Source organism: Hirsutella rhossiliensis (genome assembly GCF_020360975.1).
Source record: "Hirsutella rhossiliensis strain HR02 chromosome Unknown scaffold00004, whole genome shotgun sequence".
Taxonomy (NCBI): domain Eukaryota; kingdom Fungi; phylum Ascomycota; class Sordariomycetes; order Hypocreales; family Ophiocordycipitaceae; genus Hirsutella; species Hirsutella rhossiliensis.
In genome coordinates, this window is record NW_025408670.1 from 5,279,338 (window position 1) to 5,421,395 (window position 142,058).

General features: G+C 41.9%; 18 protein-coding genes across 18 annotated transcripts; 10 read left to right on the forward strand and 8 right to left on the reverse strand.

Annotated features, from left to right (window-relative positions):
* Positions 1–46,248: 46,248 nt before the first annotated feature.
* Positions 46,249–47,253, forward strand: HRG_04876 (uncharacterized protein; the record flags this gene model as incomplete). The annotated part of the gene is made up of 1 exon (XM_044863347.1): positions 46,249–47,253. One exon carries the CDS (start codon positions 46,249–46,251, stop codon positions 47,251–47,253), a length of 1,005 nt encoding a protein of 334 aa, XP_044721961.1.
* A 499-nt stretch (positions 47,254–47,752) lies between these two features.
* Positions 47,753–49,558, forward strand: HRG_04877 (adenylyl cyclase-associated protein; the record flags this gene model as incomplete). Its single annotated transcript, XM_044863348.1, has 5 exons — positions 47,753–47,799; positions 47,891–48,143; positions 48,206–48,513; positions 48,568–49,063; positions 49,115–49,558. 5 exons carry the CDS (start codon positions 47,753–47,755, stop codon positions 49,556–49,558), a joined length of 1,548 nt encoding a protein of 515 aa, XP_044721962.1.
* Positions 49,559–49,944: 386 nt separating this feature from the next.
* Positions 49,945–51,944, reverse strand: HRG_04878 (choline/Carnitine o-acyltransferase domain-containing protein; the record flags this gene model as incomplete). Its single annotated transcript, XM_044863349.1, has 3 exons — positions 49,945–50,071; positions 50,169–51,831; positions 51,905–51,944. 3 exons carry the CDS (start codon positions 51,942–51,944, stop codon positions 49,945–49,947), a joined length of 1,830 nt encoding a protein of 609 aa, XP_044721963.1.
* Positions 51,945–65,045: 13,101 nt separating this feature from the next.
* On the reverse strand, positions 65,046–67,332 carry HRG_04879 (SWIRM domain-containing protein; the record flags this gene model as incomplete). The annotated part of the gene is made up of 4 exons (XM_044863350.1): positions 65,046–66,190; positions 66,257–66,521; positions 66,602–67,152; positions 67,221–67,332. The coding sequence occupies 4 exons, from the start codon at positions 67,330–67,332 to the stop codon at positions 65,046–65,048; spliced, it is 2,073 nt and encodes a 690-aa protein (XP_044721964.1).
* Positions 67,333–67,829: 497 nt separating this feature from the next.
* Positions 67,830–68,960, forward strand: HRG_04880 (electron transfer flavoprotein; the record flags this gene model as incomplete). Its single annotated transcript, XM_044863351.1, has 2 exons — positions 67,830–68,123; positions 68,208–68,960. 2 exons carry the CDS (start codon positions 67,830–67,832, stop codon positions 68,958–68,960), a joined length of 1,047 nt encoding a protein of 348 aa, XP_044721965.1.
* Positions 68,961–68,998: 38 nt separating this feature from the next.
* Positions 68,999–70,494, reverse strand: HRG_04881 (uncharacterized protein; the record flags this gene model as incomplete). The annotated part of the gene is made up of 4 exons (XM_044863352.1): positions 68,999–69,319; positions 69,365–69,814; positions 69,876–70,334; positions 70,393–70,494. The coding sequence occupies 4 exons, from the start codon at positions 70,492–70,494 to the stop codon at positions 68,999–69,001; spliced, it is 1,332 nt and encodes a 443-aa protein (XP_044721966.1).
* Positions 70,495–71,196: 702 nt separating this feature from the next.
* On the forward strand, positions 71,197–73,041 carry HRG_04882 (uncharacterized protein; the record flags this gene model as incomplete). The annotated part of the gene is made up of 5 exons (XM_044863353.1): positions 71,197–71,357; positions 71,417–71,612; positions 71,662–72,064; positions 72,238–72,334; positions 72,381–73,041. 5 exons carry the CDS (start codon positions 71,197–71,199, stop codon positions 73,039–73,041), a joined length of 1,518 nt encoding a protein of 505 aa, XP_044721967.1.
* A 221-nt stretch (positions 73,042–73,262) lies between these two features.
* HRG_04883 (histidine kinase-, DNA gyrase b-, and HSP90-like ATPase domain-containing protein) lies at positions 73,263–76,475 on the reverse strand (the record flags this gene model as incomplete). The annotated part of the gene is made up of 7 exons (XM_044863354.1): positions 73,263–73,856; positions 73,902–74,162; positions 74,652–74,790; positions 74,842–74,925; positions 75,019–76,204; positions 76,295–76,391; positions 76,440–76,475. The coding sequence occupies 7 exons, from the start codon at positions 76,473–76,475 to the stop codon at positions 73,263–73,265; spliced, it is 2,397 nt and encodes a 798-aa protein (XP_044721968.1).
* Positions 76,476–77,614: 1,139 nt separating this feature from the next.
* Positions 77,615–81,074, forward strand: HRG_04884 (PGAP1-like protein; the record flags this gene model as incomplete). The annotated part of the gene is made up of 6 exons (XM_044863355.1): positions 77,615–77,727; positions 77,770–77,892; positions 77,938–78,175; positions 78,246–79,757; positions 79,815–80,351; positions 80,559–81,074. The coding sequence occupies 6 exons, from the start codon at positions 77,615–77,617 to the stop codon at positions 81,072–81,074; spliced, it is 3,039 nt and encodes a 1,012-aa protein (XP_044721969.1).
* An 863-nt stretch (positions 81,075–81,937) lies between these two features.
* Positions 81,938–83,840, reverse strand: HRG_04885 (major facilitator superfamily domain-containing protein; the record flags this gene model as incomplete). Its single annotated transcript, XM_044863356.1, has 6 exons — positions 81,938–82,065; positions 82,126–82,410; positions 82,481–82,614; positions 82,698–82,970; positions 83,034–83,623; positions 83,760–83,840. The coding sequence occupies 6 exons, from the start codon at positions 83,838–83,840 to the stop codon at positions 81,938–81,940; spliced, it is 1,491 nt and encodes a 496-aa protein (XP_044721970.1).
* A 559-nt stretch (positions 83,841–84,399) lies between these two features.
* Positions 84,400–85,348, forward strand: HRG_04886 (tc5 transposase DNA-binding domain-containing protein; the record flags this gene model as incomplete). Its single annotated transcript, XM_044863357.1, has 4 exons — positions 84,400–84,942; positions 84,988–85,172; positions 85,254–85,282; positions 85,341–85,348. The coding sequence occupies 4 exons, from the start codon at positions 84,400–84,402 to the stop codon at positions 85,346–85,348; spliced, it is 765 nt and encodes a 254-aa protein (XP_044721971.1).
* A 1,360-nt stretch (positions 85,349–86,708) lies between these two features.
* On the forward strand, positions 86,709–88,286 carry HRG_04887 (serine incorporator (Serinc) domain-containing protein; the record flags this gene model as incomplete). Its single annotated transcript, XM_044863358.1, has 3 exons — positions 86,709–86,759; positions 86,817–86,896; positions 86,984–88,286. 3 exons carry the CDS (start codon positions 86,709–86,711, stop codon positions 88,284–88,286), a joined length of 1,434 nt encoding a protein of 477 aa, XP_044721972.1.
* A 668-nt stretch (positions 88,287–88,954) lies between these two features.
* Positions 88,955–90,408, reverse strand: HRG_04888 (cys/Met metabolism PLP-dependent enzyme domain-containing protein; the record flags this gene model as incomplete). Its single annotated transcript, XM_044863359.1, has 2 exons — positions 88,955–89,053; positions 89,149–90,408. The coding sequence occupies 2 exons, from the start codon at positions 90,406–90,408 to the stop codon at positions 88,955–88,957; spliced, it is 1,359 nt and encodes a 452-aa protein (XP_044721973.1).
* Positions 90,409–90,916: 508 nt separating this feature from the next.
* On the reverse strand, positions 90,917–92,407 carry HRG_04889 (ATPase family associated with various cellular activities (AAA) domain-containing protein; the record flags this gene model as incomplete). The annotated part of the gene is made up of 4 exons (XM_044863360.1): positions 90,917–91,442; positions 91,511–91,883; positions 91,963–92,245; positions 92,306–92,407. The coding sequence occupies 4 exons, from the start codon at positions 92,405–92,407 to the stop codon at positions 90,917–90,919; spliced, it is 1,284 nt and encodes a 427-aa protein (XP_044721974.1).
* A 1,247-nt stretch (positions 92,408–93,654) lies between these two features.
* HRG_04890 (chromosome segregation protein csm1/Pcs1 domain-containing protein) lies at positions 93,655–94,497 on the forward strand (the record flags this gene model as incomplete). The annotated part of the gene is made up of 3 exons (XM_044863361.1): positions 93,655–93,745; positions 93,813–94,220; positions 94,283–94,497. 3 exons carry the CDS (start codon positions 93,655–93,657, stop codon positions 94,495–94,497), a joined length of 714 nt encoding a protein of 237 aa, XP_044721975.1.
* A 449-nt stretch (positions 94,498–94,946) lies between these two features.
* On the forward strand, positions 94,947–98,229 carry HRG_04891 (phosphatidylinositolglycan class N (PIG-N) domain-containing protein; the record flags this gene model as incomplete). Its single annotated transcript, XM_044863362.1, has 6 exons — positions 94,947–95,124; positions 95,221–96,776; positions 96,825–97,012; positions 97,066–97,210; positions 97,273–97,381; positions 97,466–98,229. The coding sequence occupies 6 exons, from the start codon at positions 94,947–94,949 to the stop codon at positions 98,227–98,229; spliced, it is 2,940 nt and encodes a 979-aa protein (XP_044721976.1).
* A 530-nt stretch (positions 98,230–98,759) lies between these two features.
* On the forward strand, positions 98,760–101,967 carry HRG_04892 (fungal specific transcription factor domain-containing protein; the record flags this gene model as incomplete). The annotated part of the gene is made up of 6 exons (XM_044863363.1): positions 98,760–98,932; positions 99,003–99,027; positions 99,203–99,220; positions 99,289–99,422; positions 99,500–101,839; positions 101,907–101,967. 6 exons carry the CDS (start codon positions 98,760–98,762, stop codon positions 101,965–101,967), a joined length of 2,751 nt encoding a protein of 916 aa, XP_044721977.1.
* A 727-nt stretch (positions 101,968–102,694) lies between these two features.
* HRG_04893 (LysM domain-containing protein) lies at positions 102,695–104,560 on the reverse strand (the record flags this gene model as incomplete). Its single annotated transcript, XM_044863364.1, has 2 exons — positions 102,695–103,131; positions 103,186–104,560. The coding sequence occupies 2 exons, from the start codon at positions 104,558–104,560 to the stop codon at positions 102,695–102,697; spliced, it is 1,812 nt and encodes a 603-aa protein (XP_044721978.1).
* Between the last annotated feature and the right edge of the window lie 37,498 nt (positions 104,561–142,058).

The following is a 142,058-nucleotide window of genomic DNA, read 5'->3' on the forward strand; positions in this document are numbered from 1 at the left end:
TACGGTTTATTAACGAGATGTCTTTCGGAGACATACGAAATCTATAAACACGCTAAAATAGAAGAATAGCATAACGCTACTTGCTCTAAGACATCCGAACCCTTAATCTTCTAAAGACTTACGCAACGAGTTAAATGCGACGAAGAAGATTATAACGAATATATACACCTAAACTATAGAGTTTATAAACACGAAAAAGCACGAGCATAGTATAAACGACACAACGGTGCACTAAAAGATTATTAGCAATACGTACGAAGGCTATAAGCCGTATTCGACTAAGGTAGAATTAACACGGAAACACTACGTAAAAAACAGAAAGATATAGAACGAAAACTCGACCTTTAGTACGAAAACGAATAGAATTGCAAAGCATAGTACGCAATTAACTGCGAAGCAGCACAATGCAAACGATATAGCGTCGAGAAATAAGAAATCTTCGATTAGCTATAAGAAATTAGTCTCTTAAGCTCCGACACGACACCACGCGATAAAAACGTAAAGAAACGATATTAACAATAAATCGAAGAAGAATACCTAAATAAAACGAATAAGGACTAGGCAAAAAACGAGGTACGCTATCTATAAAAGGGCTATAGACTAGCACGATATAATAAGATCTAAGGACCCTATGTATAGCAACGGCAAGCTATAGCGACTAAATGGTATTAGATATCTAAATCGCGGGACATTACGTACGCATACTTTTAGACTACGGCGCGATAGGCAATTACGTTTTACCTAGAGTCGTTAATCGTTACCGACTTATATAGAGACATAAGATAGATCTATATAAACTTACGAATATCGAAGGAGAGGCCTTTAACTATAATAACGGAATTATTAATATAGAGATTAATTACCTCGATATTAATATCTAGGGCCACGACGAATAAGTTAACTTCGATATTATAGACATTAGAGAACACGACATTATATTAGGACTTCTATGGCTATAGGAGAGCAACCTACTAATTAACTAGAAAACTAGCTAGCTGCGTTAGAACGAAGACGTAAGTTTCTAGGACTAGCAGATTTAGGAGAAAGTAAAATTTTGCGATGATTTAGCTACTAAATAGGATAAAAGGGATAACCGTTTAAGTAAATTATTACGGGCTTTAGCGATATAAACGAAAACAGCAACCGAACCGGCGGACACGATAAAATCGACTAATAAGACCCACGTACTAACTAACACGGCTATACAACCTAGCATCCGATATAAATAGAATAAAGGACATAACACGAAGATCTAAAGAGTTATTGCTACTCTAAGGAAAGACCTTAAATAAATTAATAAAGAGCTCGAGTTAAGAGAAACTAGCTCTTAAAAGAAAGAATAAAGCCTATAAGACAGAATAAAGAATATCCCCTAGGAATACCGGAAATATAATAAACTCTTTAAGGAAGAACTCGAGATAGGGTTACCCGAATATAGCTAATAGGACCACGAAATTTGTCTTAAGGATGGAACAACGCCGACGTTCTATAAAATCTATAACCTAAACGAAAAGCAACTATAAACGCTACGCGACTACCTCGACGAGAATCTATAAAAAGGATATATACGAATATTAATATCTAAAGTAAGCTATCTAGTTATATTTATTCTAAAGAAAAACGGCAAGCTACGACTAGTTATCGACTATAGACGCTTAAACGATATTATAATAAAGGACCGAATACTATTACCGCTTATATCGGAACTATAAGATCGACTACACGGCAAAAAATAGTTTATAGCCCTCGACCTTAAAGGCGCCTATAACTTAATACGCATAAAAAAGGGACGCGAATAGATAATAGCCTTTAGAACGAAATTCGGACTATTCGAATATCTAGTAATGCTATTTAGACTTATAAATACACTAGCTACCTTCTAACGGATGATTAACAATGTCCTACGCGAATACTTAGATATCTTTATAGTAGTATACCTAGATAATATCCTAATCTTCTCGGACACCCTAGAAGAATATAAGGAACACGTCTATAAGGTACTCCGCGCACTTTAGAATGCGAAGTTATTAGTTAAACTAGAGAAAAGCAAGTTCTATATATAGGAAGTAGACTTCCTCGGATATACGATCTTACTAGGAGAGATACGGATGCAATAAGATAAGATTAACTTAGTTAAAGAATAGCTAACGCTAAAGAACGTTAAGGACGTATAAAGTTTCCTAGGATTTTAAATTACTACCGACGATTTATTAAAGATTTCGGAAAGATTATAGCACTACTATACGACTTAACGAAGAAGGAAAAAGAATTTATATAGGACGATAAAGCCAACGAAGCTTTCGAATATATTAAGACTACGATTACGCAAGAACTAGTCTTAACTACCTTCGATCTAGAACGATAAATCGAACTCGAAACCGATATATTAGACTTTACTCTAGGAGCATAAATCGGACAAAAAGACGATAAAGGAAGACTACGACTAATTGTATTCTACTCGAAGAAGCTATATAGCGCAGAACTTAATTACCCTATCTACGATAAAGAATTCCTCGCAATTATTTAAGCTTTTAAGGAATTTCGATACTACCTTCTCGGAAGCAAACATAAAGTTAAGGTCTATATAGACCATAAGAACATCTTATATTTTGCAACGACGCAATAGTTAAACGGACGATAGATCTAATAGGCCGAATACTTATTAGAATTCGACTACGAAATAATCTATAGAAAAGGAATAGAAAACGGTCGAGCTAATGCCCTTAGTCGACGAAGTAGCTACAATATAGGGGCACCTATAGCGAAAGGACAGCTCCTAGAAATCAACGAAAACGGGAACTACTAGCAACGATAGCTAAATATAATATTCAAAGTATAACCCGACGACTCGACTTACTAGAAGATCCTAAAATAGATAAAAGAACACGAAGCACCGAACGGATGCGATATAGGATATTTAGAAGTTCTAATATATAAAAACAAAATCTAGATACCACTAGAATTACGAGACAAAGTTATATAAGATATACACGAATATCTAATATATAGATACTAGGGAATCCGAAGAATAATAGAACGGATTAGACGACAATATAACTTCCTAAAGCTTAAAGAAGTAGTACGATAAGTTATTAAAGAATATAAACTTTGCGCACGAAGTAAAGCTAAACGATATAAACTATACGGAGAATTGCAACCGCTACTAGTACTAGAGAAACTATGGGATTTAATAGCTTTCGACTATATTATAAAGCTACTACCGTTAAAAGAACCTATAACTAACGTTAAGTACGATAGCATATTCGTTATTACCGATAGATTAACGAAGTACGGATACTTCTTACCGTATAAAGAAGCAAGCAATGTAGAAGAGCTAGTATATATATTCCTACGAACTATTGTTAGTAATTACGGACTACCGAACGAGATTGTCTCTAATAGAGGAAGCACGTTTATAGCCAAGTTTTAGCAAGCTCTTATAGTATAATTAGGGACGAAACATAAGCTTAGCATAGCTTATTACCTATAAATAGATAGATAAATAGAACGACTTAACTAAACGCTTAAATAATATTTACGATGCTATATTAGCTACGAATAAAACGATTAGGTTAAATAGCTACCAATAGCGCAACTAGCTTATAACAGCTTAGTTACAGAAATAACCAAGCTCTTACTAGCATACGCTAATTATAGATATAACCTAGAAGCATTTAAGGTTACTCGAAAAGGACTATAAGCGGAACGAGCGATACTATAAGTAGATTAGCTACGAAAATTGTATAAAGAAATATAATAAGAACTTTAATTTGTTAGAGAACGAATGTCTACTTACTATAATCGGAAAAGATTATAGGGACTAATCTTTCGAGAGGGAGATATAGTCTACCTCGTATAACGAAATATTAAAATAAAACGACTAAGTAATAAATTAGATTTTAAGAAACTTAGACCGTTTAAGGTTAAGAAAATCATTTTAAAAGTCAACTACGAACTTTCGCTACTAATAACAATGCGGATATACCCGATATTTTATATCTTATTATTAGAACCAGCACCACGAAACGCTAAACTATAGGAAAAAATCGAAGTCAACGACGATTAAGAATATAAAGCAGAATAAATACTAGATATAAGAAAACAAGGTTAGCAATAAGAATACCTTATTAAGTAGAAGGGATACGGACCAGAGGAAAATACCTAGGAACTACTTAAGCACTTAACCTACTACGGCTCTCTACTTCGATAATTTTACTAGAAGGTTTAGGAGGGATCAAAGGACTAAGATCCGCAAACTCCTTACTAACACCGAACGAGGACTAATTCGCCTCGTTAGGAACGCCTAACGATTGTAAGTTATTTGCCACCTAATGCTTATGCGCATCGAGCGCAGGCAAAACGCCATCCTCGGCATTTACTTCTTAGATACTACGACGAAATAACTCGGAACTCTTTTCCTTCGCACGATTCCGAATCTTCCGGATACGAGCTAAACGATTAACGGCGATAGACATTTGCGACTAAAGGTTCGCAAGCTATGCCTAAAGCTCTAATAAGGCTTCCCTAGCTTCCTCCTCTTCGGAATGCAGCCTACGCTGCTCCGCCAATAATTTAGTCACTAAAAGAAATACGTCAGCCACCACGCGCAGAAAGAATCAGAAGACACCCACAAGAAGAGGCCACCAAAACACCATCATAATAGGGACGACCACTAGCAACATAATTATTACAGCGCGAAGAATTTTCGGCCATCCGACAATTCGTCTTCTTCGCCTTAAAGCATCGAGTGCACGGTATATCGGCAGGATCTCCGCTTAAGTCGATGTGTTCGGCAAGAGCAGCGCGCTCGGAGGCTTTTCGGGAACGATTTTTTGGTACACGACTAGACATACTATCAGCAGCACATCCCGAAAAGATAAAGAAATAAGGAACGACACACTTACGCACGACGCGATAAGGGTATATTTATACACGGCGGCTAAGGCAGCTGCAGTAGGTCTTGCGGACAAGACCAAAAGGAGGGGAGACATCGTGTTACGACCACGGCCACTGGGCCGCTGATAATCGACCGCGTTAAGCACGTGACACGGCCTAACGGATAAATAGTCGGCACGACCATCTAATAGTTATAGGATCGAGGGGATCGCAGAGATCTAAGTAATCTAGGATCAACGGGATCACTACGCCCTATGCGATCCAACGTTAGGGATCATAGCCAGGCCTATGATCTAAGGACAGTCTCTACGGGTATATATAGCCACCCACTTTCACTCCTTTAGACAGATAGCTCTCTAGCTTTCAACATAGATCTTTATTACGATTCTATCTCTAATTCTAATTACCTAGTTATAGTCTACGGTCTACGACCTCCGACTTATCACTAACGTGATATACTTATTATTGCTTAGACCACGCCCTGTTATATCTGCTAATATAAACCCCTCGATAGGTTTATCCCTTAGGAATAACACCGGTCGTTACACCCGTAATAGCCCCCGTACTAGCCTAAGGCCGCCTAGTAGCCTAAGGCTATAAAAGGAAATCTTAAAGCTAGCTCGTAGGCTAAGGTCGCCTTAAAGAAGGCGCCTAAGGCCCCGGCTAAGACCCTAGCTAAGGCCCTAGCTAAGGCCCTAGCTAAGGCTCTAGCTAGGGCCCCGGCTAAGAAGAACGTAAAAGAGGACTTCTAGCTTATCCTAAAGCTAAAGAAGGGATTGCTAACGCCGACTATTAACCCTATTACTCTTTATAACGAGCTTAATAAGGCTATAGGGGAACTAGCTATATTAGCTCTATTAACTTTAAATAGAAGTAATATAGTTATAACGATAAAAGCCCCTTATATAGCGAAGAAACTTCTAGAGTAGCGGAATAAGTAGTCCCTATACTTTAAGGGACTGCCTATTAAATCGGCCGACCTTCCTACTAGCTAGACTAAGCTAGTAGCCTAGAGCGTCCCTAACCTCCTAGAGACCCCTATCCTTAATATCTTCGCCGTAGAGGCTAAGACCTTTAGCGGGATCGATATCCTAGGGCAGCTTAGGTAGCTAGGCACCCTAGGCCTAACTTAAAAGACGGGGTCCGTTGTCTTCGCAGTCCCTTTAAAGGCTATAGGGGCCGAATACCGGAAAAAAGGCCTTTATATAGCAGGCCTATAGCTTCGAGTCGAGGCCTATAAGGAATATACTATACGCACGCAGTGCTATAGATGCCTTTCCTTTAGCTATAACCCCCGGACCTGCCGGCAGCTTATTAGGTATGCTTTTTACCCGGAAAAGCACCTAACTAGGGATTATAGCTGCCCTAGCTATAAGGCTAACTAAGGGTGTTCTTACTTTAAGGCCTAATACTATAACTATAAGGGAGAACACCTTACGACTAATAAGGTATAATACGGAGTCTATAAGGGAATAACTAATGCCTAATAGCCTTAGCCCCCTTACGCCTATAGGGCCCCCGAAGCCCCCTAGGCCCCTTAGGCCTAACTACGACCCTATTAGTATTATATAGTATAATACTAATAGGTAGGAAATAGCGAACCTATCGATCCTAGAGTAGGCCCTAGAAATAAGAGCGGACCTTATCTTATTATAAGAGCCTTACCTCTAAGAGATCGATAATAGCTATATCCCTATATAGTATCCGGCCTATAACGATATAACCCCTATCCCCTCTACCGACTTTCCTAAGCTCGATAGGAGGCCTAGGGTTATAGCTTATAAGAGGAAGGAAGCCCGGATAGAAGCTAGCCCTAGCTTTAACCTCTTTTACGATCCCGATATATAAGCTATAAGGGTAGAAGGCGCCGAGCCGTTTACCCTTATTAACCTATATAACGAAAAAGAGGCTAAAGGGGCCCTAGCTAGCTAAGGCCGGTAAGGGCCCCTTACGATAGAAAGGCTACTACTAATAGCCTAGCTCCTATAGCAGCCCTTTCTATTAGTAGGGGACTTTAACCTATACTACCCCTAGTAGAACCCGTCTATAGAATCCTTTAAGGCCTATAAGGTAGAAGCCCTTATTAGCTAGCTCGACCGCTATAAGGCCTCCTTACTAACGGACCTTACGGTAGCTATAAAAGGCACCTACTAGAGGGAAGGCTTAAAAGGGACCTCGGTTATAGACCTTGCTTTCTATAGCCCCTTTGAGTAACTAACCTAGGCTAACTTCCGCTTCCTAGAGGCTACGGGCTTAGACTATAAGCCTATAGCCTTCGAAGCTAGCTTAAGGGGCCTTAATAGGCCCCTATTAGCTAGGCCGGCCACCTATAACTATAGGAAAGCAGACTAAAAGGCCTTCTCGGAACACCTAGCTAAGAAGGAATATAACCTCCTTATAGCTATAAAGAGGGCTATAAAACGAAACGACTTAGAGGGGATAGCCTCCCTTTTAATAAGAACCCTTATAGAGGCCTCTAACGTAGCGATACCGAAAAAGAGGCCCTATAAGGGATCTAAACCCTAGTAGACTAACGAGCTAACCTCCCTTTAAAAAGCCCTAAGCTTAGCCTAATAGGCTTATAGGCTAGCCTAGGACGAGGAGAGCTAAAAGAGCTTTATAAAGGCCCGAAATAGCTTTAAGTACGCTATTAGGGCTGCTAAAAAGCAATACTAAGAGAGCTTCCTAGTAAAAGTAGTAGGAAAGGACGTCTTTATAGCCTTTTCTTATACTAAGGCTAAAGTTAACCCTACCCTTCTAAGTATCTTATATATAAAAGAAGGGATAGAGGTAAAAGCTAATACCTTTATAGAAAAATACGAGGCCTTCTTAATAACCCTTTTTCCGACCCTAGACCCTAGCCCTAGCCCCCCTAGCCCCCCTTAGAGCCTAGAAAAAGAAGAGCCCCAGGGCCCTATAGGCAGTAAGGGCACGGCTAAGTAGGACTAGTAAGAGCTAAAGGACCCCGAGATTAGAAGGGCTATTATTAGCTCTTTTAATAAGAAAGCCTTTAGCCCGGACTCCCTTAGCTTCCTTCCTATCTAATACGCGTATAAGGTTATTCCTACGGTCTTTAATAGGGCCTATAAAGCCCTATTTAACTAAGGATACTTCCTTTTCTAGGCTAAAGGCTAAGCGGGGGGTCTTTTAAATAGATATATAGTGCTTGCCTAAGCCTTTAGCCTTAGGGCCTTTAGCTGCCTGGGTAGCCTAGAGGCCCTTTTAGTAGTCCTTAGCCGCTTATCGGACCTTTCTTTATAAGTAGCTAATAGAGACTATAGGGGTCCCTTACGTAGGGGCCCCTAGGCCTCTCTTAGCTAGCTAGTTAGCTAGCTTATTACTAAAGATCCTTAGGTAGCTAGGGCACTAGTATAGCTATATATTATAGAAGGCCTCTAGGTTTATTAAGAGCCTTTTAATATATATAGCTAGGTCCGAGTAGCCTTTAGCCTTTTATATAGCGGCTTAGCTATCTATAAAGATATAAGCCTTTATAGGGAGGTTAAAGGGGCTAGACCTTAAAGGCCGAGGCCTCTTAGCTAGGTCCTCTAAGACCCTTAGTATCGCGAATAGCTCTACGTCGGCTACTTTAATAGAGGGCCCTAGGTTCTCGTAGTACGCTTTACTAGGCCTATTTTCTAGGCCTATCTCGTAAAAGGAGTAAGCGTTAGTCTCTATAAGGGACCCCTTAGGGCACCCCTTAGAGCCGTTAGTATAAAAGACTAAGGGCTATAGCCTAAAGTCTTCTAGGCTAGCTAGGTTAGCTAAGAGGCGTTAGTGCTACTTCTTAGCTAAGGGCTTAGGGGCCTCTATTATTATAATAGAGGCCTTAGGCTTTAGAGCCTATAGGGGCTCCTAGCTAGCTTTCCTTCTTTCTAAGCTATAGTTAGGCCCTATAATAGCTACTAGGCCTTTAAGGAGGCGGAAGAGTTACGTATAGGGCCTAATATAGCTTAGGGCTCCTAGGTCGGAGCCTAAGTTAGCGAGGTCTTCCCGTACGGCTAGGTTATAAGCCTACCTTATAAGGTAATTTAGTAAGAGGTATACGGTTTAAAGGGTATAGGAGAGGCATACCTTTTTAAACCGTACCTTTAGTAGTAGGAGGGCTGCTTTAGCTTCTAGGGCCCTAATAAGGGATCCTTTAAAGGCCCCTAGGACTTTTAGAAAGGCCTAGTTCTAAAGCCTTTAGAAAGGCTTTATTAAGCTCTTAAGGGTCTTAGGCCCCCTATACTAAAGCTAGGCCCTATAGTCTACTATCGAGGTTACGTAGGCCTAGTAAAGCTGCCTCGAAGCTCTAAACGATAGACCTCTTTATATAAAGACTAGGCGGGATAGCCCTTTAAAGGCAGCTTATACGGAGGCTACCTTCTTTTTAATATATTATTTAAATAGGAGCTTAGAGTTAAAGAAGACCCCTAGCTACTATACTAAGGGCTTCGCTTCGAAAAATAGGCCTCCTACCTTTATACCCTTTAAAATAAGCTGCCTTTACCTACTAAAGTAGATAAGTTCCGTCTTAAAGGGGTCGAAATAGACCCCTTAGTCCTTAGCTTATTTAAATAGGTTAGTAGCTATAGCTTCTAGCTACCGGGCGTTCTTCTTAGCCGAGGTCGACGTTATAGAGATACTAAAATCGTCTATATAGGATAGCTAATACCCCTTAGCCGCTAATATCCCCCTTACGTATAAGAGGAATAGTATAAGGCTAATAAGGGACTCTTAAGGTACCCTTATTACTAGGTCCGTTAGGGGTTAGGTTTACCCCTCGAAGGCTAGCTAGATCTTCCTTTTAGTAAGGAAGTAGTCTACCTAGCTTATAAGGGCCTTAGGGAGGTTTAATTCCCTTAGGACCCTTATAAGCTATTCCTTCGATACGAAGTCGAAGGCGCCTTTTATATCTAATAAGAGGGTGCTAGTAATAGCCTTCTTATTAGACTCCTGCTTCTTTTAAACGTAGTATAGAAGGAGGAAGGCCGTGTCGATAGCTAACCGCTATTTTCGTCCCCCTAGCTACGTAGGGTTTAGAAGCCTAGCCGTATTAGCTAAGTAGCTTAGCCGGGTAGCGTATAGCTTTTCGAGGACCTTTCCTAAGTAGTTAAGTAGACTTATAACCCTATAGGCTTTAGGGATAGTATAGTCTAGCTTATTTTACTTAGGGAGTATAATTCCTATAGCTTCCTTCTATACCTTAGGGTAGTATCCTTAGTTAAATAGGGCTTTATAGGCCCTATTAAAGACCGTAGGAATAACCTTATACGCGTATTAGATAGGAAGGAAGCTAAGGGAGTCCGGGCTAAGGGCTTTCTTATTAAAAGAGCTAACGATAGCCCTTTTAATCTTAGGGTCCTTTAGCTCTTACTAGTCTTACTTAGCCGTGCCCTTACTACCTATAGGGCCTAAGGGCTCTTCTTTTTCTAGGCTCTAGGGGGGGCTAAGGGGGCTAGGGCTAGGGTCCGGGGTCGGAAAAAGGGTCGTTAGGAAGGCCTTATATTTTTCTATAAAGGTATTAGCTTTTACCTCTATCCCTTCTTTTATATATAAGATACTTAGAAGGGTAAGGTTAGCTTTAGCCTTAGTATAGGAAAAGGCTATAAAGACGTCCTTTCTTACTACTTTTACTAGGAAGCTCTCTTAGTATTACTTTTTAGTAGCCTTAATAGTATACTTAAAGCTATTTCGGGCCTCTATAAAGCTCTTCTAGCTCTCCTTATCCTAGGCTAGCCTATAAGCCCGTTAGGCTAGGCTTAGGGCTTTCCGAAGGGAGGTTAGCTCGTCGGTCTACTAGGGTTTAGATCCCTTATAGGGCCTCTTTTTTAGTATCGCTACGTTAGAGGCCTTTATAAGGGTTCTTATTAAAAGGGAGGCTATCCCCTCTAAGTCGTCTTGTTTTATAGCCTTCTCTATAGCTATAAGGAGGTCCTATTCCTTTTTAGCTAGGTATTCCGAGAAGGCTTTTTAGTCTACTTTCCTATAGTTATAGGTAGTAGGCCTAGCTAATAAGGAAGGGCCTATTAGGGCCCCTTAAGCTAGTTTTAAAGGCTATAGGCTTATAGTCTAAGCCCGTAGCCTCTAAGAAGCGGAAGTTAGCCTAGGTTAGTTACTTAAAAGGGCTATAAAAAGCAAGGTCTATAACCGAGGTCCCTTTTAAGCCTTCCCTTTAGTAGGTGCCTTTTATAGCTACCGTAAGGTCCGTTAGTAAGGAGGCCTTATAGCGGTCGAGCTAGCTAATAAGGGCTTCTACCTTATAGGCCTTAAAGGATTTTATAGACGGGTTCTACTAGGGGTAGTATAGGTTAAAGTCCCTTACTAATAGAAAGGGCTACTATAGGAGCTAGGCTATTAGTAGCAGCCTTTCTATTATAAGGGGCCCTTACCGGCCTTAGCTAGCTAGGGCCCCTTTAGCCTCTTTTTCGTTATATAGGTTAATAAGGGTAAACGGCTCGGCGCCTTTTACCCTTATAGCCTATATATTAGGATCGTAAAAGAGGTCGAAGCTAGGGCTAGCTTTTATCTAGGCTTCCTTCCTCTTATAAGCTATAACCCTAGGCCTCCTATCGAGCTTAGGAAAGTCGGTAGAAGGGATAAGGGTTATAACGTTATAGGCTAGATACTATATAGGGATATAGCTATTATCGATCTTATAGAGGTAAGGCTCTTATAATAAGATAAGGTCTGCTCTTATTTCTAGGGCCTGCTTTAGGATTAATAGGTTAGCTGTTTCCTACCTATTAGTATTATACTATATAATACTAATAGGGTCGTAGTTAGGCCTAGGGGGCCTAGGGGGCTTTAGGGGCCTTATAGGTATAAGGGGGCTAAGGCTATTAAGTATTAGTTATTCCCTTATAGACTCTATATTTTACCTTATTAGTTATAAGGTGTTCTCCCTTATAGTTATAGTATTAGACCTTAAAGTAAGAGCACCCTTAGCTAGCCTTATAGCTAGGGCAGCTATAGTCCTTAGTTAAGTGCTTTTCCGGGTAAAAGGTATACTTAATAGGCTGCCGGTAGGTCTAGGGGTTATAGCTAAAGGAAAGGCATCTATAGTACTACGTGCGTATAGTATATTCCTTATAGGCCTTAACTTAAAGCTATAGGCCTACTATATAGAGGCCTTTTTTCCGGTATTCGGCCCCTATAGCCTCCGAAGGGACTATAAAGATAACCGATCCTACCTTCTACGTTAGGCCTAGGGTGCCTAGCTACCTAGGCTGCCCTAGGATATCGATCCCGCTAAAGGTCTTAGCCTCTATAGCGAAGATATCGAGGATAGGGGTTTCTAAGAGGTTAAGGACGCTCCGGGCTACTAGCTTAGTTTAGCTAGTAGGAAGGTCGGCCGATTTAATAGGCAGTCCTTTAAGGTATAGGGACTACTTATTCTGCTACTCTAGAAGTTTCTTCGCTATATAAGGGGCTTTTATTATTATAACTATATTACCTTTATTCGAAGTTAATAGAGCTAATATAGCTAGTTCCCTTATAGCCTTATTAAGCTCGTTACGAAGAGTAATAGGGCTAATAGTTAGCGTTAGCGATCCCTTCTTTAGCTTTAAGATAAGCTAGAAGTCTTCTTTTATATTCCTCTTAGCTAGGGCCCTAGCCGGGGCCTTAGCCGGGGCCTTAGCCGGGTCCTTAGCTAGGGCCTTAGCTAGGGCCTTAGCCGGGGTCTTAGCCGGGGCCTTAGGCGCCTTCTTTACGGCGACCTTAGCCTATAAGCTAGCTTCGAGATTTCCTTTTATAGCCTTAGGCTGCTAGGCGGCCTTAGGCTAGTACTAGGGCTATTATAAGGGCTATTAGCGGTCCGGGGTCTTTATAGCTGCCTTTTCGAGCCCTTTTATAAGGGTCTTATAAAAGGGTTCGATTTTTTAGGCTTCCTTAAGGGCCTAGAGGGCCTATTAAAGGAAGCCCTAGGCCCGGTCCCTTAGGAAGGGGTGCTAGGGCTAGGGCTAGGGTTACTATTACTATAGGCGTTAGAGTATAAGCCGGGTAGGCGTAGGGCTAATAGGGCTACTAAGAGCAGCCCTCTTTTATCCCTTTACCTACTTAAGGGGCTAGTTTAGTTAGAAGTAGTTAGCCTAAAGTAGGGATAGGCTAGGCCTAAAGATATTAATCTTAGGCCTACTAGGCTATAACGACCGGTATTATTCTTAAGGGATAAACCTATTAAGGGGTTTATATTAGTAGATATAATAGGGCGTAGTCTAAGTAATAATAAGTATATTTTATTACGTTAGTAATAAGTCGGAGGTTATAGACTATAGACTATAACTAGGTAATTAGAATTAGAGATAGAATCGTAATAAAGATCTATATTAAAAGCTAGAGAGCTATTTATTTAAAGGAGTAAAAGTAGGTAGCTATATATACTTATAGAGACTATCCTTAGATTATAAGCCTAGCTATAATCCCTAACGTTAGATCGTATAGAGTATAGTAATCTCGTTAATCCTAGATTACTTAGAGCTCTATAATCCCCTTAATCCTATATCTATTAAATAGTTATACCGACTATTTATCTATTAGACCGTATTACGTGCTTAACGCGGTCGACTATTAGCGGCTTAGTAGCTATAGTCGTAATATAATATCTCCCCTCCTTTTAGTCTTATCCGTAAGACCTACTATAGCTACCTTAGCCGCTATATATAAATATACCCTTATCGCGTTATACGTAAGTATATCGTTCCTTATTTCTTTATCCTTTTAGGATATACTACTAATAGTATATTTAGTTATATACTAAAAAATCGTTCTTAAAAAGCCTCTAAGCGCGCTACTCTTACCGAATATATCGACTTAAGTAGAGATCCTATTAATATACTATATACTTAATACTTTAAAGTAAAGAAGACGAATTATTAAATAGCCGAAAATTCTTTGCGCTATAATAATTATATTACTAGTAGTCGTCCTTATTATAATAGTATTTTAGTAGCCTTTTCTTATAGGTATCTTTTAATTCTTTCTACGCGTAGTAGCTAATATATTTCTTCTAGTAACTAAATTATTAGTAGAGTAGCGTAGGCTATATTCTAAAGAGGAGGAAGCTAGGGAAGCCTTATTAGAGCTTTAAGTATAGCTTATAAACCTTTAGTTATAAATATCTATCGCCGTTAATCGTTTAGCTTATATCTAGAAGATTTAGAATTATATAAAGGAAAAGAGTTCTAAGTTATTTCGTCGTAGTATCTAAGAAGTAGATACTAAAGATAGCGTTTTACCTATACTCGATATATATAAGTATTAGGTAGTAAATAACTTATAATCGTTAGGCATTCTTAATAAGGCGAATTAGTCCTCGTTTAGTATTAGTAAGGAGTTTATAGATCTTAGTCCTTTAATCCCTCTTAAACCTTCTAGTAAAATTATCGAAGTAGAGAGCTATAGTAGGTTAAGTGCTTAAGTAGTTCCTAAGTATTTTCCTCTAATCTATATCCCTTTTACTTAATAAGGTATTCTTATTACTAACCTTATTTTTTTATATTTAGTATTTATTCTACTTTATATTCTTAATCGTTATTAACTTTAATTTTTTCCTATAGTTTAGCGTTTTATAGTACTAGTTCTAATAATAAGATATAAAATATTAGGTATATCTATATTATCGTTAATAGCGAAAGTTTATAGTTAACTTTTAAAATAATTTTCTTAACCTTAAACGGTCTAAGTTTCTTAAAATCTAATTTATTACTTAGTCGTTTTATTTTAATATTTCGTTATATAAGGTAAACTATATCTCCCTCTTAAAAGATTAGTCCTTATAATCTTTTCTAATTATAGTAAGTAGATATTCGTTCTTTAATAAATTAGAGTTCTTATTATATTTCTTTATATAATTTTCGTAGCTAATCTACTTATAGTATTACTTATTCCGCTTATAGTCCTTATTAAGTAACCTTAAATACTTCTAGGTTATATCCGTAATTAGCGTATACTAGTAAGAGCTTAGTTATTTCTATAACTAAGCTATTATAAGCTAGTTATACTATTAGTAGCTATTTAACTTAATCGTTTTATTTATAGCTAATATAGTATTATAAATATTATTTAAGCGTTTAGTTAAGTCGTTCTATTTATCTATTTATTTATAGGTAATAAGCTATACTAAGCTTATATTTCGTCCCTAATTATACTATAAGAGCTTACTAAAACTTAGCTATAAATATACTTCCTTTATTAAAGATAATCTCGTTTAATAGTCTATAATTACTAATAATTATTTATAGGAATATATATACTAGCTCTTCTATATTACTTACTTCTTTATATAGTAAGAAGTATCTATACTTCGTTAGTCTATTAGTAATAACGAATATACTATTATACTTAACGTTAGTTATAAGTTCTTTTAATAGTAGTAGCTTTATAATATAGTCGAAAGCTATCGAATCCTATAGTTTTTCTAGTACTAGTAGCGGTTATAATTCTCTATATAGTTTATATTATTTAGCTTTACTTTATATATAAAGTTTATATTCTTTAATAACTTATCGTACTACTTCTTTAAGTTATAGGAAGTTATATTATCGTTTAATCTATTTTATTATTCTTTAGATTCCCTAGTATCTATATATTAAATATTTATATATATATATCTTATATAACTTTATCTTATAATTCTAGTAGTATCTAGATTTTATTTTTATATATTAAAACTTCTAAATATTCTATATTATATCTATTTAGTACTTTATATTCTTTTATCTATTTTAGGATCTTTTAGTATATTAAGTCGTTAGGTTATACTTTAAATATTATATTTAGCTATCGTTACTAGTAATTCCCGTTTTCGTTAATTTCTAAGAGCTATCCTTTCGCTATAAGTGCTCTTATATTATAGTTACTTCGTCGACTAAGGGCATTAGCTTAACTATTTTCTATTCCTTTTCTATAGATTATTTTATAGTCGAATTTTAATAATTATTTAGCCTATTAGATCTATTATCTATTTAACTATTACGTTATTATAAAATATAAGATATTCTTATAATCTATATAGACCTTAACTTTATATTTACTTTTAAGAAGATAATATTAAAATTCCTTAAAAGCTTAAATAATTATAAGGAATTCTTTATTATAGATAAGGTAACTAAGTTCTATACTATATAGCTTTTTCGAGTAGAATATAATTAATTATAGTCTTCCTTTATCATTTTTCTATTTAATTTATACTCTTAAAGTAAAGTCTAATATATTAGTTTTAAGTTTAATTTATTATTTTAGATTAAAGGTAGTTAAGACTAGTTCTTATATAATTATAGTCTTAATATATTTAAAAGCTTCGTTAGCTTTATCGTCCTATATAAATTCTTTTTCCTTCTTTATTAAGTCGTATAATAGTACTATAATCTTTCCGAAATCTTTAATAAATCGTTAGTAGTAATTTATAAATCCTAGGAAACTTTATATATCCTTAACGTTCTTTAGCGTTAACTATTCTTTAACTAAGTTAATTTTATTTTATTATATTTATATCTCTTTTAGTAAGATCGTATATCTAAGGAAGTCTACTTTCTATATATAGAACTTACTTTTCTTTAGTTTAACTAGTAACTTTATATTCTAAAGTACGTAGAGTACCTTATAAATATATTCCTTATATTCTTCTAAGGTATCTAAGAAAATTAGGATATTATCTAGGTATACTACTATAAAGATATCTAAGTATTCGCGTAGGATATTATTAATTATCTATTAAAAGGTAGCTAGTATATTTATAAGTTTAAATAGTATTACTAGATATTTAAATAGTCTAAATTTCGTTTTAAAGGCTATTATCTATTCGCGTCCCTTTTTTATATATATTAAATTATAGGCGCCTTTAAGGTTAAGGGCTATAAACTATTTTTTACTATATAGTCGATCTTATAGTTCCGATATAAGCGGTAATAGTATTCGGTCTTTTATTATAATATTATTTAAGTATCTATAGTCGATAACTAATTATAGCTTACCGTTTTTCTTTAAAATAAATATAACTAGGTAGCTTACTTTAGATATTAACGTTTATATATATCCTTTTTATAGATTCTCGTTAAGGTAGTCGTATAGCGTTTATAGTTACTTTTTATTTAAGTTATAGATTTTATAGAACGTTAGCGTTATTCTATCCTTAAAATAAATTTTATAGTCCTATTAGCTATATTTAGGTAACCCTATCTTAAGTTCTTCCTTAAAGAGTTTATTATATTTCTAGTATTCTTAGGGGATATTCTTTATTCTATCTTATAGGCTTTATTCTTTCTTTTAAAAGCTAGTTTCTCTTAACTTAAGTTCTTTATTAATTTATTTAAGGTCTTTCCTTAGAGTAGTAATAACTTTTTAGATCTTTATATTATATCCTTTATTTTATTTATATTAGATACTAAGTTATATAGCTATATTAGTTAGTATATAGGTCTTATTAGTTAATTTTATTATATCCGCTAGTTCGGTTACTATTTTTATTTATATTGCTAAAGCTTATAATAATTTACTTAAACGGTTATTTATTTTATCCTATTTAATAGCTAAATTATTATAAAATTTTACTTTCTCTTAAATCTATTAGTCTTAGAAACTTATATCTTCGTTCTAATATAGCTAGCTAGTTTTCTAGTTAATTAGTAGGTTGCTTTCCTATAGCTATAAAAGCCCTAATATAAGGTTATATTCTTTAATATCTATAATATCGAAGTCGACTTATTTATTATAGCCCTAAATATTAATATCGAGGTAATTAATCTCTATATTAATAATTCCGTTATTATAGTTAAAGGCCTCTCTTTTAATATTCGTAAGTTTATATAGATCTTTCTTATATCTCTATATAAGTTAGTAACGATTAACGACTCTAAGTAAAACGTAATTACTTATTACGCTATAGTCTAAAAGTATATATATATAATATCCCGCGATTTAGATATCTAATACTATTTAGTTACTATAGCTTACCGTTACTATATATAAGGTCCTTAGATCTTATTATATACTAGTCTATAGCCCTTTTATAGATAATATACCTTGTTTTTTACTTAGTTTTTATTTATTTTATTTAAGTATTCTTCTTCGATTTATTATTAATATTATTTCTTTATATTTTCGTTATATAGTATTATATTAAGGCTTAAGAAACTAATTTCTTATAGCTAATTAAAGATTTCTTATTTCTTAACGCTATATCGTTTATATTATACTACTTTATAGTTAATTATATACTATACTTTATAATTTTATTTATTTTTATACTAAAGGTTAAGTTTTCGTTTAGCGTCTTTTTATTTTTCGCGTAGTATTTTTATATCGATTCTTCCTTAGTCGAATATAGCCTATAGCCTTTATATATATTACTAATAATCTTTTAATATACTATTATATTATTTATACTATACTTATACTTTTTTATATTTATAAACTCTATAGTTTAAGTATATATATTCGTTATAATCTTCCTTATTATATTTAACTTATTATATAAGTCTTTAAAAGATTAAAGGTTTAAATACCTTAAAGTAAGTAGCGTTATACTATTCTTCTATTTTAGCGTATTTATAGATTTTATATATCTCCGAAAGATATCTCGTTAATAAACTATAATTATCGCGGTATTTAAGTAGCGTACTATAATTAGGTTTTAATAATATAACTTAGTCGTTTAAGTAGCGTTAATCGATTTTTTAGTAGTTTAGTTCTATGCCTAGGTAAGGTTTCGAAAATACTTATCCCTTAACCCTAACTAAGAAGGCGTTATATCGTGCCTTTATCTAAAAATATATTATATAATCTAGGTAGACGTATAATATTTATAAAATATACTTATAATACTTATAAGTAAGTAGTATTTATAAATTATCTTTAAATTCTCCTTATAGTTACTATTCTTATTATAGAGCTATAAAGGTATTAACTATAGCGATAGCTATAGCGTAGTCTCCTCTATATAGTACTAGTTAATATTAAATTAATATAGCTTATTAGTTTTCTATAAGAATTTAAGGCGTTTATTAAGTTTTAATTTTAAGTATTTCTTTAAATTCTTCGAAGTATAAAGTATATTCTTTAATTATAGTATTCTCCCTTAATAGCGAGGGTAGTAGTATAAGTTTATTCTTATCTTCTATTTCTCTAGGTATTTCTTATTCTTTAAAGCTTATATCGTCGATACTTTATTATTCTTCTTTAAGTAGTTATCTAAGTTTTATAAGTATAAGGGCTATATCTATATCTTCTTTATTATATTACTTATAGACTACCTATTATTATTATTAATCTTTATTTTATATATCCTCCTAAAATTATTTACCGTTCTTCTTAATCTAGTCTTAAGAGACTTCTTTAAGATAGGGGTATTTTAGTTCTACGAATTTAACTTATTTTTATATTTTAGGATCCCTTTATTATATTATTATAAAGGTCTTCTTTAAGGGCTTTAGGAACTATCTAATACTATTCTTATCGCTTAAGTATACTATATACTTATCGTTATAGTATATAGTCTAACTAAGGAGTTTATACTTTAGTTCTTATTTATTAGTAGCGTTTAGGTATTTCTTACCTTTTAGGGCTAGTACCTAATAGGTTTTCTTCTCCTTATAAGGTTATCTATATTCTTTAAAGTAATATCTAAGTTTCCTATAATTAAAATACTTTCCTTTACTTTTCTATATTATATTTAGATCTATCTTACTTAGGTTAGTTATATAGGTATAGGTAATAAGAGTTTCGCGCTTTTTTTTATAGTTAGCGCGTTAGTTAAAGTTATTCTTATAAGAAGGGTTTTAGTTTCCTCTTCCTTATTTCTTTTCTTAGCGTCGCGTATACTATTTATTATTAATTCGTACTACTATAGTAATATAGTCTAAGAGGTTATTAGGTCGATTTTCCTTATAGAGCTTATCCTTAACTTCTTCTTTAAGCCTATCGTAAAATCGTAATATAAGGGGTTCGTTATCTTAATTAAGCTTTAAGGTAACTTAATAGAACTTTATAGTATAATTTAATACTAAGATCCTTTATCGGAGTTCTTAGAGTTTTTATTTAGCTTCTTATTCCTTATTAGTTATTTTAAATACTTTCGTAATAGCTTCTTTAAATCCTTAGAAACTAGCAAAGACTTTATCTATCTTATTATCTCGTCGCGCTAGTTAGTTATTAAGAAAGTCCCTTATAATAGGTCTAAACTAAGCGAGTGCTATTTTAGATAAATAATTTCCTATATAAAGTACCTTTTTAACTAAATCTAAGAGTTTAGTAGGATAAAACCGGTAGTAGGCCTTAAGTTAGGTAAGAAAGTCTCGAAGCGTGCTATAAGTACTATCGAATAGTCCTAGCTATTTTAGTTTAACTACTTCTTTAAGGTCCCTAACTTATCCGTTACCTCCTTTATTCCTAAGTAACTATACTTTATATTAAAGGGCGATAATTTCGCGTATTATATCCTAAGGCGATATAGTAGCTCTAGAGTTAGTTAATCTAGTTTACTATATAAGTATATTAATAGTTATAATATTACTTAGAGTAACGCGGTATTATACTAAATAAGAGCTTTTAATATATAATAACTAGTATTATTCTTAAGGGATAAACCTATTAAGGGGTTTATATTAATAGATATAATAGGGCGTGGTTTAAGTAATAATAAGTATATTATATTAGTAATAAGTTAAAGGTTATAGACTATAGACTATAACTAGGTAATTAAAATTAAAGATAGAATTATAATAAAGATCTATATTAAAAGCTAGAGAGCTATCTATTTAAAGGAGTAAAAGTAGGTAGCTATATATACCTATAGAGACTATCCTTAGATTATAGGCCTAGCTATAATCCTTTATATTAGATTATATAGAGCGTAGTAATCTTATTAATCCTAGATTACTTAGAGCTTTACGATCCCCTCGATCCTATATCTATTAGATAGTTATGCCGACTATTTATCCGTTAAACTATATTACGTGCTTAACGCGGTCGACCGTTAGCGGCCTAGTAGCTATAGTCGTAATATAGGCCTACTAGGCTAGATTAGGCTAGTAGCCTAGGTAGGTACTAGGCTTATTTCGTTATCTTCTATCTCGATATCCTCTTAGCCTTAGTCTTAGTCTCGGGCTTTAAGCTTCCCTTCCGGGGTCCTTAGAGGGCGTTAGCCTTTTAAGGCTTCTTTTAAGCGGGCCCTAGCCTCTAGGGTACTTATTTCGACCCTTATATTAAAGGGGTCGAGGGGGCCCGCCTAGGGCCTAGGCTAGGGTCCTAGGTCGGGTCCGGGCTTAGTTACGTTTATAGGGGGTACGTATTAGTTAGCGGGGGCGGGGAAGAGTTTTCTACCTATATAAGGGAAAACCTAGCCTAGCTCGCTATCTTCGGCAGTATATTACGCACCCGCTAGTAGCTACGCGAGGCTATACTTAGGGGGGCGTAATATACTATTCGCGAGGGTTCTAGGTATATACTTTTTTTATATTTTAGGCTTAGTTTTAAAAAGTTAGCTAAAAAGATATAATAATATATACTAATAAGGGTGCTCTTACTTTAAGGTCTAATACTATAACTATAAGGGAGAATACCTTATAACTAATAAGGTATAATACGGAGTCTATAAGGGAATAACTAATACTTAATAGCCTTAGCCCCCTTATACTTATAAGGCCCCTAAAGCCCCCTAGGCCCCTATTATATATTAGTATTATATAGTATAATACTAATAGGTAGGAAACAGCCCTAGACCTATCTAATAAGAGCCTTACCTCTATAAGATCGATAATAGCTATATCCTATAGTATCTAGCCTATAACGTTATAACCCTTATCCCTTCTACCGACTTTCCTAAGCTCGATAGGAGGCCTAGGGTTATAGCTTATAAGAGGAAGGAAGCCTAGATAAAAGCTAGCCCTAGCTTCGACCTCTTTTACGATCCTAATATATAGGCTATAAGGGTAAAAGGCGCCGAGCTATTTACCCTTATTAACCTATATAACGAAAAAGAGGCTAAAGGGGCCCTAGCTAGCTAAGGCTAGTAAGGGCCCCTTATAATAGAAAGGCTACTACTAATAGCCTAGCTCCTATAATAGCCCTTTCTATTAGTAGGGGACTTTAACCTATACTACCCTTAGTAGAACCCGTTTATAGAATCCTCTAAGGCCTATAAGGCAGAAGCCCTTATTAGCTAGCTCGACCGCTATAAGGCCTCCTTATTAATAGACCTTATAGTAGCTATAAAAGGCACCTACTAAAGGGAAGGCTTAAAAGGGACCTTAGTTATAGACCTTACTTTCTATAGCCCCTTTAAGTAACTAACCTAGGCTAACTTCTACTTCTTAGAGGCTACGGGCTTAGACTATAAGCTTATAGCCTTTAAAGCTAGCTTAAGGGGCCCTAATAGGCCCTTATTAGCTAGGCTTACTACCTATAACTATAGGAAAGTAAACTAAAAGGCCTTCTTAGAATACCTAGCTAAGAAGGAATAAGACCTCCTTATAGCTATAGAGAGGGCTATAAAACGAGACGACTTAGAGGGGATAGCCTCCCTTTTAATAAGAACCCTTATAAAGGCCTTTAACGTAGCGATACCGAAAAAAAGGCCTTATAAGGGATCTAAACCCTAGTAGACCGACGAGCTAACCTCCTTTTTGAAAGCCCTAAGCCTAGCCTAACGGGCCTATAGGCTAGCTTAGGACGAGGAGAGCTAGAAGAGCTTTATAGAGGCCTAAAATAGCTTTAAGTACGTTATTAAGGCTACTAAAAAGCAATACTAAGAGAGCTTCCTAGTAAAAGTAATAAGAAAGGACGTCTTTATAGCCTTTTCCTATACTAAGGCTAAAGCTAACCCTACCCTTCTAAGTATCTCGTATATAAAAAAAAGGATAGAGGTAAAAGCTAATACCTTTATAGAAAAATATAAGGCCTTCTTAACGACCCTTTTTCCGACCCCGGACCCTAGCCCTAGCCCTCCTAGCCCCCCCTAGAGCCTAGAAAAAGAAGAGCCCCGGGCCCTATAGGTAGTAAGGGCATAGCTAAGTAGGACTAGTAAGAGCTAAAGGACCCCGAGATTAAAAGGGCTATCGTTAGCTCTTTTAATAAGAAAGCCCCTAGCCTAGACTCCCTTCCTTAGCTTCCTCCCTATTTAATATACTTATAAGGTTATTCCTATAGTCTTTAATAAGGCCTATAAAGCCCTATTTAACTAAGGATACTACCTTAAGGCATAGAAGGAAGCTATAGGAATTATACTCCTTAAGTAAAATAAGCTAGACTATACTATCCTTAAAGCCTATAAGGGTTTAAGTCTACTTAACTACTTAGGGAAGGTCCTTAAAAAGCTATACGCTACCTAGCTAAGCTACTTAGCTAATATAGCTAGTCTTCTAAACCCTATATAGCTAAGGGGATAAAAATAGTAGTTAGCTATTAATATAGCCTTCCTCCTTCTATACTATATCTAAAAGAAGTAGGAGTCTAATAAGAAGGCTATTACTAGCACCTTCCTATTAAATATAAAAAGCGCCTTTAACTTCGTATTAAAGGAATAGCTTATAAGGGTCCTTAGGGAATTAAACCTCCTTAAGGCCCTTATAAGCTAGGTAGACTACTTCCTTACTAAAAGGAAGATCTAGCTAGCCTTCGAAGGGCAAACCTAACCCCTAATAGACCTAGTAATAGGGGTACCCTAAGGGTCCCCTATTAGCCCTATCTTATTCCTCTTATATATAAGGGGGATACTAGCGGCTAAGGGGTATTAGCTATCTTATATAGACGATTTTAGTATCTCTATAACGTCGACCTCGGCTAAGAAGAACGCCCGGCAGCTAGAAGCTATAGCTGCTAACTTATTCGAATAAGCTAAGGACTAAGGGGTCTATTTCGACCCCTCTAAGACGGAACTTATTTACTTTAATAAGTAAAGGCAGCTTATTTTAAAGGGTATAAAGGTAGGAGGCCTATTTTTCGAAGCGAAGCCCTTAGTACGGTAGCTAGGGGTCTTCTTTAACTCTAAGCTCCTATTTAAATAATATATTAAAAAGAAGGTAGCCTCCGTATAAGCTGCCTTTAAAGGGCTATCCCGCTTAGTTTTTATATAAAGAGGCCTATCGTTTAGAGCTTCGAGGCAGCTTTACTAGGCCTACGTAACCTCGATAGTAGACTATAGGGCCTAGCTTTAGTATAGGGGGCCTAAGACCCTTAGGAGCCTAATAAAGCCTTTCTAAAGGCTTTAGAACTAAGCCTTTTTAAAAGTCCTAGGGGCCTTTAAAGGATCCCTTATTAGGGCCCTAGAAGCTAAAGTAGCCCTCCTACTACTAAAGGTATAGTTTAAAAAGGTATGCCTCTCCTATACCATTTAAACCCTATACCTCTTACCGAATTACCTTATAAGGTAGGCTTATAACCTAGCCGTATAAGATAACCTCGCCGACTTAGGCTCCGACCTAGGAGCCTTAAGCTATATTAGCCCCTATATATAACTCTTCCGCCTCCTTAAAGGCCTAGTAGCTATTATAGGGCCTAACTATAGCTTAGAAAGAAGGAAAGCTAGCTAAGAGCCCCCGTAGGCTCTAAAGCCTAAGGCCTTTATTACGATAATAGAGGCCCCTAAGCCCCTAGCTAAGAAGTAGTACTAATGCCTCTTAGCTAACCTAGCTAGCTTAAAAGACTTCGGGCTATAGCCCTTAGTCTTTTATACCGACGGCTTTAAGGGGTGCCTTAAGGGGTCCCTTATAGAGACTAACGCCTACTCCTTCTATAAGATAGGCCTAGAAAATAGGCCTAGTAAGGCGTACTACGAGAACCTAGGACCCTCTATTAAAGTAGCTAACGTAGAGCTATTCGCGATACTAAGGGTCTTAGAGGACCTAGCTAAGAGGCCTCGGCCTCTAAAGTCTAGCCCCCTTAACCCCCTTATAGAGGCCTATATCTTTATAGATAGCTAAGCCGCTATACGAAAGGTTAAAGGCTACTCGGACCTAGCTATACGTATTAAAAGGCTCTTAACGAACCTAGAGGCCTTCTATAATATATAGCTATACTAGTGCCTTAGCTACCTAAGGATCTTTAGTAACGAGCTAGCCGACTAGCTAGCTAAGAAAGGCCTAGGGGCCCCTATATAAGGAACCCCTATAGTCTTTATTAGCTACCTACGAAGAAAGGTCTAATAAGCTACTAAGGACTACTAGAAGGGCCTCTAGGCTACCGAGGTAGCTAAAGGCCTTAAGGCTAAAGGCTTAGGTAAGTACTATACGTCTATTTAAAAGACCCCCCGCCTAGCCTTTAGCCTAGAAAAGGACCTTATAAGAAGGCCTAGGCCGACCCTTTTAGCCTACTACTAACTTCTCCTCGGGGCTAGCTTTTTATTATCCTTCTTAAAGAGGGTTAATAAGGTAGGCCGAGACGACTACCGCTATAGCTAAGGAAGGTATACGGCTAGGCACCTTATCCTAAGGTGCCCGAACTATAGGAGGGAAAGAGAGGTCCTATACCGGGCCTCGAAGGGATAGAAGGAGGCCCTTAGCTTACCTTTTCTCTATAGCACTAAGGAAGGAAGGGAAGCCCTTCTAACCTTCTTAGCTAAAACAGAGATAGGAACAGCTAAGTAGCTCAAAAAAGAGTAACCTAGGGGCCCTAGGGCCCTTAGGGGGGAAAAACACCGCGTAGGAGGAACTAGATTAACCTTTCCTTTATCTCTGCCTTTATAGCTACCCTTTCCCTAATTAGTTATAAGCCCCTAGGCTCTATAGCTAGCTAGGGCTACTAATAGGGGCCTAGGCCCCTATTAGCCTCGCTATAGCCCTAGAGGCTATATACGAGTAATAATATATAAAAAAAAAATAAGGTCCTTTTCCGGGCTAAAGGCTAGGCGGGGGGTCTTTCGAATAAACGTATAGTGCTTACCTAAGCCTTTAGCCTTAGGGCCTTTAGCTGCCTCGGTAGCCTAAAGGCCCTTTTAGTAGTCCTTAGTAGCTTATTAGACCTTTCTTCGTAGGTAGCTAATAAAGACTATAGGGGTTCCTTATATAGGGGCCCCTAGGCCTTTCTTAGCTAGCTAGTCGGCTAGCTCGTTACTAAAGATCCTTAGGTAGCTAAGGCACTAGTATAGCTATATATTATAGAAGGCCTCTAGGTTCGTTAAGAGCCTTTTAATACGTATAGCTAGGTCCGAGTAGCCTTTAACCTTTCGTATAGCGGCTTAGCTATCTATAAAGATATAGGCCTCTATAAGGGGGTTAAGGGGGCTAGACTTTAGAGGCCGAGGCCTCTTAGCTAGGTCCTCTAAGACCCTTAGTATCGCGAATAGCTCTACGTTAGCTACTTTAATAGAGGGTCCTAGGTTCTCGTAGTACGCCTTAATAGGCCTATTTTCTAGGCCTATCTCGTAAAAGGAGTAAGCGTTAGTCTCTATAAGGGACCCCTTAAGGTACCCCTTAAAGCCGTCGGTATAGAAGACTAAGGGCTATAGCCTAAAGTCTTCTAGGCTAGCTAGGTTAGCTAGGAGGCGTTAGTATTACTTCTTAGCTAAGGGCTTAGGGGCCTCTATTATTATAATAGAGGCCTTAGGCTCTAGAGCCTATAAGGGCTCCTAGCTAGCTTTCCTTCTTTCTAAGCTATAGTTAGGCCCTATAATAGCTACTAGGCCTTTAAGGAGGCGGAAGAGTTATATATAGGGGCTAATATAGCTTAAGGCTCCTAGGTCGGAGCCTAAGTCGGCGAGGTTATCCTATACGGCTAGGTTATAAGCCTACCTTATAAGGTGATTTAGTAGGAGGTATAGGGTTTAAAGGGTATAGGAGAGGCATGCTTTTTTAAACTATACCTTTAGTAGTAGGAGGGCTACTTCGGCTTCTAAGGCCCTAATAAGGGATCCTTTAAAGGCCCCTAGGACTTTTAAAAGAGCCTAGTTCTAAAGCGTTTAAAAAGGCTTTATTAGGCTCCTAGGGGTCTTAGGCCCCCTATACTAAAGCTAGGCCCCGTACTCTACTATCGAGGTTACGTAGGCTTAATAGAGCTACCTAGAAGCTCTAAACGATAGGCCTCTTTATATAAAGACTAGGCGGGATAGCCCTTTAAAGGCAGCTTATATAGAGGCTACCTTCTTTTCGATATATTATTTAAATAGGAGCCTAGAGTTAAAGAAGACCCCTAGCTACTATACTAAAGGCTTTACTTTAAAAAATAGGCCTCCTACCTTTATACCCTCTAAAATAAGCTACCTTTACTTACTAAAGTAGATAAGTTCTATCTTAAAGGGGTCGAAGTAGACCCCTTAGTCCTTAGCTTATTCGAATAAGTTAGTAGCTATAGCTTCTAGCTACCGGACGTTCTTCTTAGCCGAGGTCGACGTTATAAAGATACTAAAATCGTTTATATAAGATAGCTAATACCCCTTAGCCGCTAGTATCCCCCTTACGTATAAGAGGAATAAGATAGGGCTAATAGGGGACCCTTAGGGTACCCCTATTACTAGGTCCGTTAGGGGTTAGGTTTGCCCCTCGAAGGCTAGCTAGATCTTCCTTTTAGTAAGGAAGTAGTCTACCTAGCTTATAAGGGCCTTAAGGAGGTTTAATTCCCTTAAGACCCTTATAAGCTATTCCTTTAATACGAAGTTAAAGGCGCCTTTTATATTTAATAAGAGGGTGCTAGTAATAGCCTTCTTATTAAACTCCTACTTCTTTTAGACGTAATATAGAAGGAGGAAGGCTATATCGATAGCTAACCGCTATTTTCGTCCCCCTAGCTACGTAGGGTTTAGAAGCCCGGCCGTATTAGCTAAGTAGCTTAGCTAGGTAGTATATAGCTTTTCGAGGACCTTCCCTAAGTAGTTAAGTAGACTTATAACCCTATAGGCTTTAGGGGTAGTATAGTCTAGCTTATTTTACTTAGGGAGTATAATTCCTATAGCTTCCTTCTACGCCTTAGGGTAGTATCCTTAGTTAAATAGGGCTTTATAGGCCCTATTAAAGACTATAGGAATAACCTTATAAGCGTATTAGATAGGAAGGAAGCTAAGGGAGTCTAGGCTAGGGGCTTTCTTATTAAAAGAGCTAACGATAGCCCTTTTAATCTCGGGGTCCTTTAGCTCTTACTAGTCCTACTTAGCTATGCCCTTACTACCTATAGGGCCCGGGGGCTCTTCTTTTTCTAGGCTCTAGGGGGGGCTAGGAGGGCTAGGGCTAGGGTCCGGGGTCGGAAAAAGGGTCGTTAAGAAGGCCTTATATTTTTCTATAAAGGTATTAGCTTTTACCTCTATCCTTTTTTTATATATAAGATACTTAGAAGGGTAGGGTTAGCTTTAGCCTTAGTATAAGAAAAGGCCGTAAAGACGTCCTTTCCTACTACTTTTACTAGGAAGCTCTCTTAGTATTGCTTTTTAGTAGCCCTAATAGCGTACTTAAAGCTATTTCGGGCCTTTATAAAGCTCTTCTAGCTCTCCTCGTCCTAGGCTAGCCTATAAGCCCGTTAGGCTAAGCTTAGGGCTTTCTAAAAGGAGGTTAGCTTATTAGTCTACTAGGGTTTAGATCCCTTATAGGGCCTCTTTTTCGGTATCGCTATATTAGAGGCCTCTATAAGGGTTCTTATTAAGAGGGAGGCTATCCCCTCTAAGTCGTCTTATTTTATAGCCCTCTCTATAGCTATAAGGAGGTCCTATTCCTTCTTAGCTAGGTATTCCGAGAACGCCTTTTAGTTTACTTTCCTATAGTTATAGGTAGTAGGCCTAGCTAATAAGGGCCTATTAGGGCCCCTTAAGCTAGCTTCGAAGGCTATAGGCTTATAGTCTAAGCCCGTAGCCTTTAAGAAGTAGAAGTTAGCCTAGGTTAGTTACTTAAAGGGGCTATAGAAAGTAAGGTCTATAACCGAGGTCCCTTTTAAGCCTTTCCTTTAGTAGGTGCCTTCTATAGCTACCGTAAGGTCCGTTAGTAAGGAGGCCTTATAGCGGTCGAGCTAGCTAATAAGGGCTTCTACCTTACGGGCCTTAGAGGATTCTATAGATAGGTTCTACTAAGGGTAGTATAGGTTAAAGTCCCTTACTAGTAGAAGGGGCTACTATAGGAGCTAGGCTATTAGTAGTAGCCTTTCTATTATAAGGGGCCCTTACTAGCCTTAGCTAGCTAGGGCCCCTTTAGCCTCTTTTTCGTTATATAGGTTAATAAAGGTAAACGGCTCGGCGCCTTCTACCCTTATAGCCTATATATCGGGATCGTAAAAGAGGTCGAAGCTAGGGCTAGCTTCTATCTAGGCTTCCTTCCTCTTATAAGCTATAACCCTAGGCCTCCTATTAAGCTTAGGAAAGTTAGTAGAGGGGATAGGGGTTATAACGTTATAGGCCGGATATTATATAGGGATATAGCTATTATCGATCTTATAGAGGTAAGGCTCTTATAATAAGATAAGGTCCGCTCTTATTTCTAGGGCCTACTCTAAGATCGATAGGTTAGCTATTTCCTACCTATTAGTATTATATTATATAATACTAATAGGGTTATAGTTAGGCCTAGGGGGCCTAGGGGGCTTCGGGGGCCTTATAGGCGTAAGGGGGCTAAGGCTGTTAGGCATTAGTTATTCCCTTATAGACTCCGTATTATACCTTATTAATCGTAAGGTATTCTCCCTTATAGTTATAGTATTAGACCTTAAAGTAAGAGTATCCTTAGCTAGCCTTATAGCTAGGGTAGTTATAGTCCTTAGTTAGGTGCTTTTCTAGGTAAAAGGCATACCTAATAGGCTACCGGTAGGTCCGGAGGTTATAGCTAAAGGAAAGGCACCTATAGTACTACGTGCGTATAGTATATTCCTTATATACTTTAACTCGAAGCTATAGGCCTGCTATATAGAGGCCTTTTTTCCGGTATTCGGCCCCTATAGCCTTTAAAGGGACTACGAAGACGACCGATCCTACCTTTTATATTAGGCCTAGGGTGCCTAGCTACCTAGGCTGCCCTAGGATATCGATCCCGCTAAAGGTCTTAGCCTCTATAGCGAAGATATCGAGGATAGGGGTTTCTAGGAGGTTAAGGACGCTCCGGGCTACTAGCTTAGTCTAGCTAGTAGGAAGGTCGGCCGATTCGATAGGCAGTCCCTTAAGGTATAGGGACTACTTATTCCGCTACTCTAGAAGTTTCTTCGCTATATAAGGTGCTTTTATCGTTATAACTATATTGCCTTTATTCGAAGTCGATAGAGCTAATATAGCTAGTTCCCCTATAGCCTTATTAAGCTTGTTACGAAGAGTAATAGGGCTAATAGTCGGCGTTAGCGATCCCTTCTTTAGCTTTAGGATAAGCTAGAAGTCTTCTTTTATATTCCTCTTAGCTAGGGCCTTAGCCGGGGCCTTAGCTAGGTCCTTAGCTAGGGCCTTAGCTAGGGCCTTAGCCGGGGTCTTAGCCGGGGCCTTAGGCGCCTTCTTTACGGCGACCTTTGCCTACGAGCTAGCTTTAAGATTTCCTTTTATAGCCTTAGGCTACTAGGCGGCCTTAGGCTAGTGCTAGGGCTATTATAGGGGCTATTAGCGGTCCGGGGTCCTTATAGCTGCCTTCTCGAGCCTTTCTATAAGGGTCTTATAAAAGGGTTCGATTTTTTAGGCTTCCTTAAGGGCCTAGAGGGCCTATTAAAGGAAGCCCTAGGCCCGGTCCCTTAAGAAGGGGTGCTAAGGCTAGGGCTAGGGTTACTATTACTATAGGCGTTAGAGTATAAGCTAGGTAGGCGTAGGGCTAATAGGGCTACTAAGAGTAGCCCTCTTTCGTCCCTTTACCTACTTAAGGGGCTAGTTTAGTTAGAAGTAGTTAGCCTAAGGTAGGGATAGGCTAGGCCTAAAGATACTAATCTTAGGCCCGCTAGGCCCGCTAAGCTAGATCGGGCTAGTAGCCTAGGTAGGTACTAAGCTTATTTCGTTATCTTTTATCTCGATATCCTCTTAGCCTTAGTCTTAGTCTCGGGCTTTAGGCTTCCCTTCTAGGGTCCTTAGAAGGCGTTAGCCTTCTAAGGCTTCTTTTAAGCGGGCCCTAGCCTCTAAGGTACTTATTTCGTCCCTTATATTAAAGGGGGGGGCCTGCCTAGGCCCAGGCCGGGGTCCTAGGTCGGGTCCGGGCTTAGTTACGTTTACAGGGGGTGCGTATTAGTTAGCGGGGGCGGGGAAGAGTTTTCTACCTATATAAGGGAAAACCTAGCCTAGCTCGCTATCTTTAGTAGTATATTACGCACCCGCTAGTAGCTGCGCGAGGCTATACTTAGGGGGGCGTAATACGCTACTTATAAGGGTTCTAGGCGTATACTTTTTTCGTATTTTAGGCTCGGTTTTAAAAAGTTAGCTAAAAAGACGTAATAATGTTTTTTTAGGCTATAAAAGGACCTTATAAGAAGTCCTAGGCCGACCCTTTCGGCCTACTACTAACTTCTTCTTAGGGCTAGCTTCTTATTATCCTTCTTAAAGAGGGCTAATAAGGTAGGCCGAGACGACTACCGCTACGGCTAAGGAAGATATACGGCTAGGCACCTTATCTTAAGGTGCCCGAACTATAGGAGGGAAAGAGAGGTCCTTTACCGGGCCTTAAAGGGACGGAAGGAGGCCCTTAGCTTACCTTTTCTCTATAGTAATAAGGAAGGAAGGGAAGCCTTTCTAACCTTCTTAGCTAAAATAGAGATAGGAATAGCTAAGTAGCTCGAAAAAGAGTAACCTAAGGGCCCTAGGGCCCTAGGGGGGAAAAACACCGCGTAGGAGGAACTAAATTAACCTTTCCTTTATCTTTGCCTTTATAGCTACCCTTTCCCTAATTAGTTATAAGCCCCCGGGCTCTATAGCTAGCTAGGACTACTAATAGGGGCCTAGGCCCCTATTAGCCTCGCTATAGCCCTAGAGGCTATATACGAGTAATAATATGAATAAAAAAAAGCAGTCTTAAAGGATATACCTTTTTCTATTATATAGGAACTTAAATACTAAGTCCCCTTTTCCTTTTACTAATATAAAAGAAGCTTTTCCCTAGTAAACTTTAGACTTAATTTCTTTATAGTTAATAAGGAAATTCTTATTAGATACTATATACCTAGTAGCTCCGGTATTATATATAAAATTAAAGATCCTTTTATTCTTATAACTAGGAAATCCTCCTTCTCTTACCTTTAAGACTAATTCCTTTATTCTAGGAATCGAGGCTTTTAGAGGTCCTAAAAGAGAGTTTTTATTAGCTTTTACTATAAGGGTATTTATAGAGGTTAAAATTACCTCTAAATCCTTAGACGTTTATATAGGGGTCGGAGCCCTAGAAAGGTCTATAAGGTCGATATTAAGGTCTATATTTTCTTACGAAGCTATATTTAAGACCTTATTACTATCTTTTAAATCGGACTCTAGCTCGGTAATTTAAGCCTTCCTTCTTTTATTACTAGTGGAAATACTACTAAAAGGGGATTTCTTCCTAGAAGAAAAAGAAGAAGAAGATTTTCTCTTCTTAGAAATTCGAGTCTTATCGTCCCTTTTTCCTTTATTTAATACTTAATAAGCGGGAGCCTTATTTAGGTATAATTTATAGCACGTATTAGAAGGCTCTTAATAAACCTAGAGGCCTTCTATAATATACGGCTATACTAATGCCCTAGCTACCTAAGGATCTTTAGTAACGAGCTAGCCGACTAGCTAGCTAAGAGAGGCCTAGGGGCCCCTACGTAAGGGACCCCTATAGTCTCTATTAGCTACCTACGAAGAAAGGTCCGATAAGCGGCTAAGGACTACTAGAAGGGCCTCTAGGCTACTAAGGCAGCTAAAGGCCCTAAGGCTAAAGGCTTAGGCAAGCACTATATATCTATTCGAAAGACCCCCCGCTTAGCCTTTAGCCTAGAAATGGACCTTATAAGAAGGCCTAGGCCGACCCTTTCGGCCTACTACTAACTTCTCCTTAGGGCCGGCTTCTTATTATCCTTCTTAAAGAGGGTTAATAAGGTAAGCCGAGACGACTACCGCTACGGCTAAGGAAGGTATATAGCTAGGCACCTTATCTTAAGGTGCCCGAACTATAGGAGGGAAAGAGAGGTCCTTTACCGGGCCTCGAAGGGATAGAAGTAGGCCCTTAGCCTACCTTTTCTCTATAGCACTAAGGAAGGAAGGGAAGCCCTTTTAACCTTCTTAGCTAAAACAGAGATAGGAACGGCTAAGTAGCTCGAAAAAGAGTAACCTAGGGGCCCTAGGTAGGAAATAGCTATTATCGATCTTATAGAGGTAAGGCTCTTATAATAAGATAAGGTCCGCTCTTATTTCTAGGGCCTACTCTAGGATCGATAGGTTAGCTATTTCCTACCTATTAGTATTATACTATATAATACTAATAGGGTCGTAGTTAGGCCTAGGGGGCCTAGGGGGCTTTAGGGGCCTTATAGGCATAAGGGGGCTAAGGCTATTAGGTATTAGTTATTCCCTTATAGACTCTATATTATACCTTATTAGTTATAAGGTATTCTCCTTTATAGTTATAGTATTAGACCTTAAAGTAAGAGCACCCTTTTAAGTAGACTACTTCCTTACTAAAAGGAAGATCTAGCTAGCCTTCGAGGGGCAAACTTAACCCTTAACAGACCTAGTAATATAGGTACCTTAAGGGTCCCCTATTAGCCCTATCCTATTCCTCTTATATATAAGGGGGATACTAGCGGCTAAGGGGTATTAGCTATCTTATATAGACGATTTTAGTATCTCTATAACGTCGACCTCGGCTAAGAAGAACGCCCGGTAGCTAGAAGCTATAGCTACTAACCTATTCGAATAAGCTAAGGACTAAGGGGTCTATTTCGACCCCTCTAAGATAGAACTTATCTACTTTAGTAGGTAAAGGCAGCTTATTTTAAAGGGTATAAAGGTAGGAGGCCTATTTTTCGAAGCGAAGCCCTTAGTATAGTAGCTAGGGGTCTTCTTTAACTCTAGGCTCCTATTTAAATAATATATTAAAAAGAAGGTAGCCTCCGTATAAGCTGCCTTTAAAGGGCTATCCCGCTTAGTCTTTATATAAAGAGGCTTATTATTTAGAGCTTCGAGGTAGCTCTACTAGGCCTACGTAACCTCGATAGTAGACTATAAGGCCTAGCTTTAGTATAGGGGGCCTAAGACCCCTAGGAGCCTAATAAAGCCTTTCTAAAGGCTTTAGAACTAGGCCCTTTTAAAAGTCTTAGGGGCCTTTAAAGGATCCCTTATTAGGGCCCTAGAAGCTAAAGTAGCCCTCTTACTACTAAAGGTATAGTTTAAAAAGGCATGCCTCTCCTATACCCTTCGAACCCTATACCTCTTACCGAATCACCCTATAAGGCAGGCTTATAACCTAGCTATATAGGATAACCTCGCCGACTTAGGCTTTAACCTAGGAGCCCTAAGCTATATTAAGCCCTATATATAACTCTTCCGCCTCCTTAAAGGCCTAGTAGCTATTATAAGGCCTAACTATAGCTTAGAAAGAAGGAAAGCTAGCTAGGAGCCCCCGTAGGCTTTAGAGCCTAAGGCCTCTATTACGATAATAAAGGCCCCTAAGCCCTTAGCTAAGAAATAGTATTAACGCCTCTTAGCTAACCTAGCTAGCCTAGAAGACTTCGGGCTATAGCCCTTAGTCTTTTATACCGACAGCTCTAAGGGGTGCCTTAAGGGGTCCCCTATAGAGACTAACGCCTGCTCCTTCTATAAGATAGGCCTAGAAAATAGGCCTAGTAAGGTATACTACGAGAACCTAGGGCCCTCTATCGAAGTAGCTAATATAGAGCTATTCGCGATACTAAGGGTCCTAAAGGACCTAGCTAAGAGGCCTCGGCCTTTAAGGTCTAGCCCCCTTAACCCCCCTATAAAGGCTTATATCTTTATAAATAGCTAAGCCGCTATACGAAAGGCTAAAAGCTACTTAGACCTAGCTATATATATTAGAAGGCTCTTAACGAACCTAGAGGCCTTCTATAATATACGGCTATACTAGTGCCCTAGCTACCTAGGGATCTTTAGTAATAAGCTAGCCGACTAGCTAGCTAAGAGAGGCCTAGGGGCCCCTATATAAGGGACCCTTATAGTCTTTATTAGCTACCTACGAAGAAAGGTCTAATAAGCTATTAAGGACTATTAAAAGGGCCTTTAGGCTACCGAGGTAGCTAAAGGCCCTAAGGCTAAAGGCTTAAGTAAGCACTATATATCTATTTAAAAGACCCCCCGCCTAGCCTTTAGCCCGGAAAAGGACCTTATAGGAAGGCCTAGGCCGACCCTTTCGGCCTACTACTAACTTCTCCTTAAGACCGGCTTCTTATTATCCTTCTTAAAGAGGGTTAATAAGGTAGGCCGAGACGACTACCGCTATAGCTAAGGAAGGTATACGGCTAAGCACCTTATCCTAAGGTGCCCGAACTATAGGAGGGAAAGAGAGGTCCTATACTAAGCCTTAAAGGGATAGAAGGAGGCCCTTAGCCTACCTTTTCTCTATAGCACTAAGGAAAGAAGGGAAGCCCTTTTAACCTTCTTAGCTAAAATAGAGATAGGAACGGCTAAGTAGCTCGAAAAAGAGTAACCTAGGGGCCCTAGGGCCCTTAGGGGGGAAAAACACCGCGTAAGAGGAACTAAATTAACCTTTCCTTTATCTCTACCTTTATAGCTACCCTTTCCCTAATTAGTTATAAGCCCCTAGGCTTTATAGCTAGCTAGGGCTACTAATAGGGGCCTAGGCCCCTATTAGCCTCGCTATAGCCCTAGAGGCTATATATAAGTAATAATATAAAAAATAAAAAAAGAGTACCCTTAGCTAGCTTTATAGCTAAGGTAGCTATAGTCCTTAGTTAGGTGCTTTTCCGGGTAAAAGGCATACTTAATAGGCTGCCGGTAGGTCTAAGGGTTATAGCTAAAGGAAAGGTATCTATAGTACTACGTATATATAGTATATTCCTTATAGGCCTTAACTTAAAGCTATAGGCCTACTATATAAAGGCCCTTTTTCCGGTATTTAGCCCCTATAGCTTTTAACGGGACTATAAAGATAACGGACCCTGCCTTTTACGTTAGGCCTAGGGTGCCTAGCTACCTAGGCTGCCCTAGGATATCGATCCCGCTAAAGGTCTTAGCCTCTACGGCGAAGATATCGAGGATAGGGGTTTCTAGGAGGTTAGGGACGCTCTAGGCTACTAGCTTAGTCTAGCTAGTAAGGAGGTCGGCCGATTTAATAGGCAGTCCCTTAAGGTATAGGGACTACTTATTCCGCTACTTTAGAAGTTTCTTTACTATATAAAGGGCTTTTATCGTTATAACTATATTACCTTTATTCGAAGTCGATAGAGCTAATATAGCTAGTTCCCCTATAGCCTTATTAAGCTCGTTATAAAGAGTAATAGGGCTAATAGTCGGCGTTAGCGATCCCTTCTTTAGCTTTAGGATAAGCTAGAAGTCTTCTTTTATATTCCTCTTAGCTAGGGCCCTAGCTAGGGCCTTAGCCGGGGCCTTAGCCGGGGCCTTAGCTAGGGCCTTAAGCGCCTTCTTTACGGCGACCTTAGCTTATAAGCTAGCTTTAAGATTTCCTTTTATAGTAAAAAAAAAAAAAAAGTACTTATTAAAAGAAAAGCTTAAAAGGGGCCTTAGTTATAAACCTTACTTTTTATAGCTCCTTTAAATAGCTAACCTAGGCTAACTTTTATATCTTAAAGGCTATAGGCTTAGACTATAAGCCTATAGCCTTTAAAGCTAGCTTAAGAGGCCTTAATAAGCCCTTACTAGCTAGGCTTACTACTTATAATTATAGGAAAGTAAACTAAAAGGTATTTTTAAAATATTTAGCTAAGAAGGAATAAGACCTCTTTAGAGCTACAAAAAAGGCTATAAAAAGACAACTTAAAATAAATAGCCTCCCTTTTAATAAGAACCCTTATAAAGGCCTTAAACCTAGTAATACTAAAAAAGAGGCCTTATAAAGGATTTAAGCCTTAATAGATTAATAAGCTAACCTACCTTTAAAAAGCCTTAAGCTTAGCTTAATAAGCTTATAAGCTAGCCTAAGATAAAAAGAGCTAAAAGAGCTTTATAAAGGCCTAAAATAGCTTTAAGTATACTATTAAAGCTATTAAAAAGTAATACTAAGAAAGCTTCTTAATAAAAGTAATAAGAAAGAATATCTTTATAGCCTTTTTTTATATTAAGGCTAAAGCTAACCTTACCCTTCTTAGTATCTTATATATAAAAGAAGGGATAAAGGTAAAAGCTAATAGCTTTACTAAGAAATATAAGGCCTTCTTAATAACCCTTTTCTTAACCTTAGACCCTAGCCCTAGCCCCCCCCTTAGCCCCCCTTAAAGCTTAAAAAAAAAGAGCCTCTAAGCTATATAAGTAGTAAGGGTATAGATAAGTAGGACTCGTTAAAGCTAAAGGACCTTAAGATTAAGAGGGCTATTTTTAGCTCTTTTAATAAGAAAGCCCTTAGCTTAAACTCCCTTAGCTTCCTCTTTATTTAATATATATATAAAGCTATTTATCCTTATAGTCTTTAATAGGACCTAAGGATACTACCTTAAGGTATAGAAAGAAGCTATAAGAATTATACTTCTTAAGTAAAATAAGCTAAACTATACTATCCTTAAGGCCTATAAGGTCATAAGTCTACTTAACTACTTAAGAAAGGTCCTTAAAAAGCTATATACTACTTAGCTAAGCTATTTAGCTAATATAGCTAGGCTTTTAAACCCTATATAGCTAAGGGGATAAAAATAATAGTAAGCTATAAATATAGCTTTCCTCCTTTTATACTATATTTAAAAGAAGTAGGAGTTTAATAAGAAGGCTATTACTAGTATACTTTTATTAAATATAAAGGGCGCCTTTAATTTTATATTAAAGGAATAGCTTATAAAGGTCTTAAAGGAATTAAACCTTCTTAAGGCCCTTATATAATAAGTAGACTACTTCCTTACTAAAAGGAAGATCTAGCTAGCGTTTAAGGAGTAAGTTTAGCCCCTTATAAACCTAGTAATAAGGGTGCTTTAAGGGTCCCTTATTAGCCCTATTTTATTCCTCTTATATATAAAGTAGATACTAATAGCTAAGGGATACTAGCTATCTTATATAAATAACTTTAGTATTTTTATAATATTAACCTTAGCTAAGAAGAACGTTTAGTAACTAAAAGTAATAGATACTAACCTATTTAAATAAGCTAAAGACTAAGGGGTTTACTTTAACTACTTAAAGATAAAACTTATTTACTTTAGTAAGTAATAGTAGCTTATTTTAAAGGGTATAATAGTAGGAGGCTTATTTTTTAAGGTAGAGCCCTTAGTATAGTAGCTAAGGGTTTTCTTTAATTCTAAGCTCTTATTTAGATAATATATTAAGAAGAAAGTAGCCTTTATATAAGCTACCTTTAAAGGACTATCTTACTTAACCTTTATATAAAAAGGCTTATTATTTAAAGCCTCTAAATAGCTTTACTAAGCTTATATAACTTCTATAATAAACTATAAGGCCTAGCTTTAGTATAAGGGGCCTAAGACCCTTAAGAGCCTTATAAATCCTTTTTAAAACTAAGCTCTTTTAAAGGTCTTATAGGCCTTTAAAGGATCCTTTATTAAGCCTCGGCCCTTAAAGCTTAGCCCTCTTAACCCCCTTATAAATACCTATATTTTTATAGATAGCTAAGCTATTATAAAGAAAGATATAAGTTTCTTAGACCTAGCTATATATATTAAAAGGCTCCTATTTAGCTTAGAAGCCTTTTATAATATATACCTTACTTAAGGGACCCTCTTAGCTAAAAAAGGAGTAACTTAAGGGCCCTAGAGCCTTTAAAGGGGGGAAAAATACCGCGTAAAAGAAACTAAATTAACCTTTCCTTTATCTTTACCTTTATAACTACCCTTTCTTTAATTAGTTATAAGCCCCTAGGTTTTATAGCTAGCTAGGACTATTAATAAGGGCCTAGGCCCCTCGCTATAGCCTTAAAGGCTATATATAAGTAATAATATATATATAAAAAAGGGACCCTTTTAGTCTTTATTAGCTACTTATAAAGAAAGGTTTAGTAAGCTACTAAGGATTATTAAAAGGGACTCTAAGCTATTAAGGCGGCTAAAGGCCCTAGGGCTAAGGGCCTAAGTAAGTACTATATATCTATTTAAAAGACCCCTTACTTAGCCCTTAGCTTAAAAAAGGTCTTTATAAGGAGGCCTAAGCCGACCCTCTTAGCTTTTTACTAGCTCCTCTTTAAAGCTAGCTTCTTATTTTCCTTTTTAAAAAAGACTAATAAGGTAGACTAAGATAACTACTATTATACTTAAGAAAGGTATATAGCTATACCTTATCCTAAGGTACCTAAACTATAGGAAAGAAAGAGAGGTCCTTTATTAAACCTTTAAAAAATAAAAGAGGGCCCTTAGCCTACCTATTTTTTATAGCTCTAAGGAAGAAAGGGAAGCCCTTTTAACCTTCTTAGCTAAAATAGTAATAGGGATAGCTAAGTAGCTTAAAAAGGAGTAACCTAGGGGCCCTAAGGGCCTTAAGGGGGAAAATTACTATATAAAAGGAACTAAACTAACCTTTCCTTTATCTTTACTTTTATAGCTACCTTTTTCTTAATTAGTTATAAGCCCCTAGGCTTTATAGCTAGCTAGGACTACTAATAAAGGCCTAGGCCCTTATTAGCTTTACTATAGCCTTAGAGGCTATATATAAGTAGTAATATAAAAGAAAATATAGTTAGTTATATAGCCCTTTAAAGGAGCTATTAAAGTCTTAAGCTTTAAAAGCTATTACTTAAGAGTCTCTTTTTCTTAAAAAGAGATTAGCTTTATAGTACTAATAGATTTATTATCGCTATATATATAGTAGTTAATAGCTTTATCTTATAAAGGTATTCCTTTTAGTAACTCTTATAGTTACTTAAGGTAAAAGAAAAGGCTTTTTATTATATAAAGGTTAGCTTAAAAAAGAAGGAAGCTCCCTTTATAAATTCTATTACCAAGAAAGGGCTTAAAAAGGTCCTACTTATTAAAGAAAACTAAAATATAAATAGTTTTATTTATATAAGCCTATAGCTCCTTTATTTATATATCTTACTATCTTAATTACTATAATAAACCCTTTTCTTAACCTTCTTAACGCTAATAACGCCCTTCTCGCTAATACTACTAACGCCGCTAATACTATAGTCGCTAATACTATTATCCTTAACGCTTAAAACGGTATAATTAATTACTTATTACTATCGCTAGGCTTTAATTCTTATAGTATAGTATATAGCTTTATTTAAGGGGTTCTTTATAATAACGGTGCCGCTATTATTAAATAGTTAAGCGAAGTAAGATTTTTAAGTTACTAAGCTTTCTTATAATTATAGGCCGTCCCTTAATTTATTAGTATATAATATTTATCGCTATTAAACTAAAACTTAGTAAGACCTTAAGAGATACTTATTTAAGTATAAAGCCCTCCTAGCCTAAGAGCTTTTTAGTATCCTTTAAGATATAAAGCTTACCGCCGTTAACTTTTAACTATAAAACGTTTATAACGATTATTAAAAGCTTTATTTAAAAGCTTTAAATAGTAAGATAGCTACTTAAACGTTTATTAAATATTTATAGTATAAGGGCCTTCCTTATTATATTTATTTTAACCTATTTAATAAAAATAAGGTTTAAAGCGTATTATAGACCTACCCTTAATATATTAAGATATAAAAGTAGTTTTTAAAAGTTCTTAGTCTTAATAATATATATAAGACTAACTAACTACTTTAAACTCTTTCTTTTTTAAGTTACTAGCGTTACTAATTAAAAATCCCTTACTAACTTTACCTTTAGCCTTATTAATATAAAAAGAGAAGAGGGCTATTATTATTATTATTAAGATTATACTAAGGACCTAGCTAGAGGTATATAGAATTTCGATATTAAATAAGAGGGAAAAACTAAAGTACCTAAGGGGAAATACTCCCCTCTTTTAATATAGGTCCGCCTTAAATAAGGTTATAGTAGTAGTATATAGGAAATTTATACCGGCTACTATAGGCTTCTCCTATATATTTATATTTTAGCGTAGGCCTTCTTAGGCTATAGCCGCTACTATCCTAAGCGGCCGCGGCCCGGGCTCGCTAGCCCGGGCCTAGGGTTATAGGTAGTAGTCTCTCTCTAAGGGCCCGGCTTATAGGCGCCTCTCTTTTTTATAGCTCCCGCGTTACTACTATATAGCCGCGGCGGCCGCCGCGTCGGCCTATTAGTCTATTAGTTAGTAGGGCAGGTAATGTCCGGTTACTAGGCCGGGCGTAGGTATAGGTCGCTCCTAGGTAGGGCCGGCTAATTAAAATTCGGTCGGCCGCCTCCGCTAATTAAAAATCGGTTCCCGTCTAGCTATACGACTTCCTAATCGGGGGCGCGGCGGCCTATATTTACCGTCTATTATATAGTTACTAATTACGCGCGCCTAGCTCGCGTATATATATACCTGCCCTCCCCCTATAGTTTTATTCTTATCTCCTCTTACCTCTTTATTTATTATCTCTTTTATAGGCCCTAGTTTCTTACCTATATTATTTTTATATCCTTAGTTCTCCTTAGTACTATATTTAGTTTATTTACCGTTATATTACTATATTTAACTAGGAAGCTAACTTAGGAAGAGGGCTATTAATAGCTCTTAGAATCCCTTAATAATCTTTATATTAAGGTTAAGATAAAAGAGCTTAGTATTATAGTTACTAATAAAAAAGCTATATTAAAGAAGGCTCTTTAAGTATCTTCTTTTATATATAGTAATAGCTATATATCTTTTATACTAGCGGTAATATTTAGGTATAAATCTAGTCTTACTAGAAAGATACTATAAATCTTAATAGTAACGAAAATCCTTTAAATCTTAAGATACCTTTAAAGGCTAAGGTAATCCTTACCTAAGAGGCTATAGCTAATAAGGTAGATAATAATATTAAATTAAAGCTTAACCTTAATAGGGATCTTAACTATAATTATAAGGGTATATTACTTACCTAGCGGCGCGTTATCTTTATATATATAAAGGCGGATTTCTTTAAGTTATAGTAGCGGCTTAATAAAGTCTTTAAATAATACTAAGGCTATATTATAACCTATATCTTAAACGAATATATACCCTTATAAGAGTAGTAGGCTTAGTACTATATTTATTACTATTATAACTTTAGTTAATAGGTTAATAGCCCGGTTAAGACTACTTATAAGGATATAAAGTTATATTTACTTATAGGTATAGCTAACCTCTTATACCTTTATAATACCCTCGTTTAAATAATTAGAAATAAGGAAATCTTATACTTATAAATAGCTTTATAGTAAGTAATATAATAATAGTATCTCTTTCTTAGCTAGTAGTAGCTTAAGGATATTAATATTATAGTTATATACTAAGTAGTTAACCTTTTTATTATATAGTACTAGCTTATTATAGCCGCGATACCCTTATCTATATAAGAGTTAACGCTATTATAGCTTTATAGTAAGAACTTTATATATTAATTTAGGCTACCTTATACTTATATTATCCTTAAACGCCTTTAAGCTAGCTTAATATTTAATAAGGCTAATATTCTTTTATAATAGTAGCTTAAGAAGCTATTAATAATACCCCCCCCCCTTTTTAATAGGTTTCTTATTAATTCTTACTACTAAGACCTTAATAAGCTATTACTTTAAATCTATAATCCTAATATTATTATAGTTATATAAGGCTAGCCCTATAACGTAAAGTTACTTATACCTAGCTCGCTTATAGCTAGTATATCGTAAGTTATAATAGTAGCGGCTACTATGCTAGTAAAAGTAATAGTAGCGGTAATAGTAGCGATAAAGGTATTACGGCGGCTGCCTAATTTAAGGGGTAGCTCGAGGCGCTTTAACGTAAGTATACGATAGTACTAGGGCTAAGATAAGATCGATAAGCTAAGCTAGAGCCCTTAGTCCCTTATAGCGTCCTAATAACGATTGCCCGCCTAAGGAAATACTAAGGGAAGGGGATTAAGAAGAGGATATAGCTAGAGGGGCATACCTATAGCCTCGTTATAGCCGGCGGCATCGTCGTAGCCGGCTGCTTCGTCGGGCGTTAAAGGGATCGTTAAGTAGTAAGCTATTAAGTAGGTGCTACCGGCGGCGGCGGCGGCGGCTATATAGCTATAAGGGCAGCGGCGGCGGTAGCGGCGGCAGCTATAGCTAGGTTAATTAGTAGGCTATTATAATATTAACTTAAGGCTAGAAATATATTATTTAAGCGAATTAAGCAGACGCGTTATATAGCTATAGCTATACTAGTAAAAGGGGTATAAAGTATATATATATATATAGATAAGGGCATTTAAAAGGTATAGGTACTTACTAGGGCGGACGCGGTATAAGTAGTATAAGGGCCTAGCGTAGGTATATATTAAAAAAATAAGTCTATTATACTAATAGTAAAAGGGCGTTATATAAATAGCTTTACTCTTTTAAGCTAAGTTAAAGCTTAAAAGTATAATATTTTAGTATAATAGTAGCTTAAAAAGCTATTAGTAAAGACCCCCCTCTTTAATAGTAGTTTTTATATTAATTACTACCTCTAGGACCTTAACGAGCTATTACTATAAATCCGCGATCCTAATATTATTATAGTTATATATAGCTAGCCCTATAATAATAAGCTGCCTTTACCGGGTTCCTTTATAGGAACGGTATTATAATAGCTACCTAATTTAAGTTAGGCTAGCTTAAGGCGGATTAACGTAAGTATTTAAAGGCGCCGGGGGTATAATAAAATTAACGAACTTAGCTATAGTCTATGATCTCTTATAGCGTTATAATAAGGATCGACTATACGAGGAAATATAAGGGGAAGGGGATTAAGAGGAGGACGTAGTAAGAGGGGCGCGCCGCCGGCTTTATTAAGGCAGCCGGCTTCGTTAAGCGTTAGAGGGATCGTTAAGTAGTTTATAATTAAAGCGGCGCCGCCGCCGCCTATATATAGCTATAAGGGCTAGAGAAGGAGCTAGATTAATTAATAGGCCGATTATTATAACTTTAAGCTTAAGGCCTAGAAATATATTATTTAAGCGAATTAAGAGGTATATATTATATAGCCTTTATTACCTCTTATATATATATATATATAGGCGGGCGGGGGCGCGGGCGTTTAAGCGGTACTACTACCTACTATATAGACGCGGTATAAATAGGTAGGGCGGGCTAGTATCGGTATATATCTTAAAAATAAGGCCTTTATATAAATAGCGATATATCTTTATATAAATAGTATTACTTTATATAAATAGTAATATATCTTTATATAAATAGTATTACTTTTAATTATAAGCTATAAGGTTATATAATTAGCTAGGACTATTAATAAAGGGCCCTCGCTTACTAGCCTTACTATAGCCCTAGAAGCTATATATAAGTAATAATATAAAAAAAAAACTTATTAAGTTAGTATACCTAGCTTTTAGCACCCCTTACTTTTAGTACCCTTTATAGTACTAAGGTAAGTATATTCTAAACGTAATTAAAGCTATATTTTAATATTATAATAATTAAATTTAGTATTTCTAGCTACTCTAGCTACTAGCTATTATAAAGAGCTTTAAATCCTATGTTCTAACTAGCTATAGCGGCGGTAGCTAGCTTAAGCGTACGCTTAAGCTATTTCTTTATCTTTATAACTTATTTAATTTATATAAACCGCCTATTAAGGTCCTAAGAGACCTTTTTTTATTTTTAAGGCTATAAACAATATAATTAATACTCTAGCTACTATATTTAAAGCTAGGAGGCTATAAGCTACTAATTTTACTTATTAAGGCTATAGCTAACCTTACTAAAGAGTAGTTAGATCGTACGGTTAACTTAACCGCGGTTTTCTAGCCCTATAATAAGGCGATAGACTTCTTATAATCGTTTAAGCGTTTTAAGGGCATTATAAATAGCTAGGGTACTAGAATTCTTTCTTTTTAATAGCGTTAATAGCGTTAATAGCTATAGTAAAACGAACTAGCTTAGTAAGGGCTTTACTATATTAACTAGCTATAGTCCTAACCTACGCTACCCGCCCTTAATATTCTTTTTAGTTAGACTAGCCTACTCAGCTTAATAATATACTTAGGGAAGGTAGCCTTATTAATTAGCGCTATATTATTAAAAGATATAAATTTTTAAGCTAATATTAATAGGTAGCTTTAATCGGCGAGAAAACTAAGATATTAAGAGGTTAAAGAATATAGGAGGAGTATACTAGTAGAAAAAGAAGATAAATATAATTCTTAAAGCATTTATATATAAAATCGTCAGTCTAATAGCTCCTATAGCTATTAACGATAAGGAGAACGTTCCCTTATAAGTAGCGCCTTATTTAAGGGATAAATACCTACTTAAGCTATTAAATAGTAATAGAATCGCTTATCTAGCCTTTTAAGGAAGTAACGAAGTCCTAATCCTTTAGAAAATTAAGTTTGCTAGGGAACTATTACTATTAAAGGTCCTAGCACTTAAAGATTATAAGGGGGGTTAAGGCCTAGCCCGTTATAGAGATATATTTAACGATTATAGTTTAATAACGCGATCTAAGCTACTTCTTAATAGCCTCCTTTTTTTCTATGCTCCTTAGTACTAGCCCGTTATAGCTAAGGCCCTTAAAGATACCTATTTCGTTTATATTAAAGCGTAATATTAATAGGATTACCTATATAGCCGGTAGCTTAAGTAATTAAACTATTCCTTAATCCCGCTAATAGAGGCGCCGTTAATATAAGTAGAATTAAGAGATTTACCTTTAATCGTACTAATCTCTAGGTTTTAGGTTAAAAAGCTCGAAACCTAGTATTTTCTAAGCGGGCGGGGGTCTCTACTAGCTACGATAATACGGCCGGCGAATTCCCTAAGTTAATAATACGTTAGAGGCAGCCTAAGGGCCGCTTAGGTAAGAACCTATTTATAGAGGTGTTTTTCCTGCTCTTAACTAAGCCTTTAAGATGCCTCTTTTGCCTCCTTTATAGGTAGGGCTCCTTTAAAACGCGTCTAAAGGGTTATTCTTAGAATACCTTACTTACGACTAGCTTAGAGCTAAGGTATACTATTATTAATAGCTTCGAGCGCTTCTTAGAGCTGGTTTTTGGTATATTTAGAAAGATAAGGCATCGCTAATTCGAATAATATTTATTTTATAATTATTAAATAAGAGATGCACGAGAAAACGCGGTCACGATATAGTAGGTAGTCAACGCGATGGTGATGTGGGGAGGTGCCGGAAGTAGGGGGTGCCGGAAGCTAGGTGTGCTGACTTACTATAACGCTTTAAGCAGCGGCATCACGTCCTATTTTTACTTAGACGGACATAATAACGGTATTAGACTATAAAGTACACTTTCTCGTACAACGCTCATTCGAGATAGACGGAGCAGTCGTCGTTGGCTCCAGTCCCTAATCATGGAGAAGATGAGACTGTCTAGATCGCTAACTGGGTCCCCGGGGCCGGCGGCGATCGAACCGAGACAGCCGATGACGCCTCCGCCCTACTCGGGCCCGTCTACCGCCACTAGTACAGAGCGGCAGCAGCAACAGCTTGATGGCGCATCCGTCAAAGGTCCCGCCCAATACCCAGGTCTACCCCGACTCGACTACCGGCTCTATTCTCCCCCGCTCTTTAAGCTGTCGAGCGACGCCACAACCTTGTCCTCCAAGGCCGAGTACTTGTCGACCAACGCGGCGACGCTCGCGGCACTGGTCCGTGCGCAGGCGACGGTGCCGCCGAAGCCTCAGATCCAGGTCCGTGGCACCCGGGGTCGCAGGGTGGACTTCGACATCAAGCTCAACCTCATGAGCCTGCTTATTCCCGACGATCATCTACAACGCATCGAATACCTTCACTGCGTCGGCGATGGCGAGGTGGCATACCGCGGCGGCATACGCCCCGACGTTCTACCCCAGGTAGGCGGAGGCGGCCTAGACGAATGGTGCCACCGCTTCGTCCAAGACACTGCCACGGTCAAGTCGTTTGCGCTCGACCGCGTCGTGGCAAATCTCGATGTGTCCTGGATCGAGGGCCAGCTGCGCAGCCTGGTCGCCTCGGCCAAGTATCGTGGCAATGTCGACGTGAAATTTCTCGTTGCTCACAGTCGCGTCCTTGTCCAAAGCCCAGATAGGTTCAATCCATTCGTCACAAGTGTCACCACCCTCTTTTCTGGCAGGAACAAGTACGAGGTCGTCAAGGCAGTCTGGCCCTTTGCCACGCTGAAGAATGGTGAGCAGGGCCGCAGATGCGTCATCCAAAGTGAAGACATATGGTGGTTGGAATGGAGAGATCCGATTCGCTACGCCATTTCTCAGAAACGTCAAGGGTGGGTTACTGTTGAGGATAAGCTAGAGGCAGTGATGGAGGGCAAAGGGAACCAGGCCGAGGTTATCGATTGGGGGGTAGATAACTCGACATAATTTAATGTCAACCTGCACCCGCACCGTACCATAATAGATTTAGATCAAAAACTCACTTTGAATATTATGTAATTTTATTCATTGAAGCTTGAATGATATGATGTTATTGCAATATTAAAACATCTTTGCTACACCTAACTTAATACCCTTACTGTTCATAAGTTGGTACCTTCTTTCACCGGGTCTGTACCGGCTTAGGAATGTTGTATCGAGATACAGTACTGAATCGTTAACGCTTCTGCTCAACCAGCGAGCCCTCGACCCCCGCCTATACTGTATGCAGGTACCGAGTACAGTACAACGCATTCTTGCGGGAATCGTTACCACAGAAATACACTGGCGTCTCATCACGTACGTACTGTACCATATATCCTTGCTAGGTAGTTTCCGCATTCATCTCGGTTGACTGCTTCCCTGCGACGACGACGACGACGACGACGACGCTGTCCTTCTACTTCCGAGTCTGCCTGCACCTGGTCTCATCTCAAGAGCTTCCATCATGGCCGTGCCCAACACCATGAATAGCCTCACAACGCTCATCAAGCGGTAACGACAGACCCCCTCATCTGTCCCTGCCCTGCCAGCAGCTGCGCCCTGCTGCACCTTCGTCCACCACATGTGCTGATATCCTTCCCAGGCTCGAGGCTGCGACGTCTCGCCTCGAGGACATAGCTACCTCGACCGACCTCCCCGAGGACGTGTCCGCTCTGGACCAGTCCGCCGCCTCGGCACCCAATACTTCCACCGCCACCAAAGGCCCCCCTGGCTCCAAACCGTCCACCTCCGAGCCGCTTCCCGAATCCATTGATGAGTTTGATGTTTTGCTCAGCTCCTCGGTCGACAAATACGCCAAGCTCAGCAAGCAATTGGGAGGCGTGGTTGCACAGCAGGTCCGTGTGGCTTCCATGCTGCACTTCCCAGCTCCGAGCTAACGACTGCACCCGAAATCTAGGCCGCTGAGGTTGTAAAGGGTTTCCAGGAACAACGCAGATTTCTTCTCATAACAACCAGGGCTGCCAAGCCGGACCTCGACGCATACCAGAACCTCCTGAAGCCAACCAACGAAGCCCTCGAAGCTGTCACCGATCTCAAGGAATCAAATCGATCCGACCCTATGCAGCCGCAGCTGAGCGCCGTCGCCGATGGCATCATGATGCTGGCATGGGTCACTGTCGATAACCGCCCCTACAAGCATGTCGACGAATGCCTTGGCTCTGCCCAGTTCTTCGGAAACAGAGTGCTTAAGGAGCACAAAGATAGGCAAGGCATACCTTGTCAATACCTGTCACCTACTTGGCTAACTCGCCAAATCAGGGACCCCAAGCAAACTGATTGGGTTCACTCATTCTACCAGCTCTTCCGCGACCTTGCCGCGTATGTTCGGCAATACTTTCCCTCCGGTGTCTCATGGAACGCACAAGGAGAGCCAGCGCTGGACGTGGCCAAAGCCTTGTCGGCGACCTCAGGTCCTATCAATTCCGGTGGTGCCCCGCCGCCGCCGCCTCCGCCGGGGCCGCCTCCAGTCTTGGACGTCCAGACGGAAACGTCCCGGGCTGCGCCATCTTCCGGAGGACTCGAGGCAGTCTTCTCGGAGTTGAACAAGGGTGCGGCCGTCACAGAGGGCTTGCGAAAGGTCGACAGGTCAGAGATGACGCACAAAAATCCTTCTCTCCGTGCTGGATCAACCGTCGCGGATCGGCAGTCACCCGCCCGAGCAAAAAGCCCCGCCCCAGGCAAAAAGCCCAAACCTGAGAGCATGCGTGTTAAGAAGCCTTCCAAAAAAGCTCTAGAGGGGAACAAGTGGACAATTGTATGCCACCCCGTTAAGACGACGCCACGACGAGCAAGCTGACCTAGGCAGGAAAATTATGACGGGCAACCCCAGCCTGTCGAGGTTGAGGCTTCGTTGGCACAGTCGGTGCTCATCAGTAGCTGCAACAAGACAACTATTATAATCAAGGGTAAGGCCAACCAGGTCACTGTCGAGAACTCGTCTCGGCTCTCTCTCGTGGTCGATACCCTAGTCTCGACCGTGGACGCCGTCAAGGTTCGAAACTTTGCGTTACAAGTCCTTGGCACCATCCCCACTGTTATGCTGGATCAGGTCGACGGCGCTCAAATCTACTTCAGCAAGGAGAGCACTGGTACAAAGCTCTTCACGAGCAAGTCGGACGGCATAAACCTAAACGTTGTATCCGGACCAGACGACGACTTCAAGGAAGTGCCATTGCCGTCGCAGATATGCTCATATTACGACGAAGAAAAAGGGGTTTTGGTGAACGAGATTGTGGCTCACGCTGGATAGTCTCGGGAACCACGAACCACGCAATGCATAAGATTGGGATGGGCGAAGTGACGAATTCTTGCGGCGATAAGTCAGAAACAGTTGCAGGGCCAGCTATGCCGGACGTATTGCCAGACATCCAATCCGTCATAGTCAAAGATTGCGACTGACCCGCGCTTCTTAACGGTTCAGACTCCACATGGATGCCCAAATGCTTTCTGGCCCTCGTTGATGCTCAGACACGCTTCTGCAAGCGACAAGGGCCACTCCTTGGACTCAATTGTCATAGCAAGACACCCGATCAACCACCGCAGGTAGACCAGCTACGAGACAAATAACCTTGACTCGTCATACTGACAGCCGTGACCTAAACTCAAAAACCCCTTCGAGCTCGTGCTCACCAGAGATCAGAGCTTGGCCTTGAGCGGGGCCAGGGTAGGCGTCAGGAGATCACGCATCTCGCTGGCTGCCTCAGCTAGGAAGTAGCTCATTCGTTGGCTACCCAGGCATTTGGAGACGATATTGAAGTTGATGCTGCGAGCTTGGTCAGCCACTGTTGACTGCAAACGGGAGCGGGGGCGGTAAGATGGCTGATGAGTTCGGTCCCGTTTGCGGCGCCGACCCCACGTACCTGCTCTCATTGATCATGTAGGCGATGCCAAAGCCGCTGTCAATGACCTGACTCCATCCATATCCATTGAAGTACTCGGAGCTGAGCTGCGACGTAGACAGGTACCAGGAGCTTGAGTAGCCATAGGCCCGGTCCATGTAAATGGCGGGGAGCTCTTCACCGGGCTTGAGGAGCTTCTTGAGGCCAAAGAGATGCCGGTCAACACCTTTGCCGTCGGACGCGGCGGTAATGTACTCGATGTGGGCGTCGATGGCCTTGCGGAAGAGGGCCACCTTTGTTTTCTCGTCCAGCGAGGGATCTGCCATGGCGGCGCACCATGCCACCGACTCGTCTGAAACGCTCCTGCATGTTTCCGTACGGCCAAGCTGGAAGCGGCGAGTGGCCGCCGACTCGTATGTCGGACGATTCTTTCCGTACATCTTGAAGTAGGCTAGCTGGATAATCATCTGCACATAGGCATCAGGAGAGCACCTGAATTGTTTGATCAGGCCCTTTCCGTAGCCTTGATAAGCCTGGACGGCCAGCTCGTGCTGATTGATGACGTGGTGAAAGTCTTTGGTGGCGCGGTCAATCTCGGCCTGGACCTGGGGGGAGACATCAAACTGTACCAGCTCTGGCTCGGGTAAGTCGGAACGGAGAGCGCGGTCGGACAAGTCGATCTTGTTGCCGAATATGAGATTATTGACGTAGTCGTTCAAGCGGTGCGTCGGGGTGCCGTCCATCATGGAGTGCTCACCCATGAAGCCCGAAGTGCCATTGTCGTTGACAATGAACTGCAGGGGCTTGTCGAACCAGCGGTTGGCGCCATCGCCGTGCCAATACTGATGGGCACGTTCCTCCAGCGTGACGGGGGCGGCATTGTCGAGGCAGACAATAAAAGAGGCGGACTCGATGGCCTCGAGGGCAGCCTTGTTTCTGGGTCCGGCCTGGAGAAGGAGCTGGCGAGCGTCGGCCCACACATCACGGTTCTCCGAAGTCAAGATGCCCACGGCGGGGACGCGCTGAGCGACCTCCAAGATGCGATTGAACTGCATTTCGAGCTCCGAGGGATTGAGCTGCGTGCCTCCGACTTCATGAGGAACCCGAAAGAATTGATTCTTGCGGATGACGATAAAGTGCTTGTGGTGGTTGGGAGAAAACTTAACGGGATAGTCGGCGGGGCGGGCAGCGACGCGAGAGGCGTTGAACATCCACTTGTAGCTATCCATGCAGATGGGCAGCTTCTTCATATACTCAGGCTCGAGCGTACCGCCATCCACGAGCTTCTTGAAGTCGAGGACTGCAGAGGTGATGGCGGCGGCTCGCTTGGCCGGCTGGCGGCGTTTGCGATCATCGCGGTGTGAATAGAAGTAGCTGACGTATGGCACGACGGGATCACGATAGGCCAGGTAGGCCGCCTCGTTCCACCAGTCGTATATCCAGTTCTTGGTGGCGGGATCCTCACGCCTGGCGACGAGCCTTTCCTGCAACTTGGTCCCAGCGCCGCCAGGCTTGACGAATTCGGCCACGGCCTTGGAGCTGGCCTCGAACTCGATGGTGGACAAGAGGGGATGGAGGGACTTGAGGTATCTCTTTGCGGTCTCCTCGAGCGTGGGGACGGGCAGGCGAGGCAGAGAGTCCTGGAATCTCAGCGTAGGACCTCTGGACTTGTCCTCGACGTAGCCTAGCGGGATGCGACCAGTCAGTTGCTGCTGCCAGCCGCGGAAAGGAGAGGGGGATGGGTGGGAGGACCGTACCTGGAGGTAGTGAGCTGTTGTTGCGTTTGACTGGGGCCATGGCGGCAATGAGCTGTCGCCGTGGTCAGTCCTGCTGATGGGGCGTTTGGGGGAAGGCGACAAACTGGCGGCGTCTTGGTTCGTCGAAAGCTTATCCTCAATGCGTGAGAGCGTGCGGCGGACGTCAACATGGCAGGCTTGATGGGAAACCGGGACTCTCTGTACACAGCGACGGCAGCGTAGCTGGTGAGCGGTGTGGTGGGTGGGTGATGATCTGCCCAAGTCGACCGTCGGTGGCTGGCTGACGATTGCACAAGGCAGAATGTCGAGGGAGAGAGGCAAGAAGAAGTATCAGAGCCGCTGCGCGAGATAATGGACGGGGAGGAGAAGCTGCGGATTGGACAGAAGCACCTCGGATGTGCAAAAGCTGGTCATTTGTCGGGAAGTTGTCGGCTTCTGAGCCACGGAGGGCCGGGGGTGCCGACGTATGCCGGCCGCCTCCAGCTTCCGAGGTACAGCACGTCACGGTAACGTGGGCTGGGTACCAGGTACCTGTACCTGTTATCTACCTGCCCAGGTGGGTACATACGTATCTATCTTCTTCGTCCGAGGTGCTTGCCTGATCCGGCCGGGACTTCTCGACCTCGACCGCTAGAAACCACCAGCGGCCCTCAATCTACTCGCGGGAGACACATCTCCAAACTTGACATGCATACATCTGCATAAACACTAGGTGCTGTAGGAGCACCTAGCTGACTTGCAATGCGTGCTGCACCAAGGTAGGCAGTGTGACCAAGGTCCCAAAGATCAAAGATGGACCCGCCGCAGGAGCATGCACCGGGAAGCACATGCTCGCTTGTTCTGCAGGGTCTGGTGGGGCTTTCAGATATGTACTGTATAGTACATACAGCATCTCAACAGCCGAGGTTAGTTAGCAACAGGGGGAACGATGACAAGCATGGCCTACGGTCACGTACAGTACCTGTCATCATCTCAACCTTCATGTTAGATGACGTCGCACTTAGTTAGGTATATGCATAGGTTCGCCGTGCATAACCCCTGATATTTAGCTACGCGGACTGCCGAGGATAATAGGGTAATAAAAGTTCCGGTCGGTATAAAAAGTAAGGGTTAAAATATACTATGTTTCTATAATACTATAAATAGCTATTTATTTTTATATTAAAAATAAATTACTAAGATTATTAATATATATTTTTAATTTATTAATATCTATCTTTTAATATATTATATAATAAATAAAGCTAGTAATAAAAATATATAATTTATATTAAAAGAAAAAAGTATTACTATTTACTTAAGACTAAATCTCTATTTAGCTAATATTAGTAAAGGTTAGGTACTTTAATATCTTATATTAATATCTTATAAGTACTATTTTTTTATTAATTTTTAAGCGAAAAATCCCTAAAAACCCTTAGATAGCTTTAACTATAAAATAATATACTTAAGCGCCCGAGCTAGTAAGGGAGGGGCCCCCCTTAGGGAGGGGCCCTACTATATAGGTTTACCCCCGCGTAAGGTAAGCGTAACGTATAAAATAAGTACTTTAAGATACTTAAGATTTTTCTTTAATAACTAAGATATAATATAGTTAATTAAAAGAAGGGATTTTAAAGGACTCTTAGCTAAATAAAGAGAGTACTACTATTTATATAATAGTATATTACTATTAAGGGCTAGCGTATACTTAGTATAGTAGTATAGGGCTAAATAATTATTTATCTAAAGCTAAGGGAAAAGGAGGAAAACTCTATCTTAGTCGCGATAGTTATTTATTTTCCTTAGTCCTTAGCTCGACCTATATTTAAGTACTATTTAGCCTAAGTTTAGGTTAAGCCCTACTTATATATCCCTTTAGCTACGTAAAGACTATACTAAGGTTATAGGTAAGGATACTAGCTAATTAAGATAGCCCGCTATAAAAGGTATATAATTTTACTAGTAAATAAAGCTATAATAAAAGTCTTAATAACGCGGGCCTATATAAATCGCTATATTATACTAGTTATATCCCTTTCTTATTTTTATTAGCTGCTTATTACCGCTAGCGGCCCTTAATAGCTTACGTTAACTTTATAATCTTAGCTACCTAGCTTTAAAGCCTTAGTAAGTAATATAGGGCGAGCTTTTTAACTATTAAATTATACTATAAAATAAGTATAAATATATCCCTAGCTCGAAACCGTTATCTTAAGCTACTTACTTTACTATAAGCTATATAAAGCTCCTTTATAAAGCGCTACCGCTACTTACGCTATAAGGTTATTTACGGCTAGCTAAGCTATATAAGGTTTTCTTACTACTATAGCTAACGTAGCTTATATCTATAGTATAGCTATATATTATAAGGCCTATAACCTTAGTACGGTCTTTATATAGCTAAAAGGATAGGTTTACTTTAGCCCGACTTTAGTATAGTCGCTATAGTATAACCTTAGCTTTCTATAAGTATAGCTTATAATACTACCCTTACTCTCCCCCTTTTATTAGTAGTACTTTTATTCCTTTCTTACTACCTTTTTATTATTACCTTTTCCTTTTTCCTTAGTATACGCGGTCGCTTCCTTTTACCTTACGCTCGCCCTATCCCTTTATATACCGCCTATTTATATACCTATTCCGTCCTATCCCTCCCTCTTCCGCGTATATACCCTTATACCTTACTAACTATATATATACCCCGCTATTTATAAATACCCCTCTTCTTTCCCCTCTCCCTCTTCCTTTCTTTTTCCTTTTTTAAGCTTTACTCTTTCTACGCGCGCGCCCTTACTTTACCTAACTTTTATTACTACGCCGCGCTATATTATAACTATTATAGGCCCTCGTATACCCGCCGGCTTCTCTACTTAGCGTAGCGGTACCCTGCCTCTTAGTACGCTAAGCGACTATACTTTACCGCCCTCGCGCTAGTTAACGCGTTTACCTATATCTCTTAGTAAACGTAGCGTAACCTATAGTACTACTATATAGCGGCTACTTTATCTTACCTATATAGGCTAAATAATATTACTAAACGTTAAGATATAGTATAGTACTTATTAAAATTAAGCGTCGCTATATACTTATAACTACTTTACTTATACTTATATTAAATTATACTACCTTTTTATTTATTACTTTCCTTTAACTTTATTTAATAAGACGCTAATATAATAATAGTATACTAAGGATATAATCGCTATTATTAATGCTCTCTAAGACTATATATCTTAAAGGACGTTTAATAACTATTAAAGCGACCCTTATATATATACTTTATTTCCCTTTTAACTTTATCTTACTATTTATCTTTAACTATTATTTTAGTATATTAAGCTTACCTACGCCGCTATATTTATATACTAAGCCTAGATATATATTAATATCTTAGAGTAATTAAGCGGTAATTAAAAAGCGTTTATAGTTAGTTAAAATTAAGTTAGTATCCTTAGTATATCTTATTATTTCTATATTTTATCTTATTATATCCTACCTTTATCCTTATCCTTATCTATCTTTTATTACTATCTATCTTATATATATCTTTTAATTTATTATTATTATTTCCCTTTAATACTATAGTTCTTCTTTATTCTTTTCTTATTATTTAATAAGCGTCCTTTAACTCTTAGTTTTTTTTCTTTTTTTCTTTTTTATCTTTTATTTTCCTTTCTTTATCTTTTACCTTCTTTTTAGTCCCTTTCTTTTACCTTTCCTTTATTATTCTCCTTTATATTTCCTTATTATCTCTTAAATCCCTTTAAGGCTTCTATCTCTTATACTTATTACTATCTACCCTTCCCTTTTTACTTTTACTATACTTATTAGATTTCTTTAATAATATACTTAAGCTTATTATCTTCCTTAATTACTAATAGTAGTTAGTAGTTATTAACTACTTATTTAAGTAGTAGGTTCTTTACCGCTTAGCTAAGAAATTTTATATAAAGCTTTTTATATACCCTCCTTAGTATATTAAGCTTAACTATATATAGGCTTACTACCTTTATTATAGTATACTTTTAATATAGCTAGTTAAGCTTCTTATATAATTAGTTAGTTATATACTTATACTTTATTACTTACTTTAAACCTCTTTATAAAAGCTTTCCTTTAGTTTACTATTTCCTTTTATTTTACTTATACTATAATAATAATAGTTTATAAAAAGTTAGTTACCTCTCTTATCTTTTAAGCGAGCTCCCTTACCCCTCTTACTTTTAGCGCTAGCGGCCCCTTTACCCTTACTATTTAAACTAGATTAATATTATATTTATATATTATAAAGAATAAGCTTATACTTATTATTAACGCTATATAGTTATTTAGTATAGCTTATATATATAGTAGCTATACTCCTTAGTTATCCTAGCTATAGTAAATATATACTTAAAGGTATACTTATACTTTTTAGTTCGCGCGCTTAGTTAACTTATTTATCTATAAGTAGTATACTAAACTTAACTTCCTTTATACTTTTATTTATTTATAAAACTCTTTTTAAAAGCTTCTTATTTAGTTTATCTTTTTATTTAATATAAATAACCTTAGTATCTTATAAAAGTAAAAGTAAGCTTAAAGGAACCTTATTATATATACTACTACCCTTATTATTAATATTACTTTAAGCGTTACTACCTTTATTAGCTAGTCTATAATTACTTAAATATACTTTATACCTTTTATTATAGTTAATAGTAGTTTAACTATAAAGTCTATTAATAGGTATATAAATAGTTAAGATAGTAGTAATAAGGGCTTTAAAAGTCCCTTTTAAAGTTATTTCTATATATACCTACTCTTATATAGTTTATAGTTAGCGATAAGCTACCTTACTATCGCCGACTAGCTAAGCTAAAAGAATTCTTAAGCTAATATTACTAGGGTCCCCTTTCTTTTAAAGTATCTTACTACTATTAAGTTATATATCTATTAAGCTATCTATACTTAAAGTATATCTTATTTCTTAGCCCCCTTTCCTTTACTATACTTTAGCCTCCTTAATACTTATAGCTTATCTTAAAAGTATAACTATCTCTTAATATTAATTATATATTTACTTAGCTATACCTTTAGTTACTATTTTAATATTAGCGATCTCTTATTTTTATATACTACTTAAAATACTACTTAGTATTCCTTATTTTTCCTTAGCGCTTTTATCTATTTTTCTTATAGCTCTTAGTTATTAAATACTAATATAAGGTTAGCTTATTCCTAGGGTAGTTTAAGTTAAGTTTTAGTTAATTATTATAAGAGTCTTTAACTATTATAGGTAATAAGCTTAGGCTAGGGCCTAAGCTATATAGTTATATATAGAGGGCCGGATCCTATATATATAAGGGCGGGCTAGCCGCGTATAAAAGAGCTCTATATAGCTTATTAATATTATCCTATAAACGGCACCTATATATACGCCTCTACCTACTCCGTAATAGTATAAGCTATTAACTAATAGATCTAATAAATATCTCCTTAGAAAAGGTACCGCTTTTTTAAGGGAGTACCCCGCTACCCCCTAAGTAGATAGGAAGTATTATAGCTATCCTAAAAGCGATTAAAAGCGCAATAGCTAGCGAGAAGAACGAGGTTCTTACTATACTGAGGGAGCCGTCTATAAGACTAGCGTTAACCCTTATAACCTTAGTAATACTAGTTACGGCGGCGGTACTACTAATATAGAAGCCGCTTCCTTAGCCGACTTAGGATAGTAAGCTTAAGTCCTTTTACTTCTTCCTTAGCTAGCTATAGATAAAGTTTATAATAAACGAGAAATAGGGCCTAAACGGCTATCGTAATATAGCGTAGTATTCGCTTCTTTATACGCTACTAAAGCCCTAAATATAGCGGATCTCTAGATTCTAGGATAAGGGCGGCCCTAGAGGTAAACGCGACTTATAGGACTTCTTTTAATACCTTATATATACGTTCGGTAACGTATAAGAGTAAGAGAAGGCGTAGGATAGGCTATAGACCCTTAAGTAAAGGAATAGGTAGACCTTTAGTAAATTCCTCCTTAACTTTAAAGAGACGCTCTTTTTTTTTTTTTTTTTTATATTATTACTCGTATATAGCCTCTAGGGCTATAGCGAGGCTAATAGGGGCCTAGGCCCTTATTAGTAGTCTTAGCTAGCTATAGAGCCTAGGGGCTTATAACTAATTAAGGAAAGGGTAGCTATAAAGGTAAAGATAAAAGAAAGGTTAATCTAGTTCCTCTTACGCGGTGTTTTTCCCCCTTAAGGGCCCTAGGGCCCCTAGGTTACTCTTTTTCGAGCTACTTAGCCGTTCCTATCTCTATTTTAGCTAAGAAGGTTAAAAGGGCTTCCCTTCCTTCCTTAGTACTATAGAGAAAAGGTAGGCTAAGGGCCTCTTTCTATCCTTTTAAGGCCTAGTATAAGACCTCTCTTTCCCTTTTATAGTTCGGGTACCTTAGGATAAGGTGCCTAGCTATATACCTTCCTTAGCTATAGCGGTAGTTATCTCGGCCTACCTTATTAATCCTTCTTTAAGAAGGATAATAGGAAGCTAGCCTTAAGGAGAAGTTAGTAGTAAGCCGAAAGGGTTAGCCTAGGCCTTCTTATAAGGTCCTTTTCTAGGCTAAAGGCTAGGCGGGGGGTCTTTTAAATAGACGTATAGTACTTACCTAAGCCTTTAGCCTTAGGGCCTTTAGCTACTTTAGTAGCCTAGAGGCCCTTTTAGTAGTCCTTAGTAGCTTATTAGACCTTTCTTTATAGGTAGCTAATAGAGACTATAGGGGTCCCTTATATAGGGGCCCCTAGGCCTCTCTTAGCTAGCTAGTTAGCTAGCTCGTTACCGAAGATCCCTAGGTAGTTAGGGCACTAGTATAGCTATATATTATAGAAGGCCTCTAGGTTCGTTAAGAGCCTTTTAATATATATAGCTAGGTCTAAGTAGCCTTTAGCCTTTTATATAGCGGCTTAGCTATCTATAAAGATATAAGCCTTTATAGGGGGGTTAAGGGGGCTAGACCTTAAAGGCCGAGGCCTCTTAGCTAGGTCCTCTAGGACCCTTAGTATCGCGAATAGCTCTATATTAGCTACTTCGATAAAGGGCCCTAGGTTCTTATAGTACGCCTTACTAGGCCTATTTTCTAGGCCTATCTTATAAAAGGAGTAGGCGTTAGTCTCTATAGGGGACCCCTTAAGGTACCCCTTAAAGCTATCGGTATAGAAAACTAAGGGCCGTAGCCTAAAGTCTTTTAAGCTAGCTAGGTTAGCTAAGAGGCATTAGTGCTACTTCTTAGCTAAGGGCTTAAGGGCCTCTATTATCGTAATAAAGGCCTTAGGCTCTAGAGCCTATAGGGGCTCCTAGCTAGCTTTCCTTCTTTCTAAGCTATAGTTAGGCCCTATAATAGCTACTAGGCCTTTAAGGAGGCGGAAGAGTTATATATAGGGCCTAATATAGCTTAGGGCTCCTAGGTTAGAGCCTAAGTCGGCGAGGTTATCCTATACGGCTAGGTTATAAGCCTGCCTTATAGGGTAATTCGGTAAGAGGTATAAGGTTTAAAGGGTATAAGAGAGGCATGCCTTTTTAAACTATACCTCTAGTAGTAGGAGGGCTGCTTTAGCTTCTAGGGCCTTAATAGGGGGATCCTTTAAAGGCCCCTAAGACTTTTAAAAGGGCCTAGTTCTAAAGCCTTTAAAAAGGCTTTATTAGGCTCCTAAGGGTCTTAGGCCCCCTATACTAAAGCTAGGCCCTATAGTCTACTATTAAGGTTACGTAGGCCTAATAGAGCTGCCTCGAAGCTCTAAACGATAGGCCTCTTTATATAGAGACTAGGCGGGATAGCCCTTTAAAGGCAGCTTATATAAAGGCTACCTTCTTTTCTATATATTATTTAAATAAGAGCCTAAAGTTAAAGAAGACCCCTAGCTACCGTATTAAGGGCTTTACTTTAAAAAATAAGCCTCCTACCTTTATACCTTCTAAAATAGGCTGCCTTTACCTATTAAAGTAGATAAGTTCCGTCTTAAAGGGGTCAAAATAGACCCCTTAGTCCTTAGCTTATTCGAATAGGTTAGCAGCTATAGCTTCTAGCTACTAAGCGTTCTTCTTAGCTAAGGTCGACGTTATAGAGATACTAAAATCGTCTATATAAGATAGCTAATACCCCTTAGCCGCTAGTATCCCCCTTACGTATAAGAGGAATAAGATAGGGCTAATAAGGGACCCTTAGGGTACCCTTATTACTAGGTCTATTAAGGGTTAGGTTTACCCCTTAAAGGCTAGCTAGATCTTCCTTTTAGTAAGGAAGTAGTCTACCTAGCTTATAAGGGCCTTAGGGAGGTTTAATTCCCTTAGGACCCTTATAAGCTATTCCTTCGATATAAAGTTAAAGGCGCCTTTTATATTTAATAAGAGGGTACTAGTAATAGCCTTCTTATTAGACTCCTACTTCTTTTAGATATAGTATAGAAGGAGGAAGGCTATATTAATAGCTAACCGCTATTTTTATCCCCTTAGCTACGTAGGGTTTAAAAGCCCGGCCGTATTAGCTAAGTAGCTTAGCCGGGTAGTATATAGCTTTTCGAGGACCTTCCCTGAGTAGTTAAGTAAACTTATAACCCTATAGGCTTTAAGGATAGTATAGTCTAGCTTATTTTACTTAGGGAGTATAATTCTTATAGCTTCCTTCTACGCCTTAAGGTAGTATCCTTAGTTAAATAAGGCTTTATAGGCCCTATTAAAGACTATAGGAATAACCTTATAAGCGTATTAAATAGGAAGGAAGCTAAGGGAGTCCGGGCTAAGGGCTTTCTTATTAAAAGAGCTAACGATAGCCCTTTTAATCTTAGGGTCCTTTAGCTCTTACTAGTCCTAATTAGCCGTGCCCTTACTACTTATAGGGCCTAAGGGCTCTTCTTTTTCTAGGCTCTAGGGGGGGCTAAGGGGGCTAGGGCTAAGGTCTAAGGTCGGAAAAAAGGTCGTTAAGAAGGCCTTATATTTTTCCGTAAAGGTATTAGCTTTTACCTCTATCCCTTCTTTTATATATAAGATACTTAGAAGGGTAGGGTTAGCTTTAGCCTTAGTATAGGAAAAAGCTATAAAGATATCCTTTCCTATTACTTCTACTAGGAAGCTCTCTTAGTATTGCTTTTTAGCAGCCCTAATAGCGTACTTAAAGCTATTTTAGGCCTTTATAAAGCTCTTCTAGCTCTCCTTATCCTAGGCTAGCCTATAAGCCTATTAGGCTAGGCTTAGGGCTTTCTAAAAGGAGGTTAGCTCGTCGGTCTACTAAGGTTTAGATCCCTTATAGGGCCTCTTTTTCGGTATTACTACGTTAAAGGCCTCTATAAGGGTTCTTATTAAAAGGGAGGCTATCCCTTTTAAGTCGTTTTATTTTATAGCCCTCTTTATAGCTATAAGAAGGTCCTATTCCTTCTTAGCTAGGTATTCTAAGAAGGCCTTTTAGTCTACTTTCCTATAGTTATAAGTAGTAGGCCTAGCTAATAAGGGCCTATTAAGGCCCCTTAAGCTAGCTTTAAAGGCTATAAGCTTATAGTCTAAGCCTATAGCCTTTAAGAAGTAGAAGTTAGCTTAGGTTAGTTACTTAAAGGGGCTATAGAAAGCAAGGTCTATAACTAAGGTCCCTTTTAAGCCTTCCCTTTAATAGGTGCCTTTTATAGCTACTATAAGGTCCGTTAATAAGGAGGCCTTATAGCGGTTAAGCTAGCTAATAAGGGCTTCTACCTTATAGGCCTAAGAGGATTCCGTAGATAGGTTCTACTAAGGGTAGTATAGGTTAAAGTCCCTTACTAATAGAAAGGGCTACTATAGGAGCTAGGCTATTAGTAGTAGCCTTTCTATCGTAAGGGGCCCTTACTAGCCTTAGCTAGCTAAGGCCCCTTTAGCTTCTTTTTTATTATATAGGTTAATAAGGGTAAACGGCTCGGCGCCTTTTACCCTTATAGCCTATATATCGGGATCGTAAAAGAGGTTAAAGCTAAGGCTAGCTTCTATCTAAGCTTCCTTCCTCTTATAAGCTATAACCCTAGGCCTCCTATCGAGCTTAGGAAAGTTAGTAGAGGGGATAGGGGTTATAACGTTATAGGCCGGATACTATATAAGGATATAGCTATTATCGATCTTATAGAGGTAAGGCTCTTATAATAAGATAAGGTCTATTCTTATTTCTAGGGCCTACTCTAGGATTAATAGGTTAGCTGTTTCCTACCTATTAGTATTATACTATATAATACTAATAGGGTCGTAGTTAGGCCTAGGGGGCCTAGGGGGCTTCGGGGGCCCTATAAGGGTAAGGGGGCTAAGGCTATTAGGTATTAGTTATTCCCTTATAGACTCTATATTATACCTTATTAGTTATAAGGTATTCTCCCTTATAGTTATAGTATTAGACCTTAAAGTAAGAGCACCCTTAGCTAGCCTTATAGCTAGGGTAGCTATAGTCCTTAGTTAAGTGCTTTTCCGGGTAAAAGGCATACTTAATAGGCTGCCGGTAGGTCTAGGGGTTATAGCTAAAGGAAAGGCATCTATAGTACTATATACGTATAGTATATTCCTTATAAGCCTTAACTTAAAGCTATAGGCCTACTATATAGAGGCCTTTTTTCCGGTATTTAGCCCCTATAGCCTCTAACGGGACTACGAAGATAACGGACCCTGCCTTTTACGTTAAGCCTAGGGTGCCTAGCTACCTAAGCTGCCCTAGGATATCGATCCCGCTAAAGGTCTTAGCCTCTACGGCGAAGATATCGAGGATAGGGGTTTCTAGGAGGTTAGGGACGCTCTAGGCTACTAGCTTAGTCTAGCTAGTAAGGAGGTCGGCCGATTCGATAGGCAGTCCCTTAAGGTATAGGGACTACTTATTCCGCTACTCTAGAAGTTTCTTTACTATATAAGGGGCTTTTATTATTATAACTATATTACCTTTATTCGAAGTCGATAGAGCTAATATAGCTAGTTCCCCTATAGCCTTATTAAGCTCGTTACGAAGAGTAATAGGGCTAATAGTCGGTATTAGCGATCCCTTCTTTAGCTTTAGGATAAGCTAGAAGTCTTCTTTTATATTCCTCTTAGCTAGGGCCTTAGCTAGGGCCTTAGCCGGGGCCTTAGGCGCTTTCTTTATAGCGACCTTAGCCTACGAGCTAGCTTTAAGATTTCCTTTTATAGCCTTAGGCTACTAAGTAGCCTTAGGCTAGTACGGGGGCTATTATAGGGGCTGTTAGCGGTCCGGGGTCCCTATAGCTACCTTTTCGAGCCCTTTTATAAGGGTCTTATAAAAGGGTTCGATTTTTTAGGCTTCCTTAAGGGCCTATAGGGCCTATTAAAGGAAGCCCTAGGCCCGGTCCCTTAGGAAAGGGTGCTAGGGCTAGGGCTAGGGCTACTATTACTATAGGCGTTAAAGTATAAGCCGGGTAAGTATAGGGCTAATAAGGCTACTAAGAGTAGCCCTCTTTTATCCCTTTACCTACTTAAGGGGCTTATTTAGCTAGAAGTAGCTAGCCTAAGGCAGGGATAGGCTAGGCCTAAAGATATTAATCTTAGGCCCGCTAGGCCCGCTAGGCTAGATCGGGCTAGTAGCCTAGGTAGGTACTAGGCTTATTTTATTATCTTCTATCTTAATATCCTCTTAGCCTTAGTCTTAGTCTTAAGCTTTAGGCTTCCCTTCCGGGGTTCTTAGAGGGCGTTAGCCTTCTAAGGCTTCTTCTAAGCGGGCCCTAGCCTCTAAGGTGCTTATTTCGTCCCCTATATTAAAGGGGGTCGAGGGGGCCCGCCTAGGGCCTAGGCTAGGGTCCTAGGTTAGGTCCGGGCTTAGTTACGTTTACGGGGGGTATATATTAGTTAGCGAGGGCGGGGAAGGGTTTTCTACCTATACGGGGGAAAACCTTGCCTAGCTCGCTATCTTCGGTAGCATATTACGCACCCGCTAGTAGCTACGCGATGCTGCACTTAGGGGGGCGTAATATACTATTCGCGAGGGTTTTAGGCGTATGCTTTTTTCGTATTTTAGGCTTAGTTTCGAAAAGTTAGCTAAAAAGATATAGTAATATTAAAAGATTTATATAGCCTAGTACTTAAAGAAGCTCGCCGCGGGCTATAATAGTATATAAAGAGGAGTCGTATTATAATAGAGACCCTATTAATATCTCGCTTATATATACTTAACCGCTTAATAACCGCGGCGCTATTCTTATAAAGGAAGCCTTAAACGAAGTTATATACCTTATTATAGGTTTTAAAGCCTAGGGAAGGCGGTAAGGGTAGGATCGTATCTTTACATTCTTAGTAAGTATTATAAGTATCGTAGGCATTATCTAATATATTAAGGAGGGAGAGAAAGGGGTCTATCGTAGCGCTAGTAATAGCTTTAAATTTAGTATATATATATAGGTTATATATATATACGGGCGGGCGTAGGCGCGGGTATAGGTATTTAAGCGGTATAAGTACTTACTAGGCGCGTATAGTATAAATAAGCAGGGCGGGCTAGCTTTAGTATATATCTTAAAAATAAGTCGAGTATATAAATAGTAATATACTATTATATAAATAGCAATACTCTACTAAATTTAAAGCTATTACTAACGTCGTAATCGATAAACTTAGCCGTAGCCCGCGGTCTCTTATAGCGTTATAATAAGGATCGTAATAGAGATTTAGTCTTAGGTAAATAATAATACTTAAAGAAAAATACTAAAGTTATATATTTATATTTACTATTTAATACTAGTTATAATTAGTAAGCGTATAGACTTTATTAAAGAGAAGATAAAAAAGCTTAATAATAGTCTCTTACTTAGTAGCCAGAACTTTTATTACCCGATTATAGTATATATATATAAGATACGGATCCGTATAAGTCTGCTATCTGCATCTTGCCCAGACACGTGCTTAAGTACCTTTCCAGTAGCACCTACCTAGGTAACTTGCGTGATGCTTGCATGAGCATGTAAACTTCGGCCCGACCTTGTCTCGAGTATGGTCTCCAACCTCAGGGGACTTGGTCATTATAAATATAAAGAGACACAAGACAAGTACTGTACACTCCGGGTCGGTTCCACATCATGTCTTGGCACAATCCAGTGATACTCCCCCGCTCCCTGCACCTCGGCAATTTTTCTATCCGGCCCATGTCTGATGCCGCCGCAACGTTGCCCTCCAATCTTTTCCACCATCATATCTCGTGGCTCCTCGTCTGCCCGTGGCTGCTCGACCCCGGCGCCAGCCGTTCCCCCATCGCGGGCTGGAAGCTCAGCCTCTCCGCTTCCTCCATTGCCGCATCGTGCACCATCTGCGCCCCTTGCTCGCCGCCAGCAGCTTCCGCGGCCCTCAAGTTTTCTTCAACCTGCCGCATCCGCCGCTTGAATGCCAGCCGGTCCAGGAACAGCTGTTGCCGCCCGCGCTCCAGCTCCCGCCTCTCGGCGCGCAGTGTCGACTCCATCTCGTTGAACAGCTTGAGCTTGAGTTCCAGCTTCTGCAGCGTCACGTTGGCAGCCGCTGACACCAGGCGAGTCATTTCGCGCTCCTCGTGCGACGCGAACGCGGCGGCACGCCCCCCTATCGAAGCCAGGGGAACCGATGCCAGCGTAGTCTTGCTGCTTGTCGTCGTTTCCGTGGTTGTAGTAGTTGCTACCTTCCGGGTAGTCGTCGTCTCCTGGCGCACATCCACATCCATTGAATCTGCCTTGGTCGGCTCGTCATCTTCATCCCCCCCCCCCTGGCCTCTGCGGTTGTCCTGCCCGTTGGCGTCTGACTGCTCCTTGCCCTGGTTACCATGGAGCTGCTTCTGGAGGCTCCGCTTCAGCTCGTCAGCCGACTTATGGGCTGCAGCAGCTGTGCTGGCAGGATTGGCTAAGCTGGCAAGAAACCCAACCACGGACATGACGGGATTATCCACTGAGCTGAACGGTAACTGTCCATGCTGAGACCCGAGCATGGACAAGCCCGTGGGCGCGTTGACGGGCGCTTCCGAGCCCAGGTACTTCTCTTCAATATCGAGCTGCAAAAATTGCAAAACACACTCCTCGCGAGTTCGGGTGCCGACATGGTCTGCGATTTCTGCCCAGTCCTCGTCAAATCGCTCGAGCCCCTCGAGAAGACGGAGGATTTCGGCGTCGGACCATGGAGCATCTCGCTCAATGCCACCTTCGTAGGCTGGATTTTCAATCTTGGTGTACATGCTTGACGTGTGGTTTGCAGGTAACCGCCCTTCAGTGAAACACAGCGGGCACACGTGATACTTGGCTTTTGAGCTCGAGTCCATCTGCGCGCTGTGGAAGTAAACACGTGTGCAGTCGCTTCCGCACTGGTGACAATTCACTTTGGCCACGGGCACCGCCGCGGCATCTTCTATGCCAGACACGCCGTTTGTGACAGGTGCCTCGCCATTTGTCTTGTTTTCCACCTTGGCAATGGGGGTTCCTTTGGCGCTGGCTTCGTATATGTTCCGACCAATCTCCAGATTCAGGTCGGCTTTGCTGGTGGCCGCCGCGTTCGCCTTCCTGTCGGTGTCGGTGTTGCTTTTCCCTTCCAACACCACAGGGTCGGCCGAGGGCTGCCAGGCTTGAAGCCCACGAGGAGTATCGCAGATGATCTTGAAGTGCCCTGTAAAGGGGGGTCCAACGTGAGAGGGTCTTTGGTCCGCGTCCACCTGGTGGCCTGTTAGTCCATTTTAAGCACGGCTCGCCAATCTAGGCGGCGGGCCAGGTGTGCTGAAGAGAAAAGAGGTACCTGGTAGTTGATCAAACCCCATTGCTCGAGGAATGCATGCACTCTCATGATAGCACAGACGTCGCCGGCCAGGTTGCGTCGACAAGCCGTGACGGTAAGGTATTCGGCCGGGTTGAGCCGGTAGGTGTTGATCATGAAGTCGCGATAGTCTTTGTAGACAGCCGAAGTTTTGCTCCTGTTGCGACTGTTGAAAAACTCGGCCATGGCCTTCCGCTCAATGTCGTGAATGGTGTTCATGTCGAACCAGGTACTGTAGCTGGGCAGGACAATCGCGTGCGTCTGGGAGACGAGATGGTCACGCGCCGCCGACTCGACCTTTTCCTTCGATTTGGAATCTGGGCCGTCGCTGGCAAGGGCGTCTTGTACTGAGGCGGCAGGCTGTCTCGAGTCGACAGGCGCATCGCCCATCTCCTCGTCCGGTCGGACCGCCCTCTCGGCCGGGGGACCCTCTAGAGCATCGAGAGGATTGGCAGGTGCCACACTTGCGCCCGACGTGGCGGTGTCGAGTTTGATATCTGGTCCGTTCCCTTGGTCCTCCAACATCTGGACGTCTTTGGGACAACTTTTAGTTAGCCGCAGGTGAGCGGGCATCTGGGCTGGGCACCGTGTAATTAATTACCTTGCCCATCGCCAGCACCGGAGTCAGGCTGTAGCGGCGGCTGCGCCAAGATGGGATTACCAATTGGCGACTCTCCATTGTCGGGGGAACCATAAGTCGCGGAATCCTCCATGACACCTTTCGCAGCCTTCAGGACTGCAGCCGGAGGAATTGATTGTAGCGACGCGTCACGCGCCCCTTGCGGCGGCTGGTGATGTCAAGGACAAGCTAGCGAGCACTTGAGCTGATGGTTGAGCAGCAAAGGCGATAGGGCTAAGGTTGTCGGAGTTCGCTGCAGCGACAAGCCGGGAGGGTAGGTGGTGTTTTGACGCGACAAGCACGAGGGCGGACTCTCTCAGCATGATGGAAAAAGCAGGGCGCCGCCTGCGTAAACGTCTAATTGCGTTCCGCAAGGTGACTAAACACGTGACATTTCGGCTTTGGTTGCGTTCTCAGCTAGAGACTAAATACCCCATAGGTCACGTGCGTGCCATCCGTCTTGATGAAGGTAAGTAGGCACCAGTAATTAGAGCGCTCCCTGGCGCGGAGAACGTCTTACCTCGGGCCGCTCCCAGCCGCCAACTTCCATCTCCTGGAAATAGCCATTCGTCAGACCTGCGAGCGCCTACAATGTTTCCTGCCGCCACAAAGTTCTTTGGACGGGTGAGCCCGCCCGTGGGCCACTGCGTGTCGGGCGCGAGTAGGAGTGCCATTGGCAGGCGGCTGTCGACGCTGGCTGTCCTGGAGCAGCGAGGCGGGCAATTGAAGCACGGGTCATTGAGGTCCTTCACAGCGGCCCAGAAGCTGGGAGGGCATGTTCACGGTTTCATTGCCGGGAGCAAGGTGACGGCTGCGGCGGAGGAGGCGGCCCATATGGATGGCGTGGAGCAGATCACCACCGTTGAGAACGAAATATACGAAAAGGTCCCTCCCTTCCCTCGTGTGCTCGCGATTGGCGGCTCCGTCGGAGTCGTTTACATGTTTCCAAGGTATTGACTTCAGGCTCAGGGACTGCCTGAAAGCTACGCGCAGCTACTCGTCGACAACATCAAGAAGGGCAACTACACGCACGTCGTCGCTAGTCACACGGCCTTCGGCAAGAGTATCCTACCCCGAGTGGCGGCCTTGCTAGATTCGCAGCAGATCTCGGATGTCACGTCTATTGAGGATGAAAAGACGTTTGTGCGACCCATATACGCCGGCAATGCCATTGCCACGGTCGAGTCGTCGGACCCAGTAAAGATCATCACCATCCGGGGCACCGCCTTTGCGCCTGCGGCCCCTGGGTCGGGATCAGCCACTGTTGTCCCGGGCGCGGACCCGAAAGCAGAGGCGACTTCCGAATGGGTGTCCGAGGACCTCGCCAAGTCGGACCGTCCAGACCTGGCGACGGCGAGCAAAGTAGTCTCGGGCGGCCGTGGCCTCAAGTCCAAGCAAGACTTCGACAAGGTGATGCTGCCCCTTGCTGATGCCCTCGGCGCCGCGGTCGGTGCGTCACGCGCGGCCGTAGACAGCGGCTATGCCGACAACAGCCTCCAGGTTGGGCAGACGGGCAAGGTTGTGGCACCTCAACTTTACATGGCAGTGGGCATTTCAGGCGCGATTCAGCATCTGGCCGGCATGAAGGACAGCAAAGTCATTGCCGCCATCAACAAGGACGCCGATGCGCCCATTTTCCAGGTGGCGGATGTGGGGCTGGTCGGCGATTTGTTTGAAAAGGTGCCAGAGTTGACAGGAAAAATCCGCAACTCCAAGGCGTAGATGACAGTAGGAACGCGTTAGCTTAGGCCACGGAGCCGTCACTTGATAACCGACAACATGTCTGCCGTGCCTGTAAATTTCTCTCGTTGTTTGCCCTTCCTCTCCCCGCGCTCCCTCTCGGCCAAGTCTATCTTGCGCCATTCATCCCAGGAAACAAAGAGGGCCGCACTAGGCCCGACCGCTTGCCTCACCGCTTCCCAGCCTCCCGCCGCGCCGACTTGATTTGAGCCGAGGAAGCGGCCGGACTGCCAATCCTGTATGACGGCATCTCCTGTCGCAAACGCATCGTGCATGGTGGTGGCGATGACACCTGTCGGGCCCGTCTTGATCCAGCCCGCGCAGTACAAGCCGCGCAGTGGCTTGCGGGGGGTGTCACCGTGGAGAGGCGGCAATGAGCGCATCACTCGACCGAGGCCATCGTGGTCTAACACGCCCCGCCCCTCTTCGAAGCGGATTCCGGCCTCGGCGAAGCCAGCAAGACCAACCGCCCTGTAGCCCACGGAGCGAATGACAATGTCCGACGGCAGAGTGAGGGTGTCTCCAGTGGCAGTCTCGCGCGACTGTGGATCGAACGGTGCCGCAAGGCTGGTCACGTCAAACTCGGTGCTCGCAACCGCGGGGGGCATGCCATTGCGGGCCAGGAAGCGCTTCGGGGAGAGGCAGCTGTCCAGAGACCATGACTTGGGCGTGCTGGTGGATGGTGCATGGCTCCCCTTGATCAGAACCTCCATGAGCCGTCTCGGCACCCGGGGAAGACCCCTGACATCATCTGGTATGAGGGAACGTTGAACGGGATGAAACGCCACGTTGGGAAGCTTCATGAGCTCGCGGACTTCCTTGATGGTAAAGGCAGCCTAAAAGGACGGGCCATGGTTAGCCCACAAAGATGGTGTGAATTCGACATCAACGACCAACCTGCATTGGCCCTCTCCTCCCAACCACGCGTACTCTTCTGATTCGGCTGCTTGCAAGCTGAGCGAGGGCGTGTTCCGTAATGTCCGTCGCCCTCAGGATGTCGACGCCTGCCAACAGCATTCTGGCTAGGTCCAGGGCGACGTTGCCCTGCCCGATGATGACAGCCTCCTCGCCACGTGTGAGGTCGGGCGCCAGACCCGCCGAGTCCGGGAAGCCATTGTACCAGCCGACAAACTGACGGGCCGAGTACACGCTGCCAAGGGTCGCCTCGCCGGGGATGCCGAGCTGTCGATCCTCGGAAGCCCCGTACGCCAGCAAAATGGAATCGTAGTGGCGCATCAGGGTTTCAAGCTGCACCGTGCAGTGCTCGGCTGAGTGTCCACTGCGGCCGACGGATACATTGCCAATGAAGCGGAAGTTTGGGGATGCGGCGATCTCCTCAAACCTGCCCTGGCAATTCTGTATCGGTTGTCAGTAAGGTTGCGTGCTGGCGGTAATGAGTGCTTGCTTGCCTTACTTTGACCTCGGGGTGGTCTGGAGCAACCCCGTATCGGACCAAGCCAAAGGGAACAGGCAAGGCCTCGTACATGTCAACCCGCGCGTCTGGACGCCGCGACATGACCCTGGATGCCGCGTAGAATCCCGCCGGGCCGGAACCGACGACGGCGAGGCGTGGCGCAGCATCTGAAGAACGAGCCAGCGGCCTGGAGCATGCGGTGGAATACTTTGGACCGCGGAACCGCCGCAGGCGACCTACCAGCGGTTTCGGCCCTGGATGCATGCTCGGTCGCGAGGAGCTGTCGGCGCTGTCATTTGCGGCTACCAGAGGCGCTCTCTAGCATGCAAAAGCGAGCGCAGCAAAGTCTCACCCAATTGAATTCACTCAAGTCGGCGTTTGCGCGCGGTCAAGTTCTGTACTGTATAGGTAAGTACCTGGGCAGGTGTCCTAGGTACCTACCTAGGTAGGTAGGTATCTAATTATCTGGTAAGGTAGAACGGGTATCGAGAGCCGAGATGACAGTCATCCCGGGCGAGCATGTACTGCACAGTACGTACTCCCCTCTCTACCTGGCTGTCTCAGATACGCCGCTGTGCTCGTCTCGGATCGTGTCGCTTGGTTGCCCCGACAACACGATGCCGCAGACAGCTCGACCTCAACACACACGCGCACACACAGCTGGCATGGCGAACCAAGTTATTTACCAGACCCTTCCAGGCCGCAACATTCCAGTCGACGGCATACCGCGTGCAATCTACTCACCACATTCGCCCAGTAATCCGTTCCGCCCAGGCTGCTAGGAGGACCCGGCAGCCCGAAGCCATGGGCACGGCGCCGCCTTTCATGTATAGCGCCGAGAGGCGCGATTCGCGATTCCCCGACGTGCCCTTCGATCCAAAAGTCGTTACTCGGGCTAGCTGGGAGCCCAAGACCAGGAAGGCTCAACCGCGCGGGCCCTTGATCTCTTTGAATCGGCACCCAGAGTAAGAGGGCCACCTCAAGCCCGTGTGCGGATTCAGGCCTCGCTGACACGGGCCTCAAGCTCACACTCAGTCGTTCCGCACCTGTCCAAACAGCCCTTGCCTCTGGGGCCTCGCGCCAAGAAATGGATCAAGAGACTGCGCCGTTTGCAGCTCGGGCTGCGAGTACTGCAGCTCAATGGCGCCTTGGGCACCCTGACTCTGATGATTCTCATCGTCAACATTGAAGCCGTCACGGCCTGGACCCTGAGGATTGCTGTACGTCACGCCGAGCGCCCTTGGGCACGGCTGCTAACTCCATTGTCAGCCCGCCATCTCCATCATTCACACGCTCTACGCCACCTACCACCTCTCGCGCGGCGCTGCCAGTCGCACGCCTGCTTCCTCAGCCGCCTATCACGTTTTCTCATTCGTGGCAGACCTGGGCATTGTAGGCATTTATGCCTTTGGGGCTTTCTCCGTGCACCAGAAGGCAGGCTCCTGGGCCACCCGGTTGACCAACCAACATCTCATGCATGGTTTCGTCCCGGCTGCCTACTATCTCCTGATCGGCACTGGTGCCTTGCATCTGGTCTCCCTGGCCATCTCATTGTGGCTCGGCCTCATGTTCCGGACCATCAGCCTCATGCCGCCCGATATGAACCCTCTCGAGGACCACTTGACTGCGCGACCATCCCGCAAGAGAAACAAGTCATCCATCACGACAACTAGTACCGTTGGCGACGACTCGAGATTTTCGGCTTCTCTCCATGTTCGCAACCGCCCTACTTCGAGCGACACCTCGCGGCCGCCAAGCATCCCTTTCATGCACACACGAGCAGGGTCAAGCCAGTCGACGTCGAGCAAATCGTTGGGGCCAAACGCCCCTGACAGCCTACACCAGGCTGTCCCTGGATTCGCAGCGAGAGCACTCACTCGCTCTGCCGGCCTGCCAACGGCTATGCCTTTCCGTCGCGCCTCCCAGTGTGGATCGTACACAGGTCTGCCAGCAGAAGACCCTGGCCAATATGCTTCCCCAAACGCCAGCCAGGTTCGCATCGCAAAATTCACCGAGACTTGGCTGCCCACAGACTCGCTCATCTCAAGGACCAACCATCGGACTCGCAACACAATGGTTGAGACGGACATGGGCCAGGTACGCGTAAGCCAGCTCTACTCGGCCTTGCCACAAGAGTACAACCTTGATGATTCGTCCGAGACGGAGGAGAATGGCGAGTGGGAACCATCGACTGAGCTGTCATTGGGCAAGCTGCATCCTAACCCGCTCCGATCGCACCCAGCATTGCGCCCGCGAGGCGTCCCTACGACTGGCAAAGCGTACCTGACCGACTCCCAGAGTGCCATGGAGCTGCCGGGGCGAATCCCCTTATCCGACATGAGCGGCAACCAAAAGCAACCTAGCTTGAGCCAAGACATCGCAGATCAGCTGCATGGGCGACCAGGATCGTGGCAGCTACACCGAACAAGTTCTATCCAGGCAGAGGACAACTTCTGTTTGAAATCACCCGGCGAGCTCGTGTGCGCGACCCCTCCGCTCATGATCGGGGGCAACCGAAAGATTTCGTCCGGCAATGATTATGGATTCGAATACTCTTCCATGGCTTACGGGCGACGAAACGTTAGTGGGAAACAGGTCGAGGAAGGGCGAGCAGGCACTCGCGTTCCATTGCGAAGCTGCGCCATCTAAAGCTTGGCCGTGGCCGAGATACGCATGAACGACACCGACCCAGGATGAAAGGAGGTTGTCCAGTTAGTTGTGAAGCCTTTCATAGCCACGCCCGTGATTCGGCATTTTGGTTTCAAGTCTGTCAAGAAATCTGCCCGACTTTCAATGGAACACTTGTTGACGTCTCGACGAGACTCGCGCATTGTGAGAAGGTGATGCCTCAGGAACGTTCCTCGGCATCTCTAGTCACCTCTTGCATACGATCGCCAAGAAGCAGCGGAGCAGGCAGCCGAGTCCCCTCCCCAGCACTTCTCATCCCAGGCCTGAAGCCGACAGAGGTGTCTCATGGTGGGTCGCCCGTGTGGACAGTTCCAGGGCTTGTCCAGTTCTCCCATTTGTCGCACCAGCCCGTACATTTGGTTGAAGGTCAAGGCTTTCCCAATCATCACGCTGCTTCGACACGCCCTCATGGCGAACATTTTCCTCACCTTGGATGGCCTGGGAACGTGGTCGGATTCGGCTGCCTCGTCTCCAAGTAGTGCAATCAATTCTTCCAGGTCGTCGAGATTAAATGTCGTCTCGCGGCTCAGAGGCAGTGCGACAACCTCGCATCGTAAGCCCACGGGCGAACTGCAGCTTGCATCAACAGTGACTTTGAACCCGTTGGCTTCGATGGCTGTGAGATTTCCCATCACGATTTCTTCCTCGAGTGCTGTCAGCTGAAGTTTCTTGGGATGCACGAGCCGTTGTGATTGGACAATTGTGGTGCTTTGCAGCCGCTCGAAGTTATACTTCTCGTCCGAGGCATGCTGGTCGATGATGAAAAGCTCATCATGCTGGGCCCTTCTGGATGGTGCAGCTCCAGGAGTCGCTGGCCGCACGGCGATGATAAATCCCATGTTGAATTGCCCGACTATCCGCATCGCGGTGAAATCGCTCCTCGATATTGTGAGGGTGAGTTTTGATTCGGCATCGGATGCGCCAATGTCTTCCACTTGGTCGGTTGCGGGAGCGGCGGAGTCCCCCGTCCACCGATGAGATTCTAAATAGTCCATTCGCGACCGGATGTCCTCTTCGTCGACGAGTAATCGCTGTACTGCCTGCCAGGGCGTATTGCCCCGCCTGAGGCTGGATTCCGCTGGCTGTGCTTGTGGCGCCGTGTCATATGAGACGTCTGTAGGTCCAAGGCAGGCTTCGAAGCCGGGGTTTGGAGAAGTCGGCTGTTCAGTAGGTGCATCGAGTTCTTTGCTTGATCTGGAGGTCACATCGCTGCCTGGGGATTTCGATCCCAATGCGTGGAAGACATCGTCGTCACTTGGCCTGAAATCTTCACAGGTGCGGGTAGACGACTTTCGAAGGACGGGCCTCATCTCATTAGGACCCCCTGATGGGGGATCCTCTTCATCCAAGTCACTTGGAGGATCTGAGCCGTTTCTCTGTGGAGAAGGCTCCCTGCTCCTAGGCTCGCGGCGTTCACCCCGAAGACGGCCAGCCTCAAGAAGGAGATTGCCATCGCTTGTGGGCGACATACTGCCATCCGTCTTCAATGCGGAGCGTCTGGATGGGCCTTTGAACGGCAGCGGATGAGTGGAGCCACGATTCCCTAGCCTCAGTGGTCGAACAGCACGAACGTCGGATTCTTCCCCGAGATCGTCATTATCATCAGCCAGGCCGTGCACACTAGATGCGGTGTCGTCTGTTGTGCGCTTGGTGGCTGCCAGAGCTGTCGCAGTGTTGTCCGCTAGCCGTGAGTTGAAATCTCTCACGGGCCTCGAGTGATTCAGCGGAGCCCCCTTGGAGGCGGCGGAGACCTTTACTGACAGAGAAGCTCCCGGTGCATTCGAGACAGGTTGAGTGGGTGTATTGGCGTCGGACCCGCGCCGTGAACTCGGCCGCGATCCACTTCTACCCGAAACAGATGCCGTCGGCGATGCTGCAGCTCTTGAATCTTTTTTCAGCCATTGGCTGATCAAGTTTTGGTCGCTGCTAGGTCCGTGCCGCAGTCGGTTCAGGTCGGCGGCGGCGTCTTGTCGCGATGACTTTGTACCAGAGTCTGAATCTGAATCATCTAAAAGACCAGCCCCTGCATCGTCGCTTGGTCGAACCTTGCCTTCCTGCGTTTTTCCGGGTCTCAGTTTGGGGTTGGCGAAAGACGCTATGACCGGACGAGCCGCGCCATCATGAGGATTGGGGCCACGATTGTTACCCCCCGGCTGAGCGATGGGAACAGCACAATCGTGCGAGTCAAACATAGTCGCCAGAGAGGCACGGAGAGTATCAAGAAGTCGGCCTTGGTCGTGCAGGAGGATGCTGCGTTTGTCTGGGCTGACATTCACATCGTACATCTGAGTGTCCAGCCGGACATCGGCGAATATGAAGGGCGACTGTGAATGATTGAATGATCTGTAGACCTCGTTAAATGTCTTGGCAAATTGCGGAAGTCCACATGGCCTCCCGTTGACGAAGAACATCTGCCTGTCTGGCGTCTGCCGACCGTCTCCAGGGGACGGCCGTGAGATGTGGCCGACAACGCGAACCTTGTTGGAATCGGTACCAGGGCCAGCCGTGGCTTCGGGATTGACAGTTGTCGTCGTGGGCTGGATTTCCAGATCCAAGTCCAATGAAACCAGGGCAGACATGGTCTTGGCACCAAAGATATTGATGATGTTCTCTCGGGTGGTAGGATTGCCTCGGGTTGAAAACAAAGCGACCCGTTTTCCCTTTGTAGGTTGCTGCGAGACGGAAAGCTTGACATTTGTCTGAATGCAAGCATACTGGCTAAGGAGAGCGACCACCTTTTGCCACTCTCTCTTGATGTTGCGCTCGAGCTCACGGCGGCGCACAGGAAGATTGTGGAAAAGACCCTCTATCGAGACGATGGTGCCCCTCTGAGTGGCGGCGATGACGATGTTCCGAAGTTGTCCGGAGGGTTCGAAACTGAGTCTGGATCCCTTGGGCACGTCGGCCTGGACGCACGTCGTGACGGTCAGGTTAGAGAGGGCGCATAAGGAGGAGAGGGCCTCGCCGCGGAAGCCAAAGGTCTGCAACGAGGCTATGTCGGCGAATGAGGACAATTTGGAGGTGTGGTGCTTGAGAGCCACGAACGGGTAGTTGGCAGGGGAAATGCCAGAGCCGTTGTCCTGAACCTCGATGAGGTCGAGGCCCTGGTTCTTGAAGCGGACATCTAAGAAGTTGGGCCAGGCCAGTCAATAGTCACGTCGTTATCCATCAAGGAGGGCTGTGAGTAGTGGATGAGCAGGCCAGGATTGCGCACCTATGTTTGTGGCTCCGGCATCGATGCTATTCTCTGCCAACTCCTTGACGACGGAGCAAAGATCAACAATGACCTGGCCCGATTGTATTTGATGGACCTAGAGAGATTAGTGTCGGAACAAGCGAGAAGCGAAGAGGGGACATACACTTTTGCCATCGATGGGCCGAATGTTGGCGGCCATGAGACTGCTCTCCCACGCCAATCAAAGCACATGTGCGCGGGATGGATTGTGAACTGAGGGCCCGGCGTCGACTCCAGGGAAGAGAACCGGGTTTTCGTCTTTGCACAAGAGTGTCGCGATGGAAAGCCGGGGCACAGTGTCTACCTACGTTGCTGATGGCGATGGTAGGCTGGCGTGGGAGACGCGCTAGGTCCACTTGTAGTGCCCCGTACTTTACGCGAAGCAGTGGCCAGATGGCGTCACTCGGACAGGATAAAGGGGGTTGAAGTAGGAGCTCTTATAAACAAGTCTGGCAACTAACTAACGACCGAAAAACTTAAGAATATTATGAGAAGAGGTACCATCTGAACTTGAGGAATATTTAATGGTCAATATACATATTTATATAAGATATAAATCAGTTTAAGCTTTTATAAAGGTACTTGTCACGCTAAAGCAGTGAGTTTACCTGATACCTTGAGGCACTGGCAGCCCGCAAAAGGCAAGGTCGCAAGTTTCTGGAGGTACGAAGTACAGTAAACTGGCACCTGCACGGATTAGGCTTGGAGTAATTAAATCTCCGCATGGATCCAATTCAAAGCCCTACCGTATGTACCTCTGCCTTCGAATGTAAGCCACTCGCCACCGTCCGCTCCTCCCAAACCCTGACTATCCCGAACCGACTTGCCACATTCACGTGTGGCGGCTCTAGGCCTGAATCATCCTGGCTCGTGGCTTTGCTCGGAGCGCCTGCCTCCCCCTCCACTCTTCGCATCTCAACCACCTACCATCCGCCGGCCCATTCGCAACCACCCGGCCACCGCGTAAACGAATCGATCTGCCCTGTCGCCTGGATCTTGTTGGGGTGTTCAGGACGGCATGCGTCGTCTCCTTTGCCAGTGCGAGTGCCATCACCCTGCGCCTAGCTTTCGATCCGCCGGAAGCCTCTGGCCCACGCCGACGGAACCAACGGCGTAGCGTGTCGTCCAAAACCATAAATCACCACCTACCTGCTCGCTTGCCGCCTGGGCTAGATCGGCCGGTGGCACGCTCGCCACTCTGTCAAGCGAACCGTCCTCGACGCCTCGTTCCTCTGCGAGACCTTTCCCGCCTTCTCCCTGGCGAGGAGCGCCTGCACGTCGCTGCCGCGAGCCTTCTCCATGACCAGTCGCTCATCTGCATCGACTGATGACGGCGACGAATCATTCTTTGAGCCGGGCGCCCTCGATACAAACAGAAACTACTTTATCAACGGCCACGGTAGTGGGGCCAGGTCGTCTGCCGCGGGCCTCAAGTCGCGCCCCTCTTCAACCAGAAGCAGGCGTCAAAGCAGCGTCGACTGGGCCCCCAGCAATGGACATAATGGCCATGCGTCAAGCCCAACTGTGACCCCCGCGGCCTTGTCACAGACGCCGTTGCCCGCTGCGCCACCCGCCTGGTCCTTGGGAAAGATGGCGCCGTCTCCCCCACCCCCCAAATCGAGGCGTGGCTCTTGGTCCGTCACCCTTCTCGTCCTCGTCACCGCCGGCCTCGGCGTTGCGATATTGTTCGCTATTCTCAGGTCGCTCCTGAGACACCATGTCGAACCAAAGGGGTGCCGTATGTCCTACATGCGGCCTTCTTACATGCATTTCTCCAGCTTTGATACGGAACACACACGGTTCGCGACCAAATACTCGCTCTATCTATATCGCGAGCAGGGAATTGATGACGACAACAAGGCAAGTGCTCCCATTGTGCTTCTTCCAGTCTTCGACGATTCTGTGGGCTTACTGTTGACCCAACCTGCAGTTGCACGGCATTCCCGTTCTCTTCATCCCCGGCAATGCGGGAAGCTACAAGCAAGTAAGACCGATTGCGGCTGAAGCCGCCAACTATTTTCACGATGCTCTTCGGCAGGATGGCGTCTCGATGGAAGCCGGAGTTCGGAATCTTGATTTCTTCACCGTGGACTTCAACGAGGACATTACCGCCTTCCATGGCCAGACGCTATTGGACCAGGCTGAATATCTCAACGAGGCGATCCGCTACATCCTCTCGCTGTATTCCGACCCGCAACGAGCCGACCGAGACTCGCAGCTACCCGATCCCACATCCGTGGTCATCCTCGGCCATTCTATGGGTGGCGTCGTCGCGCGCGCCATGTTGATCCAGCCCAACTATCAGCCCAAGTCTATCAACACAATCATCACCATGTCCGCGCCTCACGCCCGCCCGCCAGTCACGTTTGATGGACAGATTGTACATATATATGATGAAATCAATGACTATTGGCGGAGTGCCTACGCGCAAAAATGGGCCAACGACAACCCCTTGTGGCACGTTACTCTCGTGTCCATAGCCGGTGGCAGTCTCGATACTGTCGTGCCCTCGGATTATGCCAGTCTCGAATCGCTGGTGCCGGAGACCCATGGCTTTACAGTCTTCACGACCGGCATACCAACCGTTTGGACGAGTATGGATCACCAGGCGATCCTATGGTGTGACCAGTTTCGCAAGGTGGTGGCCCGCGCTCTCTACGACATCATCGACGTCAACAGGGCATCTCAGACCAAGCCCAGAGCAGACAGAATACGGCTTCTGAAGAGGCGGCTCTTACCAGGCATCGAATCCGCTACCGAGAGAACCATTCTGTCGAGGGAAGCCACAACTCTCCTGACCCTGGGCGACGACTCCAGCCACATAGTACCGGCCGGAGTCCGGCTGTCCCTGACTGGCTCAGGGAAGCAGACCAAGCCGAAAGCTCACCTGCTTCCTGTGCCGCCACAAGGCTCTCCCGGCGTGAAGCGCTTCACCCTGTTGACCGATGCCAGTCTAGACGAGGCCGGAGCGAATGGAAACCTCGAAGTTCTTTTGTGCAGCGTCTTCACCTATCAGCCTGGTACGACCGGCTCTGCTTTTTCGACCCATGTTGACTTATCTGGCGGGAGGGCCTTGACGCGACTGGCTTGTAAGAACACGGTGTCTGACGCTATCTTCCTGCCTGCATCTACACCGTCGACTCGGCATCCTTTTACCCTCGATGGCGAGCAAGGTACTCGCCCGTTCACGTACCTGCAATACGATCCCGAACATCTCGCGGAGCATCAGTTCATCGCAGTCATCGACAAGGCAGCGTCGTTGCCATACAACTTCGCCATGGCTGAATTCAGCGACCGGGCAGACTTTCAGAAGAAGCACGAGACGAGCCTTGCCGAGATCCTAACGTTCGGCCTATCTTTCAGCCTGCCTGCCGACAGACCAATCGTGATCGATGTCAGCATACCCGCCGTTTCATCGGCCCTGCTTTCATTCGACCTGGAAGTCAGCCAATCACGCTGTTCCAACCGACAGAGCTTGTTTTCTTTGCTGATACGACAGTATCTGAACAAACCGTACGAGTCCAAGTTCTTCGTTAATGCCGGACAAGCCAGCGTGAGCTTTCATGGTGTAGCTCCCTTTGTCCCGCCGCCGTTGGGATCGAGGGAGAAGACTGGACTTGCCTTCCAATTCTGGTCCGACCCTGCGTGCGACTGGCCTCTCGAGGTGAGCCTGAGGCTCGATGTCTGGGGCAGCTTGGGCAAGCTATACATACGCTACCGGACTGCGCTCGCCGCCTTCCCTCTACTCGTCGTCACCTTGGTACTTCGGAAGCAGTTCCGCGTCTACGATGAAACCGGGATCTTCATATCCTTTTCCGAGAGCTTGGACCTGTCGCTGCGGAGGTCCATTCCGCTGCTGCTGTTGTCACTGACGTTGCTGTCCTCGTCCCTCGGGGCCCTCTCTCTGTTCGGATTCGGACCGTTTTGGAGTCGGGGAAACACGAGACCGTCTCCGGCAACCGGCTTTCATCGAAACGAGCTGTTGATTGGAACCGAAGATTCTCTCTTTTGCTTTTTGATTCCGGTCATAGGCATCGTGTGCGTTGGCGCATGCGCGGTCCTGCACTACATTATGCTTGGGTTGACCCGAGCGCTGGGGCTGTTGCTTGGTCTCGTCAGCTTTGGTCGTCTTGTCGGAGACGGTGCCGATCGGCAACGTCGAGCCGTCCCCTCCACGCCGCGGAGAAGAATGATTTCCACGGCCGTGCTGCTGATTTTGGTATCAACGTTCATACCATACCAGTTTGCCTACCTGGTGGCGTGCCTCGTGCAGATCTTCACGGTCGTCCGCGCTCTCCGCATCGGCGCGTTTGCCGCGTTGACACCAAGTCACAACTACTACCACTATGCCCACTCAATCCTCCTCTTGATGATGTGGGTTCTCCCAGTCAACCTTCCCATTCTCGCCGTGTGGGTGCGCAACCTTGCCGTCCACTGGCTGACGCCCTTTTCCTCACACCACAATGTCCTCTCCATCATGCCCTTCATCCTGCTTGTGGAAAACCTTACGACAGGCAGGATGGTCCCGCAAATCACCAACTCACTACGCCACGTCACAAATGTCTTGTTCTTTGGGACTGCTCTCTGTGCCGCTGTTTACGGCATGTCACATGCTTACCTTCTTCACTATTTGGTGAATGCTGTGGCTGCGTGGCTCGTCGTCCTCCACTCGATATCCGGCTCCTGGTCTTTCACTAGCCTCGGCGCCATGTTCGAGGGAAACGCCAACGATGCACGGAAGGGGGACAAGACTCCTTGAAGGCGTCCTTGCAGGATCGACAACCGTGCCATCGACGTATTCTTTACGCGACACCCCTCTATCCATCATGGGTCGCCTGCCTTGCGATGCGCTGCAGCCGATCCCACTGGTGCTGGTGAAGCGCCGCTAGTATCCTAGTAATCTTCGCCGGGAAAGCGGGCCACGTCACACCCAGCCTTACTTTTCACATTACATATTCACGCTTGCAAGGGCAGACACATGCATGCGCCCAGTCGCCGGTTTATAAACACGGACAACCTGTTTCTGCTTCAGTCGACATTTAATACTTAATCGGCCTCTGCATTGCCGCGGACTCTTATCGTTTGCAGTTGTCAGTCAGCCACGGGGTGGGCTTGTGATAATTTGCTCCTCGCCCTCTGTTCACGCATGCCGTCGGCGCTGTGTCGGTATTGGGGAGCGCAATTCTGATTTTGGTTTATATACACTTGGGAATCTTGAATAACTAGAACTATTTGTGTCGGGCTCGCATCTTAACGAAGCACCAAGGCAGACGTGGCGCATAGTCATGGTTATAAAGTCGGAGAGCGATGATTACCATGGTTGTTCTGCGACACGTCGTGTGCGAGGGAAGGGCGCACTGGATTCAGAAAGGGTCTTTGAAGGGCTGCGTGCGAGTAGCACAACAAGTTTTGGCGATAATCCCGCGCAGTCGGAGCTGCAAATAATACATTATAGAGTATCACTGCGCATGGGCATGCACACCGAGTGCCGGTCATTCATCATCTCCATCCGTAGCGCTCAGCCTGAGCATGTAGCTTCAAGGCAGGCGGTTGCCCTGTGCTGGCTCGGCGAGAGCCGGAAAGAGGTTGCTCGGCAGTAGTAGAATTGATATCAGTCCGTTGCTAGTCTTCACCGTCGTTGTCCTTGGCTCGCTCGAGTCGCTCATGACGAATTGCTTGAAGAGTGATGACCAATCCACCACAGCAGGCCCCGAAAGTGATCCAATATGCTGTACGGTAGCAATCGAGCCCTTGGCGACACGATCTCTTGCCGTCAGGCCCGATGGCGCTATGGCCATCGTAGGTCGTGCCATAGAGCAGGTTGAAGACATTGGAAGACGCAACAGGGGCCAGCATCATGAAACCCCAATTTTGGCTCAGGCCGCGGATACCAAATGCCTCGGTCACGAGGGACGGGAAAACGCCGAAAAGAACCCCGTGTCCGAGGCCAGAGAATGCGGAGACGAAGCCGAGCAGGTGAGGATTCTGGACACTGAGAGCAAAGACTTGGGCGACGAGGAAGACGAGGCAAGCTACAAACAGACACCATAGTCGGCTGGCGTGGAGCGATCTGACCAAGAAGTCGGATCCAACACCTATAACGAAGACTTCTGCGTGAGCGCCGCGACCGAGAACAGGCTATCAGGATAAGGGGAACGGCATTACCACTCAAGAGCCTCCCGACAAAACTGCAGACAGATAAAGCTGATACAAGCATCTGCTGCCTGTGGACGAGGAAGGACTTGCTGACCGAATCATCGAAATGTTTCCACAGAGCGTTGGCGTTGTTGCCAATGTTGCTGGAACACAGTGTCTGCGGTTAGCAGCTTCGTCGCGGCAGCGGCTGGAAAGGAAGGGACCAAGTGGTGCTGGGCTCGCTCACTTGATGGTCATGAGGCCGGTGCCAGCAAGGATGGCCATGATGGAGAAAAGGTGCCAAAAAGAATGCGTGCGAAGAAGTCGCAGGCCGCGGAAATCTATTCGACGAGATCGGTCTATATCAACACTGCTCGCCACCACGTTTTCTGGCGTTGCCAAGGGGGGTGGCATCAGGGACGACGTCTCGTCGATGTTTGCCTGAGGCTCTCGGGCGTCCCCTGGAACTGACGTAGCAGTTGGCCCGGGTTCAGGCGAGCATTGGGGCGCGGTTGCCGATCTGGACCGGCAGAGGGCGTCGTAGGTCGACCTACCTGGTTCTGGTACAAGGCGAGCACGATGCCGAGGGTAGAACGCCTCGGCCTCGGCGGACAGTGTACGACGAAAGGTGGGGTCGGGAGAGCCGGGCCTGGAGGAGGCTTCGTGGACGCGATGAGAGGAGACTCTGAGAAAGAAGAAGCCGAAGAGGGTCAGGCCGAAAGTGCCCCAAGACAAAAGCTTCAGGAACGCGCTGGGGTTGCCGGGGAAGAAGATTGAGCCAAGGGAGGAAAAGAAGAAGGCACTGAGACCAAAGGCGGCAACGGGAAAGGCGGTGGCGGTGCCCCGGTGATGGGGCCAGTTGAGAGCCGACGTCTTGACCGCGGCGGCGAACGCCATGCAGCTTCCGAGGCCGGAGAGGTAGGAGAAGAAGCACAGGGTGGCGACGGAACCCGAGGCGCTGTCGTAAGCCTGGTGCAGGGAAAAGTAGCCGATGGCGAGAAGAGCGGCGCCGAAGAGGACGAAAGGCCGGGGCCCGCGCCGATCGATCAAGACGCCGACGGGGACGCCGAGCGAGTAGACACCTAGGTTCCCGGACAGGCCGATCAGGTTGCTCTGGGTGGAAGAGAGGTCGAGCCTCTCGGCAAACTGCGGAGCCCAAGCCGAGTAGACATACTGTGCGTTTGGGGTCGGGGGGTTGGCGTCAGTCAATCGTGAAGACGAGGCTCGAAGACAGGCAAGGCAGCAAGCAGGCGGCGTGGAGAGCTCCGAGTGACGGCAACGCGAGACGGGGATGAAGAGGAAGTCCTACGTTGGTGCCACAGGCGAGGGAGATGAGAGTGGCGGCGACGCTGGCGACGAGCCTGGCGTGGCCGTACAACTGCTGGCCCATGTTTGGCGAAGCCACATGGACCCCAGAACGCCTAGGTGAGCTTGGGGCGTATCGTTGCGTGAATCATGGGAATGGTCAGGACGGCGTGGGCGTGGGCGTGCGGGCAATACCTGTTTATGCTTGGCCGATGCCGGCACCGGTTGAGGATGCCGAGGCAGCACAGGCAAACCCTGTGCAGGAAGGTGGGCGGCCGAGGGGGGTTGTATGAATATTGTCCGAATAATGGGATATGAAAGGACGCTTTGCCAGCGGGTGATTGAAAAGAGCGAGGACCAGACCGAGGGCATCGGCCAAGGTTACAAAGTAGGTACAGTATGTTAGATATATACATACCTACGTACCCGATGCGTGCGGGAGAGGAACCGTTTCCGTAACCGGTGATATAAAACACGCCTCGTAAAGGGCTCCCTTAGGTACCTACCTTAAGTAAGAGCGGACGGGTATCTACCTAGGTACTGTAATTTAACGTAATCCACCCCCTTCCCGGTCAGACCCCCTACTCGGTCAGAAAAAGTCTCCACGCGGCGACCCACACTTATGGCAAGACAAACCGAGCACTATGACGGCAACGGGAGACCAATCGGTTCCACGCGAAGAACGGGTCCTGCTCGCCGTCAGGGCCTATCAGCAGGGCCAATTCAAAAGTACCCGCAAGGCTGCGGCCGCATACGACGTCCCTCAATCGACAGTATCTGATCGACTGCGCGGTGTCATTCGCCGACGCGACGCTCAGATGAACAACCTGAAGTTGACGGCGACGGAAGAGACTGCCCTGGTACAATGGATCTTGTCGATGGACGAGCGAGGGATGCCGCCGACAGTGGCTTACACTCGTCGGATGGCCAACTTATTGCTTTCCGAGCGAGGCAAAGATCCTGTCGGGGAAAACTGGGTGCGGAAGTTTGTTGGCCGCCACGGCGAAATCAAGGCAAAGTACTCTCGCCGATACGACTACCAACGAGCCAAATGCGAAGACCCCCAAAAGATCCAAGGATGGTACGATCGAGTCGCGGCGACGAAACAGAAATGGGGGATTCTTGACGAGGATGTCTATAACTTTGATGAGACGGGGTTTCAAATGGGAGTCGCTGCAACGGCGAGAGTCCTTACCCGGTCTGACCGGCGAGGTCGGGCAGTACTCACGCAGCCTGGAAATCGAGAATGGGTTACTGTGATCGAGTCTATCAACTGCCAAGGTTGGGCTTTACCGGCGAAGGTTATCTTCCAGGGCAAGTTACACCAAGCAAGCTGGTACGAATCAGGAGTGCCCGATGACTGGCATATCGCCGTTAGTGAGAATGGCTGGACTTCCGACGACCTTGCTTTGAATTGGTTAAAGGAAGTCTTTGATCCGAATACACGGCGCCGTACGGTTGGTACGCATCGACTTCTTATTCTCGACGGGCACGGCAGTCACGTCACGCCGGAATTTGACAAGTACTGTACGGCCAATTCCATCGTAGTACTCAAATGCCTGCACATTCCTCACATCTCTTGCAGCCTCTTGATGTCGGGTGCTTTTCGCCGTTGAAAACCATATACGGCCGAAAGGTTCAAGAGAAAATGCTCGCTGGGATCCATCATATCGACAAGCAGGACTTCCTTCCCATGTACTTAGACGCTCGCCGACAAGCACTTTCGCCGTCGAATATCCGAAGCGGATTTATGGCAACAGGCCTTTTTCCGTTTGACCCAAACAGAGTATTATCGCGGTTACAAGTTCAGGTTGACAAAGTCGGTAACGATCACGGCGACAAGAATACTCCAAGTCCCAACAAGAGCCTGGAAGCAGCCAAGACTCCGCATAACGTCAACCAGCTTACCACTCACGCCGAAAGGCTTCTTCAACGCCGGCCACAAAATACAGACTCGCCAGTTTCACAAGCTATCAACCAGCTTATCAAAGGATGTCAAATGGCCATGCACAGCGCCGCCCTCCTTGCCGACGAAAACCGGCAACTTCGGTCAGAAAACCAGCGGCGAAAGCAGAGAAAGAACAGCGCCGTGAATACATTGGCGACGGCGGTACTCTATCGGTTGCAGAGGGCACGGTTAGGATAAAGCAACGGAGAGAAGAAGAAGAAGAGCGGGTTAAGCGACGGAGAGTGGAAGAAGAGGAGAGGACTAAGCGCCGGCGAGAGAAGGACGAGGAGCGGGCCAAGCGACGACAAGAAGGAGAAGAGCGGGCCGAGCGACGGCGACAAGAGAACGAGGAATGGTTCAAGCTACGGCGAGAAAGGAAGAGGAGCGGGTCAAGAAACAGAGAGCAAAGGAAGATGAGCGGGCCAAGCGACGGCGGGAAGAAGGGGAGCGGGACCAACGACTTATAGAAGAGCTGAGTGTCCCAAGACAGCGTGCACCACCACGGTGTAGTAAGTGCAGGTCTTTTGAACACACTGCCCGTACGTGTAATAGATAGTCCTAATCGAGTTACTTGTCTCTTGGAGTAAATATGTCGTGGTATTGTGCTCCGTTTGTCTCGCGTAAGGTGCGGGTCTAGTCGGTGGGGAATTTTTGACCGAGTAGGGGGTCTGACCGGGAAGGGGGTGGATTACGTTAACTTACACCGCTCTCATTGCTGGCGTCAAGGAACCCTGTCCCGCTTATGTAATACAAAGGCCTCCTACTCTCCATCGTGACATCGTCAGCCCACCAACGCCCAACCACCTACAAACTACCACGATTCGTCCAACCTACAACCTACGCAGCCAGCGTCGCCCGGCCGGGGCCGTGTAACGCTTCATCCTCGACGGCTTCGCCGCCGATACTCCCTGCTACAATCTGCGAACAATCCCAGCGCGACTGGGCGTTCACTTGACCCAAGCGCCCAAGTGCACGATTCGCCCGCCTTGGCTGGCCTGGGTCACAATGGGCGCTCTCCTGTCTCTGCCGCTGCTCGCGGTGCCGACCATGGGCACGGTGAGCTGATCATGTATGCCTTGTCGTACTGAACCCTTTTCTCATCCTACTTCGCAGGCCATGTCTTTCGCCGCCAGCTGCTGTGGAGCGGCAACATGCTCCATGGTCTGCAGCGCGTGTGGCAAGTGCGGCAACAGGTACGACAGACGGCCCTGGAAGTTCTTGAGCATCAAGGGCCATGTATTTCCGAGCCTCGGGCCGCTTTTTGCTAACTGTAGGTGCAGCGTCGCCACCCGCATCGCCTACGCCCTCCTCCTCCTCGTCAACTCCATCCTCGCCTGGATAATGCTCACCCCGTGGGCCATCGAGAAGCTCCAACACCTCACCTTTGATTACGTCAAGATAAACTGCCCAACAGGCCAATGCTACGGCTGGCTGGCCGTACACAGGATCAACTTTGCCCTCGGTCTCTTGCATCTGCTCCTCGGCGCCTTGCTTTTCGGCGTTGGCTCCTCCAAGAGCCCGCGCGCCGCCATTCAGAATGGCTATTGGGGCCCAAAGATCATCGCATGGCTGGCCCTCATCGTCGCGGCCTTTCTTATCCCCGACAGGTTTTTCATGTTCTACGGCAATTACGTGTCTTTCCTTTGCGCCATGCTCTTCCTCATACTGGGCCTCATCCTCCTCGTCGACCTTGCACACACCTGGGCCGAATACTGTCTGACGCAGATTGAAGACAGAGACTCCAGGGTCTGGCGCTTCATTCTCATCGGCTCCACCCTGAGCATGTACCTGGCCTCGATCGCCATGACGGTTGTCCAGTACGTCTTCTTTGCCAGGGGCAGCTGCTCCATGAACCAGGCCGTCATCACCATCAACATGCTGCTTTGGCTGGCCATCTCCGTCATCTCGGTCAACCCGACGGTCCAGGAATACAATCCCCGGGCTGGTCTCGCCCAAGCGGCAATGGTTGCTGTCTACTGCACTTACCTTACCATGTCGGCGGTATCGATGGAGCCTGATGACAAGCAATGCAACCCCTTGATACGTGCCCAGGGAACGAGGACAACCTCTGTCATCCTCGGCGCAATCGTGACGATGCTGACAGTCGCCTACACCACAACGCGCGCCGCCTCGCAAAGCCTGGGTCTCGGGTCTTCCAACTCTATCCGACTTCCCGACGACGACGACGAGCATGGCCTCGTCACGCAACAGCCCAGCGCTCGCCGCGAGATGCGAGCCGAGGCTCTGCGTCGGGCCGTCGAGGAAGGCAGTCTACCCGCCGATGCCCTGTTGTCGGACGCTGAGAGCGATGCTGGCGGCGACAGCTCACACGACGACGAGCAGTTTCGCACTCAGTACAACTACACCATGTTCCACGTCATATTTTTCCTTGCCACTGCCTGGGTGTCTACTCTGCTCACGCTCAACTTCGAGGAATCCATCAAGGATAAGGACTTTGCCACAGTTGGCCGAACCTACGCCGCGACCTGGGTCAAGGTTGTGAGCGCTTGGATGTGCCATGGCCTGTACATCTGGACTCTGACAGCGCCTGTCTTGCTACCAGATCGTTTCGACCTGTCATAGCTACTCACCGTACATTAAAGCTAGCAACCTTTGCTTGAATCGCGCATTTTCGCTTGATTTGTTTCCCTCGCCGTAAAGTGCCTCCAAGGTCTGCTTGCTAATTTGGCGTGTCAAACGTCTATAACCTTATCTCCGAAAGAGTCAAGTCACGCAGCGTTCCTTGAACTCCCTGCAACGCCCCAACAAGTAAGAGGACGCCGGGCTCCCGCTGCCTTAAGTCTGTTTGAAGAGGCCCTGGACACTGCAACTAGTCCCGAAGAGCCGCGATGTCTCACTCGTTTTCAGACCGCTGACTGCATTTGGTTGAGCCTAGGGCCATCTTTCAAGGCATCGTAGCCGCACTAGTCTCGGGCAACCTCAAAGGTTGAAGTTACGATAGGCCTTGGGCTCCAGCTTCATGGTCCTTTTCTTACCCACGGAGACAAGTCTACCTTTGCCATCATTCCCTGCTTCATAGACTGTCCGTTCTCAAGAGTCGATGTCCTAATCTCCGCCTCGACTCCAGAGCATCCGAGTCTCGATTAGAGCACCTCGACACTTGACACAACGTGGAAAGGAGCACAATTCCCCGGCACGGGTCGTGGTGTCCTTAACATCGGTGTTGCGCCAGGGCATCTGGCGTGGAGACATTGTGATGCATTGCTGCGACGCACCACGGTCGTCTGCAATCAGTGCTGGACATCAAGTGGTGTTTCTCCCAACTCCTTGGCGGCACCCTTGGCGTGTAGGCCATCGAGCGTCACGGTCACGGCACCGGCTTGAACAAGCTGACATAAAATTAGCCATGGGAGCCGTAACCGTATGCAGTCACGTGGAGGGAACGGGGTACGGGATCGGCGACAAAGGCAGGTCTGTTACCCACCGCGCGGGAGAGGTCCTCAATGAGGTCGTTCACGTCTTCGATGCCGACGCACAACCGGATGATGTCCTCGGGCATCTGCCGCTCTCTCCTCGTTTTAGCGTCTATACTTGCATGGCTCATCTGGCACGGCATGCTAATGAGGCTGTTGACGCAACCGAAGCTAACGCTGATGGACCACAGACGGGCCGCTTCAACAATGCGCCCCGAGACTGTTGGATCACCAGTCTCAAACGATAGGACAGCACCGGCTCCCCGGGCCATGGACCAATGTAAGTCGTACTGTGGGTGGGATTTGAGGCCAGGGTACCGCACCCGAAACCCGCGAGACTCGAGAAAGTCGGCAATGGCCTGGGCATTGGTCTGCTGCTTCTCCATTCGAATGCCAAGAGTCTTTACACCCCTCATGAGAAGAAAGGAGTCGTTGGGCGAGAGACCGCAGCCGGTGGAGTTGATGGTAAAAAAGAGCTTGTCTCCGATGGAAGCGTCGTTGCATGCAATGACGCCGGCCATGATGTCGTGGTGACCAGAGAGATACTTGGTCCCCGACTCGTAGACAATATCGGCTCCTAGGTCGAGTGGGTTGCAGAGCATGGGCGAGAGCATGGTGTTGTCGACGACGATCAGAGCCTTGGGGTTGGACTCGTGGGCCATGCGGGCAATGGACAAGAGGTCTACAATCTTGATGAGAGGATTGGTAGGTGTCTCGAGGAGTACCATGGCGGTCTTGCTCGAGAGGCATTGGCTGACGGCGCTTGTGCTGGTAGTATCAACATGATGGACCGCAATGCCCTGGTTGGTGGCCATATAGGTCAGGAGGCGATGGGTGCCGCCGTAGAGATCGTCGCCAGTAATGACTTGGTCGCCCGGCCGAAGCAGGCGGGTGATGACGTCGAGGGCGCCCATGCCGGAGCTGACGGCCAGCGCGCGGTTGGCGTTCATGACCTTGGCAAGATGCCTCTCCAAGTGGGTCCGTGTTGGGTTTCCAGACCGCGTGTAGTCGTATTCCTGCTGGCCGCCGCTGGCCGAAGTTTGCTTGAACGTGGCCGACTGGTAGATTGGAATGCTCGAGGCGCCGTACTGGTCCTTGGCCTCGGTGTATACTAGCTCGGTCGCGAGGGCATATCGCCGGCGGCCGTTGCGCGGACTCGAGGGCGCCGGGGACGGGGGAAATTGGTGGCCATCGAGGTCGACTCGCTTCAGCGGATTGGCGCCAGTGCTGCTTGCCGAGGCGGCGCCATTGGAGGAAGACTGTGCTGTCATGGTACTTGATACTGTAACAAAGCAACTCCGGGGGTGCGAGTCGCCGTGGGTGAGAGATTGGCGAGAGAGGTTGAGCAATCTTTGCAAAGCAGGTAAGGTGTTGGGAGGGGCTTGAGGACCTTGGGTGGTCCGTTCCTCATCGCAAGGTGGTGACACAAGCAACGTGACTAAACTACGGGCCTACGTTAAAGCGCATTGAAGAGGGCAGGTAGGTAGGTTAGCAAGCAAAGGGTGGTCAATCTTTTTACCTCATTCATAAAACAAGAAGGCTGATTTGCTTCCATAAAATATCTTCGAGAAACAGACATGAAATATATTCTACTGCATCAGGAAATCAGGCTTTAACACCGATTTAAAGGCGTATGATGCTTGGCTTGGGCAACGAATGGACGATATATAACGCTTTGCTCTTAAAGCACCTAATATATCATATGAGGTGGCAAGGCCCCAAATGAAGTATACAAATTGTTATTTGCATGGTACCAACGGCGCACTACGCGCAGCCTCTCTACAGGCGGTCCCTAGCGACGGGGTTGTCTGCGTCTTCATTCTCATGCTCATAAGTTTTACCGCCAAACTGTGAGTCGCCATTGCTTTTTGCGGGGCCAGCATCGGGGGCTTGTCCGCCTCGTCGCCCAAAGAAGTCTTCCGTTCTGATGCCGCGAAACTGGCCGGGATCTACAGCTGTCATGTGCCTCCTCTCTCCTTTGTGTTCCCGCATGTATTCTCGCACTGGGGCCATGGCAGCCTCACGACAGGCTTCCTTGATGTCACTACCGGACATGCCCGCAGTGATGTTCGACACGTAATCAAGGTCGAAGTGACGCGGATCCGTCTTCGTGTCCTGGAGGACAAGTTGCAGAATTCTCCGCCGTTGCTGCAGGCCAGGTAACGGAACAGGGAACTTCTTGGGCATGCGCCGCAGAATCGCCTCATCTATGTCGTGGATGCGATTGGTCGCTCCCAGAACGACAATCCGTGCTGGCATGCCCGACGAGTTTGCAGACGTTAGTCCATCCCATAATGTCATAAATCTGTTCCTCTGTTAGCTTCGCTCAGTCAAGGTGCCGTCGGCTTCGGCTACTTGTTCACGGCGCCTTACTCGGCCTTGACCATCCCGCTGGCCTCATGCTCGCCGCTTCTTCGTGTCCCCAAAACTGCGTCGATCTCGTCAATGAAGATGATGGCAGGTTGCATCTTTCGAGCGAGCGAGAACACAGCTCGTACAATCTTATTGGAATCGCCGTACCACTTCTCAGTCATGGTTGAAATATGAAGGTTGATGAACGATGCGCCGCTCTCATGAGCCACGGCCTTTGCCAGCATCGTCTTGCCACATCCCGGTGGTCCGAAAAGCAGCACACCTGATGGAGCCGAGAGTAGCGGTGCAGCATGCGAGTAGAGATGAGGCATTGTAAGAGGGTAGATGACAGATTCCTTCAGTTCTTCGATTATCATGTCCAACCCGCCAATGTCTAGCCAAGTGATCAGCGCAACGTATTCAGAAAAGGACGACAGTCTTGCCGGATCAAAACACGGGGAGATAAGACTCACCGTCGAACCCCACGTGTATATCTTCTGGTGCAATCATCTCCAGTGCGATCAAGTTTTCGTACTCGTTCAGAACCAGGTCATCGACGGATGGGCCATCCCTGGATGCGCCGTTCTCGCCCGCCTCATCATCGGCGATCCTCCTATGGCGATTCAGTCGCTCCAAGTGAGCCTTTGCTTGGCGTCGAGCCTGCTCGTGCTTTTCTTTATCTGGATCGGCGAGATTGCTGAGAATGGGGTTTAAGAAGTTTCGTGCAACGTAGAGGCCAGCTGTCATCTGAGTAGCCTGTGGCGTCAGCGCAGGCGAAGCGTATTGATGAGCGACAGGTGTATCGAAGCCTCATACCATGCCGGCAAAAAGCAGGAGGTCCATTGCGACATCGCCGAGCTTTCGTCTCTCGCCCATCCCGAGGGCCCAGCGCAGCCAGGCGGCTGACTGCTCGGGCATGAAGTGGCAGATTGCCCAGAATCTTCCCGCCTATGGCCGAATCTGAGATCGCCAGGTAGCTTCGAGTTCGAAAGGTTCGAGGGCTCGAGGTCTTGATCCAGAGGAAAGTCGCTAGCTGTTGCTGTCGCAACAAAAGACGCGATTGAAGAAAAGCAACGACGTTGTGTCGATGCCGTGGTGGAAGATTGATGTTGTACAGATATGTTCAAATATCACCTTGCAAGCAAAGTCGCTGACGAGCCTTGCACACAGTGACGTGTAATTACGCAGTACCAAGCTTCTGTACAGAGTACCTAGGTACGTACTTGTAATATTTTTCCAAGCGGCTTACTAAAGATTTCGGGATGCATGTGCCTCGGTACTTGTGTCTAAGCGCCGATAGCTTCCAGGTTGTTTACATTTAACCGAAACGGAAATATGTGTATCCCCCCGCCCTCTCTCCCCTACCCGGATTGCCTTGCTAGATCTGAGTACAGTATTCCGCCCGCTCTCTCGGCCTTCACCCGCACAGCTTGGTATCGCTCAGTCCATGACTGCTTGGACCTCTCTCCCTTGCTTGGCGACTCTTGAGTTTTCAGATACACCGCCCGTCTTCTTTCTCGTGGCTCGCTATGGTGCCACAAGTCAAAGCAGCCAGCAGCTTGCTCGGCCCGGAGGCAGATCTTGATGACTTGAACTGTGGTTCGGTGGAACCTAAGCCTTTGACGACAAGAAAGAGGGCAAGAGGACGACCGCACGGCGCCAGCAACAGAGTCACAAAGCCCACATCAAAAACGACCAGTGTATCCAGAAAGAAGGCCGAGTCGGTTGTTTCAACGTCAGCAAGGCAAATCTTGGCTGAACAAGGTCAGGGCGCTGCTCCTCTGGATTCCGGGGAAAAGTCACTCTATTATGACACCACGGGCACACGAGCAGGCGACAGCAGGGCCGACGTTCACTCGGCAAAGACCAGCCATGTGCGGTCGAGGCCATCAGGGAACCCCAACAAGTTGAAAGCTGGCGGATCAGTCGTCCCTGAGCCCGCTTTAAAGCTAGATGGCTATCCGACAATCGTGGAGATTCCGGAGACCCAAGAAATAGATACCTTACGACTCGATGAAAGCGGAGATGGACCTGCAGTATTTGACGAGCTCTTAACAGCGGATTTCGGAGCAAACTCGGAAGATGCGTCCCCCGGAAATGGCCTGGATAATATCTCGGTCCGGAGACGCTTGGGAGATCTCACTAAAAGGTACGAAAATCTGGAAATGCGACATCGCGATCTCCGGGAAGTGGGCGTGAAGGCAGCGGAGCGCAACTTCGACCGCTTGAGGAAGCAAGCCGAAGAAAATGTTGCGGGTAAGCGATGGTTCTTAGTCAAAGTGATATATTCTTGCAGCCGTCGCTGACATGATAATGTGAGCAGCATCGAACATGCTCATTTCGCAGCTCAAGGAAGATATCGCAGCGCAGTCGGCACTGGTCGAACAAGGCCGAGACTTGCGGCACCGACTTGAGCACAGCGAAGCCAACAGCAACAGCCTCCAAGCAGAGATTGATGGATTGATGACGGCGCTCTCCGAGGCGCGAGGCGAAATCACGACGCTGTCTGCAAAACTCGCCGCCAGCAGAAACGTCGAGGCGGGCGCCGCCGTTACAAACAGCACACGGAAGCCCGGCACAGTAGGTTGCAAAACTGGCGGGCCAGAGATGGTCCAGGTAGCACAAGCAAAGGAGGACCTTTATGGCGACCTGACGGGTCTCATCGTGAGAGGGCTGAGGCGTGGAAATGAGGAAGACTTGTTTGACTGCATCCAGACTGGCCGAAACGGAAGTAAGTGGACTCTCTCCTGCGTCTGGCAGCGTTTGGTGATGCTGACTCATGGTGCTCGACAGCTCTGCATTTCAAGCTGGCCTTGGAGCGTGGCAGCCGGACGGATAACTACGAGGACGTCCAACTGACATACAGGCCGCAGTTGGATGTGGATCGGGATTCTGACCTTATGGAGCTGCTGCCAGATTACCTGGTGGAGGAGATTACATTTCCACGGTCTCATGCGTCCAAATTTTACAGCAGGGTCATCAAGTCCTTATCAGAGCGCACGGACTAGTGCCATCAGGGTGTCGGTTCTGACGGATGAGCTTGGAGGGAGAGATACCCAGGCGGGACGGCGTCTTAAATTGTCCGGATATATGATTAGTTGATATACCCCCTTTTTTGCTATGCTTCTGAGCGCCAACAGTGCCTTTCGGATGATTTAAAAAGAAATCCTTAAGTTCTCAAAGCCCATCTATATACTATAAAATATCAGTTTCAGTACATGCTCTAGAAGCCGTTAAACATCTACTTTAAAGCTTACCTAAATGTCCTATATATTAAGTATATTTGGGCCGTGACTAACCACACTCACGCAGCTCTGCGTACCAGTACTTGGTACTATTATCGATTACGTAGCGCGTACGCGTCGAGCTTTATCTTCCCCCGTGAGTTCGCGACGACCTTGCGCCAACAGGAACACCACGACGCTCGCTCCGTGTCGACACTTTCGCCCTGCTCGCCATGGCGGCAGTCACTCGCTTCGCCTTTCTGGCCACGGCCATTGTCTTTCATCTCGTCTACTTGCTCTCCATCTTTGACATTTACTTTGTCAGCCCCATCGTTTCCGGAATGCGACTCGTTGGCGTCGAACGTCCAGTCTCCGTGAAGCCGCCGGCCGACAGATTGGTATTGATTGTGGGTATGTCTGCGCCGGGCCGCCATACATTAGCCTCCATGGGCCTTCTCCTCCCCCTTCTCCCAATGCCGTCTTCCCACTGATCCATGGAGCCTGCAGGCGACGGACTCCGTGCGGACAAGGCGTTTCAATCGTTTCCAGAACCTTACCCCAAGTCGGATGGCGATTTGCTACCCAGGCCTCTGGCGCCCTTTCTGCGCTCGTGCGTACTTGACCAGGGGACCTTTGGCGTTTCCCACACACGTGTTCCCACCGAGTCTCGCCCCGGCCATGTCGCCTTGATCGCCGGCCTTTACGAAGACGTCTCTGCCGTGGCCACGGGCTGGAAGCTCAATCCAGTCAACTTTGACAGCGTCTTCAACCGCAGTCGGCATACCTGGAGCTGGGGGAGTCCAGACATCCTGCCCATGTTTGAACGCGGCGCAGTACCGGGACGTGTCGACGCGTACATGTACGAGCCCGAGTTTGAGGACTTCTCCAAGGACGCCACGCGGCTCGATTACTGGGTGTTCGATCGCGTCAAGGCATTTTTAGCCGAAGCTGCCTCCAACCAAACACTTAACAAGGCACTCCGACAGGACAAGAATGTCTTCTTCCTTCACCTCCTCGGACTCGACACGACCGGCCACTCTTACCGGCCCTATTCGCGGGAGTACCTCCATAACATTCAAGTTGTGGACCAGGGGGTCAAGGAGGTGACGGAGCTCATACAGAACTTCTTTGCCGATGACAGGACCGCCTTCGTCTTCACGGCGGACCACGGCATGAGTGACTGGGGCAGCCACGGGGACGGCCACCCGGACAACACTCGTACGCCCCTCATCGCCTGGGGCTCCGGCGTCGCCCTTCCAGACCTGTATCCCGACGCTGTTGCTCCTGGTCATAATGGTTATTCGTCGGACTGGAACCTGGACCATGTGCGGAGACACGACGTTTACCAGGCCGACATCGCTGCTCTGATGTCGTATCTGATTGGCACCGAATATCCAGCCAATTCAGTGGGAAAACTGCCGCTTTCTTACTTATCCTCTGACAGCCGTGAAAAAGCTGAGGCGTTGTTTGCCAATGCGCGGAGCATCCTTGAAATGTATCGAGTCAAGGAGGTTAAGAAGAGAAACAATGAACTCCGGTTCAAGCCTTACAAGCCCCTGAGCGACGACGGGCGCACGCCCGATCAGCACATCGCCGCCATCCGGCAGCTGGTGGTGGCTGGAAAGCACGAAGAGGCCATTGAGGAGTCCGATGCCTTGATTGGATTGACTCTCGAAGGCCTTCGCTATCTTCAGACGTACGATTGGCTTTTCCTTCGAGCGCTCATCACCGCCGGCTACCTGGGCTGGATGGCGTATGCCATCACCACGGTCATCGACATGTTCGTGCTGCCGGAGAAGATAGCCCCGGAGCGGAACGTCGTGAGCATGACTGCCTTTTCGTCGTTTCTCGTTGCTCTCTACGCCACGTTCTTCATTTCAAAATCTCCCATGACTTACTATGCGTATGCATTTTTCCCAGTCGTTTTCTGGGAACAGGTTTACGCCCATCGCCGCAGCCTGATGCAAACCCGTGGGGTTTTATTCGGGCATGTCACCTCGGCAGGATCTGTCGTGACAGTCATTCTGCATGGCGCTTTCTTTATTGGCATCATTCAGTCTCTGGTCAGTCCCTCCAGCCGGCTCAAAGGCTTCGGTATCTAATAAACGCAGGCCCTAAGCTACATCCATCGGGAGATTCTGACTGGCATCTTTGTCTTGTCAGCTGCCTGGCCAGCGACGTATGGCTTGTCATTTCTTCAGTCTCACTCCTGCCTGAGCGGTGTTTGGGTCGCTCTGTGCCTGATCATGAGCGTTTTCACACTCCTTCCAGCCATGAAGGCTGAGAATCTGCCCCTGATGTTGGTGAATGATCCACGTTCCTTGCGCGGGCTGGTGACTGATTGCTCCGCAGCCTCACTGGTGGCACAGTCATGTCTGTGGTTGGACTCCTGTACTTGATTTTTGAAGACTTTGTGCTCTCAGATTTCTCGTGGGCCGGAAAGAAAGATGCCTCTCGGGGAAATTCAACGACCAGGCGCTCTCTTACTGGTATCCAGGTATGGCCCTTTTTGTTTGCCGCCGACAAGTGGCCGCGCACTGACTAGCTGGCCGCATGTAGGTTGGTCTTGTGCTGTTGGCCATGGTGGTCACACGCTCCAGCGCATTGAGCCTCCAATCCAAGCAAGGACTCCCCCCCGGCAACCAGGTTCTAGGCTGGATTGTTCTTGGTATGTACCCCTGTTGCTTCGGTGCCGGCCACATCGCCCAAGGTCTTGAATGTTATGATTTTTCGGAAGTTGACGGAGCCACAGTCGCGTCGTTGCTCATGCCACTGACGTATCGGCTGCAACCCAACGCGCACTATATGCATCGATTGGTCGTCATCTTTCTGACTTGTGCTCCCACATTTGTCATTCTGACAATCTCATACGAGGGCCTGTTTTACGTTGCGTTTTGCCTAACGTTGCTTGTCTGGGTCCGCCTCGAGTACGCCGTGGAGATATACACCAGGAAGCGTTGTTTGAGGGTGAACGCGAGCGCACCCGAGCCGCCAACTCCCGAGCGAGGTCGGACAACTTTCCGGTCCCTGCGCCTATCTGATGCACGAGTTGCCCTCTTCTTCATGGTACTTTTGCAATCCGCCTTTTTCAGCACGGGCAACGTCGCCTCAGTTTCGTCCTTCAGCCTCGACAGCGTGTGTCGTCTGATACCGATATTTGATCCCTTCTCACAGGGTGCCCTCTTGATCCTCAAGCTGATGATACCGTTCGCGTTGATATCCGCGAACCTGGGCGTCTTGAACAAGAAACTAGGCGTGGCCCCTTCGGCCCTCTTCATGGTGGTCATGGCCGCGAGCGACATTCTAACGCTCTACTTCTTCTGGGTGGTCAAGGACGAGGGATCATGGCTGGAGATTGGCTCGACCATCAGCCATTTTGCAATTGCCAGCCTCTTATGCGTCTTTGTTGCCGGTCTGGAAGGGTTTGGTGCCCTGTTCATAGCCGGGGTTGAGGTGGAGGAGGAACCGATAGCAAGAGAGGCGTTCAGGGGGCATGCTAGTGTAGCGAGTAGCTAACGCTCTGACGAGTCTCCAAATCCATTAGTAGAGGAAAAGTTGAAGAACATTGAATCTCTCGTACTTTTTGGTTTAAATCTTTATCCTATTTGTAGCAGAAGGACAAAACATAGGGCATCTTTGAACCAACCAAGTTAGAAGATTGGACATTTGAAACGTCCAAGATGGTAGCAGCATAAAGTGCTTGGAGGTTAGGGTATAAGTTACATAGCAAGGCTATACTATACTATACGTTCAAGCCCACAGCCGCCACCCGACGACCCCTAGAGGTTCCTAGTACGGATAAAAGTGGGTATTAAACCCGACATTGCGAGATTGCCACCAGGCACCTACCTAGCTCTTGCATCACCTAATCTTCGGCCTCGGCCCCGGCCTCCGCCGCTGCCGTTGTCGCCGCCTCCTCACTTCCATCAACAGAACGTCGCCCCCATCCACCCACTGGCAGTCCTTGTTGCTGCCCATCAATCGCTCCCGCGCTCCGTTCCACGAGGCTCCTCGCGGGCCCGCCGACACCGCCGAACAGGCAAACCATGGACGTTGACATGTCTATCGCGGGTGACGCCGCCCCGCCGCAGTCGATTTCCCACGCTCCGAATCAGTCTCCTCCCCAATCTCAGTCGCAATGTGACTCGCGAGCCAACGCGTCGCCCCCGAGCGCCGCCAACGCTGCCGCCATGGCGGCCGGCCAGACGAGCTTTCGAAGGTATTACGCGACGACGACGCACGCTTGACGCACTCCTGTTTTTGGTCGCTCACGCTGACGGGGCTTGTAGGCAGCGAGCATCACGAGCGTGTGAGGTATGTTTGACCCCAAGGCTCGCCGCCTTGCCATCCTTCTCCTTGTCTCTTTACTTCGCCTGTGCAACCAACTGCAAGCCGGGGCATTCAACCGCCGTGTCGGTGACTCTTCTGCTCCGTTTGCACGCCCGCCCGCCCAGCCAATGCTGACCATGACCGGTTCTCGGCTTCCCAGACCTGTCACGCGCGAAAGGTACTTCGAATCACGACCGTCCAAGGCGTCCCGACGTCGTCTCCCCAGTCATGCTGATCTCATCGCAGGTTCGATGCGATGCTGCCAGCCTCGGGGTTCCCTGCACCAACTGCGTGGCTTTTCAGATTGAGTGTCGCATCCCGACCCCCAAGCGCAAGAAGACTCAGAATACCGGGAGCCAGAATGGAAAGGACTCGGACAGGTAGTAGACACACGCCCCTTCCCCGTGTCTGTCCAGCGTCTTGCGCCAAGTCGTCCTACTAATGCCTCGTCACGCAGCGACCACGACGGCCCCGATGAACGACAACGGCGAACGACGCCAGCAGGCGTTGCTACAGCATATCCACGCGCACCGACCGTGTCGCACACTTCGGACGGAACCCCTTCCTCATCCAGGACAGAGGCACAAGCCAGGCAGGACGAAATCGACAGCGGCACATATCTCAACTTAGTAATGAAGCCGCAGTTCACGCGCGCGCCCATCACCGAAGCTGGCCGAGTCGCTTTTCTTGGCGAATCTTCCAACTTGACCCTGCTCGTCCACGACCGCCAGGGCTCCTCCGACGTTGTGCACTACCCACTTCCCGAGAACGTCCGCGGCTCTCGCGCCAGGCTTACCGAGCTGGACAATGTCGAGATCGACATCCTGCATCAGAGGGGGGCCTTTCTCCTGCCTCCTCGCTCCTTATGCGACGAGCTCATCGACGCCTATTTCAAATGGGTCCACCCCATCGTGCCAGTCATTAACCGGGCACGCTTTATGAGGCATTATCGCGACCCCAAAAACCCCCCGTCTCTTCTGCTTCTCCAGGCTGTGCTCTTGGCCGGCTCTCGTGTCTGCACCAACGCCCAACTCATGGACGCAAACGGCTCGACAACCCCGGCCGCACTGACCTTTTACAAGCGGGCCAAGGCCCTCTACGATGCCAACTACGAAGACGACCGCGTCACAATTGTGCAATCCCTGCTGTTGCTTGGCTGGTACTGGGAGGGTCCAGAGGATGTCACCAAGAATGTATTCTACTGGAGTCGCGTTGCCACCATTGTTGCACAGGGGTCCGGGATGCACCGCAGCGTGGAGCAGTCACAGCTCAGCAAGTCGGACAAGCGGCTCTGGAAACGAATCTGGTGGACCCTCTTCACTCGTGACCGATCGGTAGCTGTGGCTTTGGGCCGTCCGGTCCACATCAACCTCGACGACGCGGATGTCGAGATGCTGACCGAAGACGACTTCATCGAGGACGAGCCGGACCGGACCAGTGAGTTCCCGCCGGATTCGGTTCACGTGCAGTTCTTTCTCCAGTACGTCAAGCTGTGTGAGATAATGGGCCTTGTGCTGTCGCAGCAATATTCGGTGGCCTCCAAGGGCCGGCAGCGGAATGCCATCGACTTGACGCACAGTGACATGGCTCTGGCCGACTGGCTGCAAAACTGCCCCAAGAGTGTATACTGGGAGATGCCTCGCCACCATTTCTGGTCCGCCCTGTTGCACTCCAACTATTACACAACTCTCTGCCTTTTGCACCGCGCTCACATGCCCCCAAGTGGCTCAAGCCGCTTCCCATCCGATTCCACATACCCGTCACGGAACATTGCCTTCCAGGCGGCCGCCATGATTACTTCGATTGTCGAGAATCTGGCTGCTCATGATGAGCTGCGCTACTGTCCGGCTTTCATCGTCTACAGCCTATTCTCGGCCCTCATCATGCACGTCTACCAGATGAGATCACCGGTTCCGTCAATCCAACAGGTGACCCAGGACAGATTGCGAAGCTGCATGCAGGCCATGAAGGAGGTGTCCCGGGTGTGGCTGGTGGGTAAGATGGTCTACACGCTCTTCGAGTCCATCATTGGCAATAAGATGTTGGAAGAAAGGCTACAAAAGGCCGGAGTCAAGCGACATCGGAGAATGCAACAGAGCCTGACGCAGCTGGAGCAGCAGGGCAAGACGCATGATGCTACGAAGCGAAAATACGACGACATGGCCATTGATTTCACCGCCAACGCACCCACGCCCCAGGAATCATACGAACGGTCGAGGCCTCAAACACCTAGTGCTTGCAAGAATGAGAGTGCAAGCTCAATGCAGCCGCCCAACGTGCCATCGCCCGGTTCTCGCCCAGCCGGTGGAGCTGACACCTTCATGGGCGGCACCAGTTCGCGGCCACAGACCCGGCCTGCGTCGCCATTCAACCCGTCTTTCTCGGTTCCCGCAACGCCGCCGGATCTTTACCTGGTGACGAGGAATTCTCCCAACATCTCACAGTCACTATGGGAGAACTTCCAACCCGATCAGCTGTTCCCAGAGAGTTCAAGTATGCCGGCTTTCCCCAGTCTGTCGCCAACGCAGGCGTACCAGAACCTGGACCAGAACCTAATGGCTCGACTTACGCCAAGCAGCATGGCACCCGGCACTCATGGTCAGCCGGGCACTCAGTTCCAGGCTAGGGGTCAAGGCCAGGGGAACGGTATGATGCCAGTGCCCGGTTTCCAGGGCCAGCCGAACATGTGGCAGTCTAATTTAGACGGCGGCATGCACGATGGACAGAGCCCGGACAGCTGGAGTACCAGCTCAGCGCAGGGACAGCCAGCCCCGACGACGCTTAACGTGGAAGACTGGTATGGACTTGCCCGTTCCGGCGACTTGCTTTGCCATCCCTTTTTCATTGCCGCTAATGCTCGACAGGTTCCAATTCTTTGGCATCAACGGTGATGCTAGTGCATTGAATCTCGACGCGTGTCTCTGAGACGAGCCGTTCTAGCTTCTCGCAACCCTTCGCATTGTAGGAACGTCGGTTATTTATAGCATGGCGACAATAGGTCTTGAAATTTGATCATTGCAGACTCGCCATTGAGTCTGAACGACGTGGCGCTGAGTGGTGGGAGTTTACGTGGGAAAGTTGGGGGCCAGGCAAACCCTGCTGAACCTAGTTTGCAGATGTCTTGAGCCCCAGGTCATGAAGATTCAACGAGCTCTGTGTGCACATCCATTTAGTGATGCGGTCGGTTCGCTTGCGGCACCAGGTGCCATGACGGGTTTAGGATATACAAGGAGATTTCCATCACGGCTGATGGAGCCGTATTATACCCCCAAGTTGATGTTTTTGGGTTGTCAACTCAAACCGGCCGCCTAATTGATTTGCCTTGACATTTAAAGATAAACGTTCAATGGTGCCCTTACAAGGAGAGAAGAAAGGTGTGTAAACAGCAAATATTTGATTCAACCGCTAGCTTGCTCCATAGTCTCCTTCTATCAAAGCCCCGAATGAACCATAATAAGCAACCCCAATAGCGCTGACCGACGTGCGAGAAACAGTAGATTCTATAAATGGGGAGGGGGAAAGGCGGTGTGGCGAATAGCCAAAAGCGAAAGAAGCACCCGCTCGAGCCATCGTGTTTTTGGGATGATGCGAGTCTTCCCATGGTGAGCAGCATGCAAGTCCCGGAGACCCTCTGGCCGTCGCAGAGCCACATTTAGTCGTCCTTCTGGCGACCTCTCATACTGCCGAGCCCAGTCACCACCGGCCTCCTGTTTACTGATCCCTCACCATCGCTTCGACCGCTGGCTCCCGAAAAGGGATCTGGCGGCGCCGTTGACACATCGTTTGTAGAGAGTTTGCCGTCCTCACTTCCCGTATCTGCCAACTCAATCAGATCACTGTCAATGTGCCCTGCTGACAGCCCCGTCGGTCGAGCCCGGCCCCCAATCATTGGCGTGCTCGGTCGCTTGGCCAAGGCACCTCGCAGCCAGCCCTCGACTGCGGCGGCGGCTCTGTCCAGGCCGTTGCCATGTCGGGAGGCTGACGTGGCGTCTCGCCCGTCCTCGAACGGGCTTTCGACGATTCCCGACGTCTCCGACGTGAACCCAAAGCGGGCTATATCCGATCCCATAATGGACATGGAGGGCAGTCCTTCGATGTTGAGACCTGGCAGATGCTTCCTCGTCCATGAATTTAAATAGTCACCATCTGGCCCTGGAGCTCGCATGTTCCCTCCCATGGAGCCGACACCGCCCGGGCGACGCATCCAGGCAGGCCTGCTGTCATCCGCGTCGTTTTCCCTGCAGCTGTGAAACGACACGGGCCTTCCAGATGGCTGCGGGCGGCCGCCCAGTGGGCTTTGTCTCCGAGACGAGCAATGCGCTGCGAAGCCGGGGGGCCCAACGTAGATTTCCGAGCTTTGCCGCGGTGTTGAGAGGGACGAGACGGTCCTGATGCTCTTCTTCCGCCGCGGTGGGAAATAACCCAAGGTCTGTCTCGAAACGCGACCAATCTGCACGGGTTGAAGAAACGAATCTATTTGGACCCAGCTGACATGAATCCAGGGTTCTTCCTCACTCTGCGCTTGCTTGCTTTCGGTAGCCCCAGCGTCATCACACCTCTTGAAGTAGTCGTCCTGGTCGGTTCGATCGCCGGACAGCGACTCGTTATGGACCCCAGGTGTCGACGCCAGGAGATCGGTCTGTGGGGAACATTGCCACGATGGCGCTTCAACGCAGGGGCGGCCCCGGATTTCACAAGCATCGACCGGTATTGCCAGCCACTTGCGTGTCTGGATGCTGTCTCTTGACCACAGTCCGTTGGCTTTTCTGAAAACGTCCTCCCTGCACTTGTACCGGAGTATGAGTCCAGCATATGTGTCGTCGGGCTGGACATGGTGTATATAGACGAGGCAATCTTCCGGCTGCGGATTAGCGGAGGCATCTTCGCCGGAATTTCGACGTTTATGCCTGCCCATGACGTCCAGGCCGCCATTGACGCCATCGTGGCTTTCCAAAACGCTTGCTGTCCGTGCCGCCTTGAGTGCTGCTTCTCTCTCAGCGACAGACCCGGCAGCCACTTCATCCAGCCTTGATTTGTGCAGAGGAGGAGTCGGCCCCCACGCATTGGAGGTTTTGCCGGCGCTGCTGCTCCAGTGTTCGCGTGCCCGGGCGTGGGGTCGGGCTGGGACTCGGGAACGGGACGGAGACTGTAGCGCTCTCGTTCCATTATTATCGTCACCGGCTGGCAAGAACATGCCGGCAAGCTCCTGGACCGAGCTCCAGCCTTGCGACCATGAATCGCCGAGAAACTGTGCCACGGTGCCGGGGCCATCGTCCCGTCCGGGCCTCGCATCTGGACGGCCAGCCGACGGAGGGCTTACAAAGCGATTGGCCGAGACGCCACCGCTGTTCTCTAGATGGCCGAGATTGTCGGCGTCTTGTCCTTGGCCGCTGCTGACAAGGCGCCGGGATCGAGAGCGAACGGAGCTCGAAACGACGCCTGGAGATGAGCCGGCGGCCGCCAGGGCCGAGGAGGACAGGCGCGACGAGGCCTTGGCCGGTATGCGCGGCTCGGTCATGACAACGGCGAACTCGGCGGCGAGAGGAGCTCGCGAATGATGAATAGGCCCCGCACGAGCATTCGTGCAATGCTACTGCGGACGCGCGGACACGGCGGCGCTGGGCGGTGGGTGGATTGAGAGCCAACAGGCGGCGAGGGGGGAGCAAATCGAACGGTTGGGAATGGCGTATAGGCCACGGCCTCCTGATGCATGCACTGTTCGGTAAGGGACACATGCCCCAGCTGCACTGCTAGTGTGTAGCAAGGGGGAGAGTGAGGGCGGGCTGACATGACAGGTGGTATAACTTACTAGGGATTCGGCATGGGGAGAGCCTGTCCATTCAGTACCTCACTAATGTATTGCGCATCAAAGGGGCGGGCTCTTAAGTCAGCACACCTAACTTCCGGCACCCCCACTTCCGGCACCTCCCTAACGTCAGCCACCTAGCTTACAGCACACCCCCCTTCTAGCACCCTTCCCATAGCAAAGAGGGCACCTTCTAACGGCAATTAAAGCCGTATTTTAATATCGCGATAGATTAATTTAGTGTTTTCTAGCTATTTAAGCTACTAGCTACTATATAGAGCTTTAAAATCTACGTTTTAATTAGCTATTATAATAGTATAAATATAGCCTTTAAAAGTTATTAGCTACGTTACTTTAGACCCTATAAGGAAAAAGAAAGTAGTAACTAAATTACTATAGCACCGTTCCTAGCTTATACTTAATCTAGCCTAGCCTTATAATATTTATTACTACCCTTAAGTTTAATTATTTTCTATATATAACGAGGGATTTATTTAACTTAAGCTTATATCTTCTCTTATAGTAGCTCCTTTTAAGTAAGATCCTAAGCTATAATAGCCTTAGCTTAGCTCTTTAGTACGCCCTTCTTTATAGTTATTCTTTTTATCTATAGCTAAGCTAGCTTAATAGCGTTATAATTAAGCGAGTTACTATATTAATAAAGCTATTAAATATTATAAGAATTATAGAATCGTTGCTAAATATAGTAGTTATAAGTAGGAGCCTTATCTTTTTATATAGTTATCTTAAAAAGCTTAGCTTTATACTCTTTAATAAAAGGAAAGAGCTTAAGAAGAAGAATATTCTTTTAGTAGTAAAACTAGTTAATTCTACTATACTTAGAGCCTTATATAAGCTTACTTAACTTTTAGTTAAATTTCTATTAAGGTTTAGGTCTAAGAAGTTAATAGAGATATAATCTTTATAAGCTATTATTAAGTTCTTACTTCTTTTTTAATAAGGGCTTAAGTTCTTTATTTATTATTATAATAGCTTTATTTACTACCTTCTTTTTAATAATAGTCTTTAATACCTAGTAATAGCTTAGGCCCTTTTTATTATATAAAAAGTATAAGAGTCTTTAACTATTATAAGTTATAGGCTTAAGCTATAGCCTAAGCTATATAAGTTATATATAGAGGGCTAGATCCTATATATATATATATATAGGCTAGCTATATATATTATTATTATTATTAAGATTACGCTAAGGACCTAGCTAAAGGTATCTAGAACTTTAATATTAAATAAGAAGGAAAAACTAAAGTACTTAAGGGAAAACCCTCCCCTCTTTTAGTATAGGTCTACCTTAAACGAGGTCGTAATAGTAGTATATAGGAAATTTACGCCGGCTACCGCGGGCTCCTCCCGCGAAATCGCGTCTTAGCGCGGGCCCTCTTAGGCTATAGCCGCTACTATCCTAAGCAGCCGCGGCCTAGGCTCGCTAGCCCGGGCCTAGGGTTATAGGTAGTAGTCTCTCTCTAGGGGCCTAACTTATAGGCGCCTTTATTTACCCTAGCTCCCGCGTTATAGCCGCGTAGCCGCGGTCGCGTCGGCTTATTAGTCCGTTAGTTAATAGGGTAGGTAATATCTAGTTACCGGGCTAGGCGCTAGTATAGGTCGCTCCTAGGTAGGGCCGGCTAATCGAAATTTAGTCGGCCGGCTCCGCTAATCGTAAATTAATTCTTATCCGGCTACGCGACTTCCTAATTAGGGGCGCGGCGGCCTATATTTACCCTCTATCTCGTAGTTATTAATTACGCGCGCCTAGCTCGTGCCTATATATACCTACCCCGGTTCTATACGTGCCTCCTCCTATCCCTTTATTATCTATCTCTTTTATAGGCCTAACCCCTACCTCGCCCGCCTTATTTCTATAACTCTAGGTCTCCTTAATACTATATCTAGTTCGCTCGTTATCGCGTCGTAATATCTAATTAAGAAGCCGACTTAGGTAGTAGTAGCTTGCTTTTTCTAAAACCCCCTCTTTATAAGAAAGTCGCTATAGTAGCGGGATTAGAGCGCTCTATCTTATATTTTATATATATCGGGCGTTTTATTAGTAAGCTTACTTATAAGTTCTTTACTAGCTATTAAAACTAGTTTTATATATATTAATCTTAGCTTTATCTTAGGTCGGTCTTACCTTTAGTATTTTTACTAACTTTAATAGCTATAAAAGCTAAAGCGTATATTACTTACGCTAACTTTAACTAGTCTTATTACTAAGTAAGTAACCCCTTCCCGCTATAGTACTATCTAAGTACTAGCTATATATAAAAGAGCTCTATATAGCTTATTAATATTATCTTATAGATAGTACTTATATATATACCTTTACTTACTTTATAATAGTATAAGCTATTAACTAATAAATCTAATAGATATTTCCTTAAAAAGGGTACTACTTTCTTAAGGGAGTACCTTACTTCCTTTTAAGTAGATAGGAAGTATTATAGTTATTTTAAAAGTAATTAAAAGCGCGATAGCTAGTAAGAAGAATAAGGTTCTCGCTATACTAAGAGAGCTATCTATAAGACTAGTATTAACCCCTATAACCTTTATAATACTAGTTATAGCGGCGGTATTATTAATATAAAAGCTACTTTCTTAGCTAACTTAAGATAATAAGCTTAAGTCCTTTTACTTCTTCCTTAACTAGCTATAAATAAAGTTTATCATAGATAAGAAATAAGGCTTAAATAGCTATTATAATATAGTATAGTATTTACTCTTTTATATACTACTAGAGCCCTAGATATAGCGGATCTTTAGATTTTAAAATAAGGGTAGTCTTAAGGGTAAACGCGACCTATAGGACTTCTTTTAATACCTTATATATACGTTTAGTAATATATAAGAGCGAGAGAAGGCATAAGATAGGCTATAGACCTTTAGGTAAAGGGATAAGTAGACCTTTAGTAAATTCCCTCTTAACTTTAAAGAAACGCTCTTATAAGTAGCGGGAACTATAATATAGGAAGATAGTATAAAGCTTATATAGTTATAGAACTTAATTATATTAGCTTTATAAAAGCTACTTATCCCTATAATTATACTTACTAATTATAATAAGTATATAAGCTAGTTAATAAAGGTAGTATAAGGCTATAAGTAAACGCTATATTTTTAGAAGCTTTATAAGTATATACTATATAGCGGTAATAAGATTACCGCCCTTTTATAAAAGAAATAGCTAACTATTAATACTAATAAAGATACCTTAATATTAGCTACTTATATAAACTAAGCTAAATATAGTAAGATATTATTATTAAATATCCTTTATACTATCTTATACTTTAAGTAATAAGCGAAGTAAGTAATAAGTAAGGAAATTAAGAAAAAGAAAGCTAATAGCTACTACTTACGTTATAGCGCGTTTATATACTTTATATTAAAATACCCCTTTTTTTTTAGCTAAACGGCCTATAGTAGTTTAAGCGGCGAAGATAGAACCGCTCCTTACCTTAAATAATAAAAAGGACTTTATACCCTTAAACCTAAAAGAAAAAAAGTAGCTCTAAAGTAAAGATAGGCTTTAAAGCTTTAATTACTAGTACTAGTAAAGAAGAAAGAGGAATTATCCGCTTATATAAAAAAGGAGCCTACTTTAATATAAGTTATAATTAATAACTCCTTACCTATCGCCGCCCTTATAAATAAGGGCTATTAGTACTATACTATAGTTAATAAAGCGCTTATATAAGAGATATAAGTACTAGTAAAGAAGATTGCCTTAAAGCGAGTAAAGGGCGCTTTAAGCGTAATAAAAGGTATAGTAATTAAAAGTATTATATAGCTAGCTATAAAGGTTAATAGTTACTATAAGCTTATTATAGCTTATATAATCCCTTAACTAGAGTTTCCCTTAATCTTTAAGAAACCTTAGTTATTATATATAAAGTTATACTTAGTTTTATATTAAAAGAAGCTATAGTTTAAGCTTATATAATAATAAGTTTACTATAATAATAGTTTTATAAGCGTTAAACTAAGCGTATAAGCTTTATACTTAGCTTAAAAAGTCCTTACTTTTATTTTTATAAGAACTATATAATAAGTAGAGTAAAAGGAAAGCTAGGTAGTAGCTAATATAGTAGTTTATATAGTTAGCTTAGTAGATATCGATAAGGTCCTTTAAATAAAAAAGCTAAAGTTACCCTTTAAGCTATAGTAGTAAATACTAAAGTGCTTTTATAACCTCTTACTACTATTTAAGTCCTAGGAAGTAAATAAGCTTAACTTATATAAGCTAAGGGTAAACTATAAAATCGTACTTTATACTAATAAAAAAGGGTAGGAACTACTTATATTATTTAGACCGCTATATAGTATATTATATATAGAGCTACTAGTACTAAAAAAGATACTAAGGGACCTCTTAAATAAGGGTTTTATTTAAGTAAGTAGCTTTAAGGTAAGAGCGCTAGTCTTATTTATATATAAACTAAGGGGCGGGATATAGTTTTATTATAATTATAGGGCTTTAAATATAATTATAAGGCTAGACCGCTACCCTTTACCCTTAATCTTAAATATACTCTATAACCTTTTAAAGGTAAAGTAGTTTATAAAGCTAAATATAAAATATGCGTTTTATAAGGTATAGATCTTAAAGGGTAATAAGTAAAAGATAGTATTCTATATATACTATAGCTTATTTAAGTAGCTTATAACGCCCTTTAGCCTTTTAAGAGCACTTACTACCTTTTAGTATTATATTAATAATATACTTTAAGACTTCCTTAATAAGTTTACTTTTATATATATAAATAATATCCTTATCTATATAAGTAGCTCTTATAAGGATTATATAAGGAAAGTATAGAAAGTCTTAAAGCGCTTTTAACTTTATAACCTTTACCTTAACCTAGATAAGTATAAATTTAGGGTTAAGAGGATTAAGTACCTAGGCTTTATTATTTATATAAGCGTAAGTATATAAGCGGATCTTATAAAGATCTAAGCGATTTAGGACTAAGCGGCCTTAACTATATAAATAGGTATATAGAGCTTTCTTAGGTTCGCGAACTATTATAAGATATTTATTAAGGGCTTCTCTTATATTATAATACCCTTAAACGAGATTACTAGGAAGTAGACCGCTTTTTATTAAAGGCTTATATAAAAAGGAGTATTCTATATACTTAAGGACCTATTCTTATAAGCCTTAGTACTACTTTAATAAGACTTTAATTAGTTTATATTAGTTAAAGTAAACTATAGTAGCTAGGTACTTAAAGGAATACTTTCTTAAAAGGTAGATAAGTAAAAGTAATTAATAGCGTTTTACTCTTATAAGCTAACCTTAGTAAAGTAAAATTACGCTATTTATAATAAAGAGATATTAATAACTATTAACTACCTTAAGTAATAGTAAGTAAAGCTTTAAAGCTATAAGAGCTTTAAGGTTCTTATAGATTATAAGAACCTTAAGTACTTTATAACCCGCTAGTACCTCTTAGAGTAGTAAGCTCGCTAAGTAAAGTATCTCTTATACTTTAACTTCTTAATTAAGTACTAGCTAAGGTAGGACTCTATAGTCTTAAACGCGCTTTCTTAAAGGGATTAAGACTAGCTAATAAGAGTAGATATTAAAGCCTAGGTTCTATATTATTAAGATTATACTAGTAACCTATTTAAAGGTATCTAGAACTTCGATATTAAATAGGAGGGAAAAACTAAAGTACTTAAGGGAAAACCCTTCCTTCTTTTATAGCTAGTCCGCTCTTATACTAGGTCGCGGTTATAATATATAGGAATCTTACGCTAGCTATCTTAAGTATCTTTATAGTTAGTTAGAATTATATTAGCCCTATTATAAAGTAACCTTAGAAAGTAACTTCTTTATATATATAAGGTATATAACGTTAATTAGTAGTATAAGCGTTTTTCTAGTTTAATAGTTAATAGTTAATTATATAATTATCTTTAACCTTATCTTATAATAATATCTTCCTAGGCTCTACCTTATTTTTCCGCTATAAGGCTTAGCAGGCTATTTTTTATTAATACCGGCCTTTAGCCGGGCTAGTAGTTAGGTTATTATACTAGCTTCGCGCCGTACTTATTAAGTTACTAGTATCGGCCCTAGGTTTTTATTTTCCTAGTTAAGGGGCCTAGACTAAGGTTAAGGGGAGGTCTTAATAAATTCGTCGCTAGGTTTAAATAAGCGAGGTCTAGGCTAGTTTACTTATAGCGGGGCTAGACTATTAGTATATTTATAAGCGCTTTTAAAAGCGCTAATTAGCTAATTAATAAGTAGGTTAATATAGCTTACTAGTCCGACTAAAAATTAATTATACCCTTAGCTAGATTTAAACTAACTTTAGTATTATAGCTAGTAGGCTTCCTAGGTATATAACTACTATACTACGAGGGTACCTAGGATTTATAGCTTATCCTATAAAAGGCGCTATAGACTTATATAAGAGCTTCCTTAATAAAGGGAGGCGTAGTATTAATAAATAAGCTTTCCCTTATACCTTTACCTTAGCTTAGTAAGGAGGGATAGACTAGCCTAAGGGCGTATATAGCGCGGGTGTTTTAAGATAAGGTCCTTTAACGCTTATAAGATAGGATATTATTTTTAGACTATACTTATAAGAGCGTATACCGCGCTATTAAGTCTAGTACTTAACGCTTTAATCTAAAGCTAAAGCTAAAGGTATAAGTAGCTAACTATTATATTAACCTATAAGGGTATTTATATTAGTAGGGGAGACTATAAGTACTAAGCGCGCTATATATTATAAAAGCTAAGGAGAAGGATAGACCGCTAAAGCTAAATAAATAAAATAAGCTTTAAGGGAAGCTAGTCTAGCTTATCTATAACTTTAGTATTATAAGCTACTTAGGTTAGTAGGGTATAGTAGTAAGCCTTATAAGGGATTTTTACTAGCCCTTCTTATAGTACTATATTTACTACTTCTTTTATAACTATAATATCTATAGCTATACTAAGATTTAAAGAGTATAGCTTAAGGGGCTACTTAAATAGCTTTTAGTACTTAACCGGTTCTATATATATATATAGATAGACTTTATAATAAACCTTCTACTTATAAAAAGTAATAACTACTATATATAAGTAATTAAAGACTAGCTTAGTAAATTAATAGTATTAAAGCTAATACTATTTATAGATATAAAAGCTTATATAAAGCGCTTCTTATAGTACTAAGCTTACTTATATAGCTAGCTAACCTTTATTATAAGTATAAAAAGGTATATATAATAAGCGTAAAATCGAGTAATCGATAATATAAGTAGAAAGATCGGTTAAAGGAGTATAAGGTAGGATTTCGTCTAGAATTTATAACGAGTATATAAGGGGCTAAATTAATATATTAAAAGAATAGCGTTATAAAGGATACTTATAAACTTACTTATTCTATTTACTACTCCTAGGGAAATCCTTTATCTTTTATAGACTATTACTCGCTTACTAGTAGACTAATTAGTTAGCTTTCTAGTATATTCTATAGTACTTAAAAAGCTTTATCTATAGTATGTCTTCCTAACTTAGTAGGTAGTCTAATTATAATATAATAGTTAACGTAAGACTATAGGTTTTAGTATAAGTAGTAGATTTAACTAGAATATTTTATACCCTACCTATTCTCGTATTGCGGATATCTTTAAAACCGCTAAGCTAAAATAGGTAGTAGGGTATCCGTTCTACTTATAATTAACTTATACATTTTATATATATTTTTATTTATAAGGATAGGCTTATCTTAACCTACTTTTCTTAGAGGAAGGTATAGATATCTAGTAAAGGTCTTTATCTTTAAGGGTTATTCCCTTAAACTATATTATAGACCCTCTTTTTACTAGCTTATTTTATAAGGCCTCCCTATACTTATTATTTCTTTATAATAGTAAAATAAGAATATAAGGGTATATTCTTTTAATAAGTAATAAAGGATTAAACTAAACTAGCTACTTTTAGTAGTACCTATACTAGCTACTTTAGATTATATAGCTACTTAGTATAGCTTATTACTTATAGACTAATAAGGGACTTAAGAGGGTTAACTAGGAAGTATAAGTATATTTATAAGTAGTAATAGCTTATAACTTAATAAACTAAGACCGCTAGCTCCCCGTAGCCTAGCTTAAGTTAAATAGTAAACTATAGGCCTTTATTAAAATAGCCCCCTTCTTTACTATATATAGCTTTAAGCCGCCCTCCTTAATCCTATTTATTATAGATATAGTAGTAAAGTAATATAATAGTTTATCCTAAAAAAGCTACGCTTTTATATTTATATAAAAGCTATAAGAAACTATAAAATACTACTAATCTATAATAGCTACCTTAGTATATAATTAAGAGTAGTACGCTAATAAGACTAAGGCCTTAGTAAATAGGTTTATAGTAAGAGATAAGGTATAGCTATAACGACCGGTATTATTCTTAAAGGATAAACCTATTAAGGGGTTTATATTAGTAGATATAATAGGGCGTAGTCTAACTAATAATATATATATTACGTTAGTAATAAGTTAGAGGTTATAGACTATAGACTATAACTAGGTAATTAGAATTAAAGATAGAATTATAATAAAGATCTATATTAAAAGCTATCGAGCTATTTATTTAAAGGAGTATTCCGTTCCTTCTTTATATATCTTAAGAGCTTCCCTAAATCGCCGAGAGCACTAGGTAATCCTATCGCCTAGGAGCGCTAGGGTGCTAGAGCGATCCTATAATCCTAGCTATAAAGCATTAAAGCGCTAAAGTAACCTATCGCTCTAAACTTAATTAGCCCGTTAGTCCGTTTAATATTCCTTACTCCTTATATTACGTGCCCTTATAATATATACTAGTCCCCGCGGTTTACTAGACTATAGTTATAATAAGATACCTCCCCTCCTTTTAGTCTTACCCTTAAGACCTACTACCTTAGCCGCTATATAGAAATATACCCTTATCGCGTTATATATAAGTATATTATTCCTTATTCCTTTATCCTTTTAGGATATACTATTAATAGTATATCTAGTTATATTTAAAAATCCTATTCTTATAATTCTAATAAATCGCGTTAATAATTAAAGCTAGTATCTTAGACTAAGATCTATAATATTAAAATTATACCTTACTCTTATTATTTTCGGTTAAGCTTAACTTATAAGGTCGGCGAGCGTTTTAATTAGTATTTTAAATATACCTTTATAGGCCGTTCTTATAATAAGTATAATATAGCGTCCGCCTATTTATTTTATCTCTTTCCTTTCCTATTATTCTTTTTTTACTAATATTCCTTTTTTTTTTAGTTCGTTATATTATAAATTAATAGTAAAAGATTAATTCGGATAAATAGAAAGTAAAAGAAGCGTTAAAAGAAGCGATAGCTCGCTTAGCTTAAATTAAGAAATAGAAGCGTTTCTTAAAGGACTAAGGTAGTAAGTTAATTTAGCGGGGTATATAAGCTATTAATAAAGAAGATAGTATAATACGTTCTTCTTAAAATAAATCGGTTTATTTATTAAATAAGGAAACTATTACTATTAGCGAGGTTTAATTATTTAGTACCTTAGATATATTAAACTAAGATACTATTCTTAGTAACCTTATATTTCTAAGTAAGGGTTCGCTTAGTAAAACTATTAAAGTAAAGAACTATAGTAAGTTAAGTACTTAAGTAGTTCCTAGGTATTTTCCTTTAGTTTATATCCCTCTTACTTAATAAGGTATTCTTATTACTAACCTTATTTTTTTATATCTAGTATTTATTTTACTTTATATTTTTAATCGTCGTTAACTTTAATTTTTTCCTATAGTTTAGCGTTTTATAGCGCTAGTTTTAATAATAAGATATAAAATATTAGGTATATCTATATTATTATTAGTAGCGAAAGTTTATAGTTAACTTTAAAAATAGTTTTCTTAACCTTAAATAGTCTAAGTTTCTTAAAATCTAATTTATTACTTAGTCGTTTTATTTTAATATTTTATTATATAAGGTAGACTATATCTCCCTCTTAAAAGATTAGTCCTTATAGTCTTTTTTAATTATAGTAAGTAGATATTTATTTTTTAATAAATTAAAGTTCTTATTATATTTCTTTATATAATTTTTATAGCTAATTAACTTATAGTATCGCTTATTCCGCTTATAGTTTTTATTAAGTAACCTTAAATACTTTTAAGTTAAATCTATAATTAGTATATACTAATAAGATCTTAGTTATTTTTATAACTAAGCTATTATAAGCTAGTTATACTATTAATAGCTATTTAACTTAATCGTTTTATTTATAGTTAATATAGTATTATAAATATTATTTAAGCGTTTAATTAAGTCGTTTTATTTATCTATCTATTTATAAGTAATAAGCTATACTAAGCTTATATTTTATCCTTAATTATACTATAAGAGCTTACTAAAACTTAGCTATAAATATACTTCCTTTATTAAAGATAATCTTATTTAATAGTCTATAATTACTAATAATAGTTTATAGGAATATATATACTAGCTCTTTTATATTACTTACTTCTTTATATAATAAGAAGTACCTATACTTTATTAGTTTATTAGTAATAATAAATATACTATTATACTTAATATTAGTTATAGGTTTTTTTAATAGTAATAGTTTTATAATATAATTAAAAGCTATTAAATCCTATAGTTTCTTTAATATTAATAGCGGTTATAATTCTTTATATAGTTTATATTATTTAGCTTTACTTTATATATAAAGTTTATATTTTTTAATAACTTATTATACTACTTCTTTAAGCTATAAAAAGTTATATTATTATTTAATCCGTTTTATTATCTTTTAGATTCCTTAGTATCTATATATTAAATATTTATATATATCTTATATAACTTTATCGAAGGCAAAGACTAATTAATAGAAACCTTTAAAGGGAAGGCCTAGCTACTAGCCGCTAAGTTCTTCCTACTAAAGGCCGGTATAACCTAAGGGCTACCCCGGCCTATAGCTAAGGCGACCCTTATAGTTAACTAATAAATCCGGCTAGCCGACGTCGTAAGAGCGCTAGGTAAGATAGTAAGCTAAAAAGCGGCGGGTCTAGACGGCGTCCCCTTAGGGTTTATTAAGAAGTACGGCCTAGCCCTAGTCTAGCGACTAGCTATAATCTTTAACGCTTATACCTAACTCTTATATTTCCTAGGTCGGTTCTATAGCGCGAATATAGTAGTTATCTAGAAGCTAGGTAAGAGGCTAGACGCCTACTATATAGTAGGGGGTTAGAGACTAATTTCCCTCCTACCTATAGTAGGAAAAGTACTTAAGTAGATACTAGCTTAAAGGATCGCGGGAGTAGCGGAAGCGAACGGTATCCTATTAGACGGATAAATAAAGAATAAGAGGGAACGCTTTATAAAAGCGGCGATCCTATTAGAAATAGAACTAATACGTATAATATAGGCTTAAAGGGGTATTATATTATTCCTATAGCTAGATATTAAGAGCGTATTTAATATAGTTAATTATAATAAGCTTATAAGGGAACTAAAGCTTAAGGGATACCCTAGGTAGCTTATAAGCTTAATATAGAGCTTTATAAGTAATAGGAGATCGACCCTTTACTTTAATAGGAGGACCTTAAAGCTAACTTAAGTGCTAATAGGAGTCTCTTAGGGCTCCCCTTTATCCTTAATCTTATTTCTATACTATATAACCCCCTTATATAAAAGGCTTAGTATAATATATAGTATTTATACTATTAGCTTTACCGACGATATAAATATAGTTAGTATTAGACCTAATAAGGCTACTATAGTAGTATACTTAAAAGAAGCTTAGAGGATATACGCGGAATAAGCGACTAAGTTCGCGGTTACTTTTAAACTATTAAAGAGTAAATTACTATACTTTATATAAAGGAGATAAGCGATAACGACGCTAGTTTACTTTAAGGCTAATATAATAACCTTAGTCTAAGAGGCCCGCTTACTAAGGGTTTAGGTATACTAGAAACTATATTAAAAAGCGTACTTAAAATAACTTTAAGTAAAGTTAAAGCGCTAGACTATAGCCCTAACTAGGCTCGCGGCGTCTATATAGGGCTATACCCTACTATACGTTAAGAAAGTCTATAGTAAGGTAATCTAGTCCTTAATCTCCTACGCTATAGTTATATTCTATAAGATAATACCTATAAAGGGGAAACTACGCGGAATCGCATAAGACCTTACCTAGGACTAGTTAGCTTACCTTTAAGTAATAATAGGTACCTACCGCGCGACCTTAGTCTACTAAGTTAAAGTAGAGGTATAGGTGCCCTTAATCGACCTCTACTTAAACTAAAGAATAATAGATACCCTTTAAAGGCTAAAGGACTTAGGGCTCTTAGGCTAAATCTAACGCGCGTTTAACGTAGTCGCGGGTATACTTAAAAGGAGGCGATACTAAAAAGAAGGTAGACCCTTAGCGGTACTACCTTTAAGTAGACCCCCTCTTATAGAAGAGATAAGGGGGGTCTAAAGCTAGATAAGATTAAACGACCTCTTAGATAAAGCTAAGTTACTTAAAAGGCTAAATAAAAAATAGGCCGCTTAATAAAATATTAAGGAAGACGTAATCTAATAATACTAAACTACCTTTTACCTTATTAACTTCCTACTTTAGTTCGATAAGGCAATAACGCTAAACCGTTATAAGGGCCTCCTTAAGTATATTAGTATAGTAATTACTTAAATATATATAGGAAAGATCGGGCTTAATAACTTTCTTTTTAACTAATAAGTCCTTAGCGTAGTTTCGCTAATATATACCTATAAATAAAGATAGGATACTATCTATTATATAATAATTAACTATCTATTAATAGTAAAGGTAAGGGAGTCCTTTTTAATATAGGCCTAGGATATAGGTAATATAAGAGCGGGCCTTTAAAGGAAAAAGATAGCGGCGCTACTAGCGTAATAGTTCCTTTACTTAGGTAGGCTCTATTAGTTTAACTTAGCTTAAAAGCTATATATAAATATACTAGATAATAAAACTAAGGTCGCGCTAAGGATAAAGCGGCCTTAACTAAGACTACCTTAGCTAACTACTTCCCTTATTAAGGCGACCTAGGAAAGAAGAGGACTTATAATTATAAGACTATAGCTTTAACCGAACTAGACCTAAACTAAGTATAAACCTCGCCGATTAAACTATAGACTAAATAGAACTAATATAACCTAATTAAACTAACCTTAATAGCTATAAAATAAGACCTACTATTAAAAGACTATAACTAAATAAAACCTAACTTAGAACTAAACTAAGATAGAGCTAATAACTAGCCCCCCCTTAAACTATAACCCTAGCCTAGCTTATTAATAGTAATATCTACCTTATTATTGTAGTAAAAATAATAAGACCCCCTTAAGGTAGTATATAGAGTATAGGAGGGAGTAACCTAAGGCTTATAAGGAGTATAAGGACTACTATTACTATAAGAACCCTAATAATAACTAAATAAACCTAACCTTAAACCTAAACTAAAGCTAGCCTAGACGGCTAACTTATAAGATAGAGTAATAACTAAGGTCTATACTAAGGTAGGACCTATACTAGTAGCGGTATAAAGGCGTTTACTATAGCTTATATTATAACTATAAATCTAATTAAGGTTAAAACTAATAACGATCTTAGCTAAGACTAAACCGTGATAGCTATAAAAACGCTACTAAATAAAGTTAAGAGCGTTAGTAAGATTAGTAGGCGACGTAAGATAGAGATACTTTAAGGCGGGCTCGGCGCTAAGAGAACTACTAGGCTATAGCTTAGCGTTAGAAGGAGACGCGGTTAGCTCCTAAGCTAGCTCTATAACGGCTATAAGTATAAATACCTTAGCCTTAGCCTTAAATAAGGCCTTAAATATAGCTACCGCTTTACCCTTACCTTTACCCTTCCCTTTATTAATAGGGACTAAGGCTAGAATAAGCTTAATAAAACTAGTAAGATTAAAGCCGCTATCCTTTATATTAAGGCTATTACTAGTAATAAGATAGAAATAGTTAGCGAGATTATTAACCGTTATAAGAGTCTTTTAAGTAACTAAGAGTAACTTAGGCCCGACTTAAGCTAAGGTCTTAATAGCGTCGCTAAACTTACTTAAGTACTTCTTTAACGACTTATATATATAGCGGGTATTATTTACGAAATAAGTAAAAGCTAACGCGAGCGTTTTTATATTCTTAGTAATTATAGCTAAACTAAGGGTAGACTTACTTAATACGCCCTTACCCTTAGCGGTAAGGGCCTTCTAACTAATATAAATATAAGTTTCTAGAGTAGTATAATAAAAGCGCTTTTATACTAAACCCTTAATAAGGGAAGGGCTATTAACTTTAGACTATACTTAGTAAAAGGTATTAGCGGCCTCCTTACCTTTAAAGGTAATCTAAAATATAAATTAATACCGAACTTAAATAGTACTATAATAAGAAAGGGTTACTTACTTAGTAATAAAACTAGTTAAAGTTAGCGTAAGCGATATACGCTTTAGCCTTTATAGCTATTAAAGTTAGTAAAAATACTAAAGGTAAGACTAACTTAAGATAAAGCTAAGATTAATATATATAAAACTAGTTTTAATAGCTAGTAAAGGATTTATAAGTAAGCTTACTAGTAAGACGCTTAATATATATAAAATATAAGATAGAGCGCTTTAATCTTACTACTATAGTAACTTTCTTATAAAAAAGAGGTTTTAAAAAAAGTAAGCTATTACTACTTAAGTCGGCTTCTTAGTTAGATATTATAATATAATAATAAGTAAACTAGATATAGTATTAAGGAGACCTAAAGTTATAGAAATAAGGCGGGTAAGGTAATAATTAGGCCTATAAAAGAGATAGATAATAAAGGGATAAGAGGAGGTATATATAGAACTAAGAGGGGAGGGTAAGTATATATAAGCGCGAGCTAAGCGCGTATAATTAATAACTATAAGATAGAGGGTAAATATAGGCCGCTATACCCTTAATTAAGAAGTTGCGTAGCTAAATAAGAACCGATTTACGATTAGCGGAGCTAGCCGACTAAATTTTAATTAGCCGGCCCTACCTAAGAGCGACCTATACTAGCGCCTAGCCTAGTAACCGGATATTACCTACCCTACTAACTAACGGACTAATAAGCTAACGCGACCGCGGCTATATAGCTATAACGCGGGAGCTAGGGTAAATAGAGGCGCTTATAAGTTAGGCCCTTAAAGAGAGACTACTACCTATAACCCTAGGCCTAGGCTAGCGAGCTTAGGCCGCGGCCGCTTAAGATAGTAGCGGCTATAGCCTAAGAGGGCCCGCGCTAAAACGCGATTTTATAAGAGGAGCCTATAGTAGCCGGCGTAAATTTCCTATATACTACTACTACGACCTCGTTTAAGGTAGACCTATATTAAAAAAGGGGAGGGTTTTTCCCTAAGTACTTTAGTTTTTCCCTTTTATTTAATATTAAAGTTTTAAATACCTTTAGCTAAGTCCTTAGTATAATCTTAATAATAATAATATATATATATATATATATAAGCTAGCTATATATAAAAGAGCTTTATATAGCTTATTAATATTATCTTATAAATAGTACTTATATATATACCTCTACTAACTTTATAATAAAAAGTAGCCTTAAAATATAAATTCTAAGGCGCCTTTTTATTTCTTATAAATATAGCTTTAAGTAAAGCGCTTATTAGCTTTCCTTTATATATAATAGCCTCCTTATTAATATAATAAGATAATAAAAGTCCTATTTAATTAAATTACTTTTTTTTAGTCCTTAAAGGTTTAATCTTAGTATATAAGATACTAAGCTAATCGTTTTTTTATTAAGCTTAGCTTTCTTATAAGCTTTATCTTTTAAAAGCTTACTAAGTAAAGGACTTACTATATAGTTATTACTAAGACTAAGTGCCTTACTAAGCTTAGCTCGCTAGTAATATTAATATAGTTTTTTCCCTTTTTATATTTATTATAGTAAACCTTTATAAGAACCTTATCTTAGATTATAAGCTACTTAAAAGGATAGCTAGAATAAGGGGTATCTTAAAGCTACTTATCTTAAAGGGTTAAGGGTAATATATTCTTAAGGTATATAAGTAAAAGCGGAATTTTAGGAAATTAAGGAATTATATAAGACTATATAATAAAGGGGAAGAAGGAGTATAAGGTAGGATTTTTTAATAGAATTTATTAGTAATATATTAGTATATAGAAGTAGTATTAAAGTTAATAATTCTTACTTTATTTACTAGCGGATATACTATCTTATATAGATAATTATAGCTAAATAGAAGAACCTTTTAAGACTAGATTTAGGCTACTATATAGCCCTAAGACTAAGGAATTTAGTAATACTTTAAGTATATTAAGAAGTATCTTAGTTCTACTAATATTTATATTTAAAGGAGGTTAGTCGTACTAGTATTTTTAAGAGGTCTTAGCTAGTATTCTAAGCTAGCTCTATTTCTTCGACTCCCGATTATATAATAACTAGTAACCCGTTTAATATATAATAATATATAAAATAACGAGCGATTCTTACTCTATAATATAGGAATTTATCTATAATTAATATACTACTTATTAGCTTATATAATTAGGAGAGTATATTATAGCTACTTTATTTATAGTAGGAATACTATTTCTTATAGCCTCCCTTAAAGAGTAGATTTATATACTCTTTACTAATTTATTTATAGTAGTATATATATAAGGTAAAAACCTAATTTAGGAGAACTATTCTTATACCTTAATAGGATATATAAAAACTTATTCTTTCTTAGGAAAAGAAAATCCTTAGGTATATACTAATAGAAAAACCTATAGTAGGAAAAATCTATAGTAATAATAATTATTTATAGGATAACCTTATATAAGGTAAAACCTAATATTACTAGGAAAATCTAAATAGATAAAAACCTAGTAAATATTTTTCTAGGAAACCTAAAAAGGAAAAACCTAGTAAGGGAAAGATATAAAAAGTATAAGAAATATCTAAAAACCCCTTTTAATTACTTAGGAACTTATATTAAGGATAGACTGTCTCTAAATTTATAGAGTAATCTAGGTCTTAATTCCTTTATAAAAATATTAGCTATATTATCTTTTAATTTAATATAAAAAACTCTAATTTCCCTTTCTCTTATACTAGTTTTAGTATAGTAATAAGCTAATCTTATATACTTAGACCTTTTATAAAATTCCGGATTTTCTACTAATTTAATAGTAGTAGTATTATCCGTTAAAATAAGAGGTATAGTACTAAGAATCTTAATAAATAGATCCTTAGTAATATTTTTAAAAAGTATATTTAAATAAATAGCGTCTTTATTTACCTTCCTAAGGCTAATATACTTTACTTTATAGGTAGAAAGGGCAATAGCTTTCTACTTAAAGTAAGCCTAGCTTCTTATATTATTATATATATAAAAATAGTAACTAGAAAAGGATTTTCCGTCCGTTAAATTTAACGCTTAGCTAGAGTTAGTAAAACCCTTTATATATAGATAGGTAAAAGGGATATTATAATTATATTTAATCTTTAAGCTAGGGAATTTATTTAAATATTTCTAAATTATATTTAAAGCCTTAAAATATATTTAGTTAAGCTTAGCCGCGAATCTAATATAGGAAATTATAGAATATAAGATATCTAGCTTAGTAAATAAGGCTAAGTATAATAGAGATCCTATTTCTTTCTAAAATTATAATATATCTTCCTTAAAAGGTAATTCCTTTACTTTTATAAGCTTAAAGCCTATTATAATAGGTAAATTCGAAGTTCCTAAACCTTCTTTATTAAATTCCTTTAATTTATTTAAGGTATAAGTTTCTTAGGATATATATAGCTCTTTATTTTCTCGGTTTATTATAATATATAGACCGAAGAAGTCTTTAATATCTCCTAAGATAGTAAAATCTAGGAATTTAGATAATTCTTTAAATAATCTTTCTTTTATTATAGATTTAAAGGGCCCTACTATAAGAAAGTCGTTAACGTAAATTACTAAGGCTATACTATAGTCCTTATTTATAAATACTCCTTTATCTATTAAAAGAGGAAGAAATCTAAGTTTATTTAGTATAATTTTTAAATAATTATACTAAAGCTTAGGACTTTATTTTAAGCTATATAATACCTTCTTTAGCTTTACTTTAATTTAACCGGTTTTATATAGGTCTAGGAATTTAGTTAATTTAATTCCTTTATCTTTATAAGCTAATCTATATTTTAAATAATATTCTTTAAGAGCGTATTCTTTATAGCCTATAGGAAGATTAATATATACTTTACTATCTATATTAGTATATATAAAAGCATTTATTATATCTATTTATAAAGCTTTAAATTTATAGATAATAGCTAAAATAAGTAGAATTCTAATAGATTTAGGTCTAGCTATAGTTAAGAAGGTATCTAAGAAATCTAAGCTATAGATCTACTTAATCCCTATATTACGAAGCGGGCTTTATATTTTATTATATTATTTTAACTATCCTTCTTAATAGTATAGACCTAGCGGCCTCCTATAGCCTCCTTATCTCTAAGGAGGTAGGAAAATTCCTAAGTTTTATATTTAATTAGCTAGATAATTTCCTTAATTATAGCTTCTTTTTAAAATACTACTTTAGGGCTATTTATTACCTATTTATAGGTCGTTAGAATTTTTAGATCCTAATTTTCTATACTAGCTAGAATTAACTCTATAAAATCGTAGTTTAGAAATAAATTAATATTAAGGTATTCGATATAGTTAGAATCGAACCCTTCTAGCTTCTTAGGTAATTCTACTACTATTTTACTAGTAGTAAGAATAGGATTATTATTTAAAGACTCTTCTTTTATAGAGGGTAAGGGACTTTTATCTCTAGGTTCTTTAATAGCTTCCTTTATAAGGATATAGCTTTCTAGCTTATCTTTATTTAAAATAAAATTAAAATTAAAGGTATTATTACTACTAGAAATTTCTAGATTTTTTATAAATTTATTTTCTAGTATAGTAATATCTTTAAAGATAGTAATCTTTCTCTTAGTAAAATCCTAGATTTTATATATATTCTCTAAATAGCCTACTATTATTCCCTTAAAGGCTTTATTATCTAGCTTATCTTTAAGGTCTTTATTCTTATAATATATAAGGCTTTTAAAGGTCTTAAATTTATTTAAGGTCTTAAAAGGTAGTATTATATTATCCCTCTTTTCTATAAGACTTTTAAATCCTATTATAGAATATAGTAATCTATTATATAAATAGGTAGCTATTAAAATAGCTTCTCCCTATAGATATTTAGGAAGCTTAGTAGTAAATAAAAGAGCTTATACTTTTTTTAATATAGTACGATTTATTCTTTTTATTCTACTATTAGATTCTAGCGTCCTAGGAGGACTAAAATTAAAGGTAATTCCTTCTTTTTCGTAATAAAGCTTTATTTTATATATAAATTCTTTAGTATTATTAGTAAATACTTCTTTAATCTTAGTATTTTTAGGGTTATTTTCTACCCTATTTTTAAATTCTAGGAACCTATCTAGAACTTCCTTTTTTTTTCTAAGAAGGTATATTTCTAGATATTAAGTTCCTATATCTAAGAAAGAAATATAATAGTAATATTTATTATAAGTAAGTACTTTAATTAGCCCTTAAATATCTAATACTATTTTTTCTAAATAGGTATAAGACTTATATAAAGGTTATTTATTAACCTTATTTATTACTTTAGCTTTAATATATATTTCGTATTATCTTATTTTATTTTCCTTTTTTAAAGGCATTTTTATATCCTTATTATATCTTTTTAATATTTCTAAAATAGCCCTACTATTTATATACCCTAAGCGTAAGTACTAAGTATAAAAATCTATATCCTTTATATTTAAAGATATAATAAGGATTAATTAGCTCTTTAATAAAAGTTTTATAGGAATATAATATAATTTATTTCTAAGAAATCCTTTAGTAAGGACCTTAGCCTTATTATCTAATAAAAGGACTTTATTTCCTCTTATTAAGGCATAGGTATTATTAAAATAAGATTAAGATAGTATATTTACCTTTAATTTAAGTATATAAAAGTAGTCTTAAAGGATATACCTTTTATAATTATATAGGAACTTAAATGCTAAGTCCCCTTTTCCTTTTACTAATATAAAGGAAGCTTTTCCCTAGTAAACTTTAGACTTAATTTCTTTATAGTTAATAAGGAAATTCTTATTCGATACTATATACTTAGTAGCTTTAGTATTATAAATAAAATTAAAGATCCTTTTATTCTTATAACTAGGAAATCCTCTTTCTCTTACCTTTAAAACTAATACTTTTATTCTAGGAATTAAGGCTTTTAAAAGTCCTAAAAGAGAGTCTTTATTAGATTTTATTATAGGGGTATTTATAGAGGCTAAAATTACCTTTAAATCCTTAGACGTTTATATAAAGGTCGGAGCCCTAGAAAGGTCTATAAGGTCGATATCTAGGTCTATATTTTCTTATAAAGCTATATTTAAGACCTTATTACTATTATAGGGTAAGTAAAGGGTTATACTATAAGTACCTTCTATTATATTATAATAATAAGCTATATAGGATCTAACTATACGCTGCGCCTACTACTACTAAATATACGTTTATATATACGGCCTACCTTAACCTATAACGCTTATCGGCTAAGGTCTAGGCTAATACCTAGACCTATACTAAGGGTAAATACCCTTATATAAGGTCCCCGCCCCTCTCTTTATAGGCGGTCCCTTATAATATTAATCCTATACCTTAGCGCGCGGCTAGGAGGTAAATAACCTATTAGCGCGCTCTTATTACTCTTTCCTCTTAACTATACTATTATTATTATTATTAGTAGTAGTAGCCGTAACTATAACTATAAGTCTCCTAGCGCCTAGCTATACGCTGCCGCCTATATATAAGCTAACCTATACCCCCGCTAGTTATTTAAATAATTTAATATATCCTCCCCCGCCTTATCCTACTTCTCCGCTAAGATCGACGACTTTATCGATCGCGCCCTCGCCTCGCCCGCTACCCTACCTACTGCCCCCGCCGCCCTAGTCGCGCCTACCGCCGCTCCGCGCTACCCGCTACCCGGCTTCTTAGCCGTTAACTTTACTGCCCGCGCCGCCACCGCCCCCGCTACGCTCTCCGCTACCGGCCGCCGCGATAACGCCGACGATAACGATAATAATAATAAGCGCGGGTCCTCGCTACCCTCCTCTATAAGCCCCTCTGCCCTTATTCTCGCGAGTATTATTAACTCCCCGTACTAATATAAGCGCGCTATAGCCCGGGGCGCTACCCGCGATTCCCCTTACGTATAGTATACCTCGTAGTCCCTCCCTTACGCCGACTAAGCCGGCCGCCCTTAAGGCAGCTACTTCCTATGCGCCTAGGCTAGCCGCGTATATAAGGTTACGCCGCCCGTTCTTACCCGTGCTACTATAGCTTAGAGCGCCGCGGAGCTAGGTAAGGACTAGAATAAGGCTAAGCGCGCCTTAACCGCCGCCGCCGCCGCCTACCGTAACTTACGGTTCCTCGAGCGCGCCGCCCTCGTGCCTAAGTGCATAAGCTCCCTTTCCTATACTCTCTACGGCGCTAACTCTCTCTCTCTTAGGGGCACCGTCGACGCCGCCCTAGCCGCCCCCGCTACCTCTACCGCCGCCGCCTCTACTACTACCGGCACCGCCGCCGCCGCCGCCGCCGTCCCTAACGCCGCCGCCGTCGCCGCTTAGCTAGGTAGCCTAGAGGGCCGGATCCGCGCCCTCGAGGCTAGGGCCGCGCCTTATACTAAGGAGGAGGATAAGGAGGAGGACGAGGAGGAGGATAAGGATAACCGTCTAGTAGTCGAGACCCCGCTAAAAAAGAAGGCCCGCTAGGCCTAGTCTATACGCCCTTAAGCGCGCCTATAAGGGCTAATATAATTTATTTATACTACCGCCGACCTAAGTACGCCCTGCCTATTATCCGTAGTCGTAGTATCCGTAATATACGCTCGTAGCTTACGCTAGTATAGCGACCGCCGCGGGCCCGGTGCCCCGCCGCTTCCTTAGGGGCGGGGTATAGTCTCCCCCGCGTCTTAAGGTACTAGCTACTTTACCGCTAAGGGGGTAGCTTCTCTCGCTAGGCCGTCGCTTTCCTCTATTAGCCTATAAAGGGCCTCGAACCTATCTAGAGCTACCGCGCCCTCGAACTTAGAAGCTAGCTCCTACGTTAGGTCTTAGTAGCCGCGCTACTTAACGAGGACTTCGCGCCTCCTACCGCGGCTTATATTCTTTTAATAGGCTGCCTATAACTCCTCTACCGAGAACTCTTCCTCCCCCTTAACAAGGATAGCGGCTAGTTAGGGATCCGCTATCTCTTAGCCTAGTAAGGGGTCTATAGTAGCGCGACGAAGGAGGTCGACGTTAATCGTACTATAAATACTAGAGGGCAGCCCCTCTAGCTCTACGGTCTACGGACTTAGTACCCTCTTTACTATATACTTAGCGTATAGCTAGTTAAGCTTCTTTTTTAGCCTCGTTAACCTATAGTTATAGAGGTCTAACTAGACCTTATCCCTTACCGCGAACCTATTTATAGGATCCCGCGACTTATTAGCCTACCGCTCTTAGTCTTAGGCGGTAGACGCTATCGAGGATTAGTAGAACTCTAAAACTTATTATAGCTTCTATATAAAGGTAGACGCCCTGCCCTCTAGGGAGCTAGCTAGGTAGCGCTCTACGCCTATATCTATAGTAATAGGCTATACTAACGGCGGTTTAAACCTATATAGCGTAAGGAAGGGGGATATACTAATAAATAAGTTCGACCTACTATTAAGCGCTATCTAGGCTATAGGAAGCTACTTATCTTAGTCTACTTAGTTATAGGCTATTACCCCTTAAAGGTAAGCTTAGACTTCTTAGTTAAGGCGTTTAGGCCCCTTATTAGTCTATAAGTAATAGGCTATACTTAGTAACTAAGTAACTTAGAGTAGCTTATAAAGGTACTATTAAAAGCAGCTAGTTTAATTAGTGCCCTTATTACTAGTAATTAAGGCTAGCTATTAATAGAAGTAAGCGTAGTACTAAAAGAAGCGCTTAGCGTAAGCCTCCGCTTTTATAGACGGTATTAGCTTTAGTACTACTTCCTTATTTAAACGGTCCTTAATTACCTAGAGATTATAGTTACTACCCGCTATAAAAGGGAGGTCTATAATAAAGTCTATTTATATATACGTATAGAACCGGTCAGGGACTAGTAGTAACTTTAATAGCCCCCTCTTAAGCGCTCGCTAGATCTTCGAGCGGCTATAGATATCGTAGTTATAAAGGAAACGGCGGACGTATAGTACTATAAGCGGCTAGTAGAAGTCCCGGCTAATCGCTGCTAGCGTGCCCTCGCGGCTAGGATAGCCGATTACGCTTAAGTCGTAGATTATCTATATAATCCGCCCTCTTAACTTATCCCGCTCCTCGACTTTTAAGGGGGCCGCCCTAGCTATAGCCTCTATTATCGCCGGCGCGCCTAAGACTTATAGCCTGCCCTTATAGCGAAGGTAGCTATAGGGGTCGATATAGTAGTCGCTTACTTAGACTTTTAAACTAAGGCCGCGGTTAAGTAAGCGCGCCCCCGCCTCTATAGCGCGGCGTACGCTTATATATATACTATCTTATACCGCTAGCTAGTCCTATAGGCGTTAGAGCTCCTCGTCTTAGAAGATACGCTAAGGGACGTCGGGCGCACCCTTAGGGGGGGCCGGGACCCCGGCCGCTCTTAGGGGGTTACCCTCCGCCTTTAATAAAGTAGCGCCAAGGTAAGTTTAAAGCGCCTTATCTAGGATTATCTATATATCTTACGTATTAAGGTTTATAAAGGTAGGCCGGTCTTACTCTCTCTATAAGAGGGCGTCTAAGACTATAGCCTCCTTACTTAGTCTATACTTAATATAGAACTAAAAGCGTAAGAAATACTCCGCTTAGCGCGCCTACCGCTCTAAGAGATACTATTAAGTTATAAAGTATTCGAGGTTCTTATAGTCTATAAGGATCTTAAAGCTCTTATAGCTATAGAGTTCCGCTTACTACTACTTAAGGTAGCTAATAATCGCTAATATCTGCTTATCGTAGATTAAGTAGTTCCTCTCCGCTATAGTAAGCTTACGTAAGTAGAACGCTACTAGCCTCCTCTACCCTTTTACTTCTTAAGATAGGGTTCCCTTAAGTATATAGCCGCTATAGTCCGCTTTTATAGTTAAGGGATTACCGAAGTCTTATTATAGTAGTACTAGGGCCTACGAAAATAAGTCCTTAAGGGTTTAAAATACCTCTACTTATATAGGTCCTTAGGAGAAGGGGGCCCTATCTCCCGTTAGCTCGTTAAGCGGTAGTATAATCCGTAAGAACTCCCTAATAAAGACCTAGTAGTAGTTAGCAAAGCTAAGGAAGCTCCGTACGCCTCGTTATAATATTAAGGTCGCTTAGTCGCGGATAGCTTAAATCTTAGTTAGGTCTACTTATATACCTACGCCCGCGATAATAATAAAGCTAAGGTATTTAACGCGCTTAACGCTAAATTTATATTTATCTAGGTCTAGGTATAGGCCGTGCTCTACTAAGTAGTTTAGCACCTTCTATACCTTTTATATATAGTCTTCGTAGCTCCCGCTTAAATAGATAAGAATATTATCTATATATATAGATATAAACTTATTAAGGAAACCCTTAAGTACCCGGTTAATATAACGTTAGAACGTAGCTAGGGCACTTACTAGGCCGAAGGGGGTAACTATCTACTTAAATAAGCCGTATCTTATATAGAACGCTATCTTTTACTCCTCCCTATACGCTATTCGCACCTTATAGAACGCTTAAACGACGTCGAGCTTCGTAAACTACTTTGCCTTTACTAGGTTACGGAGGGTCTCTCCTATAAGTAGAAGGGGGTACCGGTCTAAGCGTATAATCGCGTTTAACGCTTAGTAGTCTATATAAAAGTAAAGTCCCCCCCCCGGCTTCTATATAAATAAGACTAGAGCCGCCGCCTTAAAGAAGCTAGCCCTAATAAATCCCTTATTAAGGAGGTCTATAAGGGACTTCTTTAATACTAGTAGTTCCTCTTATAATATACTATATAGCGGCCTAAACGGCGGGGGAAGCTCCTTACTATTATCCCCTATATAAAGCGGTATTAAGTAGTCTACGCTTAGCTTATAGGGGTTTAACTTATCGGCCTCGCTCTTCTAAAAGAGCGGTAGTAGGTCGTAGAACCACGGCGGGATAGCCTACTATAGCTCCTCTTCTAATAAAGGGCGCTTTAGTTATAGCGCTTTCTTAATATCCGCTAGGCTAACTACGTAGATCGACGCTATAGCTATAGCTAGCCCCTTCTACTTATAGATTTACTATATCGTGCCTACGAACACCGAGGCTAAGACTTCCTAGGCGTCTTATAAGTCGGGTAGAGCGTCTAGCGCTCCCTCCTTATTACTATACCGGACCTAGGACTATATAGGGCTAAACTATAGCCTCCCCTTATATAGTACTAAATATAACTTTATATATATTAACTATAGCTTCCTAAGAATTAAGAGAAACTTAAGCTAAGGGACTATATATACTACTAGTAGCCGCGGGAGGCCGTTAACCTTTATAGCTACCTAGGCGACGCCTTTAATAACCGCGCCCTCTATCGCGGCTAAGGCGCCCCTTATACGCCTAGGGCAAATCTTCTCTACTAGTAAGCGTAGCTTAAGGGCTTTCGCTTCGTTAATTACGGCGTAATACTAGTAACCTTTATCTATAAGGGCGGAGAGGAGGTAAGTCTAGTTAATAATAACTAGTATTAAAGTAGGTTCTTCTTTAATACGCCTTACTAGGTCCTCCTTAGCTAGTATTAGCTTACTAGGCTCCGGGGCCCGCCTTTATACCGGAGCTAAGCTTTTCCCTCCGCTTTATATATAGCGGAGGTTCCCCTATCTCCCTCGTCGTCGGATTCTAATAGGGCGCGGGTAACCTATATCTTTACTAGCCTCCTTACTAGGAGGTAGGGGCAAGACTTAACTATATACGTACTTACGCCGTAACGTATATAGCGGCCCTCTTTACGTTATTTACTAATTTCCTTATAGGGCACCTACTTAGCCGTCTTACTAGACTACGCCGCTAGCGGAGCGGCCGGGGTCTTACTATTGCCGCGCCCCCTAGGGCGTATAGCCGCTATACGGACATCGCCGTCCGCATCGACCGCCGACTTAGGAGCGGGCCTAGGCGTAGATAGGTTAAGTAAGGAGGAGCTATCTAGCCTATTAGTCCCGCTTAAGGCTAAGCGCTTATATAGCTTTTAAAAGCGCGGCGTCTACTTATATCCCTAGGCTACCTTTATAAGGCGGCCTACGTAGCCCTCGAAGGTAGAGGGTATTATAATAGGGATAAGTAGCTCCTAGAGCGCCGGGGAGATCGAGTTCCGTAGCTAGGTAAGCTTAGCGCCGTTATCCTAGGCGGTGTTACCCGCCGCCTAGGTTAGGGTCTCTTTAAATTCCGGTAAGAACTCCCTAAAGGACTGCCCCTCTTATTAAGTAAGGGTCTATAGCCTATCCTATACCTTCTCTTATTCCTATACGTTACTGAAGGCGTAGACTAGGTAGTTAAAGAATACTTAGGGGTCTTTTATCCCCTTAGGACTACCCCGCTCTTAGAAGCCCGCTATTCGCTATATCTAGGGCTCTAGTAGTATATAGAGGAGCGAGAACTAAGCCGTCTCCTTATAGCTATTAAGGCCCTATTTCTCGTTAATATAGTATTTCGCTATTAGGCGGTTAAGGAAAAAGTAAAAGGTCTCTAGCTTACCGTTCTAGGTAGGCTAAGGCAGTAGCTTCTATCTACTAAGGGCCGCCTCGCGCTCCGACCTCCCGGTAGTAGGGGGCGTATCTATCGGAGCTAGCGTTAAGAGGGTATTAAGGATCCGGCGTAGGGTTACTCGTTAGTCTAGGTCTTATAATATCTAGTAGAATAGCTTTATAAACCGGGCTTATTCGTCCCGTTACTACTAGGCCTCTTCTTATAGGTATTACTAGTATAGCTCTTCCGCCTATTACCGTAGCTATTAGTGCTAGGCTTCTTCCTATAGTAGCTACTACTACTACTACTACCTTAGCTAGTACTACTAAGGTTTTAATATCGGGTTTAATATAAAGATAGCTTATACTATTACGGGGTAGGTAAAGGGTTATACTATAGGTGCCTTCCGTTATATTATAATAATAAGCTATATAGGATCTAACTATACGCCGCGCCTACTACTACTAAATACGCGTTTATATATACGGCCTACCCTAACCTATAACGCTTATTAGCTAAGGTCTAGGCTAATACCTAGACCTATACTAAGGGTAAATACCCTTATAATTACTATCGTTTAAATCGGACTCTAGCTTTATAATTTAAGCCTTCCTTTTTTTATTAGTAGTAAAAATACTACTAAAAGGGGATTTCTTCTTAAAAGAAGAAAGAAAAGAAAAAGAAGATTTTCTCTTCTTAGAAATTTAAGTCCTATCGTCCTTTTTTCCTTTATTTAAAACCTAATAAGTAAGAGCCTTATTTAGGTATAATTTATAGTAATTTACTATAAAATGCCTTATCTTTTTATATTCCTTATAATAAGGAGTATCTATAGAATTTCTATAGGATTTCTAAGGCTTCCTTTATATTAAGAAGGCTTTCTCTAAAGATTTATCTATATCCTTTATTCTTCTAGCTTTATTTAAAAGACTACCTATTAGGGATTTAAGGGTAAATATAAGAAGGTATAAGTAATAAGCGTAGAATTAGGTAATCGATAACGTAAGTAAAAAGATCGGTCGAAGGGGTATAAGGTAGGATTTTATCCGGAATTTATAATAAGTATATAAGGGGCTAAATAATATATTAAAAGAATAGCGTTATTAAAGATATTTATAAACTTACTTATTCTATTTACTACTCCTAGGGAAATCCTTTGTTTTTTATAGACTATTGCTTGCCTATTAATAGACTAATTAGTTAGCTTTCTAGTATATTTTATAGTGCTTAAAAAGCCCTATCTATAGTATATCTTCCTAACTTAGTAGGTGGTCTAATTATAGCGTAATAGTTAACGTAAGACTATAGGTTCTAGTATAAGTAGTAGATTTAACTAGAATATTCTATGCCCTACCTATTCTTATATCGCGGATATCTTTAGAACCGCTAGGCTAAAATAGGCAATAAGGTATTCGTTCTACTCGTAATTAACCTATGCATTTCATATATATTTTTGTTTATAAGGATAGGCTTATCCTAACCCGTATTTCCTAGAGGAAGGTATAGATATCTAGTAGAGGTCTTTATCTTTTAAGGGTTATTCCCTTAGACTATATTATAGAGCCTCTTTTTACTAGCTTATTCTATAAAGCCTCCCTATACCTATTATTTCTTTATAATAGTAAAATAGGAATATAAAGGTATATTCTTATAGTAAACGCTATAGAATTATACCTAAAGCTCTATATAATATTTATAATATAGCTTTTAAATTCCTTATTAAGGTAATTAAGAATCTATACTATATTATTATTATTAAAATTATACTAAGGACCTAGCTAGAGGTATCTAGAACTTTAATATTAAATAAGAGGGAAAAACTAAAGTACTTAAGAGAAAACCCTTCTTTCTTTTAATATAAGTTTACCTTAAATAAGGTTATAGTTATAGTATATAGGAAATTTACGCTAGCTATTATAGGCTTTTCCTATATATTTACTTTTTAGTATAAGCCCTTTTAGGCTATAGCCGCTACTATCTTAAGCCGCCGCGGCCTAGGCTTACTAGCCTAGGCCTAGGGTTATAGGTAGTAGTCTCTCTTTAAAGGGCCCGGTATATAGGCGCTTTTATTCTTTATAGCTCCTATACTACTACTATATAGCCGCGGTAGCGGCCGCGTTAGCTTATCGGTTTATTAGTTAGTAGGGTAAGTAATATCCGGTTACTAGGCTAAGCGCTAGTATAGGTCGCTCCTAGGTAAGGCCGGCTAATCGAAATTCGGTTAGCTAGCTCCGCTAATTAAAAATCGGTTCCTATTTAGCTACGCGACTTCCTAATTAAAAGCGCGGTAGCTTATATTTACTATCTATTATATAGTTATTAATTACGCGCGCTTAGCTCGCGTATATATATACCTACCCTCCCCTTATAGTTTCGTTCTTATTTCTTCTTATTTCTTTATTCGTCCTTACTTATATAGGCCCTAGCTCCTTACCTATATTATTTCTATATCCTTAGTTCTCCCTTATACTATATTTAGTTTATTTACTATTATATTACTATATTTAACTAAGAAGCTAACTTAGGTAGTAGCGGCTTACTTCTTTTAAAGCCCCCTCCTTATAAGAAAGTCGCTACTATAATAGGATTAAAATACTCTATCCTTTATTTTATATATATCGGGCGCTTTATTAGCGAGCTTACTTATAAGTCCTTTACTAGCTATTAAAACTAGTCTTATAAGTATTAGTCTTAGTCCTATCTTAAGTTAGGTTTACTTTTAGTACTTTTTACTAACTTTACTAGCTATAAAGGCTAAAGCGTATATTACTTATACTAACTTTAATTAGTCTTATTACTAAGTAAGTAACCCCGCCTTACTATAGTATAGTCTAAGTTTAGTATTAATCTAAGTTTTAGATTACCTTTAAGGGTAAGGAGGCTACTTATACCTTTTACTAAGTATAGTCTAAGGTTAATAGCCCCTCCCTTATAAAGAGCTTAGTATAAGAGCGCTTTTACTATACTATTTTAGAAACTTATATATATATTAGTTAAAAGGCCCTTACCGCTAAAAGTAAGGGCGCGTTAAGCGAGTCCGCCCTTAGTTTAGCTATAGTTACCGAAAATATTAAAATACTTACTTTAGCTTTTACTTATTTTATAGATAATACCTACTATATATATAAGTCCTTAAAAAAGTACTTAAAAGAGTTTAGTAATATTATTAAGACCTTAGCTTAAGTTAGGCCTAAGTCGCTCTTAGTTACTTAAAAGACTCTTATAGTAGTTAATAATCTTACTAACTATTTCTATCTTATTACTAGTAATAACTATAATAGTAAGGGTAGCGGTTTTAACCTTACTAGGCTTAATCTAGCCTTAACTCCTTTTAATAAAGGGAAAAGTAAGGGTAAAGGTAAAGGTAAGGTAGCTATTACGTTTAAGGGTCTATTTAAGGCTAAGGCTAAGGAGTCCGCTATTATTAATATACCTATAGTTATCTTAAAGCTAATATAAGAGACTATTATATTACCCCCCCTTAGCTCTAACGCTAAGTCTTAGCCCGGTAGTTCTCTTAGCGCTAAGCCCGCCTTAAAGCGCCCTTATTTTACGTCGCCTACTAACTTTACTAACGCTCTTAACTTTATTTAGTAGCGTTTTTATAGCTATCGCGGTTTATTCCTAGCTAAGATCGTCGCTAGTCTTAACCTTAATTAAATCTATAGTTATAGTATAGGCTATAGCGAACGCCTCTATACCGCTACTAGTATAGGTCCTACTTTAGTATAGACCTTAGTTATTACTTTATTTTATAAGCTAGCTATCTAAACTAGCTTTAGTTTAGGTTTAAGGTTAAGCTTAGCCGGTTATCGTTAAGCTTCTTATAGTAGTAATAGTCCCTATACTCCTTATAAGTCTTAGGTTACTCCCTTTTATACCCCGCGTACTACCTTAAGGGGGTCTTATTATTCTTACTATAATAATAAGGTAAACGTTACTACTAATAAGTTAAGTTAAGGTTATAGTTTAAGGCTAGTAATTAGCTCTATCTTAGTTTAGTTTTAGGTTAGGTCTTATTTAGTTATAGGTTTTTAATAGTAAGTCTTATTATATAGCTATTAAGGCTAGCTTAGTTAAGTTATATTAGTTTTATTTAGTCTATAGTTTAAGCGGCGAGGTTTATACTTAGTTTAAGTCCGATTTAGTCGATATTATAGACCTATTATTATAAGTCCTCTCCCTTTCTTAGGTCGCTTTAGTAAGGGAGGTAGTTAGCTAAGGTTATAATAACTAGTATTATTCCTAAAAGATAAACCTATTAAGGGGTTTATATTAATAGATATAATAGGGCGTAGTCTAAGTAATAATAAGTATATTACGTTAGTAATAAGTTAGAGGTTATAGACTATAGACTATAACTAGGTAATTAAAATTAAAGATAAAATCGTAATAAAGATCTATATTAAAAGCTAGAGAGCTATCTATTTAAAGGAGTAAAAGTAAGTAGCTATATATACCTATAGAGACTATCCTTAGATTATAGTCCTAGCTATAATCCCCTTTATAGCTTACTATAGCTTACTTATAAGCTATACTCTTAAGTAGTAATCTATCTATATAAAGCTTACTTAGCTTATATACGCTCTAAGTAAGCTAAGCTTATATAACTTCTCGTCCTAACTATTATTCTAAGCCGCCTTATTACGTAAACTTAGCTAGCTCTCCTATAGCCCGCTAACTATAGTTATAATACTATATCTCCCCTCCTTTTAGTCTTATCTATAAGACCTACTACTGCCTTAGCCGCCGTATATAAATATACCCTTATCGCGTATATATATATTCCTTATTTATCCTTTCTATCCCTTAAGATATACTACTAATAGTATATCTAGTCGCGTATTAAAGGATCGTTCTTATAAGACCCTTAAGCGTATTTATTTAGCTAAGTCTATTAATCGTCTTAGTTTTAACGTTATACTATATTCTTTTTATTTATTACGCGGCTTCTACTATAAAATACTAAAGAAATCTTCTAAGTATACTAAATATATATAGCGGGGTTGTTCCTACGATATATTAAGCGTAGCGATTAGCTCTTATAAGTAACTTTATTATCCTACTTATTATTTATAGCTAATATATTTCCTAGTATCCTAAATAAATCTAAAGTCTAATTAATTAAATAAAGAAAAAGAAATTACTAAGGAGCGAATATTAAAAGCTTAAGCTAACCTAAATAAAGCCTTAGCTTATTTAGCGCGGCTTTACTATTAAAAGCGCTAGCTAAAGATAAAGGGTACTAAGATAGTTTATTAGGGCCTTTATTCCTTAGACAACCTTAATAAAGCTAAGCGATAAGAATCTAAAGCGGTAATCGATATTTAGTTTATAGGTAGATTTAATATAATTAATTAGAATACTATTAGTTTATTAAGCGATTTTATAATACCTAGGGTAGATTTACTAATAAAACTATTAAAGTAAAAAACTATAGTAGGTTAAGTACTTAAGTAGTTCCTAGGTATTTTCTTTTAGTTTATATCCCTTTTACTTAATAAGGTATTCTTATTACTAACCTTATTTTCTTATATCTAGTATTTATTTAGCTTTATATTCTTAATTATTATCGACTTTAATTTTTTCCTATAGTTTAGTATTTCGTAGCGCTAGTTTTAATAATAAGATATAAAATATTAAGTATATCTATATTATTATTAATAGCGAAAGTTTATAGTTAACTTTTAAAATAGTTTTCTTAACCTTAAACGGTCTAAGTTTCTTAAAATCTAATTTATTACTTAGTTATTTTATTTTAATATTTCGTTATATAAGGTAGACTATATTTCTCTCTTAAAAGATTAGTCCCTACAATCTTTTCTAATTATAGTAAGTAGATATTTATTCTTTAACGAATTAAAGTTCTTATTATATTTCTTTATATAATTTTTATAGCTAATCTACTTATAATATCGCTCGTTTTACTTATAGTCCTTATTAAGTAATTATAAGAATATACCCTTATATTCCTATTTTACTATTATAAAGAAATAATAGGTATAGGGAGGCTTTATAGAAAAAGCTAGTAAAAAGAGGCTCTATAATATAGTCTAAGGGAATAACCCTTAAAAAATAAAGACCTTTACTAGATAACTATACCTTCCTCTAGGAAAAGCGAGTTAGGATAAGCCTATCCTTATAAATAGAAATATACATAAAATGCATAAGTTAATTACGAGTAGAACGGATACCCTATTGCCTATTTTAGCCTAGCGGTTCTAAAGATATCCGCGATATAAGAATAGGTAGGGCATAGAACATTCTAGTTAAATCCACTACTTATACTAGAACCTATAGTCTTACGTTAACTATTACGCTATAATTAGACTACTTACTAAGTTAGGAAGATATACTATAGATAGAGCTTTTTAATTACTATAGAATATACTAGAAAGCTAACTAATTAGTCTACTAGTAGGCAAGTAATAGTCTATAAAAGATAAAGGATTTCCCTAGGAGTAGTAGATTAAATAAGTAAGTTTATAAGTATCTTTTATAACGCTATTCTTTTAATATATTATTTAGCCCCTTATATACTCGTTATAAATTCCGGACGAAATCCTACCTTATACTCCTTTAACCGACCTTTCCACTTATATTATCGATTACCTAATTCTATGCTTATTACTTATACCTTCTTATAGTAACCTTAAATACTTCTAGGTTATATCTATAATTAGCGTATACTAATAAGAGCTTAGTTATTTCTATTACTAAGCTATTATAAGCTAGTTATACTATTAATAGCTATTTAACTTAATCGTTTTATTTATAGCTAATATAGTATTATAAATATTATTTAAGCGTTTAGTTAAGTCGTTTTATTTATCTATCTATTTATAAGTAATAAGCTATACTAAGCTTATATTTTATCCTTAATTATACTATAAGAGCTTACTAAACTTAGCTATAAATATACTTTCTTTATTAAAGATAATCTTATTTAATAGTTTATAATTACTAATAATAGTTTATAGGAATATATATACTAGCTCTTTTATATTACTTACTTCTTTATATAGTAAGAAGTATCTATACTTTATTAGTCTATTAGTAATAATAAATATACTATTATACTTAATATTAGTTATAAGTTCTTTTAATAATAGTAGCTTTATAATATAGTTAAAAGCTATTAAATCCTATAGTTTTTCTAGTACTAATAGCGGTTATAATTCTTTATATAGTTTATCTTATTTAGCTTTACTTTATATATAAAGTTTATATTCTTTAATAACTTATTATATTACTTCTTTAAGCTATAAGAAGTTATATTATTATTTAATCCGTTTTATTATTCTTTAGATTCCTTAGTATCTATATATTAAATATTTATATATATCTTATATAACTTTATCTTATAACGCTAGTAGTATCTAGATTTTATTCTTATATATTAAAACTTCTAAATATTCTATATTATATCCCTTTAGTACTTTATATTCTTTTATCTATTTTAGGGTCTTTTAGTATATCGAGCTATTAGGTTATACTTTAAATATTATATTTAGCTATTATTACTAGTAGTTTTTATTTTCGTTAATTTCTAAGAGCTATTCTTTTACTATAAGTACTCCTATATTATAGTTACTTTATTAACTAAGGGTATTAGCTTAACCGTTTTCTATTCCTTTTCTATAAATTATTTTATAGTCGAATTCTAATAAATATTCAGCCTATTAAATCTATCGTCTATTTAACTATTATATTATTATAAAGTATAAGATATTCTTATAATCTATATAGACCTTAACTTTATACTTACTTTTAAGAAGGTAGTATTAAAATTCCTTAAAAGCTTAAATAATTATAAAGAATTCTTTATTATAGATAAGGTAATTAAGTTCTACGCTATATAGCTTTTTTAAGTAGAATATAATTAGTTATAGTTTTCTTTTATCGTTCTTTTATCCGATTTATACTCTTAAAGTAAAGTCTAATATATTAGTTTTAAGTTCGATTTATTATTTTAAATTAAAGGTAGTTAAGACTAGTTCTTATATAATCGTAGTTTTAATATATTTAAAAGCTTCGTTAGCTTTATCGTCCTATATAAATTCTTTTTCCTTTTTTATTAAGTTATATAATAGTACTATAATCTTTTTAAAATCTTTAATAAATCGTTAGTAGTAATTTATAAATCCTAGGAAACTTTATACGTCCTTAATATTCTTTAGTATAAGCTATTCTTTAACTAAGTTAATCTTATCTTATTATATCTATATCTCTCTTAGTAAGATCGTATATCTAAGGAAGTTTACTTCCTATATATAGAACTTACTTTTCTTTAGTTTAACTAGTAACTTTATATTTTAAAGTACGTAGAGTACCTTATAGATATATTCTTTATATTCTTCTAAGGTATCTAAGAAAATTAAGATATTATCTAGGTATACTACTATAAAGATATCTAAGTATTTATATAGGATATTATTAATTATTTATTAGAAGGTAGCTAGTATATTTATAAGTTTAAATAGTATTACTAGATATTTAAATAGTTTAAATTTCGTTTTAAAGGCTATTATTTATTCGTATCCCTTTTTTATATATATTAAGTTATAAGCGCTTTTAAGATTAAGGGCTATAAACTATTTTTTACTATATAATCGATCTTATAGTTCCTATATAAGTAGTAATAGTATTCGGTCCTTTATTATAATATCGTTTAAGCGTCTATAGTTAATAAATAGTTATAGCTTACTGTTTTTCTTTAAAATAAATATAACTAAATAACCTACTTTAGATATTAATATTTATATATATCCCTTTTATAGATTCTTATTAAGGTAGTCGCGTAGCGTTTATAATTACTTTTCGTTTAAGTTATAGATCTTATAAAACGTTAGTGTTATTCTATCCTTAAGATAAATTTTATAGTCTTATTAGCTATATTTAAGTAACCCTATCTTAAGTTCTTCCTTAAAGAGTTTATTATATTTTCGGTATTCTTAAGGGATATTCTTTATTCTATCTTATAGGCTTTATTCTTTCTTTTAAGAGCTAGTTTCTCTTAACTTAAGCTCTTTATTAATTTATTTAAGGTCTTTCTTTAAAGTAGTAATTATAAGAGTCTTTAACTATTATAGGTAATAGGCTTAGGCCGCGGCCTAAGCTATATAGTTATATATAAAGGGCTAGATCTTATAAGTATAAGGGCGGGCTATCTACGTATAAAAGAGCTCTATATAGCTTATTAATATTATCTTATAAATAGTACCTACGTATATACCTCTACTTACTCCGTAATAGTATAAGCTATTAACTAATAGATCTAATAGATATCTCCCTAAAAAGGGTGCCGCTTCCTTAAGGGAGTACCCCGCTACCCCCTAAGCGGATAGGAAGTATTATAGCTATCTTAAAAGCGATTAAAAGCGTAATAGCTAGTAAGAAGAACGAGGTTCTCGCTATACTAAGGGAGCTATCTATAAGACTAGCGTTAACCCCTACGACCTTAGTAATACTAGTTATAGCGGCGGTAGTATTAATATAGAAGCCGCTTCCTTAGCCGACTTAAGATAGTAAGCTTAAGTCCTTTTACTTTTTCCTTAGCCGGCTATAGATAAAGTTTATAATAGATAAGAAATAGGGCCTAAATAGCTATCGTAATATAGCGTAGTATTTACTCCTCTATATACTACTAGAGCCCTAGATATAGCGGATCTCTAGATTCTAGGATAAGGGCGGCCCTAAAAGTAAACGCGACCTATAGGACTTCTTCTAATACCTTATATATATATTTAGCAACGTATAAGAGCGGGAGAAAGCATAGGATAGGCTATAGACCCTTAAGTAAAGGGATAGGCAAACCTTTAGCGAATTCCTCCTTAACTTTAAAGAGACGCTCTTATAAGTAGTAGGAACTATAATATTAAAAGATAGCGTAAAGCTTATATAGTTATAAAACTTAATTACGCTAGCCCTATAAGAGCTACTTATCCTTATAATTATACCTACTAACTATAGTAAGTATATAAGCTAGTTAATAAAGGTAGTATAGAGCTATAAGTAAACGCTATGTTTTTAGAAGCTTTATAAGTATATACTATATAGTAGTAATAGGATTATTACCCTTTTATAAGAGGAATAGCTAACTATCGATATTAATAGAGATACCTTAATATCGGCTACCTATATAGACCGAGCTAAACGCGGTAGGAAGTTATCTTTAAATATCCCTTATACTATCCCGCTCTTTAAGTAGCGGGCAAAGTAGGTAATAAGCGAGGAAATTAAGAAAAGGAAGGCTAATAGCCGCTACCTACGTTACGGCGCGTCTATATACTTTATATTAAAATACCCCTTCCTTTTAGCTAAGCGGCCTATAGTAGTTCGAGTAGCGAAGATAGAACCGCTCTTTGCCTTAAACGATAAAGAGGACTTCGCTCCCTTA